The sequence below is a fragment of the Lineus longissimus genome, chromosome 16 (assembly GCF_910592395.1).
Source record: "Lineus longissimus chromosome 16, tnLinLong1.2, whole genome shotgun sequence".
NCBI lineage: Eukaryota > Metazoa > Nemertea > Pilidiophora > Heteronemertea > Lineidae > Lineus > Lineus longissimus.
This window is the reverse complement of record NC_088323.1, coordinates 644,692-766,587: the sequence shown is the minus strand read 5'-3', so window position 1 is coordinate 766,587 and position 121,896 is coordinate 644,692. Positions and strand designations below refer to the sequence as shown.

General features: G+C 41.5%; 4 protein-coding genes, 1 long non-coding RNA gene and 1 other non-coding gene across 17 annotated transcripts; 3 read left to right on the top strand and 3 right to left on the bottom strand.

Annotated features, from left to right (window-relative positions):
• Nucleotides 1-237: 237 nt before the first annotated feature.
• LOC135500679 (histone acetyltransferase KAT2A-like) lies at nt 238-8,409 on the top strand. Of its 4 annotated transcripts, none has more exons than XM_064792288.1 (13): nt 238-348; nt 3,404-3,673; nt 4,013-4,284; nt 4,486-4,787; nt 5,002-5,178; nt 5,411-5,550; nt 5,742-5,950; nt 6,228-6,354; nt 6,599-6,709; nt 6,932-7,075; nt 7,237-7,385; nt 7,660-7,808; nt 7,957-8,409. In XM_064792288.1, the coding sequence occupies exons 2-13, from the start codon at nt 3,464-3,466 to the stop codon at nt 8,148-8,150; spliced, it is 2,184 nt and encodes a 727-aa protein (XP_064648358.1). In that variant the 5' UTR covers nt 238-348; nt 3,404-3,463; the 3' UTR covers nt 8,151-8,409. The 4 variants fall into 4 exon arrangements, with proteins under 4 accessions (XP_064648358.1, XP_064648356.1, XP_064648355.1 ...); XM_064792286.1 differs by lacking the exon at nt 238-348 and adding an exon at nt 2,426-2,620 and having other exon boundaries at nt 5,023-5,178; XM_064792285.1 differs by lacking the exon at nt 238-348 and adding an exon at nt 2,426-2,620.
• Nucleotides 8,410-9,811: 1,402 nt separating this feature from the next.
• Nucleotides 9,812-75,403, top strand: LOC135500238 (DNA mismatch repair protein Mlh1-like). Of its 4 annotated transcripts, none has more exons than XM_064791547.1 (18): nt 9,812-9,884; nt 10,796-10,927; nt 11,579-11,669; nt 11,942-12,114; nt 12,303-12,375; nt 12,716-12,807; nt 12,960-13,091; nt 71,082-71,194; nt 71,403-71,496; nt 71,632-71,785; nt 72,539-72,729; nt 72,951-73,069; nt 73,198-73,306; nt 73,773-73,836; nt 74,040-74,204; nt 74,521-74,613; nt 74,761-74,874; nt 75,210-75,403. In XM_064791547.1, the coding sequence occupies exons 1-18, from the start codon at nt 9,841-9,843 to the stop codon at nt 75,378-75,380; spliced, it is 2,124 nt and encodes a 707-aa protein (XP_064647617.1). In that variant the 5' UTR covers nt 9,812-9,840; the 3' UTR covers nt 75,381-75,403. The 4 variants fall into 4 exon arrangements, with proteins under 4 accessions (XP_064647617.1, XP_064647618.1, XP_064647619.1 ...); XM_064791548.1 differs by having other exon boundaries at nt 9,815-9,939; XM_064791549.1 differs by having other exon boundaries at nt 9,819-9,907.
• LOC135500240 (uncharacterized) lies at nt 18,646-29,276 on the bottom strand. The gene is made up of 3 exons (XR_010449405.1): nt 28,589-29,276; nt 21,522-21,574; nt 18,646-19,412 (listed from the first exon to the last, which is right to left on the bottom strand). It is a non-coding gene; the product is annotated as an uncharacterized LOC135500240 (long non-coding RNA).
• A 421-nt stretch (nt 75,404-75,824) lies between the features above and the next one.
• On the top strand, nt 75,825-75,960 carry LOC135500907 (U4 spliceosomal RNA). The gene has a single exon (XR_010449539.1). It is a non-coding gene; the product is annotated as a U4 spliceosomal RNA (small nuclear RNA).
• A 1,545-nt stretch (nt 75,961-77,505) lies between these two features.
• LOC135500899 (splicing factor 3B subunit 1-like) lies at nt 77,506-87,699 on the bottom strand. Of its 2 annotated transcripts, XM_064792618.1 has the most exons (17): nt 87,618-87,699; nt 87,115-87,290; nt 86,726-86,821; nt 86,368-86,485; nt 83,748-83,827; nt 83,069-83,489; nt 82,181-82,821; nt 81,645-82,013; nt 81,205-81,475; nt 80,742-81,034; nt 80,471-80,596; nt 80,158-80,379; nt 79,794-79,976; nt 79,413-79,591; nt 78,774-79,232; nt 78,345-78,561; nt 77,506-78,212 (listed from the first exon to the last, which is right to left on the bottom strand). In XM_064792618.1, exons 1-17 carry the CDS (start codon nt 87,667-87,669, stop codon nt 78,054-78,056), a joined length of 4,062 nt encoding a protein of 1,353 aa, XP_064648688.1. In that variant the 5' UTR covers nt 87,670-87,699; the 3' UTR covers nt 77,506-78,053. The 2 variants fall into 2 exon arrangements, with proteins under 2 accessions (XP_064648688.1, XP_064648689.1); XM_064792619.1 differs by lacking the exons at nt 86,368-86,485; nt 86,726-86,821; nt 87,115-87,290; nt 87,618-87,699 and adding an exon at nt 84,801-86,306.
• Nucleotides 87,700-89,719: 2,020 nt separating this feature from the next.
• LOC135500372 (uncharacterized) lies at nt 89,720-96,949 on the bottom strand. 5 transcript variants are annotated; one of them, XM_064791811.1, is made up of 2 exons: nt 96,841-96,949; nt 89,720-91,371 (listed from the first exon to the last, which is right to left on the bottom strand). In XM_064791811.1, exon 2 carries the CDS (start codon nt 91,329-91,331, stop codon nt 90,249-90,251), a length of 1,083 nt encoding a protein of 360 aa, XP_064647881.1. In that variant the 5' UTR covers nt 91,332-91,371; nt 96,841-96,949; the 3' UTR covers nt 89,720-90,248. The 5 variants fall into 5 exon arrangements, with proteins under 5 accessions (XP_064647881.1, XP_064647880.1, XP_064647879.1 ...); XM_064791810.1 differs by lacking the exon at nt 96,841-96,949 and adding an exon at nt 95,560-96,477; XM_064791809.1 differs by lacking the exon at nt 96,841-96,949 and adding an exon at nt 95,573-96,477.
• Nucleotides 96,950-121,896: the final 24,947 nt, after the last annotated feature.

Here is a 121,896-nt window from a genome sequence, read left to right as displayed (position 1 = left end):
TATTTGGCTTACGGGACCTGCCTAATGTATTTCCACTGCTCAGCATATGTACATGTACAAGTATGTATGCTAAAGCAAATCCCACATTTTGACAATGCCTGTCATATTGTTCATTGACAGAACAAAGGTCTCGCTTGAGCAGATAACTCAAGCCGGCCTGGTTCAATGGGTGCCCGGATGCTGTTACGTCAAATGTATTGTCTTTGGTCATGATCGGTCGCGGTTGATTTGAACGCCAGTCGGTTGGTGTGTGTGAAGCGGAGAACATCGCGGGAACACTTTCTCCGATTTCAAACGTAAAAATGCCTTCAAATTTTCCGAAACAAATCAAAACGGCTGCAGCAGAAGGTAAGGCACAGTATCTATTCCTGATAAAGGTATGGGTTGGTTTCAAAGGGTTTTTCTTGTAAAAATAGTCATACAATCAAGGCGGGAATGAACTGCGCAGTTTGAAATTTCAAGCCAGACATGTTGAATTATGTACATCACTGCACTTCATGTACATGTTCAACGGCAATTTTAATTGCCATCCCTAATCAAATACCATTTGCTCAAAGAAACTAAAGGCGCACGTCCAAGTCATGATGGTGAAGATGGAAGTGATCATGTTAAATCTGCGAGATCCCATCACTGCTCTTCTATCCTGTGATGTGGAAATCTCCACTGAATTCATGAAGGTTTGTCTAATTATATGTAAATTGACGTAAACAGTTAACAGTTTTAAATTCAACAACAATTCATTTGGCGGCCACTATCCCGACTGTGGTGTAGCACCCGACTATAACTGGCATGAAAAGGGGATACGCTGGTTATGGATGTCAGATCGTGGTTCCCTGACCTTTGCAAACAATTTCACTGGACGTAACCCACGCGGCGACACCAAGGACCGCTGGCTGATCTATTGATATGTTCGCAGCAGGGTGTCAAAGTCGGAGAGAAGAAGAGCCACTCTTCTCTTGTAGGGGGTTCACTTGGAAGTGTTTGCATTTGTTAGCCTATAAACACAAGATTTTAATCCTTCAGTCTTGGGTTTGGCGGAGAGAACTAATCTTACATAAGTCCCAGAACAATATCATATGTCTTTATGGCAATATTTATTACTGGGACCCAGTACAGTGCCGTTCAATCCAATATTCCTGGGGCTGTTGGAGAGGCTTCTTGACTAAACAGTACCATTCTGCCCCCTCTAAGGCATACATTGGTAACTAATGAATTGACTGCGAAATGAACGCAGTTGAACACAATGTGAATAATTCAGTCTCGGTTTCGCCGAAAAGAAGGCGATATGTTACTATTTGATAATGTATATGATCATGGTAATTAGGAGACCCTGTGCATGTGGGTGTTTGATCCAACATACTTTGATGTGATTGGAGATGGAAGTTTGCCATAGTGCCTTTAAATGTGTGATAAAGACAGCATTAGTATGCTACCTGGTGCTATTCTGATGGACCATATTGCCAGGAAAACTTAAGTGGCAGGTCTCTATAGTCTTAATTCACGTTGTGATTGTCCAAGTGAAAGGTAAATCTTGCTGAAAATTTATTGGGAGGAAATCTTGATCTTGACGTTCCCGAGTTTGTCCTTTAGCTTGATCTGTCTTATGATTTCATGATTTTAAATTCAACAACCATTCATTTGGCGGCCACTATCCCGACTGTGGTGTAGCACCCGACTATAACTGGCTTGAAAAGGGGATACGCTGGTTATGGATGTCAGATCGTGGTTCCCTGACCTTTGCAAACAATTTCACTGGACGTAACCCACGCGGCGACACCAAGGACCGCTGGCTGATCTATTGATATGTTCGCAGTAGGGTGTCAAAGTCGGAGAGAAGAAGAGCCACTCTTCTCTTGTAGGGGGTTCACTTGGAAGTGTTTGCATTTGTTAGCCTATAAACACAAGATTTTAATCCTTCAGTCTTGGGTTTGGCGGAGAGAACTAATCTTACATAAGTCCCAGAACAATATCATATGTCTTTATGGCAATATTTATTACTGGGACCCAGTACAGTGCCGTTCTATCCAATATTTCTGGGGCTGTTGGAGAGGCTTCTTGTCTAAACAGTGCCATTCTGCCCCCTCTAAGGCATATGTTGGTAACTAATGAATTGACTGCGAAATGAAAGCAGGTTAAACACAAGGTGTTAATTCTGCAGTCTGGGGTTTGATGGAGAAAAGAAATCTTACATAAGTCCCAAAATTCACAAGATTTTCTCAACTTAGCATCGTTCAAAAGTCTTGAACAGATGTGCTGTATGTAAACAGTACAAATATAGATATTCTGATGATAAAAACACTATATTTTGGCAGCATTTTCCGCAAGTCGGTAGAGGTCGGGGTAGGTCGGGAATTAGTATAACCGAGTATTCGTTCTAGTTCTTTGATTTGCCGCTAGGGTTCCGTTACAGTCCATATAATGCAAGATGGCGTCATTGACCAGTTTGCAAAATGCGCTGGCGGCAGACCTTCAATCTCGCCCTTCCTCCTCAACGCAGGCGGTTTCGGGTGAAATGAGCCGCCCGAATAATTTGCAAAGAATTGCTCAGAAGAAATCACAAGTTAGAAACTTCTCACGTACAAAGAAACTTGAGAAATTGGCAGTTTATTCATCATGCAAAGTTAGTACATGACATTGTAATTTGTTTATACAATGAGGAAAACGTCATACTACAATGATTGTAGTCTACAATGATTGATTGTAGTCTACAATGATTGAGGAAAAGTCATTCTACAATGATTGTAGTCTACAATGATTGTAGTCTACAATGATTGTAGACCTAGTCTACAATGATTGATTGTAGTCTACAATGATTGATTGTAGTCTACTAACAATGATTGAGGAAAAGTCATTCTACAATGATTGTGGTATGACTTTTTCCTCCCTACCCTGTGGCCTACCTCACGATCACCACTGCTCTGTGACTGCCCACTTTCACTTTCAGGTTGCACTCGCCTCACCATCACTGATGCCATCACCAGTCGTCTCCTGCACTGGCACTGTCATTCACCAATATGCAAGAAGACCATTTGGTTAAAATTTACCATCCGCGATCTGAAATGATGTAGGTCTAGGCCTAGTTTGATCGCATTCAACTAGGCTAGGCCTATAAATCCATTGATGTCGGCATTGAACAGTGGCGCTTTATTCAACCAATGACCTTTTTGGGGGCGTTAACGGGGATTGTAAACTCATTCCACCGTTTGCTTTACAGACTGACAGGATAATGCAATGCTGCGGATAGACCGTCGATTATGTCAAACGGGGGATTCATTCACTGAGTTAGTGAGGGACACTCGCTCAACTCTGAAAAGTAACTCCCACCGTTTCCTATTTATAGGCTATTTATCTAATCACTGACTTGTATTGTTACATTGATGTAGGCCCTATGTCTATTTCGCAGAGTGACAACTGCAAATGCAACGGATGGAAGAACCCTAATCCTCCACCGACCCAATCAAGGATGGACGTATCACAGCCTTTGGCGAGTCTCACAGATCCCTGCAGAAGCTGTGGACATACCCTGGGTGGACACGTCTCTCATTTAGATGCAACAGAAGAAGATGAACTGAACAGGTTGCTTGGCATTGTCGTGGATGTTGAGAACCTTTTCATGTGTGTGCACAAAGAGGAAGATGCTGATACGAAACAAGTTTATTTCTATCTTTTTAAGGTAAGGCTCAATGGGGATGGCATGAATGTTACAGATTGTGGCAGCTCTTGAGGCAATGTATTGAAAAATATGTGATTTTCATTCCAAAGTAGGGAAGTCATTTTGGACGTGTTCCTTCTTTTCTTCCGGTAAGATATTGCAGGGGAAGAGTTGGACCAAGGCTTATATCACGCAACAGATTCAATCAAAGCATTCCACTCTAATTTCATAACTTGATCCAATGAAACCTAGCATAAAAAGAGGTTTAAAATACTTTGATATTGACAATGAGAAAACAACTATTATTCTTGTTCTGAACTTGCTGGTAATACCCTAATTGTGGAGTTTATGTTCTTTCAGCTCCTCAGAAAATGCATTTTAAACATGAGCAAGCCCTCAGTGGAGGGTCCTCTAGGAAACCCACCATTTGAGAAACCCAGCATCGCAAAGGGAGTCACCAATTTTGTCTTGTATAAGTTCGGCCATTTGAACCAGAAGGAATGGCAAACAATGTATGACCTTGCTAAGATGTTCCTTCACTGCCTTAACCATTGGAAGCTGGAGACACCGACAGCGCGAAAGCAGCATTCACAGACAGATGATGTGTCCGTGTATAAAGTCAATTATACGAGGTAGGTGAGACTTTTATAGCAGTCCATGAAATGGTGCAGAGGTGTAGGATGGATCCCGATATAAAAGTTAAAGATTTGCCAAAATTAACAAAAAAGCAAGTAACTTGTTTAGCCTTGATTTTGAACATAGTGCGAGGCAAAACATTCAGGGTTATGAATGTGTTGTAATCACTGGTCATAAAGTGCTCCTTTTTCTTCAAGATGGTTGTGCTACTGCCATGTTCCAGCATTCTGTGACAGTCTGCCTCGATATGAAACCACGCTCATCTTCGGTCGAACCTTGTTGAGGTCTGTCTTCCAAACGATGCGACGTCAACTTCTGGATAAATTCCGCGCAGAGAAGGACAAAATGCCGCCAGAGAAACGAACACTTGTCTTGACGCATTTTCCACGATTCCTGTCGATGTTGGAAGAAGAAGTCTACGGAACAAGTTCACCGATCTGGGATCCAGAGTTTACTCACAATCCAACCAGTGTACCAATCTCACCTCCTTCAACACCTGGTAAATATCTCAGCTGTGGCATTTTTGAGCGGTCCAACTTGGATTCATCACCTTGTATAAGCTAAATGTAGGATATCAAGGCTGCCTGAGGACTTTAATATGTCTGGTTTAGGAACTTATAATTTGAAGGTGCAAGATTGCAAGAAGAACAAATCTGTATAAGAGAGATTGACTTTCCATTTGCTGATTCATCCAGACTCCTTTTTATGTGCAGATTTCCTTTTATCCACTCTAGATAGTCTCTCTAGTGCTGCCCCTGGTGTTAGCGGCTTAAATCGATTCAACACGACTGTGTCACAGGCAGCTGCGGCTGCTGCAGCTTCGAATGACTCGTTCACCTCTATCAATATCAGCCCAGGCCTCATCAAGAGGGTGCCAAAAGTTGAACCAGGTAAGATAAAGTCCTTAAAACTAACTCGAGTGTATTTTAAAGAGCTTCACAAGAGCTGTCATAACAGAGTCATCACAGAAAACAGAACAAGTTGTTGACTCTATTCCAAACCCAATTATTTGTTCATGTTTTAGTGTCTTAAGATGAGCTATTAGCCAATGGAAATTTTGAGTATTAGGGCTTGAAAGAAGTGTTATTTCTATCAATCATCGAATGACTTTTCTTTCCACAGGTGAGAAAAGAAAGTTGGACTCCACGTCATCAGTGACAGAGGACTCAAAGAGAGTGAAGATTGAAGGAGACATATCAATGGAGGTTGTCAAGGAGATTGTTTCAACAATCACCGACCCTGAACTAATGTTGGGGCCAGAGGTAAATACCATGCTTCACTGTTCATATTGAAGAAATGGAAGCACTTCTTGTCAATCACACTTCAGTGATTGGGTCGTCGTACTCGTAAACCAAGCATTGCCATGCCCTTTGATGCTATGCGAAGGTAACCAAATGATATGATCATTTAGAACGTTATGGTTGCCAATATAAGAATGTGTTTTCAACTTCAGCCCAGTATCTTTCATGTCCATGCTGCAAGAGATGAGGCTGCTCGCCTTGAGGAGAAGAAGGGCAAGATTGAGTTCCATGTCATCAACAACTCGCTAGTCAACCGCCCTAACAAGCAGACGATGATGTGGCTAATAGGACTACAGAACGTCTTCTCACATCAGCTGCCGCGGATGCCTAAAGAATACATTACAAGGCTGGTTTTTGATCCGTGAGTTTTTCTTTTCATAATGGTTTGCACTCTTAAAACAACTGCGGCTATAATGAGCAAATTGTAAGAAATTGTTTGCTTTTCCTCAAAATTTAATCTATCCTGATATAAATCATACCATCAGAAGGTGGTGTCTTGGAGCCTCCCAGTGAATGGTCATTTCAGTTGGTTTCAGGGGAGACAACTGGGTAGCATAATGACTAAGGTCAGCTGATCATGCTATTTGCCTTGAATATCTAACAATATGAACCACAATCTTTCCTCGTCTTTTTTGCAGAAAACACAAGTGTCTCGCCCTCATCAAAGATGGCAAAGTGATAGGTGGCATTTGCTTCAGAATGTTCATGTTGCAAGGTTTCACAGAGATTGTTTTCTGTGCCGTCACCTCAAATGAACAAGTCAAGGTAGTTTGAACTCAGGCCGAAGGATTTGTAATATATTGGGTGAATATTGGGAAGTCCAGCCATCCAGTCCAAGTAGGGCAGAGGTGAAATAGACAATTAGTGGTGATACTCTCGACTTAAAAAAGTATTGCTGAAGAAGACGTCCGATCAGACCTCAAGGGAACGAATTGGTCTGTAGGAAACAAGTGATTCTCCCCTTGTTATTCAAGCTGTTTTCATGTTGATGGTGTTGACTTCTTTCCAGGGCTATGGAACACACTTGATGAACCATTTGAAAGACTATCACCTCTCTCAAAGTATTCTACACTTCTTGACATATGCCGACGAATACGCCATTGGTTACTTCAAGAAACAGGTATGTTATCAATTCATGATCTCAACCATCACCTCTCTCTTGATATCCTCTATGCTAACCTCAACCATCACCATCAGAGGATCGTGAAGATACGTAGAATAAGGAATTAGTAGCTAACTTCTACTTGGGATGTGGTCTGATATCTTTTTGTGGAAATACTCCCTGTGGTCTTCTATAGTGGGTAAACCTAGCTCTTCATGGTTACATTACATGTATTTTCAGGGGTTTTCCAAAGAGATCAAGCTACAGAAGTCTGCCTACTTGGGTTATATCAAAGATTATGAAGGTGCTACTCTGATGGGCTGCGAGCTCAACCCAAGGATCCCTTACACAGAATTCTCACAAGTCATTTGCAAACAAAGAGAGGTAAATTCATCAATAAATGTTGGTCCATATTCATAACATGAGCTGGAAATTCTAACTGTCTCTGTGCAGTACTGCATAACAGCTTGACCATTGACAAAACTTGTCCTTTTACATACCTTGTGCCTCTCAACATCATCATTGCATGTTTGTTTTGTTTCCAGATTATCAAAAAGCTGATAGAGCGAAAGCGGGATGAAATCCGCCAAATCCGACCTGGCTTGACCTGTTTTCGTGAGGGTGTTCGTCAGATTCCTATAGAAAGCATTCCAGGAGTTCTGGAAGCAGGACTAAAACCCGAGCAATTGAAGGAGTAAGCACATTCCTTGTAATTACAGCTCCTTTGTTCTTGAGTCTTCGGGTTGATGTGAGATAAGTGTTAATAGTGGGTGTTGCTCTGCCATCTTCCGTGAAGTCTTGGTGGTGTATACAAGTTGCACTGACCAATTCACCTTGACTGTCAAGACCAGAATGTTGCTCTCTCTCAGCTTATACAGTATCATGATTTTATGGCGTGGGAAAGTTTGATGTTTTACTCTACTGAGTGTCTAACTTGGACACAAATCATTTAGTCTTCCGTCTTTCAGGGACTCGCCAGTCGACCCTGACACCCTGTACAGCATACTCAAACAGATCCTACAGCAGATTAAGAGTAATACCAGTGCGTGGCCATTCCAGAAGCCAGTGGACAAGTCGGAGGCTCCTGATTATTATGAACACATCAAATATCCAATGGGTGAGTTCATTACCTCTTTCTGAAGAGGAGTGCCCTACGTTTGTCTCCATTCTCCAAGACATTGATTCCAGTACAACTCTTCATAATTTGGATGTAGGTGATATAGATAGATGTAAACAATAGTAATGTTATGTTCATTTTCTTACAGATTTGAAGACAGTCACTGACCGACTTAAAAATCGCTACTACGTCCACAAAAAGCTATTCATCGCTGACATGCTGAGGATTTTCAACAACTGCCGGTCGTACAACGACCCGGACACGGAGTATTACAAGTCGGCTAATTCGCTGCAGAAATTCTTCGAGAGTAAGATGAAGGAACTTGGACTATGGGACAGGTGAAGTTTGGAAGGATGATTGACTTTCTACCCTGATCGGGACTAGTGCAATTTGTGTGGGACACAGCATGTGTTTTTGAGAAGTAAAGAGAAGTGCTATAACGAAATAATGTATATTTGTGGATGTTGTTGGCTATACATATAATCATTTGTAAGTACTTTCCTTGATGCTGTGTTGATGCCTGTTGGGGCACATAGGCCTATAGGTCTTTTTTAATGGTGCCCTTCATCCAGTGTTGACACAGTATATTGTATATAAAGAAACTGCCTTTTGTTAATAAAACAAGGCAAGGTATCTACGGCGTTAGTTTTATTCTTTGTACCCCCCCCCCTCGCAGACATCCTCAGAAACGGACCAACATCAGTAAGGTGTGCACTGACCTAAAAGGTTGAGACATCATGAAACCTGTCCAACCTTGCTGGGACATCAGTACTGACTGAAGATACAAAAGGTCACAACCAGTTGATAAAGACTGGAACAGCCATGTTGATATTGGATATGACCCGAAGACCACATGCATGTGACACCTGCCCTGACAACCAGCAATACACTGAATAGGTGGGAATCAATTCACATGGTCGGCCTTGAACGGCCTGGCACCGGCAGAGCCAGAGGTGGGTCCGGAGGTACCAGTGAGCATGGAGGTATTATTAATAATACCTCCATGCAGTGAGATACATTATGCACCAAAAATGCAACAACCATGGTACACCGCTGGCCCACACTTGAGCCTTTGCCATTGGAGGCAGACCACTCAGCAACCTGCGCTTTGCAGACGAAATCGACCTGATGGCAGGTGACTTGATCAGGAGAACACCAAGATCTCTCTACCCGGGTCAAAAGAAGCAGTGGCGCCTATGGTATGGAAGTCAGCACCCCCAAGAGCAAAGGAATGGCCACGATGTGGAACGAACGAGACACTCCTGGCCACCAGAAATAGATGGAAGCTCAACTGGTTTGGACATGTATGCCGACACGACTCGCTTGCACAGACAATCTTCCAAGGCACTGTCGCTGGAGGGAGGAAGACCAAGGAAATGTGGATGGACTAACATCAAAGAGTGGACCGGCCTCACAACACCTCAACTTATTCCGAAGGCCGAAAACAGACCTACTTGGGCATGCATCACTGCTGCCAGCTGCCATGGTGCCCCTACGACATTAGGTCATGGGTCTCAGTGGTAGCTGGTTGTAGAAGACAAGAGCCGAAGACAGACCGGGAGAGATCTCCCGGCAAGTATGGAATGGTGAGGTCGACATCCAATCCGATGGCAACACCTTTCCACCTCTGCTTGAATGGCCGCCATTGCCGTGAATGGCCTGGATTAGGCCATTTCATCATATAAGACATTTGGGGCCTCCTACTACGCGAAAGTTTGTGACGTGGTTTATGATATAGTTTAACATTTTAGTTGAAACCTTTTATTTCAAACGACATACGTTTTCGTTATTTTATCCCCATAGTGAGTACGAATCTGTGGCCGCCGCCATTTTCAGTCCTATTACATGACACAACATGGGAGCTATTACTGGCAGAGAGATTACGTGTATCTATGAACGACATGTCAGCTTGGGAGAATGGGTGACAACCTCGGCTCCTCAACAGGCGCTTGTACATTTTTCTGTACACATTGCATATGCTAAAGTCTGGGTTCAAAGATGGCCGCGGCCATGAGAAACATGTGTCTTGAAAATGTCAAATGTGTTTTCTCTGTTTTTTTCAGTATCTAATGCATTGTTAGTGACTTTTCTTTTTTCAGGTCATAGTTGAAATATCTGTTCGTTAGCAGAGGTAATAGTAGAGTTTGATAAACGTGATGTTGACGGAATAATATGATAGGATTTGCCGCTCTCGGCCGCAATTTTCAGAATAGGCTAGGCCTTGCCCTTCGCCCCTTGATGATGCCTTGATGGAATGATGCTGGCATGCAATCGCAACATAGATCTGGCTATAGACGATAGTAGAGATTAACAGTCTATTTATCAGTTAGGTTACATTGCTCAATGCCCGATGTCATTGTCTTGTGTATTAGTATAGTAGGCCACTAACATTTCAGAGGCACAGGCCTAGTCCCAGCATGCAGCTGCAGCAACAGCAGCCCCATGGCCATACCGTAGGCTTGGGTTATAATTCTCTTAGTCGTTAGTCAGCCCACGTCTGACATGAATTCACCTCTCTGAATCATGGGACTGTGTTGCATGAGATGATCATGATCATTGATGATGATTGACAGGCCTATGGCCAGTATGGCTATGACATGCTGATTGCACCATCAGATGAAATGTCAAATGATGACTGGGCATGACGATGGCATCTATTCTCATCTCGGCATTGGCTCACTCTAGACTTCATTCTTCTATCATCTTCTTCCCATAATCAACATCCCATAGACATTTTTAGGCCTAATATTTACTTCTATCTTGTTGGAATTTCATTCTGCATGCTGCATGGACCACTTATCCCATCCACTCCACCTCATTCCATTGGCATTTCAACAGTGCACTCAGTGAGTAGGCCTAGGCTGCATACAGGCCCAGTTCATCATGTTTTATCAGACATGAGCCAGTGCAGGGGCCTACAGTGAACTGAATGTCCATTCGGTTGGTAATTGATATTGCTGTATCTGATTTGTATCTTCTCATTTCAGATTCACCTTCGAGCCCACAATGACAGAGGTCAGATCAATACAGAGGTTAGATGAGGTGGTGGTCAACAAGATAGCTGCTGGTGAAGTTATCCAGCGTCCAGCCAACGCTCTGAAAGAAATGATAGAAAATAGGTGTGGTATTCTTTTTGAAGTATCACTATCAAAAAGTCCATCTCATTGGGGTGCTGAATATATCGGCAAGTGATCAGGGGGGCTGGAAATATTTGCTACATTGTCATGCCACCTGGGTTGCTAAAGCAGTGAAAATCTTGAGAGCTCGGGTCCTGCGAATGAATCCGGTAGTTAATCAAGTCATCTGACAGGGCCGGGATGCTTGTAATATCAGGAAGTCCATCTAGGATGCTGCAGCTAACCAGGCATACGATATCAGGTCTGGCTATTTGTCCTTGATCCATGGTCATTATTTGAAATTGTGGCCATAAGAATGACTTTGAATGTGTAGCACAATACCTATTATTTATAGTAATGGTATGTCTTTCTTTCTGTGGGTTTAGAAATTGTGATCAGTGTAGTTGTTCTGTATCTTTAAAATGCAAGTGTTGTGTTTAATTTCATGTTCAATCAAGTATTTACAATGAGAGTCAATTGGTCTAATTTCTAATGGAAGTGATAAGTTGCATTAATGTCTTGTTTAATTATAAACTCAGGTATGAAGCAAAATCATTGAAATAAGCTTGGATTGAGAAGATTCCTTACATTTACGATGGGTTGTACAATATGCAGTAAAAAATACAATATGACAGTGTCATCTCTTTGTTTCAGTCTTGATGCTAAAGCGACCAGTATACAAGTAACAGTGAAACAAGGTGGATTGAAGCTCTTGCAGATCCAGGATAATGGACATGGAATTAAGGTTGTCACAGTGTTCACATCATCTCTCAAATCTACTTGAAGTACAAACTGGGTGATTTTTGGGTTGGCAGATGTGGGTTCCTATTTTTCATCTCTTGATGTATTTTCAGTTTCTATGGTTCAATCCTGTAGAAAGCTCCCGAGGCCCTTGCAGTGAATCCAATCTTGGCAAGCCGTAAGAATGAATCTTGTGCATGCATTCTGGCTTTAACATGATGTGGAATGTCAGACTGCTTTTAATACTGAGCAGATAAGGTTACTTTTTTACTTCAGAAAGATGACATGGACATTGTCTGTGAGCGTTTTACCACCAGCAAGTTACAGAAATTTGAAGATCTGAATTCAATTGCGACATATGGATTCCGTGGAGAGGCTTTGGCCAGTATCAGCCATGTTGCTCATGTTACCATAACAACAAGGTCAACAGATGCCAAGTGTGCTTATAAGTAAGTCAGTTGGGAATGTGAACTTTCATCAAAAGTAGTTACACTAAGTTAAATGTGTGGTCAACTAGTGTAACATTAGCTCTATAAACATATTGGGCATTTTGAAATGTTATATTCATGTATTGCATCACCTTGTCATGGGCTTTCCTTGCTATAATCCTGTTAGCAGTCTCCTTTTACTGTTACAGGGGTTCATACAGTGACAGTAAACTGAAGGGCCCTGTGAAGCCATGTGCTGGCAATGTTGGTACTCAAATTACAGTAAGTACTCGAGATCATTTAAAATATCATTGAGTAAAGATACCAAATCTGTTACTATTGAGACATTGATGTGGTATATTCTGCCGGTCCTGGCAATGGCAAGCAGGTTATGAAAATCTCCATCTTAATGTGAGTCTCGTCTCAAAGCAGGAATAGTGTTTGTGAGAAAGCTGGACTGGTTCATCTAGGGCTACACTCTTGATGAACGGAGATGTCTCATCTTGTCAAGAAAAGACATGTTCATATCTGCCTTATTTGTAACTATGTCTAAGGGATGTTACTGGAATGTCAAATTGTCTTCGTCCGATAGCTATGATTAAACCAGTTATTCTGATTTCAGGTGGAGGATCTTTTCTATAATATTCCAACGAGGAAGAAAGCATTGAAAAGTCCTTCAGAAGAGCATGCCAAAGTAACTGAAGTCGTCAGCAGGTGAGCAAGAACATTTTCATTCCATGACTTCTCGAGCTTTGTATCAGTTGTCGTTTCAAGTTTGTCTCAGCAATCGTATCTGGTCTCTGTCTCTGAATGCACATGTATCTCATCGAGGTGGTGATAACCTCATATTTTTGTTTTATCCCCAGGTATGCTGTTCACAACGCAGGTGTAGGATTCACTCTAAAGAAACATGGGGAGAGCACTGCTGATGTGCGCACTCCTCCCAACGCATCAATCTTGGACAACATCCGCACCATCTTCGGAGCATCTGTTGCAAGGTTAGCCATTTCTTTCTTGATCTCGGTCATTGTAGATACTGTAAACTTAGCAAATTTGCATGGATGATAGCTGCCCTATGGCATTGTGTATAACTGCATTTCTACTCTCCTGCACCACCACTGAATGGCCTACCCTCTAAGAATCAGGCAATGGAAAGACTGAAGCAAATTTCTATTCAAAATCAACAGTTTATTTTCACAATATTTTATATCATTTCATTATAACAATCATGGCCCAGTTGCTCAATCAGCATTGGAGACAAATGCTAGCATTATCCTCTATGCTTCGTCTCATAATCTTATTTACAATCGTACCATAAGGAAACGTTCCTGCCAATTGGGCAGCCAGGCCTATATTGATATATTCTGTTAAATACTTTGACTGTCATCTACTAACTACAACATGACAGTGATATGTTAACACGATTTTGAAAATAAACATTTTTGTGATCTTCACTTGTAACAGATCTTATACACTACTCCAAACAATGGTATAGAAACAATGGTTAAGATAGTCTCTTCAACATGATAGAGAGACATGGTTGTGACTTTGTCTTCAACAATTCATTTACACTGTCTACAAACTACAAATTCCTTCACAAAACGAAGTTATATCAAAACATTGGCAAAGATACAAGTACATCAAATTCTAAGTCTCTCTTTGCAACTTGCTGTCTCCTTGTTACTGATCCTGACACCTTGTATAAAACAGAAAGAAGTTGCTTATCGATTGAGCCTTGGCCTTTTCCAATAACAATTTGCCCAGCTTCTATTCTTCAGAGTTTTCTCTGTCTTGATGTGATGGGGAGGAGAATCCCAAGGCCTGAGCCTTAGAATCCCAAAACTTAAGCCTTAGAATCCCAAAGCCTGAGCCTTCGATTCCTAAAGCCTGAGCCTTAGAATTCCAAAGCCTGAACCTTAAAATCCCAAGGTTTGAGCCTTAGAATTCCAAGGCCTGAACCTTAAAATCCCAAGGTCTGAGCCTTAGAATTCCAAGGCCTGAGCTCCTGACTTTTCATGATATGAGCATGAGAATCTCAGGGCATGCCAGATGCTGAATGCAATGAGTATTATGATGATGCGAGAGTGAAGCATTAAATGAAATCAAATGTTGTACTGTAAGCTGTACAATTTTCACTAGGGGATGTGAAAGGGTTGTCAGTTCTGAGAAATTTAAAAAAAAACACTTGAATAATTGACGCAGATGGTGAACTGATGTGATGAAATGAAGATGGTTGCTTTTGGGGGAAATGAATAATAGGTTTAAGGAATTGATACCCAACTGGAGGTATTGGTAGGTTGGCACACCAAACACAGTGAGGATGGAGTTACTGTGTAGGCCAAAACTGAGATCACCAAGGTTTTTGGTGAAATGATAACTCCGCTAAAGCGTTGTTTGGTGAAAAGTTAGTGTGACAACATAAGACATGCACAACATAAAAAGAGTCACAATGGTTGTGAGATGGATCAAAATAGGCATTTGTTAAAACAAGAAAGGAAAGGATTCTGTTTTTTTCAGAGATTTTCACGCTGGATAATAGCACGAACAACTATTTCTCTCTGTGAAGTTTAAGAGAATGACGCATTTACTTTGTCTGGTTATCCGAATTTGGTTCGTGTCTTTTGAATATTTGCCATAACCCAATTAGAAAGGTGACAAAAACTTCTTTACCAGTATGTCATTGGATGGATATACAATGTAAAACATGACGCCAGATAAATTTGACAAAGTCATATCGACAACAGATAGAGCAACAACTTCTCACAAAAGCTGGCAACAAAATACAACCCTGTTCATAGGTGCGATGGCTGCTATCTTTATAGAGTCTGGGTGTGGTTTGGATACTGGGAAAAAGGTACTTCGATACCTGTATCTGCCTCGGGGCAGTAGATTAGACAGCCATTAGCTATCTATATTTTCATATCTTTAACTTCAAGTCTGCTGTAAAAGTAAGATATGCTGTTCTTTTGAGGACATCTGTTTTTGTTCCGGATAACTTCTATGTGTGCTCTCTTAAAGATATGTTTATGTTTAGTCTAGAAGTCCAGGGTTAGGGCCTGAAGAGTGAATGGTAACTTGAACTGTTTGCCAATAGGTATATCTAGCTTTCAATAATGATGCACCTCACTAGTTCTTGAAACACCCAGAGAAAAATTCGTTCTGATGATTGCATGGCTGCGAGAGAATATGACTCTTGACTTTCAGTGTCAAAGCTTATGTTATTCCCAATCTCATTTTCATACATGTTGCATTCGATGTTGTAAAGCAGTATGTACCTGGCTTGCCTTTGGAAAGTTGTTCGCGACAGGAAATGACTCTGTGAAATATGAAACATCTTTGTCTTAATCCAATCACCCTGCAGTGGCGACTACCAAGCTTTCGAAACGCATGGTTTCTTCTTTATTCTCCACGAATGAGATCTTAAACCAGTTACCTTCCCTTTCACGTTGCTGATGTGGGATGAACATCAAAGTGAAATACATTTTCAATTCTCAAGGTGTTGTCAAGACTGCTGAGGCGGATGAATTAGCCAAAGGTGTATTTGACAGAATGTGTTGATCATTATCATGCTTTGAATTATAATGAATCCAGCCATCGACTACAGGGCAAAAGATTAAAAGCAGAACTGAAGCATTGATATTTTCAAATACCTGGACCGGTTGGTCAAGACAAATGAAGCCACTAACGCTGGCCTTAAGTTGATCCAGCGTCATCACTTTTAGTTAAGCCTTTAGACTTTATACGGAGTGAAATGATCGCAACTCTGGTGATGTGCATGTATAAATGTGACGAAATTTGAATCCGTACAGAATGAACCTATTTGAGAGTTGGTCAACTTGAAGTGTGTGTGTTGTATGGATGTACCATGTAATGATGATGACATTTCTGACATTGATAATGAAGATGCCTGGCTTGTCGTTGATGAGATTGACTCGATGACGAAATCATAAAACGTATGAAGATGAAGTGAATGTCAAATGGTTATGGATGGTGCATGTAGAACAATTTGGCCCGGTTGTTCAAAGCTCCGATATCTGCTAATGATTGGTTGGCGGCCGCTAAACCACTGTTCTGTTAGCGTGCTGCTAGGTTTGCTCCATAAGGCTTAGCTGCCGCTGTGCCACCACTAAGTAAGCGGAACCTCGAGGGCTCCATCATGGGTACTACTTAGTTTAATAACAGTCTGTCAGTCACTATGTTCTAACCAGGCTTTGAACATTGGGCACTGGTCTGCTGTAAAAAGAATTGGATGGTTCATGTGTTCCAAGATCCATAAATCTGATGGATCAAAGTGAAACTATGATTCCTATGTTCATAGATCGTGGTGATGAATATGATGATGAGGGTGATGATAACAATGATGATGATTATGGCGAAGCTGATGATAATGATGCTTTTGATGATGATGATGATGATCATGTCTGTTTGTTTGCCCCATTCCATAAACAAGTGTTCAGGTGTATCGAGTGTTGGGTTTTCATGTTAACGGAGTACTGAAGGCAGGGTGTGGGCACAGTTGTCAGCTCTTTTTCAAGACAGAAATTTGTTAATGCAAATCATACGGATATAAAGGAAGCACCCTGACATTCAGGGTAAATATTTCAGACAGGAGGTATGGGTTGGTTAGTAGTGGATGCTGACCTTGACAATCAAGCTGCAAATTGTCATAGATCTGATTGGGATAGATGGACGTACCTACGAACAGAGATTTCATTCAGGGGTCCACTTTTTGCCAGTGTGTTAGCTTTAACACCGTATCGTACTGAAAAAAACATAATCAGACAAGTGAGAGGCAAAAACAGAAATTTTGTAATTCTCGGCAGATTATAAATAACAAGTTTTCTTGCCTCGCACATTTTAAGATATCATTCACAAAGTAATATTGATAACACTGATTCTATCATCCAGGGGTTTAGTTTTGAATTAAGGTGGTTAAATTGTATCATTTTCAGTTGAATACATCAGCACAGAATGACTTGTTTGCCTTATCAACAACAGAAATCACAAACATTTCCTCAGACATCTAACAAATTGAACGGCACTACCACATTTTACTATCGACTTTAAGCCTTACCATTGTTTCTTAAAACATCACTTCAATATCAATCAGATATCGTGCCAGAACTACACATGTTTCTGAGATAGTTTCTCAAGAAATTTGTCACTTATTCCATGAGGTGTTTTGAGACCTTTGGCAAGCTTAGCATGTGGGCGTTGGGCTAACAAAATCTGATGCAAAGGCTGTTTGCCAATGCCGGCAAGAACAGGCATTATAAGTTAGGGGCACACAAGAGCAACTGTGGGACCAAGAGTAAATCTGGTCAACTTGTCAGTATTTTGTGGATGTGTCAAATCGTCAAGATTAGGACATCGACAAACTGACTGCTTGACATCAGCTACTGTAAACTGTAAAGTATGCACGAGCATGGAAAGTGATGGTGTACAGTATTGAAAATCACTTTCAATTTGGTCGCCTTCTAGGTGTGGATCCAAGAGACAGAGAAAGAGGGGGCCCCTATTGTGCTTTTCAGGGTCAATTTACCAAAATTCATGGTCAATTCCAGCAGTTTTTTTCAAATATGGGGAGCACTGCACCTCTGGATAGACATTGCCTTGTGCGCCTTACTTTAAAACCTGCCGTTGGTTTGTTCCTTCAAAGCAATCTTCACCGGGCAGTTTGTATGGCTTGATGTCCGGAACTACTGTTAACTTTTCTCAGTTTCCATCAACGGATTATTCTGCCTCAGTTGCCGACTTGTTGATACCAGAATACCACATCAGTTTTATTCGCAACTGCCAAGTGAAGTTTGCTTTCAAAGGATGGACTCGCTATAGTTGTTGGATCGGCGAGTCGAATCTGAGAATCTGTAAGTGGAGCGGGAATGACCATCGAGGAGACTCACAGCTGTATGTACTTCGCTTCTCATTGGTTGGTCTTTCACACATATCCAGCAGCACTTTTTCGACAGGCGGTTGTATGATCTTTGCACCTCACGCATCCGCACTGCGTAAATAATCGGGTCCAGAACAGCGTTCAGTAACATAAGGTTCATCAAGTATTCCGTGCCTGCATCGTATATGTGAATGTTTGCCGCAAAAGCTTGGAAGTTTAGTTTAATTTGGATGATGGCGGATATGTTGAAAAGGCAAAGGGGTACCCAGCACAAAGTGAAAGTACCTAAGATGATTATGGTTGTGATTAGTGCTTTACGGTTCCGCCGTAGATCTGGGTTATTTGTGGCGCGTTCTCTGTGTCTCTGTATCTCGAGAAGGATCCTGCTGTATATGAACGTCATAAGCACGAAACACACTATGATGATAACCAGAATAACATAGTCGGGCGTGTACGGGAATTTATTTGAGTGTATGAATTCGCAAAAAGTTTTCTTGTCTTGGTATTCCTTATAATACGGTGCACCAACGAAAAATTCAGAAAATCCCACCACGAATGATATTATCCATAATATAATTATTATGCAAATTGCGCGTCGGCTGGTCATTTGGATCGGGTAGTGAATTGGACGCACTATCGCTAGGTAGTGATCTAACGCCATACACATAAGATTCAGTAAGGAAACTACGAAGGCAGTACTGCTGGTGGCATTAAGGACACGTTCGAAACACACGTTGTAGAAGTGAGACTCCATGATCATATTGGCGAGAGTCCCAATGCTAACTAATGTGTCCGATATGCACAAACTCATAATAAGGCGGAGATGCGTCGTGTACGTCCCGTTGATATTGGCCACCACAAATAAAGAAAGTGAATTCAGGAGAATGGACAGTGTACAGAGCACAAGCCGTATGACCATGATAGGATGAGCAAAAAAGTCCGGCTCTGAATCTGGCACATCTTCAAAGAGTGTAATATTACTCTTTCGTGTCATGTTGATTATTGTCCCATTTGGAAACATTTTCACCTCCAGTTCTGCTGCTTGATACATTATTTCTCCCATTTTTTTGTGTTCGCTAGAATCTCCCCGTAAATTACTCCGAATTGTCATATATTGAGTTAGTGCCCAATTGAAGTACCGAGTGCATTGTGTCCAGAAGTATTCCCTGAATTTCAGTAGGACCTTAGCAGTTCGTCGTTGATTCTACTAAAACAACTGTTAATCCATTCTGGGGCAAATTCGGTGTCTGGAGGTTGTTTATGCTTGCTACCAACACAAAAACTAATCTTCAAGCTGATATGACTATTCCTCAGTATTCATATCATTCGATATCCAGTTCATTTCACTCACAACGCGAGGATCTGTTGGAATTGCTCCTAAATCTGGAAAACTCATTGGCCGCAGTAAATTTGGCTATTGACCATCCTGCAAAAAAAGAGTGATACTATTAATTTCTAAAGTATTACTCTAAATAGATTGATTTGCGACAGTAACTTGTAATTGTCTGGCAAAGGTTCTTGATGGACCACTTGTAGGTCAATATAGGTATATTTCATTTCATCCAAATCATAGGTCAATCAGCTTCAGTCGTTCCTGTTCACCATAGCTTGATCCATAGGTAAAATTAAAAAAATATGTTAGATCTTTGGTAATCTTACAGATTCTCATGCGTCGTTGGCGACAATACGCATTGTACGTCTCATGTCTGCGACCCCTTTTTCATAACTATACCTACCATTAATCAACAACATGGTGTGCATGGTCATTGAAAAATCTCGTGCAATAACCGGATTAGTATCATTGCATGCAAATGTAAATGTCAAACAAGATGGCTCGCTTTTATTGTGGATTATTTCTGGACAATTGCAGCATTTGCGTGGTTGTTCTAAATTGTTTTCTTTCATCCCGTATCATGAATGCTGTTGCGGTGCCTTTTGATAAGATTACCATCATCTCGTGTCTAAGACTAGATAATATGAGGACATTTATCATCTGATCTTTTCCTATATGTATACACAGACAAAATATTCCGTCAAAGATTGATCGATTGGACCATTGTAGATTCTCTGATGATTAATAACATCCACATTATACAATTGACCCATCATAGATTCTGTGATGATGGGTCATCTTAGATTCTGTGATGATGGGTCATCTATCTATGATGGCGGGTCCAAACGAAATGCACGTTAGCATCAACCTATAACCCATCAGAGTAACAATCGTCCAAATTCTGTAAAAAAAGGAAGTTTTCCAATTGTGATATAAATTCTTTATTGGCCCATCAAAATCTTTTGAACGGATTCCATCATTAAATTAATGACGGGCCCATTTTTCAAAGAGGAAGTACGAATCAGATAAGGATATTAAAGGTTCATTCATCTGCCCTTGAAGATGAAGGAAAAGTGATCTACTCCAATTCTATCAATCATAATATCTCTTCAATCTCAGTGGTGATATTGCTTTGAAAGTTTAGAAGGCATTACTTAATTACATGGATGAATATTGCTTGATTTATGTGTTTAATGTACGCTAATACTAAATCTAGTGAGGGTTTACTCTAATTTTCGGTATATCAGTTGCTATAGCTAAACTTTAGAATTTCGTTTCAAAAGTATAATGATTGATCTGCCGTCCTTTGGAAGAATCTGTCAGTCTAAACTTGTGGGATATAGGACACTGAAATCTGCACTGTTTAAAACTTCTTGATCCAAAAAATGTTTTGAAAGTGATTACGGAATGAATCACCGAACATCTTAGTTCGCTGAATACTGTTGATGTCGATGAATATCTCAATGTAACACTCCCGGCTAAGCGTGAGTTAAAACAAAGGATTGCTTATATTTCAAGGGGATAATTTCAATACATCATTTCTTGAAAAAAATCAGTCACCGAGACCTAACCGAATAAGCTGCTTGGAGTTTAAGGTTATAAACCTTGTAAAGAAATGGTATTTGATGTGTATGAACCATTTGAAATGTGATGATACAAAAGAGATCTTTCGAGTTTCCGTTGAACTGTTAAACTGATGATAAATTTAACGGAGCAATTCATCAGTCATGTATCCCGAGGCCACCCCTTGTGCATTAAACATCTGAATACCTCAAAGTTAGAAATTTTTCATAAGTTAAAAATTCTGAAAAATTCTCAAAGCCAAAATATTTTTGGAGCTGATGATGTTTTTTCATTTTGAGCCGAAAGAAAAAAGTGAAAAAAATATTAAGACTCAGACATTTTTTCATCCTTGATTTGACTCGAATCACTCTATCAAATACACAGATTTGATATTAGCGCAGTCTATGATGATCGAAGCCTTATTTCAACCAAGCTGTTTGATCATATGACATCATGTGGAACAGTCTCCGACTGACCACTGTGTCTTCTCATCTCACAAAAAAATCTCAACGAATTCAACATCATAGGATCTGAAGCTTATGTGAAATAAACATGTTGCTCTATTTCACACACGGTTCATATCGTCAAATCTGCAGGACACATCAAGTTTGACACTATCTGCTTTAACAGCATCCTTACCTCATTCCTATTTTTCCAATCTCTCTTTCTGTGTGGAACCCACCTGGTGGTATCTGGAACGATAAGATAGAATTTGGTGTGTAGTAAAAATATGTTTCTCTTGATGTTGATATTGTGGTGTGAATTACGGAAATCTGAAGACCTGACCGGTGAAGGCAGTCATTCAATTGTGTCAGTTTTTTTATTGGCCGGGTCTATTTGGCAAGCCGCTCGCCGAACAGGCATTTTTTATTGTCCTGTTTGGAGAGCCGCTTGCCAAACAGCACTAAAAAGCCACCCTGTCCGGCCAGCCGGGCTTGCCAAACAGGTAAACAATCTACCCTGTTTGGCGAGCTTGAGACTTTACTTTGATATTTATGAGTTCGGTTCTCCATTCAGGACAAGAAAAAGTCGCTGTTTGGTAAGCCGGTGTAATGTTTTTGAGTGTTTCTATTTTTGAGTGTTTCCCCTCATTGTTTGGGAACGCTAAAAGATAGATTGACAAGTTTTTCTGTGTTTCCCCCTATTGAAAAGTCATGGTTTCTCTAGCTGCCTATTGTTTGGAAACACTGACACATGGGTAACAACCACAGATGTTACACCGGGCTTGCCAAATAGTCACTTCCTTTTTCATTAGCTTTGGACTAATTGGAGAGACATTGTGACTCTTGCTTGTTTGGAATATCTATTTATTCCATCGCAAAGAAAACTGGCAAATGTTATATGTTTATGAGTCTGGGAAATGGAACTGCTTAATGCCAGGGTCCACATTCTGGTGGGCCACCTGAAGATCACCTCTCTGGAGTTCCAGCCTAGCTGATAATCTCTTACAAATATAACCTTTTAAGAGTTCACATCTGATGTTTCCAGTCACATTCTTGCAACAAAAGTGCAAATATGTGACATTATCTTTCAAATACATCGATATGTCTAGGAAAACCTCCCCTGGCAAATCGGTGGTGAAGAAAGGTTATGTAACAATGATGTAAATCATCTCGAAAACCTTCTAGCAACATAAGAAGTGCATGATGCTGTTTTCTTAAGATTGCTGACGCCAGCAAAAGAAGAGGCTATTGTGAGAAACATTCCTGCTGACGTGTATAACCGCTGTTATTTTACTGTAATCTATTCTACTTCTTCTGAAAGCGAATATCTCTGACTTGAGCTTAAAGCTAGAACAATGAGGCTTTATTTAACTAATGCAGCTCACACTATGACTTGTTTGTGAGGTTTATATCAAATGCCTTTTGGAGAAAATACCAGATTACCGAGAGACGTAGATTCCATTTCCAAAAGATGACATATCTACACAAAATATCATGACTTTTGAAGAAATCGGATTGACATTGTTGCACAAGTCGGAAATAATGAATGCTTCGAAAACATTTTTTGATTTTTTGTTATTCAAAATGTTCAAATATCTCCTGTTTTTAGTCTGATTTTGGCCTTTATCTTTATTTTTCTCTAATTTCAAAACAAAAAGACCTTGTTTTGGTCTAGCTCGTGAGTGAGAGCTGGAACCAGGGTTGGAAACACAGCGTATTCTTTCATCAGGAATATCGAGTTAATATCGCCTTACACCACATGTAGCATTTCAAAGACTTACGAACATAATTTGCGCAACTTGATCTCCCTCATCCTGCTGTTCGGTCATAATGTCAGAAAACGTGCACGCTTCTTCGATGATTTGATAAGGAACTGTCGAAGCTGTGTCTGATAAAAGCATCAAGGAAATAAGGTGTAATGGCAACTTTCTTTTAACTTTTCCCTTTCTCCTCTTGGGGATGCTGCACTTTGAGCGGATCCATTCAAAAGAAACGGTTTAATTTTTGGCTGGCTTTTACTGATTATGTTGGATCGAATGACTAAGAAGTGTCTCAGCTATGGAGCTTAAAACTCGGGGAGGTGACATCTTGTCATGATTGATTTTCCCGCTGGTAGATTGTCTAAAGATGGAGTTTAATGATTCACTCAGTTAGGTGGAAGTGGTGTTTTTTGGTGTCACAGGCAAGATCATATCTTAAAGGGAAACTATAATCAGAAGCTATGTTGGTTAGGTTTTAATGTCATTTCAAGCGACCTATTTGAACTGAATCTCAGTGGTGGGACAAAGATGAAATGCCACTTTGTCGTTACTGGTTGCACGACTGTCTTTTATCACCACGACCATCCTTGTGCCTCCACAAATATAAGGTTTCAAGTTCATTCTAGTTTGAACAGCATTGGTAACCGCAATAGCACTGATATTGATACCCAAGTAGCCAATTCATTATCACTCTTCAACTTGTGGGCTGAGATAGCAGTAACTTACAACTCCTACTGTCTTCTGTCTCAACACCCTCCCTTGTGCTTTCGCAAACAAAAAGGTTCGAATTGCTACCTTTTCTCGACACAATCAAATTTCTGCACAAAAGCAGAATCCGGGATATGGCAACAATAGGCTACGATAAGGCTGCGGTAAGAATTGCCACAAGAGGACAATAGTATAGGGGAAGCGGATATGATAGAACTCCGCTAAGAATATTCAGAAACTGCATTGACAAAAGATTCCATAAACCATATCTTGCATTTACCTCATAGAGTCGTTCCGAGCTTTGTTGCAACTTGACTCTGTTGATGGTGGATTCTTTCCTATATCGATGTCAGAGTTGTCAGTTTCAAAGCTTGGTAAGTCATAAGGCAACTGAGCACGAAGAGAAATTCTTCATGCATGTTCATTTTGAACATAGTCAATGGAGACTTGTGTATTTAACTTGTATTCCTCTGTGGATGCTAGTAAGAGCCTCGCCCGGTACTTTGTTGAAAAAGAATATCACCCCGCCATGAGACGTAACCTGATGTTGTATAATTTAGAACAGTAGAATGGAAGAATCTCCTTGTACCTCTGCCAATGACATGGTATTGCATAATCTATTTCCATAACCACCCCTGTCATTTCACTAAGGAAGTGCTGTCATTGAAAAAACAAAGGACCTTCCCAATTAGGAAACACATAAGGCGTGCTTTGGTTTTTTCTGCGCTGATCATAAAGCTGCTGTAAAGGGACATCAAAGACTCGTTAGTCAAGCTACAGATTTTTCTTCGCAGCCCTGTCAAGTTTTTTTTTTGTATCTTGCAAAATATTTTTGTATGTGGCAAGATTTTACTTAAGGCAGGGCAAAAGACTAGTAAAAGATCAATTCCACACGGCGTCTTCTTGCTTTGGCCAATGCTGCAGAAAAACTATTCTCGACAACAGCCATTATTTGGTCCAAGTAGTAATAAATTACCCTCTCATCTTGCGGCTGGCAACTTTGATAGTGATTCCCCCTCACCCCCCCCCACCACCAAATGTGCTATCGGGTTATTTGCATGACCAAACAAAGGCTGAAGAATGTTTCTGATACAGGAAACTGCTCGAGTGACACCAGTCCTCTAGGGCAACGGTACGGGAGTTGGTTTTTGAATTGCCTTTATTTCCTCAGTTCTTTTCACTCAAGCTACGGCTTCTTTTCTGTACGATCTTGTTAAATTTTCCAAAAATCATTGTGAGAAATTGTTGTAATACAATACGTGCAGGCAGAGTCTGTTTCTAAAGGAACTCTCTTCCTTTTAATCTTGTTTAATCCTTTCACTGCGACTTTTCGTTGAGATCTTTGCTAAATTTCTTGAGTATCTTGAGAATGTGCTTCATGACAATGCTTTCAAGGGTACGTAAACTTACCAGAAGTTGGTCTTTGAAGGTGTTGCTCGTTTTTCTTTGGGAGTGATAAGACTTTGTCTGGTTTCGTAAAATGTTGTTATTTTTATATTCGACATGCTGTTCGTACTCAACTCAGGTGTGAAGCAACATGAGACGCAGTATTCCTTGTCTCCGTCAGCAAACCAGAGTATACACGATACCTCAACATTTGCATTGTACCACTTATATTACACTGTTAGCTGTGAAATATTTGTGAATAGGGTTTCTGATATTGTGGCTTTGGGCTGGCTTTAACTTTGCAATATTTTCGAAGAGATTTTCTCATTCACATCATTTCATTTACCCAAATCTTGTTATCACAAGAATTAATATGCACATGAAAATTAGGTGTATCAGCGTCTCTGCACAAGAGGCTGTCAATCTTGTTCGATATATTTCTTTAAAGAACCCACCCTCGTTTGAAAACCTGATAATGAGAGAGCATCCACTAATGTGAGACACCAAAATTTAATTATTTAAGATTGTAATGTATAATTAAGCTTGGGGGCTCAGCCTTGAGTGAATTTAATCTAAACTGATCTCTTTGAACATGATGACTTTCAAAGTGTTATACTATCTTTGACTGTACAGTAGGAAGTTATAATTACTGTAGAAAACCGGGTGGTTAAGATACTCTTTGAAAGGCATTTAAGAAAGGTATATTGTACATGAAAGTGCTTTGGTTTCTCCATTCCTATCTGTTTACTCTTAAACTCTTCCACTACGCATCATCAAGTCTGGACCAAGCCGTACAAGTCACTTTTTGCCCACTCTAATTACGTCATTATATTGTTAAAACAATCCTCAATGTTACAAGCGAAAAACATTTTGTACATCACCATGGACAGACTCCGACCGAAGTACTTGGTTTCACAAAATATTCGCCCAAATAAACGGAATTTTGACGACATACAGTATTCTTTCCAGAATCTCAATTTTCCCGACAACCTTTAGCCAGGTGAACATCAAAGCCTGTATGATTAAATTTGCATTAGCGTAATGACGATTATTGGAGAAAATTGGATGAAATCATGGTGATCCAGGTCCTGATTAGTCTGATTTCCTTCCACCATTGGGGTGGGGGCTCATGATTGCCATTTGATGAGCCAGCGTCATCTGGGGGAACAATTGACTTATTGCTCAACAGGAGCACTGAAACACTTGAAAGTACTTGGCAAGTAATTTTTCATGTGCAGTTAAGAGTTATCTGGCTCTTTGTGGTAGGTTTTTGCAAGATCAATTCGCTGTCCAAAGATAAAATGTAACATTAGACAAATAAATGACAATGAGAATTTGACATTTTGAGTTGGTAGTGCGTGAGCTCTGTAACCTAGCTCCTCATTTGCTTTTCGATCAATAGGTGATTTTTTGGTAAGTACTTATTCAAATTGACATCTGCCGCAATCATAAATAATTGAAACCATGTAGTGTACACTGTGTCATGGTTCCAGCATTCTACAATTACCATATAATGTAACTGGCTTAAACCCTGACCTGTATCCCGCCTACAGTAAACAAGAAAACGTTTCTCTCCTTTTGGTGTGCCGAAACTTCGAGAGAAAAAATCAAAAAGTGCCGACAAAAATATGACGGATTACCATATCTGCAACCTGTAGTAGTGTCGATGAATGATAATAACTTGTCTTTGTTCCTGGAATCCGCCTCATGATCTTTGTTTTCCTTTAAGCTATTAAACGATGGCAAACCAGATGAAGGGCATATGATGTGAGATTATCATTGATCTCTCTTGCTCCAAGTTATACTTCCAGATCAAAGTGCCTGTCAGATGCACTTTCCAATATTTTGGGTCTGACTTATCCTAAGCCTGTATCACGCTAGATGAAGTCACCACTAGCAATTTTCCAATATTTTGCTCCTTTAACACATTCTATTTCAAGCAAATGTATAGCAGCCAGGAAGGTAAAGGCCCCTTATCCTTCAAGGATCTCGGGTTGCTTCGGGCCATTCACTCGTTTCCTTCCAGAAAGCTTGAAGTGCAGATCCTGAACCCATTACATACAACTTTCTCGACATGTTAGCAGACATGTTGAGTGGGAAATGAGTTTAATATATCTTCTTTGATATCTTACACTAGGAAAGGCAGTCATTAATGCACCTTTAGTGATTGATGAAAAAGTAGAACCATCATGTGACATGATAGTTTTACGCTACTAATGCCATATACGGTAAAGCTGCAAAAGAAATTCTGCTCTCCCAGTGACTGCATGAGTGGGTTTAAGGCTGGATCGAAAAGTGTGGTCAACGTCTTGACTTCTGTCAAGGATGATCTCAAAACTTATTGAATGAACTTAGTTTTAAGGCCATCTAAAATTCTATTAAAACTGAAGGGAATTTTTGTAAATGAGCTCACGTATGTGGTTTAGATATATCTCAAATGACTTTCTTGCCCTACATTACTTTGGAGTTAAGAAACTAGGATTTCCAAAAGATATTCTTGTTTATTAGTTAAGAAATCAATACCGAGGTGCCGGGTAGTCCTTGGTTGTCTGATCTGAGACACGTCTGCCTGCATTTGCAAAAACCTGTTCAGATCTCTTGGCTACAGTACATGCTCTTGTTATCTTTTTCAAAGCACGATGATACGCTGTTTCCTAAAAAAGTAGGCCACACGCTTACCTTTATGATTGCAAGTCATAAATTGTAAAAGCAGCTCAGTCTATGCTTGTCACAAAGGTATTGTAAACCTACAGGGATGACAGGTAGGTTGCATGTTGGTAATGATCATAAAAATTCTTTCAATGATTTAAGAGAAAGTCAGTATGTACCACTGACCCTGGAATAAGCGATGGAAGTAGAACAAGCTTCTTGGAATGTTTGGCCAACTAGAACAGTTCCAAAACGTACTGAATGTTCGCAAATTTAAGGCTTACCATTCCTATGATTTTTTCTCCATGTCAAGCTACCCAAATTACTGTATTGGTATTTAGATATCGTATAGCCTCCTGCTCCAGGTGGACTGCATGTTGGAAACCAATCCAGTTCAAGACTGATGAAACAGGGTCTTTCTTTCCTTATCAAAGGTGAATGATGCAAAAATTGATAAAAAAAGCTCTCAAATATTTTTTTACCGGAGGTCTACGTTGCAACTTTTCCAAAGATTGCTCCCACGTGTTTCTGCAAATCTAACACCTGCTAGTCCTGTTGCAATCAGCATAAAAAGCATCTGTCATATTAGCTCAAAAATCCTTTAACAATTTGCACCATCTGCTGTAATATGTGATAAAGGAAATAACTGTTAACACTTTTATTTGCGCAAGCCTGATATTTTATGATAATTTTATAAGAGAGGTGTTTGTTCCAGTGGGGTAGAAGCCGAGCTAGTTCAGAAAGAAGAGCCAAGACCTACCTCTGCTATCTGCAGTAATCTATCCGATACAGTTTACTAAGTTCGCAAGGGTATCTTCGTGTACTGTTCCCAAATCCCTTCTCTCGTCAACAATTCTATACAGATTGTTCATTGAAATCCTCTTGAAGAACCAGACGGAATGGTCTCAATACAGATAGTTCCCAGCTGCACATTCATTGTCACGAAATAATACCCAAAATGAGATTCCGCAATCCCACTTCAAACAATTTCCTGAGTTAGCGGTTAAATCCTTCTCCCATTGGAAAGCTTACTGCTCAGCACTCCAGTGATGATAGGAAATGTCTCTCCGGCTCTTCTTGAAAAAACTACAAAATTATGTTAACAAACTAATGAATCATGCACAGCATAGTAAATTGGATTAAGTCAGCATCATCAATTACCACTTGAAGCCACTGATACATTACAACCTTGCACATTTGTTCTAAAAAGCACTTGCGTCACCGAGAAGTTGCGATGATTGCTGTTATGCCTTCCAGTCTTATCCAAAAAGCATTTTATTCCTGATAAGTTGATTCCAAATCGAAGTTACATTGAAAAACACACAATTGAAACCAATCGATATACTTTCACTTCCCTAACGACAGGTTAATTCTATGTCTGAACCATTCCTTCCTGCCGGACACAAAATTAATTGCTTGATATTAAGAAATCAGTGTGGTTTCTCTTTGCGAATTTCTTTTTAACTAAGTTCGAAACTGTGAAAGGAATTGAGAAAGTCCTCACTCAGTGTTCCTGTGTAGCAGATTGATTGTCTGCCTGCGCTGTGAAAGCTACTCTTTCTATCCAGCTAAGTTTGGAATGAGAAAGGGACATGATAATGGGTATCCTGCCTTTTTTGGAGAAGTTTGTATTAAATGCAGACGCAGAGTTAATCGCTGCGCAGGAAATCAGTGATTAAAAAAGGAAATTAAAGATTTCTGTTGAGCTCACCTTCCCCTTAAAGAAATTGGGCATCCCTGCTCCCTGGATGCAATCATTCCTGCTTCCTCGATGCAATCCTAATCGATTTTAAGAATATCCGACTGAAGTTTTCGAAAAGAAACAATGTTTGGTTTGTTTCTTTTGAAAAATACTTCCACTTCACGTTTACGTCTTAAAGATCAACACAATGTTTTCTCTGTCAACCACTGAACTTCATTCGAATTGAGAATTTTTTTCGTATTCTTGCCTCTTGCTTGTTGGTGGTAATCGAATAGAGAAAATCCATTCTAAAAACAAACACAAAACACGTTTATGTTTGGAGAAATGAAATCAATAAATCTCCTTCCTTCAAAGTTTCCTTGCCAGCCGCTGACTATCGCATAAACTTCTGTCCAGTGCGTCTGCCACTCATGCGAGCTGATGGGTGAATGAAGTCGTCTGCCGATTGGATATCAGTGGTTGCTAGGTGTGCGGTACTCTGCTGGTTAAGAAGGTAATCATGACTTGCCGATGTTGGTTTGTTGTTTCGACAGTGATTTGATGGCTGCTTGGTTTGAAACTGATGGGTTGTGTTTATAAAGAACTTCTGCAAACTTTCTTTCTGACCACGGATTCACTCACTCTCCGTTGAACTCCAGTGGGGTTTGAAAGCTTGATGGTTTGGGTATAAAAAGGACTCGTACGGAGTTTCCTCTGACAAAACATTCACTCACCCTTCGACAAAGTCCTGTCCAGTGTGTCTGCCACTCTGTCGCGCAAATGGGTGAATAAAGTCGTCCTCCAATTGGATATTAGTGGTTGCTAGGCGCTTGGTACTCGGCTTGATTGGGTTCGTTGGTTCAACGATGAGTTTAATGAACGGCTTGTCCGAGTATCTGACAACAAATGCAATCACTTTCACCCGAACCTGACTTTCACTCTGTCTTGACTTGGTGCTGTTGATTTTTTTGTGCGACAAACTAATGAAAGAACGCTATAGAGAAACTCCACTCTGCATTTTTGTCTGCAGAGTTATGTCAAGTTATACAAGTAGACACATACATCAATATTGGAAGTGGTAAGCGAGTTACTTCAGCTGTAAAGTAAGATGATGCATGTAGTAGTCCAAAGATATGACACGCGATAATCCATCATTGATTTTGACAGATAATATGAACTACAACACGCAGATCCTCTGATTTGTAATTATTTTCGCAATTTCCTCCTCCTCCTCCTCGGGTCGATACCGCTTGAAAGTAATGCAATAATTTTTCCTAGGAGAGTTGATGGTGAACGACCTATATAAACTTTCGGGTCTTAGGGAAGCTGTGCAGCTAGATTTCATCAACAAACCCCAGAAAAACAGTTGCCTTAGAAAAATATCAAACCAATACCTTCCTTCACGCAAGCAATGGATGGTTCAGATCAGAAAAAGCCAAAGAGTTACTCACCTAACTTTCAGTTGCGGAATTTGAACACTAAGGAATTACCAACGGGAACAACTGGTCATAAACATTATGTGATGAATATTTCGCTTTTGTTCCTCTCTGTTGAGAATGGAATCGTCATATCAATGGTCTGTTTTTTCATTCGGCTCCAGATCGTCACATTTTTTTATCCACGTATAAACAAAGGTGAGTCAGACAGTTAATTCAATCTCGTGATTTGGTTACAAGTCCTGATTTAAACCGCAAACTGTCTCCTGCTTCGCCAGCAGTCTTTCATATCCTTTTGTCATCCAGTTAATTGACAGTCGGCAAATGTCACTCATGGATCTAATATCATAGGAGCAGATGCATGTGACAGATGCCTTCGAAGGGGAAGATGAATTCACCAATTCCTTTGTGGAAGAGAACGACTTCAGTTTGATCGCATTGAACAGGAAAACTAAAGTTCAGTTAAATCACTTAAGAAATTGATTTTGTACAAGTTTATAACTGCAGACCACAAGTTTAGCAGTTCCGTCGGTACACTACAGACTACTTCTCAAAATGTTTGGTTCCCTTCACTTCAATCAATGTTCCCACTCCTTTTACTGACTGAAGATCCTTCTTACTCTCGTTTTTTGTATCCTCAACATTGCTTTCTGTATACATTTACTTTAGAGTTCCAACTAGATGCATAGACATGTTCTGTAAGCGTTAGTGAAGGTTGAATGTTCAAATTTCATGTCCTGTGTTACACTGATTGTAATACTTGGTTTAGCAACTTGTCCTATCATTCACTGACATCCACGAATCTTTCCTGGATGTTTCCCTTATCACCTGTGTAACATATCATGTCTTGCCATTGTATTTAAGCCGTTGTTCTTCTCTTAGTTCTACTTTGTAGTTGGATAGTAGGAGAAGTAGCAGCGCAAACATTGCAACACAAGAATACAATCTTGGCTGTCAATCGAAGATCAGGAGTTGGACTCTTCCTTAGATGTAATGGAGTTGAGATTAAACATGATTTTGGCCCATGTGGCAGATTTGATCTTCCTATCATGTGATAGGGAACAACCAACAATCATTTCACATATCATCTCACAGTTGTTGAAGTGTCAGTATGTTCCTCAGGTTTCGTCAAGCATTTGCTTACCAACTGTTATAAAGTATAGCGTTTTAAGCTTATAATGCTGGCACTCTAATCAGCTTACAGTTCTTGACATTTGTAGATCTATTTTCATTTATTTATGTCTCAGTTAACTGTTACAGTAGAACCTCTCTATTGAGGATACCCTCTGGACTGACAAGTGCTGTCCTGAGTAGAGAGGTCGAATTGAATTGAATTTACCAATTTGGGACCAAAATGAGAGACCTGAATAGAGAGGTTGTCCTTAATAGAGAGGTGTCTACTAAGGGAGGGTCGACTGTATATAGTCGGAATGCCTGTCTGCTTCTCTATGAGAACCACTCACGCAGTATTACGCTGACTAATAGGGTAATGTTTTCTTATCAATTTTCTGCAAAGGGCAAGATGCCAATAGGCAATAGATGTGCCACTTTTTTCATCTTAGTGCATGGAAGGAATAGCCGTGAAGACGTTTTTTGAGGGAAATATGACACCTACGTAATGCACTATGAAGATGTACTCTGTTTGGAGTTGATGAAAGAAGGAGAAGCATGTACCAGGAATGTTAGGAAATTGATATTGGTTTTCTGACCAAAGATATAATTTCAGGCTATCCTCGACCCATCGAGGCAGAGTTTGAGAGAGCTTGTCCTGTCTGCTGAGTTGATCTCTGGGCCAGCTAGTGTTTTTTTAAAAATATAAACTTGCTTGACCAGAGTGTCAGACAATACCCTGAAAAATGGCTTATCATTTTTTGAAAATGCCTCACAGTTGCACAAACAGAAGAACTATGCGTTATATTCTGCAAATCTACTAGGGAAATTCCAACCTGTCAGCTGATTCGGTCAGAAAATCTATAGTTAAGTGAGCATCGTAAAAACAATCAGGCTGACAGTGTTAGTGACAGTCTTTTGAAAATTTAACCAGGTGCAGGATGTGGAACTAATATTTGTCCCCGGACGTGACTATTTGATACCAAAGCAAACATGAAGCATATGGAGTAAATAAAGACAAGTGCGGTTACAGTTGCATTGGCCGTCACTGATCAGACTTAACATTTGTCATTGAAGGAATGTTGGACATTCAACTCTGTCAGGCCGTGCATAGATTAGCTCTTATTGACATCACCTGCACGCGATGACCATTAATGATACGACATGAAATCGTGTGACGTGATGTCATAATTTTGCTTCCTTGAGGTAGATTTAATGATAAAACCTTTGATTGCCCACTTTAATGCAGTCAAATAGGCTCTAGACATGGATCATTTGGATAGATCATTTTAGATAAGGACACTTTCGGATTTATTGATAAAGCCTTCTAATTGCTCAGTTTTAGAATGTGTAATGGGCTTTGACATGAACCTTTTTGTAACATTCGTAATGGAAGAAGTTAACAGCAGACAGAAGTTGGCAGTTTGAGTTTGGCCGATTCTTTAGTATACTAAGAGCAGTTAACAGCAGACAGAAGTTGGCAGTTTGAGTTTGGCCGATTCTTTAGTACACTACCAGCATTAGAAATCAAATCATTTTTGGTTCTGATTCAGTGATTGATATTCTGCAGCAAGGTTGAGATAATCTCATTGCACAATTTCCATACCTGATATTTTTCTCAGCGATCTACTGATTGCAAATGTCTTATTTCCTCTTGACAATTCATCAATTTCCACGCAATATGCTGCACAGGCGTCACTCGGCAAGGCCCAGTTTACGGAATTGTCTCCTTCATTACCTTGGTAACTGAGTTGTCATGAGTGATTCCATGCCAATTGTAAAGAAAGTGAAAGTGACTCTTAATGGAGAAGAGTGTCTGGTGTGCATGTGATGGAGGGGGGGGGGGGGAGAGACTACTAGCAAGACATAGAAATTCATTACCATTTATAGATTGGAAGTTTGTAGAACTTGATCGACTGTCAGCTTGGCTTGGTGGAAAACCCTAATGTTGATGACATTTTTCAAATTGATTCGTCCATTAGGGAATCAGATATTCATATCTATAATTAAACCGTGTCTTTGCTGTACCATCGTACAATCCCAATCATTCGGGGCTATAGACATGCTCCACCGTTTTTGTATCTTGGTTTATAAGACACATTTTTTATATATTTAATCCATTAGTGGAATAAAAAAAATGTATTCAGAGTTGCACATTAAAATAGGACTACAGGCAGGAGTATGGGGGTCTCGAGACAACAAGGCACAATTGCACAATGGGTCTGCAAACCAAAAATTTGTTTGCAAGAATTTTGTATTTTGTTTCACCTGGCAGTGGATCAACGTGGTTTATGTGAAGCTGGCTGCCATAAAAGCACTTGCATGATTTTGCATAACCTGACAGGTTATGAGCAGTCCAAAAAAGCTTGGCAACATTCAAATGAGGAAAATGTACCTTTCGTAGGTGACGTATTGCAGAAACTGTCTTGAGATGGCAGAAAATAAATATCCCGGTTTTTAAGGAAATGGGATGTTTACAGAATCATCACGGGTGTTTCTTTACGGAGTCCAGAAAACAAACGCCACAGATATTTTTGCATTGTTGCGATATCGTATTTTGTGAGGAAACAAATCTGTTCGTTTTCTTGCTCGGGGAATTCAGAGTGTACTGAGGTGCATACTGACCAACTCGAGTCAAATTTCGTTTTAAGTGGCTCCCAAACATATCCTTGACCGAGTGTGAGATTCTTTCACATGCACGGTAACTGAGTCAGCAGCAGCACTTCCGAATGACTACGAGTAAGATTGGATTGATAACTTGTTCGGTCATCAATAAGTGGACACAGGCTAGCCAATGTTTGCAATCACACGTATTGACAATCCTGTAATGGACGAGTCCTACGTTAACCAATCGCATATCGCTAACATGTTTTTGTTAGCGATAACTGAGGGGTCATTTGGCCGTGTAGCAATGACAGTCGGTAATGGATGAATATCAGTATTTGATACAAGTAATAGACTGATTGGGTTTTGTCAAACAAGATTCCTTATTAGGAAAACAAGGCTATTTTGTTGAGCAGTGGCTCTAATGAAACCTGTGGAGCTTTGGATGTGACAAGTTCATCAGGACCTCCACATATTGCATTGGCTGTTAAGCGATATGTCTACTTAACCAGAGAAGTGCATTGTTGTGCCAACATTCCATCATTACAAGAATGATGTAGTTTCTATGAAAGATCGTAAGAGATACTTCACATAACATAAACTCTCAATATGCTATCGCTTATCAGAAATATGACTTTTTCATAACTTGCTCTGCTTGAAGTACCTTGTACCATTTGATACCAACCATGGGAATTTCCCCAAGAGAAACAACAGAAGCATCTAAATCCTGGCCCAATTGAAAAGAATTTCCAACTGCCTGATGTGATCATAGAAAGTGCCTGAAACGACTACCGTAACAGCTACTAATGTGTTTCCTCCACATTGAAAAATGTACTTGCGAGCGAAAGTCATACCGTGTTTATGCAAAATCAGCTGGAAGGATGTAATCCCATCTCAAGGGAGAACCAGCGACATAGAAATTTCGCAAAGACGTTTTGTTGCCTAGTGTGCCGACAATTGTCTCTTTTGTATACCCCTGGAGCAATGATGCTAAGTTTTCAGTTTGCTGAAAGTCTTCCGTTTTCTTCTTGTTTCTTTCTTCAACAGCAGCATCTACCATACTTGCCATAATGTTATGCAGATGCCTGGGCTCCCCATATGACACCTTGGGCTGTGTGGATCCAGCTGATCAGCTCCATCTAGCTATCTGGTTTTGAGGTGCCAGTGTGACATCCTTTGCACCACAGCTATAGAAACATCCCTGCCTGGGGAGACGTGGGTTTATGCCTGATTGCTATAAAACGTTGTCAACATGGTCGCGGAGATCTTATCCACAATGCCGTCCCGACATTGGCAGATCTTTTATGGACAGACTAGAGTACATTCAGAATAGCTAATCCTCCTCCATGAAACCTACGCTACAGAGCATCAGCCGACATTGATATTTATTAAGTGCAGAGCAAAGCCCACATCTAATATCTATAGTCTGATAGTCTGTCAACAATAATCGCAATGAAAAATGACTAAGTCGTTCGAAATTGCAGATTTCCGCTTACTTCTCGATCGAAGCTATTCTTTATAAGAATGCTGATCGTGAATTTATTCTCCGGGGTTTCAGTGTTGCTGGGTATCGGTTTGCTCAAATGATGTTATTATCTTTTTACTCGATATTTGTGTTGTTCATAGGAATGAAATATGACTGATCCATAATCCTTCTCCTCGAGCACTTGTTCCCAATTCTCGGCTAATCTGGTGCTCACTGTGCGCAAACACAGCCCTGTCGTTCTTAAAGGAAATATTGCTTGAAAAATCACCAAAGAATAACAAGTACAGACTTCTTATTTGGGCTTACTGTTCATGGTAATTCTGCAAGGAAAATAATGTATAATATACATGATACGAACAATGCTCAACTAAACTCGCTAAATCAAATGCATTTGATGTTCTTTTAAAGCTAACCTGTAACAAGAAATTTAGAAAAAAGCTTTGCATTTTTTCTTCTGCTGTATACACTCTCTTATAGCATTGCGACCTCCCACATTCAGTGTCCCCTCTGAAGAATTCCAGTGAAAAAATTCTTGTCCAGGGTGTCCCGGCAATCAACTGCAATTACTTCGTCAGATTTTCAATTAGAGATCACTTTGTAAGTGTTAAAAGAGGAATCCCGTCCTATTTGAGCCCATCATATGATCCTAATAGTAGGCTCCTAATGGTTGTGTAATTTGGGAGCCTACTGATACCAATCATGGATTATAGAAATCATTGCCATTACAATAGACAACACTAGACATGTGGTCAATATTGAGAAGTTCCATCGGCGGTAACATGATGCCCAAGTTCAAATCCCTTTTGAATACCGAGTGTCACTCGAACTAATGGATTTCTAATAACGATGACAGTCTCAATACACTGATGTCAGGCTTATTGGTATAACTGAAACTTGAATTCGATTTTGATTTCTGCAATTTGTGTTGTTTGCTGACGATATTGGCGGATTTATCTCGACAATTGGTCGATTGCAATGCTTTGTTGGAAATGTAGGCCCATTGCCAGTGGCTTCCTTCGTTTCGTAATTTGAAAACAAAATCCATGCCAGTTTATGAGACTAGGGCTGCGATTGGAAGTTATGGAGACGTGCGGTAAAGCCACCAAAAACCTTTCGGTTTCTGGTTTCTTGTTCAACTGAAATGTTTCTTATTTCGAAGACGAGCTTGCACCGCTTTGCCATATCAAGATAAAACAGTATACGCTAAGCTTATTCTATCACGAAGAGCTAAACGTCGGTAATCGCAGCATACTCGGAGGTGACTATCAGGCTTTGTTACTAGCACTATAACTTCGACTGCAAACGAACACGGCTCAAGGGACCGATAGCGATAACAGCTTTGGGACTGATGATGTTTCTCCTTTTCATCCTTCAAAGTTGAACTTTTTCCTAAGTTCAAAATTCTGAAAAATTTTCAAAGGCAAATTTTTTTGGGCCTGATGATGTTTGTTCATTTGGAGCAGAAAAAAAAAGTGAAAAAAATATTTGGACTTAAAAAATGTTTCATCCTTGATTTGGCTCTAACCTTAATCACAATTCATAATTGGACGCCAGGGCAGATTTCCCCATCTTCTGTTTCGGCAGACTTGAGATAGCATGTGCTGGGTTCATCTAACAAATCTGTTGTCCCTTGTTTGTCATGCTCAAAGCAACTGTTCGGGTTAATTGCTTACTTTATTGGGCCCATCAGTCGGTATATTACATTGCTCCACCGGACCAATCCAACCATCCCCTGCGAATAAATCCGTATCGAATCCGAACTGATGATTGTGTGTTTGTTACGACTACTTGTAGAATAGCAGTCATCTCCAGCTGCTTAGATTCCTCAACTTTGCAACTGAGCGCTTATGGATTGTCAAATGCATCTGCATCGGTCTGCTCTTAAAACCCATGCATCATACAACTGTCAAATCTATGTTGACCAGATGTATTTGCTTGAGATTAATCACATTTGGATGCCAAGGCATGTCATTCCTCATGTAAACAACACAATTTATGCTTCTCTTTTGGATGTTGGATGATGGTGGAAAAAGTATAAATCTATAGCTGAAGTTTTCTAAGTGATGATTGTGCTGTATCCACCCAGAGAGGATTAAGAGTCGTGACATATTGACTTGTTTTGATAATCTCGCTGCACGTGATTGTTATGCAATGGTGCGGAAAAAACAATACAGAACGCTGACGTGACTAGCTCGTCCTTCATTTTAGTAACTGATGGATGTAGCTTTTAGCATGCGATCCCAGTATACGCTTAGCTTGTTGTCAAAATATTTTGTTTTTGCCCGGCGCCAAATGGCGTGGTCCAAAGATATGGGCAACCAGGCAACCAAACTATGAGAGATATTGACTGATCGAGGGAAGAAAGCCTGGCAATTTTCACTTCATCCACAGAACATAGATGTTAGTGCAGTTGTCACACTCATTGAACCAGCAAATAATGAATCATGTGTCAGTGTCTTGTTCAATAATGTATCTCGCAGTGCCTGCATATCACTGATAGTAACAGGTCTGATTATCCCCAACTGATGCTACAAACCACGATATAATTGACTGAACTAATCCTTTTTGGTGCTTCCTGGTGATCAGGTGGGCCTGTGGGAAATTGATTAGTAGTTTGTTGACATCGTGTCACCAGGGACAACCTGTGCTGTTGATTGATTTTTTGCATCAATGTCCTTCAGAGTCATCATGAGTTTGAGGGAATAGCACTTCACTCGGGTATGTGGCTGCATATTTAACCGAATGGACCAATCAAACACATTCTTTTGTTCACAAACCAACTTTCGACTTCAATTGGAGGTTCAATGAAATCATTTGCTGATGTCTAATGACCGATGCACAGACGACCCGAAATTTCCCAAAATTTGGCCTCACAAATTCCTGAATGATGTCTCAAAGTGCTACCATGACTTATCATCCCTCATTGGTTGTAATAATCATCACGGAACTGACGAAGATTATTACCAACCGCCAGTCATTGATAAAACTCCTCATTGTCCATATATCTTCATCGTGCCTGATTGCCTGAGGTAGGCTACATCTCTATAAGTCCAATATCACCTTTGGTATCTGTTGGAATTAGGTGCAAAGCCTTCGTACTTGAAAGGCTTGGGGCAAATAAGTGCATCACAAGATTTGTGCCTGTTGCGACCTATGCTTCTAGTCATTGATATGGCTCTTGGCTGCAATTTACCAAGTAGTGGGGTTTCTTTGATACTTTTGCTGTTGGTCATATTGATACCTGCAGTGGACTTTTAGTTCCATGTTGTTAACAATGTAATGTCTCGAGAGATTGAAATGACAGATGCCACACACCCTGTACCGCATCTAAGAATATGATGTCACAGATACGTTTGGACCAAACTTTCTAAATCATATGAAGATAATACACGTGTACGATTGTGAATTGCTGACAGAAATAGTATCTAGCGTGTTGCACAGCACGAGACATCCTTTAAATTGATATCCTATTATAACATTATTGTCAGAGACATTCTACGTATTGAAGGAGTTGCGTTTCTACTGCCTCTACAGTTAGACCCCTATGCTGGAGTCTTTCTGACTGCTTCCATTCATATGTGGCGCATCCAATATAAACAGGAAGTGGTAAGTGAGACCCCATGGCTAAGTCCATTATTAGATTTGTATGTTGCTCCGAAGTGTGGAATAAAACTTCTGTACGCTCATCGTTGCAGCTCTATCCCTGTGTCTGGGATGTCAGAGTATTGGAAAGGAGTAAAGAGTTTCAAGATAAATAGGCCAATACAACATTCAATCTTTCTGCTATGTAATCTCTGGAATAGTTGTATCAATACCCATTAGCCATGCTGACGGAAGCATTTCAAGTACATGACTTGAAAAATCAGAAGTAGAAAAAGTATCTTGTTGTAAGCCTCATGGATACTTTTAAGACCGATGCAAAGGTTTATAAACATATGACTCAAGGTTTAAGTGCTTTGAAGCGATTGTTTACTGTACTTTTCCAAGATGGTTATGGAGGAAAGAGGGTTTTTGGTTCATGATATTTCAAAAACGATTTCGAAACGGAAATTTTACTAAGTGTTCAAATGATGATAGAGATGGTGATATTTGGTTGATAGTCATCCACTAAAGCTAAAATAAAACAAAAGTTCTTACGATTTTCTCATCCTACCAAAGAGCAATGCATAAGAAATCGTTTCTCTATCTGGAGCTTGTATCTTAATGTTTATCCTTTCCTTCAGCTAATGTCTACTGGGTTGAACACAGAATAACCATTTACAATATCATCATTCAAAATTTTCTGAACGCCTGTCGTTTTAGTAATATTGACACTTATAGATTCCACATGAATTGAATTAGTACCTCGGTAACGAGGCCTTAATGGAGTAAAAGGAATCACAATATAAAGATATGGCAGAAAAAAATAAAGATGTGATTTGGGCAGTTTATGAGAAAGGTGTATGCAGACTTGTTTTAGGAGACAGAGAGAGATAAGGTTGATGTTTTGGGACAATATGTGTACAAATCTTGCAAATTCTCACTTTGTGGTGGCAGTTCATGGATGTTATCCCATCACCAAGCACTGTTATGTTTCCTTGCCCTTGGCTTCGTAGTAACTTCTAGTCGAGGGCCTAGATTTGATCTGGCCTCTGGCTTCTGGCAAATATTGGCAGCTTAATCAAGTGGAAAGAGATTCCCTATGTTGATAGATACGCAAAGATCGATGTTCGTATCCATTTTGCGTGATATGACATTGGAAGTTGATGAGAAAGAAAGATGTGTTTTGTGAGGCAGAGAGCGATGATGTATAGGTTTTGTTACCCTCGATGTGGTCGTCTGCGTTGTTGATATCGTTTTATGCAACTTTGTCACGTTTTTTTTTAGATAGTCTTTGATATTATCATATCTTTTATTTCATGGTCCTCGGCCATTTATTACCTTCTGCTTGACTGCGGTTACCTGATCTGATATATCTTCTGCTTTCTTTAAGGACTGCTGCCCAACTGTGGCAGGTCCATGAGTTATCTTGTGAGGCCTTTGACAGCATTTTCTTTCCGTGCAAAGTCTAGAATACCACTGTGACGCACACAGCGGTATAATCTTGCACTCATCAAATATCTCTTCCTTTACAAAATGACCGGATTAGAACAACAAAAGCTTGCATGATGAACAGAGAAATCCAGCGAGGCATGGTGTCTTTTAATGGCTTTGTGCGCAGGAAAGCTTCTCCCTCGGAGGTAGACTGCATCTTAATGGAAGGCATGATGATGCTCCATTATTATTGCACCATCATTTCGGGTGTGTGGTAGCCTGTCACGCACTCAACAAATCTACTAACAGAAAGGATTGAAAAAAGAACGGCTAATACTGTATCCGTCACGTTGTCATAATGGCTTTTTGCGGTAAGAAGCAGCGGCTCAATGGTAATGACCACCTGTTATCTACCTCTTTGGGTTTAAACACTAACTGATTATTGGCATCTTTAAATGCTCAACGATAGCATCATATTCTTAGGTCTGTAGATCACTGTCTTGGTGATCTTTTGGCATATCATGAGTGTAATCTTGTATCCTTACTTAAGTTCAAATGCATTTGCTTACGAATCTTGTTAGAAGTTGTTTTTGCCACAGCGAGCCTGCCTCAACAGAATTTTCACATCTTCTACATAACGAAAACAACACAACGAATGACGTTATGCTGTTGGCAAATATACATCGACTAGGCTATGCCATTAATTTGATTGAAATGTGATACATCTTCTCTGATTTGTTACTTCAAAATTCAATTAGAGTAAGATAGATGCTAACGTGAAGATTTTTTTCCCCTTTTAATGGAACATTTTGCAGCTTGGTTATTGAGCTGATTACTGAGTAGGAGGACTTTCTTAAGGGTATTCCGACCACCACCAGTTTGTTTCCTTGCCAACATAACCAAAGTTAGTAATAGAGAGACAAGAGAGAGGGTGTTCTGATATACATCTAAACTTGTACAGAAAGCTTTTACCAGTTACACGTATCTTTTAATTTTGAATAAACCCGTGTAGTGTCTTCTTCATCCAATCACAGTATCATATGGTTTCCGTACCTAGATCGAAGTGACAACTATTCCTCCTTTAACCTGTGAAATGTTTTCACAGTCAATATTACCAGAGATAAAGGATCAAACACGCGATATGTGAATCAGTACAAGTCATTCGAGATGCAATGTTCAAAGTTGGTTTGAAATTTTCGACAATAGCACGATTACATTGATATTCCAGTCAGACCCTAAATGTTATAAGATGCTTGTTTGAGTTTGAAGATAATTAGGACTGCTTGCCGATTTATAAGAGCAGTATATTAGCAGTATTCAAGCAATGAGGACAAGAGTGATTTAAGAATTGCAGGAGTGTTTGTTGTATGTGTGTTTGGTTTATTGCAGTATTCAAACTTCGAGACCAGGCAAAGACTTGCACATCTGATCATGTTCATTGTTGACTTCCAACACTGAGTTCACCTCAGATGTATTTCAGTGATTTGACTGAAAGATTCTTCAATAAGAAAAGCTTTAAAATGAATTATGGATTGTTTTTCTGCCCAGGGGTTCACATTTACAGATTGAAATATCAAAGAGCCAAACTCTGGTTTTCAACCAAATCTGAGAGACTGCGGTTCTGACGGAGCTCACCTTGAGAGGTCATTAGAAACTGACCACGACTAATTGAGCAATTGAGTACTGGTACACTACATGTTGCATGATATCTCCTTCACACTGGGCTGTTTCCCGCCGTGACATTGCCATTACGTCGACAGTCAGTGGCACAATTATGGTATGAATTGCTTTGCTGGGTCATATCACTTGCAAAAGGTAATGTGAGAGTGATTGAATATATTGGCACGATCGATCGATAATGACACGAAATTTGACCAATTGCTAGTAACTGACAGCAGTATTGTTAGCTGGATGTAGAAATGATGGTACGTTAACCACAGACAGGGAAATCAGTTTTGTCATTTGATCATCATCGTCTTTTTGGTCGCAAGGTCAGACTTGAAGCACTTACTAGAACGGCATTATAAAAGGTATTTTGATCGTCTACTGGTATGTTGATTTGAAGACTTTAATTAATGGGCTGACAAGACTGAGAAACGAGACATCCTCTATAAAGGTATGGCTCTAACCTTTCCTGCAGGAATTTAAGAATGCGTTGAGTGTGGTTGCCGGGTGATTGGTAGCGAAAGGGCACGTCAGGAATGAGGGCACATGATGATGAGAGTATATTTGAACGAGAGACGGGTGAATGTGTCTGCAATTTCCCCAGTAGGTGAATTCAAAAGCTGAGGCCTTCATAGTGACATCTTACAAAACCAGAAACTATTCATCTGTCACATGAATACAACCGAGACTAGATAACAAGATACCCTTGATAGAAATGTAATCAGGCGTGTCGTCAGAAAAGGTCCCTCATCACTCAACACATCATCCTTTCTTATGATTTGGTATTTATCTCAACTACCACTGGTCCAGATACAAAGTAATTGCACTGCTTTTGTAACGACAAAACGTGATGATTAAAAGCCTTATCCTAATTCCTTTACAAGTGTTATTGATCAGTTGGACAATAACGGATCCAATGATTGTCTCCCTGTTTTGCTGGTCATGTTCATGTTTTTGCCACTCGGCACTGAAGACACATTGATAGCAATAACGTCTATGGGGAAAACTGTTAGATGGACCTAGTTATATAAATACTGACTGAGATAAAATGTTGTATCTTGACTCAGAAATCTTGCCAATCACATCTTTTTGGCTGTGATGAATTTTAAATTGGTTATCTACTTTGTTAATGGCATCCCCTCATATCATTCTGTAATATCTCTATAATTCTAGATATCCGAACTAAAGAGAATTATGCGTACCATAAAGCATTGGCGAAAAGAGTGATTTTGATTGGGTGTCATGATTGGTAAACAATATATCATAGTATGGATGATGATGCTTGAAAGTGATTGCATCTGTTCGTTCGCATTCTTCTTGTGCGGGGAAGGCTGTTGTGACCTAATAGCTTGGTAAATACTGGCACGTCGTCCCAAGCAGGCAAAGTGAGATTAACTGCTCTGGAGATGAAGGTTAATGAAATATGGCATTAAAAATTAACGAATTTTCTCTGGCTCAGGCGAAGAGGCAAATTAGGTCTGCTTGGAGGGACTGGCACTGGTGGCTTTTCAAGACAAATAAACTGAGACATCATCATCAATAAAAAACACAATGACCAATTACATCGTGCATGACACGGATTTTTTTTACATCAACAAAATGACACCAGGTCATTGCCGATTTTGTTGCTGTATTATCTGTTTTTATTAACTTGTTTTTTATGTTCGCATTAAGGTCAAGGCTGTCGATAGGCAAAGCTGTTGGTCATGTTGGTGTCACAATGGATTAAATGGTTGCTGTTGTGATAATTTTCCCACTGGTGTAAAAGGTACCACCAGAAATCTTCTTTCTTATTTCTCCAATTTACTTGTCCCTGCCCCAGACATGAATCGAAATATCTAAGACAGTCTCATAGATTGAAATGTTTAACAACATTTGTCAGACAGAGTTATAGAACTTTGGAATAAAAGCTCAATAAAATTGACCAATCTTGTTAGGTCATGTTGTTTTCCTCGCGGTTAGTGCTAAATGGTTTATCCATTTGTTTTTGAGATCTGTCCCATTATCCTAACCTTCGGTCTTCTGCCTACCCTGACATGACTGCCAATTGTTAAAATGAGGTTGTCATGTAACCACCTCCCATCCCATCCTCTCATCTCCTCCAACTAATCAACTGTACAAAAGCAACTTTCTAAAGAAGCAAAGCAGGGTCATCATCTCAAAAAGACTGATCAGACAAATGAAATGATTTTTCTGAAAAGTTCTCTTGGAATCTCATGGACATGAATTCATGGCAATTAACTTAAGGTTAATGAAATTAGTCGCACTTTACTGACAGATTGTTATCAATACCAGTCACGCCTTGAGGATGACCCTAAGATGTCTGATTGCATTCTTAGTCGTTTTCCTGACTTATGACACTGTCATGTGGCTGGAGATGTTCACTGCCCTGGGTACTGCAATTTCATCTAAGGAGATGTCAGGAAACATGATATTGCAACAAAAGTAATTAAACGATGGTTAATTAAACTCTCAATCTGCCAGAGAAATAGTGATATATGAAGGCTTTTGGCCCATTGGACAAGAAACCTGATGGTACATTTTGGACGTGCCCACAATTTTCATATCTAATGAGTCTTATCACGGTTTCAGACTAGACAGTATCATCATGATGATAAGATGGTATTGAATAAAATCCTGTGTGGAGTCGACTGACAGATGGCATGGAATTCCCTACCCCTATCACCAACGTGTCTTCATCTCTGATTCGTAGTTCATAATATGACCAAGATGACCTTTATCATGGTCTGTTAAAAAACCTTTGATCCTTGTCACGATGCATGATTTTTCAGGCGGGAAGCGGCCTGGTTGCTTTCTCGTAAACGGTGTTCCCAATCAAGTATATCTGGAGCAGTAAATCCTTGAATTTGAAAATGGACAACCCATATCGATTCGGAGAGTTACAAATCCAATGTAAGGGATTATACGAAAGTAGTGAACTGAGTGGGGTTTGCTCACTGCATCAAATTCCTGAAAGGATCATATTATTTTCCCAATCCTCGACTTATTTATTAACCCTGGTCGTCGGTTCTACTTTCGGGTATTTTCAGTGTAACTGACACTGAGAAATGATTTGCAGTACTCCATGAAATTCTGTAAAATAAGAAAAAGATTCTCTCCATTAACCTCATTTATGGTCGGTTCAGGGCAATATCAGCTGATTCAGTCCCAAGAGTACATAGTCAAAGAAACGGTTGGTCATTGTGGAGTTAATAAGGGCATGTAACCCTGTGGCGTGGTGATAGGAGTTCGGCCAAGTCTCTCTTCAAGGACAGCGGTGGGATGTTATTTTAGCAAGTTCTTGGACCTCCGTCCTTTCTGATATGTTTGCATAGTGAGAAACAACAGAGTGTTGGTGGTGATAATTTGCCCGTAGAATGAGCACTATTCCAAATTCGAACTTACAGGTTTTTGAAAAAAAACCAAAAAAACCGGCTGAGATACAACATAATCAATAATGCAAGCCACATTGCCATTAGTAAAAGAAAATAGTGTTGCTGACCTGAGTGTTACAGGAAGTCAAACTACATTGACAGGAAGTTGAACAATCCCTAAGAGGAAATAAGCTACCAATAAGATGACGTGGGGCATTTGTAATCTGTCGTTGACAGTTTGTTCCAGATATCGTGCTGCGACAGAAATTTGCCTGCTTTCTCAGCCTAGTCATGGTTGTATTGTAGTATAAAATGAATTGCTGGTAACCTACTGACCGCATTATGTAACATCCTACAAATTGCTTTGGACAGAGTGGTGGCACTTTGGGATAAAGGATGTCTTCAGTTTCGATAACCCAACTGACTATCTCTGAACCGATTATGAAGGCAGACGTTTGTCTCAGAGAACTATGTTTAAAATTAGTGTCCTATTCATTGGCAGTGGACAAATCTGTTATTTCTCTTTACCTTCTGATCCCTTGCTATTCTACACACATGCTTGGTAAGTTCCAGTTAACAACCGCCATTAGTCCCTAATAGAAGGAAATGTAGTGTTAGAATCATAAGGGGATTATTCCTGCTTGGCAGCGATATAAGTACATTGCATCTCATCCAAGTAGACTAGATTGGACGATTGACTCGACATGTCTTGGCATGTCTAAAATCAATTGTGTCCTCATGCCCTATCCATCACGTACAATCAGACCGATCACCGCCCAATCACAATCCATCACCCGCTGAATCAAGCTGATCCATCTCCATAAACAGGTTGGTTGCTTCTCAGACTGATACGGACTTCCTTTACCCTGATAACAAATGAATTATATCCGCCGACAGGTGTCTTGGGGTCCCTTATCAATTACTGCTCAGACAGTCGTCGCCTGACTTGAGGATTTCCAACCCCTCGGCGATGTGCACCATCGAATTGATGGTGGACCTTCTCAAACCTAGGTTCTGATCGTGATTGCGGGTTACTGATTCAACGCAAATAAAAGAGATCTACCTTAGACATCGGTCCCTTATCAATTAATGGCCATTCTAACACTTCCTGAATTCAAGAACGGGGAGTTTCGCATCTGCACCTCAAGACCTTCAGAAATGTTGTGAATACATAATGTGGGTATGGCGGGTTTTTCATGAAACTGATTGGCTTCTTCAGTAAAGGTTATCGTATTGATTGTGCTACTGATATACATGTTTTGAAAACAATTTTTTTTCCTCGTCAGACAGATATCTGATCATTGACCTACTTGGTTCCAGACTTGTAATCTGTCGATATAAATTGAAGTTATTCCCATAAATTGAAGTAATTCCCAGATGAGATATCCATTAAAAACATCATCAATTATTTCGATTCCAGTTTCAGTTCTATGGCTGTCATCAGGAAATTGAGCTCTTTAGGCTACAGACTAATGAGAAAATATCTTTGCAAGTAATAGTGACTGAGAGTGAGTAATATGCCTAAGTTATTATCCGCAAATAGATGGACAATTGGCAAAACTTGACTCGCCTGTGTAAACATTATATTTTCTTTCAATTATTAGCAATAATTAGAGGTTAAAAGGAGACCATGTGGGCTCTCTGCACCTCTCAAAAAGAGGTCGTTCTGCTTAAACATATTTTGAGAACGTAACATCATTTGAGAAAAATTGGAGCAAATTCATCACTGTCTGCTCCCACTTGCTTTCGTAGTATTAAGTGCGGTATAACCTAAGTGCTGCATATATTTGCCTAATAACGAAGAGTGAATGTTCTCGCAAGAACCAACCGAATCGATCGAAGAGCTCTGATATTAACCCAACTGCTCACCCCAAATACCCTGAGCCAAGTTGTGCTTGTCTTGCTAATAATACTACCTTTGTCTTATAATTACTGTAAGCGGACCCGATAAATAGCACATCGGTCACCTGAAGGCATTGTCATTGTCAGTACCATCTCACTGTATACGCAGCCTGATAACTGTTTACCGAGATGGAGGTCACTTTGATGAAAGCATCACTAATCAGATGAGACGAATAAGGCCCTTTGTTTTAGCTATTGCACACCAGTAAAATGGCATAGCCAGTGGGTATTTCAGTACTCGCGATTGGAAAATCTGTTTGCTTATGGTCATTGATCAGTTTTGCATCAGGGCCTGTAAGATTCTCTGTGTTTGCTTGATTATCAATCTGTCCCCATTTGTAGACGAGGGCAAGGTCAAGTCCTGCAGAAGGCGGTAATTCTTGCAAGTTCGTCTTCGGGTCAATATGCATTGGACCATGTCGCGCCTAGAATTTCTGCTATTGCAACTCGTGGGGTTTCTTTGATTCTAGTTTCTAAGATTGGACCTTAGCATGGTCAGAATAACAGCAAAGAAGCACAAGCTTAGAACCAAGACATTTCAGCTGCTTCGACTGCCACATCTTCGGCTAAGGAAATGAGTTCCCGGTCCTAGCTTTGCCTTTAAACCTGCAGTGGACTGTCTTATATCTTGTTTGCGTCCATCCTGCATCTTTGAGTGTTGCGGTCTAGGATTCAATAATGAGTGATGTGGATCGTTGACAGGTAAGGCCCAGGATGATTGCAGCTGCACGCATTGTAGCAGCTTTGGGTAAGGAAATTAAGTGCCAGCTTTCTCCCGACAAGGGCAGGTGATTTCCCTGCCTGCCATCATGGGGGATTATACACCTTAGAAGTCACCTGCTTGTCATCTTCTCGAAGGGATCTGCTGAACCTCAACCTGTAGCATACTGTTAACCACCAAATATTCTAACCTTTTTATCTTTGCGATTCGCGTAAATTTGTGCCCTGAAACAGTTGACTCACTATTTAGGCATATAGTCGTCTTTGATGACAGGTAGGGAATCTTCTGTCCTTCCGAGGAGAATGTTGGAAATGGGTCCCTTCCTTCGGCAAAAGCCAGTACCTTGGAACAGCTGCAGAAACAGTTGTTCTTTTGTTCACATCTCAAGCAATACAAGATTGAAGTTCAACAGGGAAGTGAACCTTTTGCTCTCTTCATGGTAAAGTTGCAATCCTGTATTTTTGTGAAACTCAAACGTCAAACAAATGCTTTCTCAAATGGCTTAAATAATTTGCCGCATGATTCAGTTCAGCGCAAATTTGTAATTCTGATTTCTAACCAAAACCGACAGCATAATCACACATGTTTGGATTGTGACGTAGCTTTACCAATCCTTGTTGTTTTTTTCTAATAAACTGGCAGCCACCTGAGACGTCTTCGATTCAGACACAAAATTTTCACGTGACTGAGAAAAAAGCTTCTTTGAACTTTTCCCACCTTATGTCTGCTTAAAATTCTGAAAAATTTTCAAAGCCAAAATTTTTTTTCGGGCTGATGATGTTTCTTCATTTTGACCGGAAAAAAACAAGTGAAAGAAATATTTGGACTCAAAAAACGTTAGTAAAACGCAGTTTATTAGCTTTCAAATGATAGTAACTGCCTGTACAAAAGTGTTCATATGGATTCTCATGATAGCCACTGTCCGTGGTGTTATGATGATAATCAAGAGAGCTTTGCGCCGAGGTGTTAGTTCGAGCATGACAGAAACACTTTATCTCTCTTATTTTGTCACTCCTCAATGGACAATGACACAAATTGCCTGATGTGAAAGTTTTTTTCTGACAACATCGGATATGTGCAGATAAAGGATGTTAATCCTACTCCATTATTTCCCGAAGGATGACAGTCTTATTTTTGATATCGCGAAACAATCGGACCTTGTTCGTTTGTAGAAGTTGACGATTGCTGTGCCGGTAATTGATCATCTGCTGCAGATCTTACTTATCTCAGGAAGAGAGGGTCTCGTATTCAGAAAGCCAACACAATGAGGGCATGAAATCTGAGATCGGGAAGTCAGTTCTCCTGGGGGGCAATAGCAGATAAATACAGAAAGAGAAATAAATTAAGTGGTCTCGCAATAGTCATGAGAAAGACAAATTTTTAAGGAAGCATCGAGGAAAAATTGGAAAAATCAGGTCATCTTCGTTGTTTTGATGCATTTGCTAAAATCTTCGCCGATAGCAAGAAAAGTTATTGTGTTTGCTTTTTTATTGTACGGTCGATCCTGGTTTTATGCCAGTTTAGTAAAGCTAATGCCATCTAATTGATTGCGAGGGTGGCATTCCAGGTAGAAAACGAGAGCCTGGTTGCTCATTGGGTAATCTGTATAAGAGAACTGTTAACGGTACAAATCTTGACTGTCATATGGAATGGTCGTCTTTCTGATTCCACAGCGTGTAAGCGATCAAGCGGAAGGAAGTTGGAGGTCAATCCCTCTCAGCATTCTGTTTCAAACAGATTTGTGCCTCAGTTTTTTGCCTTAAAAAAAGCCGAAATAGGTGTTATGCCCTCCAAGACTGAAAAGCTAGCGATTACCCGGGATTGCATCAGATTTTGATATCTTCCCCTACAAACTTAAAATACTTAAATTAGTATGTTGCTGAGCATTTGCTACAAAACCTTGTGATTTCTAATAATGGTGCCTCCTTTAGGTAAACATAACCTGTCCTTTGTAGACGAACTGTTGGTGTCTCACGGGAAGCTGGAATCATTTTACAAATGGATAGATATGCAAGAAATTGCCTGCCTGGCAATGTCTTCATATAAATAACCTATTAAGTAGCAGCATGTTCGAGAGGTCTCTAGGGAGGCCAATATATCAGGCAATGGACAGTCAAATGGTTTTGGAAGAGAGTGGTGGGTAAATTTTCACAAAACCCATGTCTCTGCTCTAAGAATTGACTACAATACGTGTTCAGGTAACCAAATTGTTGTCGGACAAACTGATATTGTTGTAGCCTCAATCATTTCAGCGCTATCGTGATAATGGCTGACTGGATAAGTTTTATCATCTGAAGGTCAACGCCAAGGAGAGGCTTGTTATCAACAAAGTTGAGCTCGTTGGCTGTTTGTAGGCAAAACACTGTCACAGGTTGGAGACTTGAATGATATAATCACCCAAGAAAATTTGGTCGAGATACAAACTTTACAAGAACCAGAAATCAGAAATCACTTCTTTGTAAGCTTATATCCGCTTTCAAGTACCCTGTTTATACCTACTCATTATTGGCATTTCCACCAGATTATATAGGCGAGTACCCTCTTGGGAGGTTGGAGAGTATTCTAACATGTTATGCTAAGTTTTCACTTCCATGATATATTGATGAGTAGAGGAATATTTTGAATGATTATATACTGTGCTGTCCCTGGGGATGATCACGGACATGGATTCAGTTGATTGAGTGAAATTAATGACGGTTTCTTCACTTATCAATTCTGCGGTCAAGTCTATTTTCATTCAAGTATTTATGTATGCAGCAACCCTTAGGATTTGTCACACTTTGAGATATCACCAGGCCCAATCGGCTATTGTATGTGACCTTGGCTATATATTCCATTCTAATTCTTACAATGAGACCTTTCAACCACAATATAACAAGAGATATATGGCAAGCCTAGCTACTAGTAGGTATTGCTGCAAGCCCAGCCTGCAGGTTTGAAAATGCCCAGTTTCAATTAGTTTTTCAGTCTCAATACCCAATCCAGACCCTACATTCTCTCTGGTAGCCACATCACGACCGAGTACTGATATGCTGAATTGATGAATTCTCTTTTATCCCCAGATTATATGTGTTAATTCATTTATCCTGATGTGGCCTAACTTGAACTCATCATATCAGTCATTTCCGTTCTAACAGAGCTGATTATTGAACAGAAACGATCATCACATTGTGGACAATATATCTTACTTCAAGGCTGCAACAAGTATGCGGTTCATGTTAATCACATTTACTGGTGGCTACAGAAATATAGAAATACACAATGCCGTGGTACAGTTAGTACATGTATATGCAAATTTCTGAAACTTGGTAATCAAAGTACTTGTATAGCAGTCTTCACAACGGCATTGTTAAAATTTATATTCTGTACATATTTACACAATTGGAAGTTTTCAGATTCGAGTTCAAATTGTGAGAAGGCCTTTAATTCACTTCTTTCTAATGAAACTCATTTTGATGACAATGCCATTCCATAAGAAAAGTGATTGATTGAAAGAGGCTGCTCGATTAAAATCTGTCTCATCTACTTTCCTGCCTTAAAACGCACCGCACAAAGGGGCTGGTGAGAACTTGGGTCACTGTTCAACATCTGTCATCATATTGGTAAATCAGTCTGGATTATAACACATCAAATATTTATCACCCAGGGAATAAAGGTGTTCGTGGTTCAAGCATGATTCTTTGGGGTTTTGTGTTTAGTTACTGGGCATTAAAGAATTAGATAACGCAAAAATAAATCATAAAACATACTCGTCAATAAAACTGATACCATGAACAAATTACTCCGCCTTGCTCTATATATTTCAAGTGGCTGCTCTTAGTATACCCTGAATGCAAGTGGTTTCACATTATGCCCAGTTCCCCACGGAAGTGATTTCGATCAATCCAAGTTGATTTGATACCGCAGCTAATGGAATTCCAAAGGCCATAATTTGAAGTGATTTGCTAGGAAATCATAGTATTTATATCACCTTTCATGATTTATTCTCCCTTCTTGATTCTTTTATAGCGTTTTGATGTCTTAGTGATTTGTGTTGTGGAGTAATCGAAAGAGATATTTGAAATGATGGAAAGTTTCTAGTTTCTGCTTGATAGCCATTTGGTGATATCCTCATGCCTGTTCCATAAATGTTGACTTAGGCCGTAAAAGATAAAAAAAGGGGTTGTCAGACTTGCGTTTGTTCATTGTAGTGCCTCAGCCATATGTCTTTGTTTGCGATACGCCTACAACATGTGATAAGGTTGTGATCGATATTTTTTCCAGCTGCCAGTCAAAGGTGGTATATAATGTAGAAGTCCACCGCTTGAGTGTTGGACTCACGAGGCCTTGATTTCAATGAATGTGTACGGGACACTTCAAATTGTCCAAGTAAAACTGATTGCTGCAGTTTGCATCCCGATAAGGGGATTCGTATTTCATGACATGTTTGCTAAAGTCTTGATTTTCTAATTGGAGAACATTACAAAGTGAAGTTAAAAGTTATACATGGTCCTGATTTTGGTGAATACAAGAGCCAGTTGATAACCATAGAATGATGTCAACCTGTTATATTAACCTCAGCAAAATTGGGCATACACTCAAAAATGTCACAAAAACTGACATCGTGTCGCCCCTTTTGACTATCCGACTATACGTCAGAACTATTTGTTTTTGTGAAAACCATGTAAACATCAAATGATTGTATGATAAATCAAAAAGCGTCCTCTGTGCGGTATTACCTATGATCATTAGTTATTATTCTGGCTTTGTAACTGAATATTTACAAATCCTAAAGGGTGCTGGCTTTGTCTTCTGACTTGATGGTAAATTTGTAATACACCAATATTATTTAACTTTGATCTTGGCTAACAGCTGAAATCCGCGTAAAATGCTTCACCAACTTTATTCATCTGTGATGCAGTCAGTTCAAAATATTGAAAAATGTTCAAAGTCAAAAAAGTTTTGGGACTGATGATGTTGGTTCTTTTTTAGCAGAAAAAAAACAAATTTGGACTTAGACATTTTTTCCCCAACAAGTATAATTGTACTGCTCATCCCCGCTTGCTATTAACAAGGGTGGTCTCAGCAATTCTACGAACAGAACCTGTCCCCATCTTCTATGTAGGGTATCCAGTGACTTGGCATCTTGATGCAGACCCCGAATGGATGGCAAACTGTAACATCGTGAGTATTGTTACTCCAGAGACTTTACACTGAAGTAAAATGGAATATCTGCCAGTGTGGCCCCTCTCAACTGTTCTCCAATTGCCCAAACTAAAATCAGCAACCACTTGTCTATTTTTGGATAGATTTCTTGATTCAATGACACATGAGACGCTTGATGGCAAACGAGCCAACGTTAGGTTTCATTGTTTGTGGCAGTTTTATGGGGATAAACTTCCTCACGGGTACAGTTAATACTAAATGTGTTCCTCTCTTACTCCTCACTAGCATCGCAGATCATATAAATGTGAGAATAGAAGGCCAGTTTGACTTAGCAATACTCGGGGGAAATCAAGAACTTTCTTAGCCTGCACAAAGTATTTTCAAAACTCCAGTTTAACAGTTTGGTGGCTTCTGAGTTCGAAAGGTGATCATCAATTTGGTCCATCATAACCTTGAAGATAGTCGAAAGTCTCGGTAGGTTTGCGAACCCATTTAAATTGCTAAGGTGTATAATGTTGTTCTCGCCTGATATGAGCCCATCCGTTTAGAGTTACTGTTAAGGGCCACATTTTCGTGGGCATTATTATTGATGAGTTTGGATTCGCAATAAAAGTTGTTAAAAGAAGTTGCTGTTTTTTTTATTTGAGAAACCGAAAGAGATTTTCACTGCCCAAATTCAGTAGTTCTTCGATACTGAATTTGGATTGGAAGTATTCCAAATCTATATATTCTTTTTACGTCACCATTTGGGATAGGAATAGGTCTGAGTCATGGTGTTCTTTATATACGTTATGCTACCCCGTAGAGGAAATATGTTGGACACAAGTTGCAAATAAGTAAAGGCCAATGGTTCCTTTCGGATATTGCGACCTACTTCTGCATCGGGCCAGTGTCGATCTTCGCCTGCATTATTCATAATGTTGATAGGATGGCTGCTGAACTAATTCAGTTTGTACCATGGGGTGCATGGTTGGGTAATTGTACATCCATGCATTTTCTCTCCAAAATTGCTGCAGTGCATACATAGTTCGTGATAATTGATTATTGATGTTACATCTGAAAAAAAAACCATATCCGTTTAACTGCATCGCATTGTTGACCTGGGGTGTTATTGTTCAATCTGCACTCAGAGCAGATGGTCTCTCCAGAAAATGCAGTATTTAGTTTTGTCTGGCGGGCTGACAGGTGCAGTTTGTCAGGAATCTCAGTCTTGGTTGGTTTATCCATGATATATCGGATTAGGAAAGGGTTTGTATAAATCAGCTGCCACTGTGTATCGTGAGGCCTCACTCCAATCTCCGAACCTCTCGCCAATGGTAACGGTTGCTAAAGGATAGACTAGCAAATGCTAGCCATCCTCTCTTTGGGAGTTTTTTTTTTTTTTTTTTTTTTTTTTTTTTTTCTCTTTGGGAGTTTGGCCTCCCTCCTCAAGGGATTGCCAACTTGTCGATTTCATATCAATTCTTCAAGACGACCTCGACTCCAAACTACTAAAAAATGTCAAATCAGCATAGCTTGGAAAGAGAACCGCAACAATGCCACTTGTATACACCGACATAATTTCAAATATGTACACTCCAAGAATAAAATGGCTTTTCAAATGTTCATCAATGGTGATCCTTCTCTATCATTTAGGGGAGGGGGTGTAAAATACACATTGACTAACGTAGTTAGTGAATAGGAGGACCTTGTGTGCAAGTAAGTCTCTTAGCAGTTACCTGTGAAATCGCTCTTTATTAATTCCGCCCATGATCTTAGCCATCCCATGCATCTGTTTGAATAATGCAGAATCAAAAACGAAAGATTTATTCTCATTCTCGGAACCATTATAGTTGTGTTGACACATGATTGCACTTGCTCGTTAAAACACACCAGTTAAAAGATAATGGGTTTAAAATCGAAGACGGAATTGATTTGAATAGAGTAGTTTCTAGATAGGCGATTCGTGACATCATTAGAAATGTTGAAGTGCGAAGAAAATTGAAATCTCACTGGCATGTCCCATTAAGTCCAGCTATCCATCACTTTGAAGTGACAGGAGTAAACCAATATCTTGGAGACAGTAGTTATCTTGTTGAATTCGTCGTGAAGCATCATGCTGTTGTCATGAGATTTAAGGCCAATTGTGCACGTTTTGTATGCATTTGTTTTCATTATGATTGCTGGTATTTTGTAGTAATTGTTATGAACTCGCAATAAGAGCGACGGAAAAATATGTTTATGGCTGTTGTTGCACTAGTTAAACAAACTGTGAGGGAATTGCTTTACCTGTGCCGCTTCCAAATGAGGAATGACCTCAACGAATTGACAGAATGAACTCAACAAAGGACACGTTATAAAATCGTTCTGATCCCATGTGCTAGAAAGTCTCAATATGAAAGATTGACACAAGCATGAACTGGAATTCATCAAATATCAACATCCGACTGATATTAAACTCACGCTGTTGATGCAGCACAAATAGTTTCAGTTTCAAACCATGTTTTTATTGGTGTTTTTGATCATGTGACTTCTGACGCTGAAATCATTGCCGTCGAAATGACTCGCTTTATTCAAATGCATTTTACAGAATTTATTGGATTTGTGTTCCTTTGGAAGTGTTCGACGGATATAGCGTAAAATTGGCTCCTATTCTGGTTGAATGTCACGTTTTTGAATTGACTTGGATATTAACGTCAGAGATGATCACCATTTTGATTTGTCGAAATCTTTATAGTTGAGTGATGTTGGTAAATGCTTGTAGTTACGTTGTGTGCTAGTGTCTCTGTTGATCTGGAGCTCCATTCCGTCCAGGAAACACCATCTTATCTTACCAACTTTCCTTCCTAGAACAGTTATGTACCCTACAACACAGTGGTCATTCCTTTTGTACGTTCCTTACGAGCTCATCCACCAAAAATGTTGTGGCCCCTGACCTTAACCCCAAAACCCTTTGAGAACATAGCAAACGAAGTTCCAAGAAAAGGAGGACCCGCAAACAAGAGGTGTATGTGGCTTCTAGAATTATCTTCAAGCAAATAGGGTATACTTTAAGTATCATTATACCCAGTCGGTATATGGAGCCCTTCCACTGCCTATCATCCATAGCTCAGTGTCGACATGTTTCCAATAAAAAACCTCACCATCAGAATTCGAGCGGTGAATTTTTTCATCCGACTGGCTGTAGGACAGGTTATCAAGTCCTTCCCTCCTCGTCTCAGCGTCTCAGAGAAACATGACACAGTAATTCCGCCGTTGGAAAAAAGAGCAGGACCAATCATCGTCAATTACTGCTTAAGTGGAAGAGAGAAAAAACATTGGGAAATGACTAGTATCGATTCACTGCTGGGAGGATATTTTCTGCCCTGTGTTGGAAAGGAATCATTTGAAAGATTATTCTTATCAATTCCGTTTAAAAAGTCTTGGATTTTCAAAAATATTTTGATATCAAGTAGAGTTTTTTCCCCCACTTCAACGCAGAGCTGAATCAGGGAAGGCACTACTCTACCCTCTCCACGAAAGAGCTCCCTGCGGTTAGCGCGATGTCATACATGTCTCAATAGGACCTAGAATGTGTTGGTAAACCACCTTGCCCTTTCTTTACCCTAATTAATCGGGACATCACTTTATAATGACGGAGATCTCTTAGATTTAGTCTATCCCTTTAAAACTGATGTGACCATCACTTGATATGCCACACTTTCTAACTGTCATGTCGTAGTGTTGTCAGTTTCGGCGCCTGGAGTATGAATTAAACTTTAAAAGTGTCAAAGTTTGAGTTGTTTTCCTTGTAATGAAGTGATAAGACTCCATCAATGTCATAGTGAGATTATCCTGTATGACCTCATCGCGACTTATGCATGTAAAGCCCCTCATTGTCATGGTACAGTTCGAAAGAAAGTTCATTATGACTGAGGTAGAATATAATCTCCACATCTCAAAAAAGACCGGCAGTTGATTATGGTAAGAAATAAAGAGAAGCCCCTTGCTCTTTCAAATGAATAGACACAGAATAGTGTAGGCAAGTTGATGAACAAGGACTTGAGGTGTCGGAAGGAACTCATCGAAGTTTTCAATTACCGGTTATATTGTTAAGATGCATCGAAGCATTTTACAAGGAAGCATATTGAAAATCAAACTCATCTTATCGCATGAGTTATCGTCAAATATATTGACAATGAGTGCGAGTGTGAATCGATAAGGCCTTATGTTTGATTATCGGATAAAGGTGGTTACACACTTGGTTTGACAGCGTTTCCCATGCTACTTTGCAGAAGATGCTACAGAATGGTGAAATGAAGTCAAGGGAGTTTGATAAATGAGGTTGGTCACTCATAGTCAGTAATGAGAACTGATCTTTGATAGCAAGGTGCCCTGCTGACTTGATGATAAACTGAGAAAATTAGAGTGACACGTTAGCGTAGATTATTTCTAAAGATGCAAATAGTTTGGTCAATTTGTCTTTGCAATACCACGTTTTAAATGAAAGCCTAGTGATACAGTAAGGAGTTGAGTACATACATCACTGTCTGCACATTCCATGCGTTGATCAGTTGAAGGTCCCTGTGGTGTCTGCGGAGAGTGTTTTGCGTTGGAATGTTGCACTGGGGTAATGAGTACATCACAATCGTTCCCGAGTGCTTGGCTAAGGGGGGTTACTCTGGATATTTGACCCTTCAGCTATGAGCAGTTGGATCTTTGCTAGAAGTAAAACTGAACTAAATGATAACTGATACGATAAGCAGTAGTAGACAGGATAACATGTGACCAACATCCATGCCAAATCTCAAGGCTATACAGTGTCGCTAAGTGTGACTTAACTCGTGCCCCGTCCAGTATTATTATGATAGATAGTTTCCTGTCTGCTTTGTTGTCAGGACTGGTCGGTATTCTCAGGTTATGAGACACTGATCTCAGGAGGGTCGAGGCCTTTTCAAATTTCCTGTTGGAGATTAGATCCGGTGGGCTTGTTTTACGAGGGGGGCGTCGCTCTTTGGATGGGTTCATAGGTTATAACATAAGTAATTTCTTGTCTGATGAAAGTTTCCATGCCAACATAAACTGTTCTGTGGAATCTTGTTTCTTTCAGAAATTCGACAACATGGCCATCATCGGGATCTAATCGAATAGATACTCAAATGTACATAAAAGCATGGGCTCAAAAGACTCATTACCAGTTGTGTTGATGGAGAATAGTGTTTAATATTGAGAAGCAGCATATTGGTTACTTTGGTGTCGGATGGTGGGAGAGTACATTGGAGTTGTTTGTGTGTAAATGTCCATGTCATTTGCCTGTAACCTGACCATCCTTGGTCAGTAGCAGTCATATTTCCTTGGGATCGAATGTGCCTTCGAATTTGCCTGTAACCTGACCATCCTTGGTCAGTAGCAGTCATATTTCCTTGGGATCGAATGTGCCTTCGAATTTGCCTGTAACCTGACCATCCTTGGTCAGTAGCAGTCATATTTCCTTGGGATCGAATGTGCTAATCAATGTACGGTGACAGTTTCTTCCAGCTGTGGTATTGGAAGACAACCTGCTGACACAAGTCGTCCGTAACTTTCCTGTCTGGCCATCTGGCCTCGTAAGAGCACATCGGCTCAGGTTCTGGAGCTGTCTCGCTTTACATAGGGGTCCAAGTCCTGCCTGGCTGATCTCAGCACATGTTGCTCTGCATGTCTGAACGTGGTTGGACTACACACAGGGAATGATATAAGTATATGCCGGGCAAATGTACCTATCCTTAGACATTTAAGGTCCAGGCCTGGAGTACAGTGCTGCTTGTTTCATTATATTTTCAACTTCATTAAGTGTCTAATTAGGAATCAACCTGAGGAAATCATCTTGAAATTGGTGAGGATTTCTTCTGATCAAAGTTACAGGCATGTCGACTCAACTTGTGACAGTTGTGAATCCCAAGGGCCTCAACCTCATCAGACTGCCATTGGTGTCTTTAGTAAAGAAGTTTGTTCGAAAAGAAACAATATTTCCTAATTCAGCACAGTATAAGCCGCTCTTTGCTATTCCCACCGGGCCTCTGTGGAACCGATAATCATCAGAGATGAGACAGACCCAGTTCAATAGCGGCCGTTATTTGTCTTATAGATTATGTTATTTCTATAGATGAGGATTAAGCCCCCAATCTTCAACAACAATATGATCATGATACGTGGTCGCGCTTGGCCACAAACATTGATGTTGTTATGGACATGATTGGCATCCGTCAGTAATCCCGATGGAACCATCTCTTAATTGGCTAATTAATTAGAAGCGTGAAGATGCCATGCCAGATTCATATGGTGATAGAGGTTGACAATGTCGTGGCCGGAGGATCTTGGGGTCATCCGTGATAAACAATGTTATTATGTGGATCTTAGCAGTGATCAAGTCAGGGTCAACCAACTGTAAACCAGTCTCCAATTTGTCATACTTATCAAAGCTTCTCGAACGTGCGGTAGCAGCCAGGCTCTCCAGCCATCTTGCGATGAGCTATGTGTATAATCCAAAACAATCTGCCTCCCAACCTGGTCACTGCATTGATATCCATTACCAACAGTTTACTTGAGAACTTTGACAAGAGAGATGGTGTTGTAATCGTTCTCTGTTGATCACGAGACTATGATCGCAAATTGTTGCTGATTGTTTTTGGTATCCAAGAAACGGCATGGTTTGAATCATTCTATCCACGGTTGGATAAAGGTCATGATCATCGCCACACAAGAGTTAACTTCCTGAAATCATCTGTGCCCACATCAACTCCTCTTCTTATTATGGCCTCCATCCATTACTACTCCTAATGAGTCCTTCAGCCATACCCCAAGGTTTGTGTTACCGACACTCTTGATCTTCTCTCCAATTCATGTCCAAATGGCTTTCGAGCAGCAGGTCGTTACAAATGTCACAGAGCCTGTAACATTGAACTAAGTGCCGACGTGTGGTGACAGTGACAGTGACTGTCTCTGAGTGGAGGCTTCTGACCCTGAACGTAGGACCTTTGCCCCAAAGCGCAACTCAGGTTGATGGTGACAGTGAAGCCCGGTCTACAACAGCTAGCCAACATGAACCAACAAATGTTGGCCAACATCGTGTTGGGCCTTGTTGCAGAGGCATGTTTGCTATTGTTTGCCAGTGTGGACGGGTCCAAAAACAAGTGAAAACATCAGCCAACTTGTTGGCCAATGTTGGCCTATGTTAGGCCATGCTGCTTCTGACCAACATGTTGGTCGGTGTTGGGCAATCAGCAGCCAATCAGGGAACAGATTTGGATCATGTGATGGAGCTTCTGGGACGAAATGGCAGCCTCAATGAAAGATAGAGAATGGCAATTTCAAGAATTTGAACATTTAATTTCGGAATACGAAAAGCTTCATCCATCCGCAGGAAATTCTTGAGGCTTTTGAAATCTGAGGCCATTAACTCTTGAAGGAGGCAGTGATAGGCCCCATGCATGCTTTTTCCACAAGTATGGCTTTTGTCAGTTGCGGCGGCGACGGGGGTTAATCACAACTGAAAGAATTGCTGCTGAAGCACCTAGGCATGCTTTCTTCCTGTGGTTCTCCATTGTTTTAAAGAAAAATGGAGAGAAATGACTGATTTCCCCTCCAAATTGCCCTCAAATTCATGCCAAACACGGCCAAACTCAGCCAAACTTGTTTGGCAATGTTTGCCTGTGTTTGATAGTGTGGACGGGTCCCCGAACATTCGCCAACATGATGTTGGCTCATGTTGGCCAACATTGTTGGCGAATGTTTGCTAGTGTAGACCAGGCTACAATCTCGGGGTGAATGTTTCTGTATCTGAACATGGTATTCTATATCCAAAGCATGTTTATTTGATGGTGACAACTGAGAAAATGTCACCTGTTCCTCAAACATTGTCTGCCATGAACATCTTGGTGGCGGCGAAAAGCATGTGAGGTTACCTGCCCTGAGCAAAAAACTGTTGCAGTTGATATGGAATCCGAGAGCTGTGAATGAGTGAGTGCAGGTTTTCTTGACATTCGAGATTATTTCGTGAAACGCGAATCGCTGATGCTGAGTTGACCTTGTAAATGAAACCAGGGGACTTGTGCTCGTCTCAAAGCACAATGGCTAAGCTTCGACCAGTGATTAGAATATTTATGCTCATGATGTTTTTATCCTCCGTGCCGTAGAGACCATCAATAGAACTGCTCAAAGGTCCTGAGGTTACCTATCTGGTCATCATCAATAATACAAGTCGGACATCCATGTTTAGCATGTATGACTGAGCACCGCAGGTAAGAAACTGTTTGCTGTCCCCACTGATAATATCTCAGTGGTCAAGCACCCAGGGCTCATAGCTTTCATCAGGGCGGAACCACTGCGGTATCTCACTGGTCATTGAGCTTCTCCCTGTTTGATTCTTTGTCTTATTGGATCTCCTGCACTTCATTGGACAGATTGACCCAGGTAAAGTTGAGTTGCATTTGTGGATCGTCATCAAACAGGTTGGACGGTTGGCTCAATGTCATAGGAGATATTGTTGCTAGTGTTGGAAATGATGATGCCAGCTGACAGAGACATGTAATGTTGCTAGCATTTTAAGATAACCTCTTTAATTCTCGCATCGCCTATTTGATAATTCCGTCTCATTTAGATTCCTCATCATCATTGGGTAGATAGGCTTGGGAAGGTCAAGTTGCATTTCCTGAATGGTCCGAAAGGTCAGGCTTCGACTGATTGTCCTTGTAACCAGATTATTCTCAGTATCTCACAATGCACACATGTTCGAATATTAGGGGATGATTCTGATAGCTCTGGGCTAGTTGACAAGACAAACTGGAATTGAGGTAATTTACTGGCGCTCTATTGCATGACAAGTACCCAAATTAGCAGTTTTGCCTTTATCATCCACAGTTTAGCTTCGTGGCTTTAGGGTGTCAGGTGAGGTGAGGTCTGGTTAGGTTTCTGTTAGAGTCACTCTGGGATGTTGTTCAAGGTCTTCCCATGAAGAGTGTACTATCATCACAAAACAGTTCAAGATCTGATACAAGCAATTAAATCAATATGTTTGTTAGTTGATAGGATAAATGAAGGCGAGTGTGCATTTACCATTGATATAGCACCCTATATTGCCCTCTTACTAGGGCACTATTATTGACGATGCCCGTAGTAAATTTTATCAACACCTTTTTCCTTGCGTTTTTAGCAACCCATCATGCCTGTTGCTTTTGCAATTGCTTTTGTCTTTCTTTTAGGTCAGTCAGAGAGTTTTACGCAGCTGTACGGTAAAATTCTGCCTGTGCTTGTCCCTTGACTTCCAACTACGCAGCTGCTTGTGCCAGATTAGAGTGACTACGTGATGAGTATGGACAGAGTCATGGCTCAAAAATATATGGCACAAAGAAGGATATTATATGGTATCCATCCTGATCCAATTTGGTTTGTAGAAAAATGGGTGATTGGATGGAACTAATGTATCAAAGAAAAGGGCTAATGTCATCTTAAGAAAGATCAGCGCTCATGACATTTCTAGTTGATTGCAGACTTGCAGGTCTTATTGCAGATATTGATATGGACAGTTAATTAGGCAACGTTCTATTTTAGTTTTGATTGCCATTCCCTTGTATCGTGTTGGGATAAGGCTGTTATGAACGAATTTTATGAAGCCTGGCTAGCAGCATCATGCTGGAAGGTAGAAGAAAAAGAAGTTTCAAGATGGCCTACTCCTTCCTTGAAGGAGTGCTGATACGCACACCGACGTTAGATCGGCGTGTTGAAATCTGTAGCCTTGGCCGAATAGCAGCTAATAGCTTTGAGAAGAGATGCCCCCATATGTGTCGTTCCCAATAACCACATCCTGATTTCCTTCATCTAAGGGTCTTATCTTAATGGCCCCTCTAAATGCCTTGACAAACTGAGTTATCTCGAGCCCGTCAGGATCATAGGTGCAAGAAGCGTTACAGAAGCTGGTTGGTTCCGCCGTAACATGTCCACGGCCAGTTGATTAACTCGCTACGATGTTATTCACTACAAATACCCCAACTATCGATGTGCTGATAAACGTTGTTGGTATTCAGGGCAAAACAAACTTGCACTGATTGTGCGATTATTCTTTCCTGAACGGCTGACCCGGAATGTGGACGATGAAGCAAACTACTCCATCGTTTATAAGTGAAAAAGTTGAGGAAGTTATGAGCTTATGAAAAAAATTAACACTGAGGGATGAAAACATTTCTAAGTCCAAAAAGTGTTTCACTGTTTTTTTTGTTTTCTGCTCAAAATGAACCAACATCATCAGTCCCAAAACTTTTTTGACTATGAAACTTTTTCAGAATTTTGAAATTTTGAACTGACCTTATCGGTGACTTAGACATATGAATACTTTGAGGTGAACGTGTGGACCCTCGAGAAAGTTCGCTGCCCTCTCCCCCAGTATGCTGCGCGAAAGCACTGCTGTAGTAGGAGCTGGTAGAAAAAAAACCTGGTAGATCAGGATGAATGATTCACGAGGTCAGTTACTGCAATCGCAAGAGCAAGAGCAGGTGAAGAAGAATATTGATATCGTCAAGGAACTCTCTCCTCGAGAACCGGGGATCCAGACGTTTTTGTCAACAAAAGCCGCGGTCCGAGTTCAAAGTAACATTTGTACGCATTCTAAGGGAATTGACAACACTAATTTAAGATAACATCGTCGCCAGGATTACACTTGTGGGACATCGGAGGATTTGCATACATTTGGCTTCAACAGAACTGTGTTTTGAGAAAATTCCCACTGGTTACGGTAATGTCGACAATTCGCTTGTGTCGGAGTTCATAAATGAACATCGGTGGCGGCCACAAAAAGTGTCAAGCCGGCAAGCCATAGAGTATTCTTTGCTACTGTGGCTGGACATAGGTTTTGACATTTCCGCCCCGCAATCGATTTACCTCGGGAAAATTAGACTGTGCGGAAATGCTGTGATATTTCTCCTTCCGGCTGTGGCAGCCTCAGCAATTTGAGTTTAGTATTTAAGTAATGGTTGCAGTCATTAAATGTTATTGCTGTACTTGTGTACCTGCATCGGGATGCTGTAGTCCAAGACCGATGAAGCGGCAGAAGATGGTCTGAATTGGTTTTTCCCTGCATTTTTAGGGCAGGATGCATCCTTTTACACAAACTGTTGGCACCGGTGAATAGTTGTTGATGGATCCGGAAAAAAACCGTCTGCACAAAGACATGGCGTTATTTCACATAATTCTGAGCCCTGCAGTAACACAGCTCCCCTCCTATATTATTCATGTTATGAGCCTTTATCAGGTGCAGTAGTCGTTTATAGTTACCGGCCTGTAGTAAAGTGGATGATGTTGTGATGTATGGAGACAGTTAAATCACCAATGTTGTGATATATTGCGGCTAGATCAAATAGACAATCAGCTTGCACTTGCTGCGAAGGAAGATGTGCGGAATATTGATTTTGGAGCCGTGCATAGGGCATCAGTAGCCAAAAGAAAATCGGCGCACTGGCAAGAAACATGAAGTTGCCGTTTTGTTGTGCAACCTGGGATTCCGCAAAAATATGGCACCAACGAAAATTTTAATCTAAAGTTTAGATCTCCTCAAGTTTCAACACATCCTACCTCTTAAAGAAGGTCTATGGGAGGAGCTGAGATGTTAAATTGGTCATTTTCTGGTGATGAATATGCCCAGTTAGGCGCCTTGATTCACGATAATGCCATCTTTGATAGTTTTGTTGTACTGTCGGATGGCGAGACCCCTATTTGCGACATTGTGTAACTTAATCTGACCTACCTGGTCCCGCCTACAGACTCCCTTTGAAGGATTAATCACGGCAACTGTCAAGTATAAGAAATCCGTGTTTCAATCACCTATTGTGTACTGCTATTGGCGCAAGGAAGACAGATGGGAGAGGTGATATCTGTTTTGTAAGGACCGGCCATTCATCAATATTTTGGGCAAAAAGTCAGTGACTCCTTACTGCTGAATAACTACGTATCAAACTCAGACGTGACTTGCGTTGGTGATAGTTTCAATCATTTATCTTGTTGGCTTTGCTCTATAAATTGCATCAACTGCCCAGCAAAAAACAGATTAACTCATGATTATCTCCAGGCGCCCACGCATGCCGAGTCTATCAGCGGTGATCCTGGCAGCTATGGCTACAACAGGAGGCACAGTTTCCGTCATTTAAATAAGAAACTGTCAAACTACGTGACTGTACACGGCAAAGACAGAGCCACATTTATTCAATTGAAGTTGAACCTGTTGTCTGTGTAAATTCTGTCATTACCTTTGGAATAATCTGTCTGATTGAAGTCAACGTTTCAGAGAGTGTGACGATCCTTACCGCTTAAGAAATGAAAGGATGGGAGAAAGTGATATATTGAAACCCGTACATTTTACGCCTTTCTTTTTACGATTCATGAAAACTTCACTAACAATCGAATGTGCACTCTTTTTATTTGGCGGACTATGAAATTGAGGTAAGCTCAAACTTGAGGCAACATTCATCCATATCGCCAATAGGTGTTCGTACATCAGTTCACACGAGGTCAGCATATCACAGTTCTTGCCCTTTCTTGAATTTGAATGTAGTATGTCCACGTCAATTGACCATGGTACTTGAGGAATCGCCTTGTTGACCTTGAAGGCACCCTTTACAAGCTCTCCTATAATGAGATGAGCTCTGAAGAGGTTCTGACAGAGACGTGACCAGCATGCTTAACAATGGTTCAACCATTTAACAATGGGGTTGCTGAGAACAGTATCATACCAGTATCAACGGCAAAATCTTCAGTACAGCAGTTCGTTGGGAGTATTAACCTCTTGTGCCACAAGAAAGTGGCTAGGTGATGTGTCACCACAGGTCATACACTACGCGTGGTCGTGGATGGAATACTGATGATGTTACTTCAACACTGCACTGGATGATGCAAGAGCACTGCACTGGATGATGCGAGTGCATCATTGTGATAACACTGCACTGGATAATGCAAGTGCATCATTGTGAAAGCACTGCACTGGATGATGCAAGTGCATCATTATGACAACACTGCACTGTATGATGCATGTGGCATTACATGTCGGTAAGCATGGTTGCGCTGAAGTATCGTCATCATTTTGGCATCCCAGACCACATGCTTGATTGGTGCTCAGTATGGCAACACTCCACATCGCCTATACGCAAAGTAACCTGTCACATCCTGGCAACCTAGCCTCTTATTAAACAGAACTTGTTCAAGGCCCTCTCCAATTTGTAAAAAATACGGTTCCTGCTTGAGGAACGTAATACGATATTGGTTATTACTGGTATCATTCTCTATTCATACGGTCTTATCACTAGTAACCAAGACACCTGTTTCTTTTCTTGATTGCTGGATGTGGAAGCCATCATATCTGTCAGGTGAATAACATGACAATATTGAATCTGATGAGATTTTAGGAAATAGAACTAATTCTCTTTGTAATGAGGTAATCTGATGTGAAAGTGTTGTACCTCATTGCTCTTTACAACTGAAGCTGTCCACCTTGAATGAAGTCTTTGAAGGTGAGTGAAATGAGTGTGTGGACGTGCCTTATTCTTGAAGCCTTCCATGATGTTTTGTCGTGGGTATCCTCGTTTGGTGGTTGAGTCAAACTTCTATCATTGCCCCGAGCGATGCGGAAAATAATCGAGACTGAGAGCGATTTCTGAAGAGTGAGTTATCACTCCCCTGAGGCAGATTAGAAACAATTATTGCCGCAATCAACTTGATAGTGGGAATATCGCAGCACATTTAATCAATTAGCTTTTTTTATCGATCCGAGAATTCTTTGATAAATCCGCAGTCCCTTCACTCCTTTGTTTAAGTGCTTCTGTTTATATCTTTGATATTACTATCCCTGATAGCAATTTCGTGAAACTCTACTGATGGACGAAAGTACAAGGTTCATACCTCGATTGTGTCTTGCGACCCATGTGACATGTTGAAAAGCTTGTTAATATGAACACCATGTTCACTGGCCAGCCTTGATCTACACAAAGCATCCTGTTTCGTGCCGCGGAAAGGATATCCGCTTCTATCATCATCTCATTGTCTCCCTATACAAGAGAAAATGTGTCTTTCTTGGGGATAAAATTAAAATTATTTTCAATCCTTGAAAGGTCATTCAAATTATCAGATTATCTTGCTATTTTAAACGAAGCTTCAGGTGGTTGTCATTATCATTCCTTGTGATTACTACTGAGATGAGAAGGTGGACTCTGGAGATGGCACAGTGGAGTCACATACCTTTTCCGGACGTAACAACAATACCGAAAGCTGATGCCGCAAATGACTTTAGACACTGTCTTTTGGGACTGGCTAACAACATCAAAATTATCAAAAATCAGTCACTATTTTATAATTTTCAGGGCAACTATGGTGATCAATTTTACTGCAATTATGACAATAAACCCATCTCTTAAGTTGACTGGCCTGAAGTTTGCAAAAGAGTGCTTAGTTAAGAATATCCGATAGCGGCTTTACGAGCTGCCTATAGAGGTATTACGGGCGTCATTGATGATAAATCTCTGCAAAAAAAACAAAAATGTAATCTGCATCGCTCATTGTGTCGGAATGACCGAGAATACGTCACTTATTATCAGACGTGTGAGATGCTGCCGTTGTCACGCAGCTTGCTGATCGATTGGTTGATTATCGCTAGCTGCGATCTATACAGGAAGTGCCTGCACAACTAGAATAATTGACAATTTGTGCTTCGATAAATCAAGGTGCTACCTGCTGTGTGGAATGGCCATTTGTTTAGCAGCAGAGATGTGAATCTATCAGGGACAGGCATGGCTTCTTAGTTTTCCAGTCACCCACTGCTCTCAGTCGTAATAGGCTTTTTCCGACTTGTTAACGGTTTCTCGAACTTTTCCATGATTTATCCGACATTTTCTAGAAATCAGGAAAACATCATAATTTTCAATCTGAACATTTTCGAAAGTCTTCAGTCCATTTATATTAGGGTTAAGTCTACCATATTTCATATCCCGTCATCCAGTAAATAATAGTCTACCATATGTCATATCTGGTTGTTCCTTACCGAGTAAACAGTTGTCAAGCGGACACTCAATCAATGTAACTGTATTGACTCTAGGCTGATTAAGTTAAAACTTAATTAGTCCAGAGTCAATACATTTACATTGATTGAGTGTCCGTTTTCTTTCACAAATCCATTACGTGTCACTAAACTGATCGACCTGCCACTGATTGATACTCGTACCGAGTTCGCTTAATTGATACGTATTTGACTTCCCTTGTTCAGAATAAGCCCTAGACTGTGCTCTATTTGATATCCACTGCAAAAAGATCTGCGCAGACGATATTGATGCATATTGTCCATTTTGAAAGAAAATGACACTCAAAGATTTTGCATAGAAAATGCAAGGGTTTCATGCGAAAGTTGATAGGCTAAAGGAGGCGTCCCTAAAAACTACCAAAACCAGACAATGCATGCATCACGAAGAATGTGAGATTTGAAGTACCGGTAATTTCTCCCCAATATTTTTAGGCGTCTTGTAAGCAGTGCCAACCACTCCTGCAATGGCCTATAGAGTCAAACAGCGGGGGGGGGGGGGGTGTAGTAGGCTGTCATGAGAAAAATGATCATTGAAGTTTACTTGCCTTAATCAAAGCGCTATTCTTCTCCCCACGCCCTATCATGTGACGGTCTGTCGGATCTAAAGTTCCTCCTTCCGTATATCCAGGAAATCAGAATGTCAGAGATTAAACATGGGGGATAAACAATACCGTCAATGGCACAAGGTTTCCCGCTGAGGAAAGAACCTACCAACCGTAAGAAGATTCAGACGGAGATAAGAAAAAGTCGTGTGCGTCTGTTTTTTGTCCACGTCCCATTAAGAAATTACATGGTTAGTCTTCCTTCTGTTGTCGCTGAGAAAATATCATAAAAATTTTAAGAATCGATAAAGTACCGGAAGGTCAGTCATCGCGTCGTGGATTATGTCCAATAAAGTGTAAAAAGATCGTTGGAGCTAGTTGGCGACTGTCTAGGCGCAGTAATATTCAGGTATTGGAACCAGTCTATTGAGTGGCATGGATGTGGAGATCATTTCTATACCCGATGTTTGTGGCATTGTTATCTGATGTATGAGATTGTTAGTGTCCTCGGGTTATTTAAGAGATCAGTAAGAGCCAACTTACGAAGAAAGAGTATTTTCAGGATAATGTTCTGAGTCGTTTTGTTGTATCATTATTGCAGGTAATCATCATAATTGATGTTATGATGGCCCATCATAGATTATTTGATGACCCATGCTATGATGGAGAATGTCTATGAAGGAACAACATGGCCATATCTCGGGCCTATCACAGATTCTATGACAGCATTCTTTATAGAATTGATGACGGGTTGTCATAGAATTAGTATTTGAATTTGTAAACATCTCATTTTCAAGAATTCTGGAGGGTGTCTAATGGGTTTTGATGTTTATATGGAGGTCATCTATAACCATCTCTTTTATGGAAAGTAATGCAACGCATTCGGCATTTGGATGACAAACGAATGAAATAATACGACCTAAAAAAACTACCCGTAGACACTATCGCTTTACTGGAGTTACTCGGGTGAAAAACCGCCCGATATGATTATCATGAAAGCCATCAGCACAAACCATCATATCTCCCCAGATAAATACCGCGATTCTCCAGGAGTCCTTTTAGGCGCCGAATATATTGACGGTGGCATACAAGGATATTCTGTGATGGCCTATGGCTTCTGAAAGGATCTGTACCCAAAATGACGGTATGATTATTCGAGATTGAGCAAATCGCAAATTGGCTCCTAGTTGTGTGATATTAATTGAGTCAATTTGGGGAAGATGATGCCCCAATTATGTCTATGTTTATTTTGATTTCTCGTCTAAGGCAGAAGCTGTGGCAAGGGATCTATCTAGAATGAATGACGATTTGACAATATCACTGCTTATTTTGATATAAAGACTCAAGATGAATTAATGATATGGCGTTAGAAACTGGGCATCAACTTGGACATTATTAGTATGTTACAATATATTTATAAGATTACTTCAAATCTTTTGTGACGTCATTTCTGGCTGCTGCTTTTGAACCCTTTAAGCTGATATTCACCGCCGATAAGGCCGCATAATTCATGTTGTTTGTCTTGCAGAGAGCTGCTGGAGGTAGAACACGAAGACACTAAGCTGTGTTTCAAGTTAAAGGGATTCGTCTCAAATGCCAACTACTCCGTCAAGAAATGTGTCTTGCTGCTTTTTATCAATCGTGAGTAGATTAGATGAACAGGCACAACTGGTTTTCATGTTTCCCCCGAAATTTCAATTTAATCCTCCTTTAATCTCAGTTTCATCCATATTTTATGGCCAGAACTCATAACCTAGTGCTACAAATCATTGTATATCCAAAGATGACCTTGTCAGAAAACTATTTAGTTCTGTGGAGTACCGAAGATTGTGCCGCAATTTTTTTGCAGATCGCTTGGTCGACTCTTCAGCACTCCGGAAAGCCATTGAGACCGTTTATGCAGCATATTTACCTAAGAATATGCACCCCTTTATGTATTTGAGGTAAGGCTAAAAAGAGAAATGACATTTGAATATTGATGAGGTCAGAGGCAACCAGCCATAAAAAAAAACCTATTTGGACTTAGAAAACTGTTCATCATCAGTCAGTTCCAAATTTATGATTGATTTCATTTTCAGTCTTGAGATTGCGCCACAGAACGTGGACGTTAATATTCACCCAACGAAACATGAGGTCCACTTCCTCCATGAGGACGCCATAATCGAGTCGGTACAGAAAGTCATCGAATCGAAACTTCTTGGCGCAAATGAGTCAAGGACGTATTTTGCTCAGGTAGAAATTTCTATTCTTTAAGGTTGCAGTCTCTCACGATGATAAGGGTTGGCAGTTATGTACATTGCTGAGTTCCTGTAGAAAGAATGTTCACTGACTATGACAAACCTCTAAGTCACTTCCAAATGTTCAAAGCCGAGCTGAATAGTTGCTGAAACTGCCCTATTGTGTGATGAATCTTTTTCTGTACCATAATCTTCTTCAGCGTTTCTTCTCGTAACTCAATAGTTCTGTGAATTGATCGATTCCAGTATAATTGTCACAGTTGCCTGGAGTCACAATCAGACTGGTTCATCTTGTCAATTGAGTTGGTTTATTTTGATAATAAATGACTTTCAGGTCATCTCATCTTAAGCTAACACATTCATTTTACTTTGAATGGCGAATTTCTTGAAAGATGTCTCTCTTCGTCATTGCCTCCTCTGAACTGGGGCTGGGGTTATCAATGAAAGTGTAGTTTATCTGGAGTCTTGTTTTCCTTGTGACACAATACAGCCCTGAACTGAGATGACAGGGTCAGTCAGGGTGGCGGCTTTCTTGTCCTCTTGGCAACAGATTCTGTGGAAATTTCTCTCGGGATGGTAGGGGCAACTCGTAAATCTAGCTATGACTGACATGACTTCATGATGAGAGTCGATTGGTGAGAAGTTGCAAAATGGGGATCCTTGCCCAGCTGCTTAGGATGCAGAATGCTCCGAAGGCATAGCTCTGAAATCTCCGAAATAGCGCCGACAATCCGTTCCTTCCTTCCAGGCCCTTCTCCCCGGTGCTACTGTCTCTGTATCCGATAGCTCCGTCGGGAAAACCGCCAAGGACCAGTCGTCTGCCCCTCACCACATGGTACGGACAGACAGCCGGGACCAGAAACTTGATGCATTTATCAAACCATCGACATCGAAAGAAAAACAAGATGAACCAATGGAGATAGACAATGGAGAAGTGAAGTAAGAAATTATTATATCGTTCATAATTGCCTATGAGCAATAGATGCAGATATAACGGGGGTAAGGAAGGCCGTTTCCAGAGGACCTTTTACTTTCATCACCTCTCGAAAACTTGTTTAAAAAGTCGTCTGTATGGTGCATATGGTGCACTTCGATCTTTTGCTCAATTATTTTTTTCACTCTTGGTCCTTACTGTCATCTTTATGCCTTCCTTCTCACAGGAAAGGACAAAGCAGTGATTTGCCCCCCTCAACCACATCCAGTGGTCCGAAGAGGCGTGAAATGAAACTGCGAAGCTTACTCAATCTTCAGAAACTTGTGTGCGATGACGTGCATTCAGGTAAAGTAAAACTTTATACTTTGATTGTATAGCCATATGGAATACGATTAAGAACGATATATTTGCATCAAAAACATGGTCGAACGTTCAGTATTCTTAATGGTTGTATCTTATTTTCTGTTTTCTAGGACTGAGAGACATCTTTAAACAGCATACGTTTGTTGGCTGTGTGAACCAGACCCACACCCTTATCCAGCACCAGACAAAGCTCTTCCTGGCCAACACAACCAATCTAAGGTACGCCCATCTTGCTTCAAAACATACATTCTGGTCGAATTCTCCCATCTGTTGTAAGTTGGCCTGCTCATCATGAAGCTGGTCCTAGATGTAGGATCCAGATGGCCAGGACTTCTCCAGCTTGCTGCTTGGGTATACCACTCAATTCAGACACGCCCAATGAACAGTCAACATCGATTACATAAGAAGGTCGACTGTGCATACACTTCAAGTAACTCAAACCGTTTCATCCCTTTTACAGTGCATACACTTCCAAGTAACTCAAACCGTTTCATCCCTTTTACAGTGCATACACTTCCAAGTAACTCAAACCGTTTCATCCCTTTTACAGTGCATACACTTCCAAGTAACTCAAACCGTTTCATCCCTTTTACAGTGCATGCACTTCCAAGTAACTCAAACCGTTTCATCCCTTTTACAGTGCATACACTTCCAAGTAACTCAAACCGTTTCATCCCTTTTACAGCAAAGAACTCTTCTACCAGATCATGGTCTATGACTTCGGAAACTTCGGAGTTCTACGACTATCTGTAAGTTTGTTAATGTGCCTCCCTCATTATCCAAGAACGATTTACTAACAAATGATGTTATTGTGCAATGAAAAGATACCCAGAGGTATGATCAACTGTGAGGCCAGTAACAACCACGCTACACTAATTTGTGAAATGTTAAACAAGGCCTGGCTGGAATGGTGACATTGACTCCTTCATGACCTAGTTCTTTCTTTGCTCAGGAACCAGCGCCAATCTATGACCTTGCCATGCTTGCCCTTGACAGCGATGAGAGCGGTTGGAGTGAGGCAGATGGGCCTAAAGAGGACCTAGCTAAATATATCGTCAAGTTTCTCACCGCAAAAGCAGACATGTTGGATGACTATTTTTCACTTCAAGTTGATGAGGTATGTCATCATGTGACATAGTGTTTTGTGGTGTTTCCCACAGGTTGCGACAGATGGTTGTGACCATCTCCAGGTTGTGACAATTACGGAATATCCTTGTCTACATGTAGCCATAGTTTCACATGGAGACATGAACACAGACCTAACAGGTGAGATGCTAGACCTTGGAGAAATCTCAAGGCTATATTTCAAAGGGCCACAGGTGATTCTAATACCACAGGACAATGTTCATGAAGAATTCTATCCTATGAAGTGTTGTCGGGTTTTCAACTGTTGGTAGTGACACATTCTTATGTTGAATTGTCTCCTTTTTCAGGATGGAAATCTTCGCACCCTGCCTCTACTCCTCGAGAACTATTTACCACAGATGGAGGGCATTCCCATGTTGGTGCTGAGGTTGGCCTCTGAGGTGGGTATTGGTGCTCAGGTTGGCCTCCGAACTAGCTAGACCACTCCAATATCATGTCGACTGCATTGTGTTTGATAGGACCAGTGTGGTCTACAGCATGTCCTTACTTTGATTGTGTCCCAATTATCGACTGAATCCATGTTCCAGGTCAACTGGGACTCTGAGCAGGAGTGCTTCGAGACAATTTGTCGTGAGATGAGCGATTTCTACGCCATTAAGACGGATCTATTCCCGAGTTCGGATTCTCAGGACAGTCAAGAGGTGGGTCATGGGTCTATGCTGCCTCGAGTGATGAAGCTCAGTTATCTGCAGCACTGGGGATTGTTTACGGAAAAAACGGGGACAGCGGGATTTCAGCCTGCAAACTTGCCAACAAGCAAGTTCTTTTCATGGAGGCCCTCTATCAAATATACTGGAGCACTAGATCAGCCAATTTGTAAGTGTGTGCATTACTGATATTATGCCTCGGCGACGGCAATGGGCTTCGCTTTCTATTTTAGATGATGAAGGTGGCACTTGTATTGGACAAGATGTAGGCCAATAAGAACCTGGGTTATGCAAACAAAAACTCATCAAATCTTCCTCCGATATTTCAGTCGAGTATGAGTGAACCAACAAGTGATGTGAACTGGAAGTGGACAAACGAGCACGTCATCTACCCAGCATTTCGAAAAACACTTCTTCCACCGAAGAGATTTGCAGACAACGCCAATATTCTTCAAGTTGCAAATTTGCCCGACTTGTATAAGGTTTTCGAACGATGTTAAGGGCTCCCAGTAGTTTCTTTGCTGACGTCCAGACTCCCAAACAATTGGGATACCAACCAACTCTGCCATACGTGGTGCGTGTGGGTTATTATGTATGTCGCCCAAAGAACTATGATGCCCCCTGCTGTGTGTAAAGGACTGTTGACTGTCAACTTCTGAAGATCACCAGAAACCTGTGACTGCACTAGCACTGGCTGCCGAACGTTGGCTATATGCTCATTTGATTAAAGATAGAACAACTCGGTTATTCACAACCCAATTCACTGTATTTTCACATGGCATCATCCCCTACACACTTACAAATATTACTATGTTAAGCATATTGAAGTATAAGGGATTTTTTATTTTTAAAGCAGACCTTAATGGTACAACCTAGATTCTTGTAAAACCACGGGAGTAATCCAAATTGTTGTGAACTACTTCCTCAGCTGCCGTGTACCCGGTAGCTTTGCGCAGTGGCGGTACCGTAGCCAATGAGGTTTATCCGAGGCGCGGTTATTGCTAGTTGAAAACTATACCCAATACCCCGCATTGACGCCTTCACGGGCGGCTCTGCAATTTTTTCAGGCTCCTACGGGGGCAGATTATGAACTAATATTAGCATCATGACTTGCAAGAATGATTGAGGAGCTAGGGTGTGGAGAAGTCCCAGATCTCTCTGCAGTGCAAGAAATCATTGCTGAAGACTACCATAGTCATGTCTATCATTTAACAGTAACACCCTCGGTAAATAATCAGCTCTGGCAGCTCCACTGTCTTGACAACACGGCGAGAGAGATGGGTTAGTCCAGGTAGCTCCCCCGGATAGCTCAGACAGTTGCAAGTAGGCTACACTACTGCAGTCCTGACATCTCGACCCACGATGGGAGTGATGAGGCAGCCACAACCAAAACGATTTTGACCTTGCGGACCCACTGTCTTGCCAACGTGGTGCGAGAGATGAGTCGGTCACAAGCAGAGCAAATGGAACGTGGGTGACCTGAGCCAGCGTCTTGCCAACACTGTGCGAGCGATGAGTCTGTCTGCCACTATCAAGATCAAAACAGGCCTTTACACTCCGACGACTTTTCAACACTGTGAGAGAGATCAAACCTGTTCACAGAATGAATCGGGCCTTGCAGTCCGACTGTCTTGCCAATACACGAATCTGACCTGGCAGCTCCACTGCATGACGAAAATGATGCGATAGTCGAGACTGTGACGCCAAGGGTAAATAATCGGCCCTATCATTTCTACCGTCTTGTCAATACGATGAGAGAGATGAGGTAGCCCTGGCAGCTCAACCGTCTTGCTGACACCGTGAGAGATTAGACTACATAGGCTTTGGTCCTGGAAGCTCCACCATCTTGCTAACACTGTGAGACGGGCAACAGTCACAATGAGCTGCTACGTCCAGCCTCTACCCAAGTAGGGAACTTCAGCCTTCAAGAGCACAGTGAGATAGAAGTCTCATCAAAGGTAGAAGGGTCCTGATGCTGTCCGATGTACACGAGCTACTCTACGAGACTTGCATGGACAACCGAAGTAGGGTGCTTTGGCCTGTCTTCATGACCACGGTGAGGAGGAACCAAAGCAGGAGGGTCCTGATGTCCTAGGGACAAGAGCTACTCCTGACGTGGCGTTCCTTCAAGAAGGCAATTTGGGCAGTCTCAATGGCCAGGTTGTGCCAGTCTTCAGGTGCATAGCAAGATAGACTCCTAAGGCAGAAGGGTCCTGATGTTGCCCCAGAGCTACTCCTGACGTGGAGTTCCTTCAAGAAGGCAATTTGGGCAGTCTCAATGGCCAGGTTGTGCCAGTCTTCGGGTGCATAGCAAGATAGACTCCTAAGGCAGAAGGGTCCTGATGTTGTCCCAGAGCTACTCCTGACGTGGAGTTCCTTCAAGAAGGCAATTTGGGCAGTCTCAATGGCCAAGTTATGCCAGTCTTCGGGTGCATAGCAAGATAGACTCCTAAGGCAGAAGGGTCCTGATGTTGTCCCAGAGCTACTCCTGACGTGGAGTTCCTTCAAGAAGGCAATTTGGGCAGTCTCAATGGCCAGGTTATGCCAGTCTTCGGGTGCATAGCAAGATAGTCTCCCAAGGCAGGAGGGTCACAGCCATAACCCAAAAAATGGAACAACTTGCAATTGGTCTTTTTATGCATGTTTATTTTCTCGACACAGGACTTCTGAACCAGGGATACATAGAATGAGGGCCAAAATGTGATACAGAATGTGTGTGTATTGGGGAACAATTATACGATACATGTAAACAACATTCTGCAGGATGGCTTCTGAGGTAAGGTAAGTACACCTGACAGTATTTACAGCCAACTTAAGGTGACTACGTGATATACTGATAAAGCCATCAGTCTAATTACAGAGTTAAACAAAGGGATTGCACTCCCACACAGCTGGTCTTTGAACACAAGACTTGAAGAGCTGGAGTAACATTCACAACCGTGTTGATCAGTAGTTTACACAGGGAAATGCATCTCAGTGAATCTATGTTGAAGGCTGAATGAAATCAGCCAAGGTAATCTTACCTATTAAGTACAGAGAAATGCTTATTTCGATTCTGCTGGCTTTTTTTTTGTTTCTTTCAGATACCTTTGGCTAAAGACACTCTTGTAAACCTTCTTTGAAAGTCCATGAAACGACCAATACACGTATTTACAATGTCACATCGACCTTCACTAAATAACATAGTCCAGTTCGTATCGGATGTATGAATTTTTCTCGTCGTTTGCGATGCGCGGATATGACGGGACCATCGCGTCTTGTGCACCAATGTATATCGTGTTGTACACCTTCCAGTACACGTCCCGCACTTTTCTTGCCGGGTGAAAGAGACCCTGGAAAGAGGAGGAGACATGCGATTAGACAGAGAATGTGATCAGACAAATGGTTCGATTAGGTACTTTACAGTTGAAATGGTCATACCACCAAGACCCAGTGATAGCCCCACAGAACTTCTAAATACTTACCTGCAAAGCATATTGTAAAAGTTTGTTTGGTCCAAGGCCGACTCGGATGCCTTCCACCGCTCCCATGAAAGCTTGGACAACATGAGGTGACGTCTCGAATATATTCGGCCAGACGTAATTTAATAAATGGACGAGGGCATCCTCGCAGCCGAAGCCGTAAACACCGAGGGCAATATGCTGGATGGCTGCCATGGCAGTCTGTCGATGTACAAGGTCTCTGGAAAGATAGAATTGAACAATTGGGTTCCAGGTCAATTTTACTCATGATCTAAACAGATCATATTGCAGTTGCCAAGAACTTGCATGGCAGCAACTTCCTCGAGTATCTCCCAGATCTTTGAGTATGAACATGAAGATCATTATTCTAATTTACTAAGACTAAGAGGCAATCAATTGACAGCACCTATTGCAAGTATGTAAAACACTCACCTGTCCATGAGAGCATCCTCGAGAAGTGGTGTCACCGCATAGATATAATCCTTCCCCATTTCACCGATATATTCAAACATAAACGATAAAGACTTCAGAACACCATTTTGAACATTCAGCTCGGGCACACGATACTCGTTCATGAGTCCAGGCAACACTGTGAACGGTGAGCACGTTTCGGCGACAATAGCTATGGCAACGGTCGTACAGACACGATTCTGTCGTTCCTGGACTTTCAAGTTATTGAGAAGTGTGGCCAAGACATCGTGTGGACCAATAGCCTTGGCGATGTAACCGAACGTATTGACAGTGGCTCTCCTGATGGCTTTCTTGTGTGCTTTCAAGAGTTCTAACAATTCAAAACAGATCCTCATCCACTCTCTAGCGGAGACGAATTCTGATCCACGATCGGCGATCCTGCCAACCAAGTCAATGCAATTCTCTTGGACTTTCTCGTGCCTGGAATAGAGAATTGAGACTAGAAGACAGAATTAAAGAACGCATTGGACAAGGATGAATTCTATCAGAAGTCTCAGCTGTGACATGAGCTCACAAAGTTCCAGACTTTCGCACTCACTTTGATGGCCCACGTCTGACATAAAACACCAACAATACTTTGCTGAAAAATTTCCAACTGACCTGTTTTTGAGGATGGGAGTGAGCCGCGGTAAGAGATCTTTGATGGGTGGTGTCATCTTGGTCATACCGATCACGTTCACAATCGCCTTGAGAGCGCCCAGAATGCTGCCGAGTACCTCTGGGTACTCCTCTCCAAGGTACTCATAGAGTACGACACCCAAGTGACCCATCAGTTTCTCCTGGAACAACAAAATATGAGCCATTAGGATTTTCGTGAAGAAACAATATCGATTTAATCAGGAATAGGAGTGTTCACTGTTCCATGTAGATAATATACACCATTGTTGTCATTGCTGGTTGTCCCGGATTTGTGAACGAAACCAATTGTTTTCATGAACTTTTGAATGGAGTACACTTGGAAGAGAGCGAGCTTTAGCTTACCTCCTGGCACGTCTTCATGACAACAGCAATCTTTGATATGAGGTCAGCAGCCTGCTGACGCACTTTTGCCGACTTGTTGTTCAATCGCCACAGGATGGTACCACAGATCTGGGGCAGGTAGGGCTTGACTCGTTTACTCAGCGCATTCACAACCATGCCAAAACCATTCAACATGACGACATCCTGTAACAGAGAGGTGACACCAGTTAGACAGAATAACCTGGAAAGGGAGGCATTGAAAAAGACGCAGCACGCGTGGGCTGCACAAGAAGCACTCTGGAGAGCTACGAGTTTACGGCGAATGTACGCCTCGGAAACAGAACTGCAATTCGTACACTGAAAAACACATTGAGATCTTGCCTACCTCTGTTGTCTGTTCCTGGAATGCATACAGAATGCCGTCAATCAACTGTTCCTCGAGCCGGGAGTCGATATCCGCCGCACCCAGATTACTCATCACCTTCTCAATCGTCTCCATCACCATCTTACGGTACTGCTCTGCCTCGTCTTTCAAGTCGTCAACGATGCGGTTGATGATTTCTGCTGCGCCGACCTTGTTGGCGATCTCCACGGTCGTGTCCACAAGCTGAAAATGATTATTGAGAACATAATAGCTTTAGGATCTACAACTGCCATTCACAAAGACAAATCCCCTTCCTAGGAATAAGAAAACTCACTTGTCTGTAGTTCCTCCTGTCGAGAGCCATCCTCTGGTTCCAGAAATGCTTGAAGAAGGGTGGCAAGATCTCATCCTTGATGTACTGCGGCTCCACACCATCAGTGGCACAGCACTGCTTCACCACCTGCAAGACATGAGAAGCTTCGAGTCAATCATCATATACCTTGGCACGTCCAAGTTGGGTAGCTGAGTCATGATGATGGAACTGCAGTTGCTTATTTTGAAATCATAGCTAGCAAATCTGGGAAACCATTTGTGCAAACACATACCTTCAACACAATTTTCTTCATCTCTTCATCAGGCGACTGGAACTCCCTTACCAAGATCAACATCACCTCTCGAGTATAGTAATTGGCATACTCGGCATCCATGAGCGGGATGAGGTAACCAATGGCCTTCAAGAACGCGGCGAGACCTTTACCACGATGCTGACGGATACCGCGCCACAGAGGCTTCAGGACGCTGTCAAAGGACTCGATACCATAAGGAGTGGCGGCTTCGGCAAGCGCGGCCAAGGCAAGGGCAGTGATGGTACGCACTTTCTGCTGTTCGTCAACGAGGCCTGAAATGTATGAGGACTTTTGTAGGATGTTTTGCTGGACCAAATCTACAGCACGCTGTTCAATTGCTGGTTTAGACACGAAGTGCGATGAATCGAATATTCCAAATTGCTTAACAGATCAGTAGTTTGATCATACACCAAAGTCTTTCATCAGACAAGAATAAACCTACCGTGTTCAATGATCTCCACCAAGTTCTTCAAATGCGGCAGGATAGCACAACCCATGAGGATTGCGATCTGTTGTACGATCTTGATACCGGTATGACGAGCCTGCCACGACTTCTTACTCTTACACACGGCCTTCAAGAATGGTAGGAGCGATGGGATACCCAGGGCTGATGCAACCACGGCAAAGGCACGAGCTGTTGTGTTACGCACGTACTCATCCATGTTGTCAATATCAGGTCGCATGGTGGAGATCATGGTGGCCAGACCTGCAGCCTGAAAGAGACGACAGAGAATCATGAGCGACAAAAACAAAGGACATGTGGCATCATCATGATATGTATTTTAAACCACAATTCTTATCTAAGCTTTGCCCCTGTATGGCTGAAAGCAACAACAGAGAAAAGGACTTCCTGACAGCTAAATCATCTTAGACTATAGTTACCTTTGCCAAGTTGGAGATGATTTCCCGGCCCTCGACACGAGCGTAGTAATCTTCATCAATCAACAACGGCTCAATCACGACAAGAATCTTATGCACGTACGGTCGCACCAAGTCGTCCAACTTATACAGGATCCTGTCAATAACTTTCACCAAGAGATGGCGCTCCTGGTCTTCCAAGGTCGGCGACATCAACAAGGGCAGAATCTGGTTGAAAAGTGGCCCAGCTCCGAATTCCCGAGCCTTGTCGGTGATCTGTCTCAGAGCCGCCTTTCTCATTGGTGGTGTACCGTTCTTGATTTTCAGGAGAAGTTTCATGATCTTTCTCTCCTTTTGCTCCTCAGGGGAGAGGCTCTCTTCATCCACATCGACCTGGAGTGGTATTTGAGAAACAAATTCAAGACCAAGAAGACAGTTTCTAAAATGGCAAAAGTCATGATATCCCCACAAAACCCCAATTTTTAAATGAACATTGGTAGAAAAGCATTTTTGCATTGGCTTCCGTGTCAACATGGGAATTATTACTTAGTTTCACTCACCAGTAGTTTATCAAAATACTGCATATCATCTGGCTTCATCATAGGGAGGTTACCCTTCGGCTGCATGTCCACAATCTGCACCTTGTTATCCGGGGTCTGCATGCGGAATCCCACAGGTGTCCCAGCCATTGGGGTTGGAGTCGCAGTGAGACGGCGTGCAGGCGTACGAATTGGAACGTAACCTTGTGGCGGCTGAAGAACCTTGTACCCAGGTGGGAACATTTGGTCCAACTCTTCATCTGAGAGTGGGCGGTTTCGTTCGTCGATTTCTCGCTGCCACGTGTATGCCTGCATCTGTTCAGGCGTCATGCTCATCAGGTGACCAGGGGTCGGTGTGGCCATGCCCATTGCTTTAGCGCCAGCTGGTGTGGTGCCGCTTGGGGTCAATCCTGTCGGAGTCATGCCGCCCGGCGTCAGACCTCCGGGAGTCAACCCACCAGGAGTGAGACCGCCAGGGGTCATACCACCTGGAGTCATTGATCCTGGTGTTGCATTGCCGCCAGATGATGCCACTGGTGTTTCATCCCATCGGGAGCGGCGCTTGCTGGCGCTGGGGGTTGGTGTACTTTCAATAAGATCTCCACCACCGACACGATCTGTGCGAGGTGTCTCGGCCCATCCGCTGCCATGACCAGGGGTCTCTGAAGAAATAAGAATCAACACAAATATACGAAACAGTTAACTGCTACAGGATATCTTATATTTGACTTTTAGCATCTTTTTCATGGCACAAATCTCAGTTAATTCAAAATACATTCAGTGCAAGAACAGCAATGACAAATCGTGGATTATTCAAATGAATGATTCCCAATGCATTTCCTTCTACATGTAACCTTGAGAATGATCACGGAATGCTCTTTTTGTAGGGATACTACTACTTCTACTAACCTCGTTCTGTCTTTGGTGTCTCATCCCATCGGTTCCTCCTGGCACTGGGGGTGCCCTGATGACCAGGTGTGGCATGTCCAGGGGTATCTCCACGCCCGGGGGTGACTGCACCAGGCGTAGCATGCCCTGGCGTTGTCTCCCACATCCTCGTACTAGCTCCAGGAGTGGCACCCGGCGTTTCGCTACCTTTCGCTCGACCGGGCGTTTCATCCCAGCGATTCTGTGAAGGTGTGCCAGCCTCTGCCGCATCCCAACTTGATGATGACGATGAGGATTTCTTCTTCTTTTCTGTTGGTGTGTCGTCGGCTGCTTGATCCCAGCGCCGCCTTTTGGAGGGTTTTGCCTCGGCTTCCTTTGATCCGTTGATAACCTTCAAGTCTCCAGACTTGGCCTTTTCTGCCATCTGTTGTCGGTAGGCTTTCTGCAAAACATTATTAAGCAGGTTTTACTTATGCCAATCTAAGTAAGACAAAGCACATCAATGAAACATGTCGTCTATTCATCCAAGTTACAGTCAAATTTAAAGTTAGGAAGACAGAGAAGATGACATCTGATAACTGTTATGACCAGATATCAACTTTCGGTACCAAATCTGCCTCCATCATACCGGATGAAGACAGAACTAGTGGTGAAAGCTTGTTTTGGATGAAGGCACAGTACTGTCCTAATTTGAAGTTACCTGTTTATCATCAAGGGCCCGATCCATCATGATGTCGACAAATGTACGATCTTGATTCCTCGGATCTGGCGTCTTGCCTCCTAAAATGACACAAAAAAGTGTCACGACCAAGCGTGACAATTCAGAGCGATAAAATATGTTCTAGAATTTTCAGAGTATACGCAAAAAGTCAGGTGATTTTTATCTTTAAAACATCATCAGTAATTTATGAGAATTATATAAAATTTTCATGGCATGCATGAAGGGGGCTTTTTTAACGTTATTCTGGGCTTTTCTTCACCAATATTGAAATCTGATCGACCCAAAATGGAAGAACGAGCAAATATCACCACTACAATGCACTCGTCTTTGGAAATTCTGCCACAAAGAAAGAGAATCATAAGTATCACAGGCCTGACCTGGACCAGAAGTCTAGAACTTCACTGCTGTTTAGCCTGTCTCAGCAACTCTCAACCATTGCTTTAAGTACACTGGATATCTCTGTGGCAATGCAACAGTACCAAGAGCTGCCTTGATTAACAAGCTAACATGTGTTAAAATAACTGGTGATACAGTACCCCTCAACCAACTCACTGGTACACTGGATTCCTCAGTGTCAGTGAAGTGGCACCAAGAGGTACAAATACCAATCACAAATATTCACTTCAGGAATTCGGACCTGTTCCACATTTCATTATCAAATTTCTGCAAGTCCGTAAACACCTTCCATTTCGGGTCATAAACAAGTTCATTATCTGACCATGAGTGCTCTGTTCTATACCAACATTATCCCTTGTCAATATCATTTTCCTGCCATAGCATATTGTCATTTTGATCATCAACTATTTTAACTCAGGCTGACGATGTGTCACATGTGGTCTGCCAAGGCCTCCATGGAAGAGTTTCTTGCGATAATATGTGTTCCAGTCAGTTAAAAAGGACCAATGACTATAAACGGATTGAACCTTGGCCCCAGGTATGATGAACAGAGAACAGAACATGCATGGCTTCTTAATCATTACGCCCAGGTTTAAAATTCTCAGTTTGCCTTCAAGGGGCCTCTGATATCTTTACCTATCCCATGTGTGTAGTGTCTTCTCTCCCGACATCTCCTCAACGCTAACACATCTTACGATATGTCAATTTGGCAACCTAGAAATTAGCTCAGATAATATAGTTTTGATTGTAGCCAGACACACACACACACTCACACGGAGAAAGGCATGCTACCGGGGCAGGGGTCGCAACCTTGCTACCGACGGCCATTTTTTTGTATTAATGATTTGTTCAGCTCACAAAATATAGAGCCACCCTAGTTATCAATTCTGGCTCTGGGCGTACAGCGTATGACACGGACTGTTGGTAGAAGTCTGCGATGTGAGTGTAAAGCCACTTGGCTTTCTTACGAGAGCTCAATCAATTCTGCTAGCCCTGCATTCCAGGAGCATGCCTTGACTATAGAAAGAGGAGGTTGCTGAGGTATCTTTGCTCTGAATGGACAACAACATCCACAGATGGGGACAAGATAGATTCATGGTTTCCATCATTTAAAAAAGTCTCAAGATTCATTTCGTAGAATCTTTATCTTGAATCAAGGAAGTTGTATCGATGTTCATCACCAACATTTAGATAAAGATCAAGGGGCTTCCCATTTTCATAGGCAATCACAAAATATTTCAGATTTCACCAATGGCAATTCTTCATTTTCATTTAAAGTGTCACATCAGTATGAGAATGCCCCCAAGTGGCAAAACGACAAGTTATCCTATGTAAAATGGCCTCTCCGTGATGTCAGCAGGCATGCTGAGTCGCTCAGATCGTGAACGGTGCTGCTAGGGGAAAGAAAAGATTCAGATTAGTATTGGTTTGTCTTTTGGGTTTAAACATCTTGGTCGTACCTCCCGCCGACACTCCTACCCATCCCTAATGGCCTATATTGGTCTGTTACAGACGCATTAAAGTCAGCTTCATCATGTTCTCCTCTGATCTGAGTGGTCCCAGATCATCCATCGAACTATGTTATCAGTAATTTGTTTGCTTCTCGTAAAAATTTGTCTAAGGTTTTCACAGACATGCAGGAGGCAAGATGGACTTCTGCTTTTTCATTCAGGGCCATTTGACTTTGAGACAACAACTGCCAAAACTAAATCTTTACATAACCAATCCCCTCATTTTTGCTTTACTTTATACCCTTAGTTGTAATTAGCCAACTGAACTGACCATCAGCAATGAATCATTGAATGTATAACCGAACCAAGGGACATTGGACCCGTAATCCTGATGAGTTTTGGGCGAGGGCCGGCAATTGCTGGAGCGGTTGGTTCAGTGGCTTGGGGCGGTCCACATCACCTCCTATCACAATCACCAGACTCATCTCACAACACCACCAGTACAAATCTTTCGTTTTGGTAGGGACGAATTCTGAATCTCATCTTTTGTGTAGCATGATTTTACATCATCATGTAGTGTTATGTACTTGCTGACACAAAAATATCAAACTTTGCAAAAACATATTTTAGCATAAATGTGACTTAAATAACAAATGATAACCACACTCGCATTCGCGCTAAAATCATACACTATCACCTCAAAACAATAAACAAACAAGAATTCAAAGGAATGTTATCATGAATGTCTGTACCTTCTGCAAAGGGATCCATCCTCGCCGGAGATATTATCATCCGGCGTCGCATCGCCCGGTACTCATCCTCCCGGTCGGCGATCCGCGGGATACGGCGCTCAGCCAGAGGGTCATATTCCTGAAGAAGAAGAGAGGAAAAATTATGCAAACTATCATCAAAGGTTTCAAAGCAAAATCGTGTTTTTTTCAAAAACTTTGAAATGTCTCTTGAACAGCCCAGCATTTTTATCAGTTTTAACAACAAAACCAATAAATAAATCCTCTTGAGTTTCCCTTCCGTCTGCTATTTAAGCATATTAACCTACGAGACCAATGCTTGTTGCAACAGTGCACAAATTAATTGGAAAGAATGACATACCTTTTCTGCTTGTGTCAAGTCATTCAAGAGATTTAGCGGGGCTGTGTGATGCGTCTTCTTCCCATACTGGTGAATGTCGTGAACTTCATCATCATCCTGGAGAACAGGTTTACAGAAGATATCAATACAAATGATCAAAACGACCAATCAATCATTGGTAAGGTACTTCTATCAGCTGGTCTTTATTGGTACAATCCTGCATGAGAAATTCTCAAGTGACTCACAGTTTGAACTTGGAACTTTCTCTGTGTAATCCATGAATTTAATCCAAGTCTGGCCTCTCAAGACTCAACCAATCAGGCTGGCTGAGAGTAAAGGTACCATCACAGGCAAAGTGTGCGGGATGAACATTACCAGAACAAAGGATACGTCAACAAAACAATACTTACAAATTGATCTTCATTGGGTGCGATGGATGTAACATAGCCAGCGAACTTGCTCTGTTTGCCACTGTAGATGTCAGTGTCGAAGTGGCCCTCCATCCCAAGCCCAACTTTCTCACTCTCATCTCGGCCAGTCAAGTTGGCCTTTTTTGCTTGAATGGCCTGAACCTGCTGTTCGATTTCTGAAAATAGGCAAGTAGTATGTCAGAATGAATCAATAGCCTATGCATGTGTACAAGTATGCATGTATGTATGCATGTAGGCCTAGCTATGTATGCCGACTATACATGTATGTATTGTATGCGTATGTATTGTATGCATGTGTATGGATGTATGCAGCATTTTTTCACAATACAATAACATCCCCGAATAACAGTTCGTAGGACATACTATGATTAAACACTGGAGCCATTAGGTACTAAACATTCTAAAGATTATGGAGGATACATGATCAAAGAAGAACATGCCGTTTATAAAGGCAATAATAGCAAAAATATTTAGAAATCTACCTTCGTGCGTAGTCGCCGCCATTTTGTTCGTTCTGCCGACGTCTTCGCGCATCACTCTCGCGCAGGTGCTTCGGCTCTCGTTCGGGAGATTACCCAGCTCGTTTGTGTTCATACGGGCCATGGTTGGCCCAAGTGCGGTTGGGCCACGTGCCAGTTAATCTGGAACACGGATAGTATGCCTGGTCACACACAGGCCGGGCTGGCCAAAGGTCCCCAATTGAAGGCCAGTCAGAGTTTTTCATGGTACGCCAGATCATTTTCTGACACCAACACTCTGGGGGTCAAGTTTCTCCGGAGACTTCCACCAGGGTGCAATGGTAGTCATCTCCAGTGAAACAACCTTGAAAATTATGATGTAGCACTAAGGAAAAATACCCGGGATTTGTACTTGAGTGAATCAAACAATGGTGTGGTGCCGAAAATTAAAATAAGACAATCTGCCTGCATCTTAAACACGTAGGTTATACAAAATATGGCGCATTTTTCTTTCTTGACTTGCTGTATGTTAGTATATGTATTTCTTATACAAACAAACTGGTGAATTCCAAATGCATTTTTTTAAAGACGTTCTTGCAAATGCAATGAGACAGCAGTGCACCATATCTCTTCTGGATGTGCCCTCCCCTTCGTAGCTCACCATGTTGCCTTGGATGTGCCATGCCCCTTTACTTTGCGTACTCTGTTTGACCTACCAACATAGTGCACCATGTTTCTACTGGGTGGGCCTTGTCTCCACTCTTAGGAAAATTGTGACCTGGCCCACACCTGGCTGCCCATGGTCATGCAGTGAGCCACCCTGGGCCAAGCCTGGTCCTGACCTGGCTTTATTGATGTATTTTTGGTGGCACGTTCTTCATGAGAGAAAGGACTTTGGGAGGATTCACCAGTCTTCTAAGATGACTGTGGTCCCAAGTAGTACTCCAGCTGTTCTTAAAGAGTTGTCAGGTAGATATTGCCGGTACAACCAGTCTCGTGAGATCAGATAACCAGCTGACAGATGTTGGTTGTTCCATTGTCCGTCCTTGTGAGATGATTACCATGGTACAACCAAATTAGTTGTCTTGTATCACCCATGTAGAACGCAAGTGTAATGTTGTCTTATACAGCTAAAGGACCCTTTGAAGGTTGTGTCAATGTCTTTCCAACCTGACCAGATAACCAGCTGGAAGAGGTTGGTTGTTACGTAGGCTGTCCTGTCGTCTCCAAAGTACATTAGTGGTAACCTTGGTGTAATTTTTAAGTTGTGTCAAGGTCTTTCGAACCTGACCAGTTAACCAGCTGGAAGAGGGTAGTTGTTGCAGAGTTTTTAGGTTGTGTCAAGGCCTTCACAATCTGAATAGATAAGCAGCTGGCAGAGCTTGATTGTTTCGACATCCCACAGACAGAAAGATATTGGGATTTCACCAATCGCAATTGCAGTTGCCTGTACCATGACAGAAGACAGACAAAATACTGCGATGGCCTTAATGATTTTGCTCTGGGACTGTGGGATGACAGTCGGAAGTGCTTAGACCAAGGACTTGTCCAAGCAAAATTATTATCGAAATGCAAGGATTGTCTGGGCGCGAAAGAGTGAACACCTTCCGGATATATGAAACTGTCGTGATGAATATCCGTGTCGAATTTGATCCATTTACTTCTCGCTTCAAGGTATATCATTGGTTTCCGATAGGACTATAGAATCGGTGGAGCCATGAACGGCAAGGCGACTCTCAGGGAAGCGATCTTATCGGGTTTTACCTTAGGACATACACACCATCGCCAGTTTATTGACCCCGCCCGCACAGCATTTACGGTAGATGAATCCAAGCATGTCATGTTCGCATGGCTCTAACTTCGGACAAAAGTCTCCGAAAGTGTGCACTCAGGGAAGGCTGCATCATTGATGATATCTTCGCGGGTTTTTCAACACAATAGGTTGGTTACTCTAAGGTAATATGAATAAAGAACTTCATGTTGTAAATGCTGTACTCCACGTACATTTACACCAGGGCTTTCTGTACAAAATTGAAGTAAAAGCATTTGCTAATCTTTATTCTATCACTCTATGTCCCTCGGGTTGGAGGCATTGAAAAGGAAGAATGTTTTTCAGAACATTTGTTTATTACTTACAACATGTAGAAAATGATGGAGCGTGTGATGAAGATTGATGTACAACATAAACAACGTGTAGCGTGGTAAATGAGCGTCTTTTCTCTTACACTCGCAAATCCATATAAGCTTCTTTTTAAAATGCTGCAGATCCTAATGGATGCTTTAGTCATTAATGAGAATAATCAGCGTCCCTTGGGCGACCATCATACCATAACAGTGTCGACTAAACAATATGACTACAAATTGAGGAATGTTATGAGTCTAGATTTCCTTGGAAACGTACAACATATCCCCAAGGGCAACATGGCGTGGCATTGTCTGTACGAGTAACATCTAAAGAACTGAGATGTATTTCAATACACCTCCAGATATCTCATTGTCTCAGACAAGTCTAAACTGTGTCAACGTAGCTGGACAGCTTACACGTTGGTTGATATATTGGTATATCGACTTGAGTCCCCGATGGATCACCCACCTTTGACTCACTCCTCATGGCTTTAGTCCAGCCGTCTGCCCTGGGTCAGACGTCAAATTATACTAAAACCAACCCGCTGCATTCGGATCACTGTAAGCGTCTTCAATATTCTTAGGTAACTTGGTGGCATTTCTTATCCATATCACATTAAAAGGCCACTTGAGTGAATCACCCTTTAACTCCGTGCCACCTATCGGCCGATTGAAAGGTTTATATCCGCGAGTGTAGAAGAAATTCTTCAAGAAAGTAATACGGTTTAGGTTTTTTATCCACTTCCATTCCATGAAAACATAAGGAATATCTACAGTTTTGAACAACTCGCTCGCGTGTGTAAATGCTTTAACTTCTTGTCCTTCGATGTCAATTTTCAAAATGGCTTTTTTGAAATCTATCACTTCCAATAAATCGTCTAAATAAACCGTATCCACTTCCTGTAGCGACATGAAATCGACGCCATCCGCCATGCTTTTTTCCTTGATATAGGTATGTCCGTAATTCTTTTCATTAAAATCTCGCGTTAAGTTAACAACTTTTCGTACATTTGAGACGGCGTTCATGACTAACGTTATTCTGTCTTCATATTTATTTAATTTTATCGCTTTATGGAGTCGCGCCATGTTGTCGTAAAGTGGCTCAACTGCCACCACTTTGCGATCCAACATGGCGGCGAACAGAGTATAGACACCGATATTAGCACCAATGTCGATCAAAGACAAGCTGTCGTCGGCGGACATGATGTACTGGAATGGTAAAGTCAAGTGAGGCTCAAAAGTCCCCCTCTCAAAAACCTTTTTAGAGATATATTTATCCAACCATGGCGAATGAATACAGATGTTGGCACTTTCACTGATTCCATTTAAAGCCGTACATGAGAACTCTGGCGCCACTAGTTCTTTGCTCACACCATAAATAGTGCAGTACTTTCCATCCAAAGGTTTCGCATTTAGTTTCCTGAATTTCGGTTTGAGGTAGGGCGGTGGCGCATTGGGCACATACTCCTCATAGGTGTCTGTCATCGCGTTCATATGAGCCGCCATCAATGCAAATGATATCAATATGCACACGAGAATCCCGCGGACGAATATATATTGTAGGTCTCTGTACTTCGTCATCGTTTGGTCCGAGTTTGTTTCTGTGCGGGTCATGAGGGCATCGGTGTCTTCATCGGTAACTGGCTCAACAACACTGGAAATAGAAGAAAAAGCTGAATGTTATTATTTGCTTCGCTTGCTTCATGAAAAATTGTGTGCTAGTTGCTGCCAACCAACCGTGTTTTTTCCGGCGATGATACCTTACCATCAGACTTACGGAGTTCAGGACGATGTCTTAAATATCTAAACCCCATCTGTTAACAGAGGACCTAACAACATTTAGCAAATCTTGATAACATCGACTCCCACGAAAAAGCTCTCGTAGGGTAGACTGGCCTAAATCGGCAAAGGAAAATAAAATGTAATGTCGGCATTGTGCCTGTCGACGATATATCTCATTGTGCCTGAGGACGATATATCTCATTGGAGCTGACCATTTATGGAGTCATGTATTTATGATATTTCTAACACCAGAAAGATGTTCCATCAACTCAACCCATGTCACGTCTTCGACATTTTCTTTGATCTGAAGACGGTGTATCTCATCTGTAAACGTATTCAATATGTCAGCGACGTTCTATACAATTATCAATCTCTGATTCTGTGCACACACGGTCCAGATTGAGAGATTCCTTAAATTCCATGACATTAGCGCTTATGAATCAAACATGCAATTTCTTCTGAGACTAGTACCATCATCAAACATGTGTGCATTGCAACAAGAGCACTGATTCTACGAGAGCATTCATTATGCCGCCAGCAAATCTACGCTCGGCTTCAGCGGTTATTTAACAATGCTAAATTACCTGCTGATGCGCTTGGTGACCTTTGATGTTAATTCCGCTTGCTCTGTGACTAACAGCGCTAGCGGTTAATGTTAAGCGTTTTTAAAATCGTGTCGTGTCTTGTTCGGGAACACTCAACGTACATGTAGTTGCTGAAGATATTCTTAATTGACACTCGCCATGTCAGTCGCTTTCTTCCGAAGAGATAATTGATATCATGACATTTAGGTAGAGTCTGGCTCAAAGTAGACATCGGGTGGTTTTCGTTCTTCAGACTGATTACTTCCACATGAATAATAACTTTTGGCGAATGCGGAATCAGTGTTTTCCGTCTTACGCTATTGATCGTTGACGGATCAAGTTGCATGGCTATAGAAATCAATGTCCTTAGGTTAAAATGCAATGAGATACTCATTTTATTACTCCCAGTGGGCCCTTTTCTCCAGGACACATGCAGAATTCCCTAGCAGGCGTTTCGTGATCGCACAAAAAATAAGAAATTTATCATTTCTTAAGAAAGAATGAAGTCGTTAAGGACTATTGATGACCGGTATCTAAACTACCTATCACGTCGTGCTTTGGGTGAGTTATTCAAGAAAAAGAATCACCACGAGTCTATACTTGTTGAAAACGCTGATAGCTGTGATATACGGTTATGACCAAGCCGTGATAATTCTTCTCAATATCTTAATTTACCACGACAGTGAGCGCTGAATATTTATCAATGTGTGATGAAGTAACTTTGTCAATTTACTTTACAAAAGACTGTACACTGCAAATAATCATGATTTGAGGACGGTTTCTTTCATTGAGCATAGCGATTGTGTGATTCTAGGAAGACAGTTAGTCATTACTTACCAATATTTCTGGAAACTGTTATCTCTCTCGCGTTACTCATGTTAACTGTGTGGACCCTTTTGGTACACCACCGACTTCAGTAAACCACATATACAGTCTTGTCAAGACGTACTGTATAAGAAGCATGGATTGAACATTCAGCGTCTGAGCGTGTTTATCAGGTTTCTTTTTAATTATTTACAACGTTAAACGAAATGTAAGTAATATAATAACACATGGTTTTGATCGAATCTGATTCGGTTTATACTGCGTGATTTAATCATTGCAGACATGTCGTATTCGGTGCATCTAAGCGTTTCTGGATTCCATTTCTTCAAACTAGGAAACGGGTGTCATCATATTCGAGAATAAGTGTAAGCTTATAGGCCGGAAGTCCCCAGCTGTAACTTCAACTATGTTAGTTATCATTTTCGTTATTCCTTTTACGGAGGAAATTGCATGTCAAAGTAGATTTTAAATAATTCAGAATGTCTTGATCATTCTATCCACCGCTAAACAGCATATGCTAATTGAACATTTAATATCATCATTAATTGAATGAAAATGAATTAGTTTACCTGTAGCGTGGAATTCAATTACGATGTAAATTTAAATTTAGAGTGGGTCGTTGTTGACGTGAGCACGGGGATTCCATTAGCCGGAGCACGGTTTCAGCACTCTGGGGAGGGAGTAAAAAGATGACAGGAACAAATGAAATGGCTTTTACGGCGTGCGCACAAATTGAAAGCTTTGTGGTCTACGATTTCATTTGGTAAATTTGGTTTTCAAATTGAGGTGAAATTTACTGTTTTGATGGTCCCTGGAGAGAGTTTAGGAATGAGGTCATAGAATGAGGGAACTTGCGCAGTAACGCAGGGATGGGCTGTGCTTGGGGATGTACGTGAATGTGCTCTGACAAAGAAACTGACGAAAGTCAGGGGAAAGCAGTTTTCACCATTTCTATGTTATCATGCGATCAAGAATTAGGGGAAACTGCGGATAATGTTGTGACTATTCCAGTCATGGCTAAGGTGTGTGGGGTGAGGGATGGGGGGGGGGGGGGAGCATATAGACGGGTCTACCATGATCGATAAGGTGGTTGAAAGGGCAGGACAATGTTTAGATGTGGTGGGTGCCATGGGTACGAAGGGGTTTGTCTAATTCCTACTTACATTCATAGCTTCATATCCAAAATCTCCAAAATTATCGACACATATTTTTATGCCATTAGGAATTGTGCAATGACGAGCAATTCGCCAGTGTGGAAAGAAACCCAACAAAGCAATGGCACAGAGACAAAAAACTGATCTGTACGAAATCGCTTTCGATTATTTTAACTGCGTTAGAGGAAACACTCAATGCATCAGCTGTTGGTCGGGTCAGCCAACATCAATATTCACAAAGTGCATCCATTTTCTAAATACTTTGTCTTCGGGGAAGAATGATGGAGTTAATTATTAACTAATGGAAGGCGAGGCATAAGTGATCTCCGGGGCAGGCTCCATGGAATTATGTGCATGGGGTTTGCTATGATCACCAATTAGTGTCAGCAGATCGAAGCCTGGGGATGTGAGAAAACAAAACCAAAAATAACCCATAATGGGGTCAATGCTATTAGTTTTGATATCGTGCGAAATTCGGTGGCTGGCCCGTACTGGAATAACTGTATTCGGCATTTTAGATACAGAGATGTCGTCCAGATGACTGGCAGTTGACCTTAGTAATGAATTTTGATTGGGGAATTGGTTGTCTCGGAAACATTGGACTTGAAATAGGTCCAAGCCAGTTGAACATTTTAAGTGTCCTATGGTAGACTATCTAGGTGAAGGATTCAACTATGCGCGTTTAATTTCTGATGTACTGAAAGATAGGTCTTCGAGCCTCCACATCGTAGACCAGAACTTTCAACTACCTCAGAACCACACCTTAACTCGTAACTATGCAATTGAGAACGATACCTTTTCCGAGGGGGCCCGGAAAGAGTTAAAGGACATCTCATATCGCTTGTATTCAGAATCCATAAGCTATCATTATTCGACTTGCGTATCGCATTGGCTAATCAGAACAGGACACGTGTCCCCAGAGAGCGACAGTCTCCATATCCTGATCTGTTCCCAGTGTTTTATGGCGGAACTAACCGTCAGCGGAAGCAATGGGTGTGTCTAACATAATGGCTGCCGGAATCTGTTGCAACCTATGAGAGAAAATGATGAAAATGTGGCCATTTATTCAAATACGTTATTTCCTCTTCCCTTTGTTTACTTCGATCAAGACTATATGTTGTAAATTCTCCAAGTTATCTTCAGAAGGTTTACAAGTATTTACCTCCAGCAAGCGTCTTCACTTACAAGATACGTTAGATAATCCCCGGGAGAAAGAGCAGGTTGATACGCTCGAGAACTCGAGTCCCTGGATCTTTGCTATGGTTTCGTGTTCAATTTTTTCACATGATTGTTGTACATGCTAAGATAGTTTTGCCCGCTGGGATGTTGCAAAATAATGTACACGGTGTATCTCAAACAGAACGCCTTCCCCGCCCGCCCAGGCTCCCATCCAGCAGGGACCTCTTGCAAATAATTATTTCAGTTAGACCAATCTAAAAGACATCGAAACGGACACATCACAGAACTGAAGAATAAAATAGAAAAGGCGAAAGTTACCGGACTAAGTTACCTACGGTGATTCGTCCTCATCCACATCTTCGGTTGTGCCTTCCTGATTATCCATTCTCTGCATCACCCACAAATACGAAACTCTGACTGAATAGTTTTTGTTAATGTACACACAGGCAACACTACCTCCTTAGGCGCCGTCATTTACACTTAACACATCCTCGGCAGCCACCTCCGCCTTTCTAAGTAATTCCAATCTCTACTTGTTCCAATTGATCTGCACATTCCCATTAGAAATAAACTCTTCTCACGAGACGACTTGGGTTGGGGCTTCCCCACTCCAGAAAGCAATTTGCCTCCTCGCGAAGTTATGGCAAAGCTACGATTAACCTATTGATTTTAATAACTCTGTGAAACCAACTATGATACTTAATGCAAACATTGCCAATAGCAATTTGATTGCATGGCTTGCCTTGTTTGAAATCAACTGATGTAGTCTACGAGAAAATCTAAAAGGAGAATTCTAGAGGAAAATATATTTGTAGGAAATGATGTTCCGTACTTGGTTCAATCGATCAATTCAAAATGCAAGCAACAAATTACAAATTACAAGTGAAGTCAGTTTCGTCTGCTTACTAGGATTTCCACGGGTTGTGTCGGCCAATCAGAATCCCTCAGACTCTCTTTATGTCGTCAAATGTGTGTCGGAAAGTCTAGTGAATACTGATAGAGTCATCCAATAGCCAGGTTATCCGAAAGATCTACAGAAACACACTTAGATTAATTCTGTTCTCTGCTACAACTTAAGGAGCAACCACACCAAGTCGAAGTCGACATCAGGAGTTTCACAAGGCGAAAACGGGTCTACCTTAAATATTTCAGAACAACCACATCCACAGGTATCTATTCCATAACTGAAATGCAATTCACACCAGTTCTATCAAATTGAAGACTTATAGATCCTGCTGGTTTGCCACGAGTGAGTCAACTGACACTGTTGATGAGGGAGAGCCGGGATGTCGCCATGCAGCGTTCGCGAGAACAGGGTAGTGAACGCCGCTTTGGCAATTGGGTATCTTCACACAATTTCCATTAGCTTCATTGTGTTTTTTTCTTACTTTCTCGAAAGGGGCCACCTTCTTGAACGAGTGCTCGTCACCTGCAGAGCTCATATCAACCACAAGTAAGATTTCGCTAGTGCAGTTGAGGGGGGAAATTTGATAGCTAAGCAGCAGGCAAGGCAGCCTTTGGCGAAGACGCTGAAAAGGAGGGTTTACCACACACATCTGCGTTCCATAACTTACAGAACTTATGCATGCAAACACTTACCGGCAAGTCTTCACTTCGCTGGCAACGAGGACAACGCTGTGATATGACGGCAATGACTAGATAAGTTATGCTGTGTGGACAAAGCAAGAACATCCAACAAATTGACCGAAACCGCCTGGGATAAATCCAGCAAATAGCACCAGTCCCATAGTCCCATATCATGTGAACCTTTGTGGTTTCTCCTAGGCCTACATTTTATATACAGTGTACTTTACTACAGAAGTCTGTGAAAGGCCTTTGTGTGAATGTGTTTTCTGTCGAGTCGTTTCATTGACACTGATCATCAATGATTTGATAATAAGCCAATGAGCTCATCAAAGAATTACCACAAATAACTTTATGTCAAGTCAAGCGAATTGGTATAGGCCATCTGTGTGAGCTTCCTCAAAGTTGACACCCGTCCGACACCTGTAGGAAGGGTAAGTTTTCCTAATTGGTTATATCAGCTTCATGCGCTTGGACTAAATGACAAGAAGATAAAGAGAACACCGTTTCTCGGCTTTCCGTGTTAAAGAAGGCAGAAACGGTTGACAATCGAAAGGTTGGGAGGGAATCCACCTGCTAATATTCTGTGGATCGAGCCACCAACTTCTGCTCCTAGCATATCAGCCTGGTATCACACCTCGCACTATCACTATAAGAATATTATAACTGACGGACAAATGTAGCCAAGTATAGTGCGTCGGCTCACGCACAGATTCACAATGAGGTCTATCCAGTTTCAAAGGATGTTGCTGGATGGCTTAGAGCATGATTCATGGTAGCGCATTGTGGGCGACGAAGGGAGCCGATACTGAAATGTGATACTGCCCACAGGAGCCAATTAAAGGAGCAACATCTCCTTAAAAGGTGCAAGCAGGCTGCTGTGCTCTCACCGACGCGGATGATCAGCCACTTGCCAATGCAAAACTTTCGGCAAACCCATCTCCCAACCTCGACGTTGCTAACGGTTGTTTGGTGATATTAACACCGTTTACTAAGCGTGCTTTTGCTCCGGGGCAAAAGCTAGCCATCCTCTCATTGGGAGTTTGCCGGCAAAGGTGTCCTGAAAACCGCTCTGTTCGAACTGCATTCGTTCTGCTAGCCTCACAAATTCAAGCCGCCAATTTGAACCAGGTCCAGGGCGACAGATAAAACATGACTTGCGTTCCTCGTCCGGAGCACTATGACCGGACATTTAAAGCATACTATTTCAGATTCTCCAGGCAGGGAAAGTCACTCTGCTATTGATATCCTCTGTTCCCGGTATTGGCGGATTGCACATTCAATACTACACCGGCCTTTTGTCCGAAGTGACATATCTAGACAAGTTATGGCAATATATCAGAGACCATCTTCCCATTATGTCATAGAGTTGCCATAATTACTTAGCAAAGCTGAAGATTTCTGGTTGATATTCCAACCATATATCTTCCTTTGATGTCCATTAGGACAAGGCCTTCCGATCGAAGGGTTGAGGAGGCCATTCCTTGCATTGGCCATTACTTCAGGCAGGGCAACATGGGCGAGATGTTGATTGCTTTTTGATGATGTTGGGTGAGAATCATATCAGTTTCAAAGTATATCGTATTTGCTATTAAAGTGAATGGTTATTGCTCTAGCGAGTGTACGGCCTGCTTGACGCAGTGACGCGAGATGGTGGGGCAGCTAGTCTTGGTAAAGACATATTGCAAGCTGACAGTCACAGAAGACAGGTCTCTCGCTCTTCTGATGGCTTGAGCCATCATGTGGTTAAGTAATGGCCATAGCACAAACCATCATATCAAACAGTGATGAAATACAATTTCAACGTTAATTCTCACGAATGTCTTCATTTTCATCAACTGGATTGTATTCGCATAACTCATTCATGTGACGGGTGAAAGGGCCACCAATCTGACATCGTCACCCAGCCCTAGAGGCAACCCATAAATCAACAAGATATGTCTCCGCTGCCTCCATCGCTGGAGATACGTCAGTCCCGAAGTCTCCATTTGTCATGAGAGCCACAAAGTAGATCGACATTTTAACGCCGAATCAATCACGCAATTGCTTTTAACAGCCGAACACGTCTCGCGGGGATCTACAAACCATCTAGACAGTTCTCGCCTGCAACAAGTGCGATCAATTTATACTCACATGTTAGCTGAATTCTAATTAATCACTGGAGTTAATTGTATTGATTCTAACTGCAAGTGAATCCCCCTTCCCCTCAAAAAAGAAATGTTGCAGATTCTGCAAGTTGGCGTTGAAGTTATTCCAAGAACGCAAACGAGGCAAAAACTGGCTGACACTCCATGTATCCTGCCTCATAAGAGCGGCGAGGAATCAATCAAAAGAAAAAAGCGAAACCGTTCCGCAATTCTCGCGAGAATCTGGCTTGCCATCCCCTGTGAATGCCAGCAACAACTCTGATCAATTGGTAACTAAGAACAGTGTATGCTGCAAACGGATTAGTATTGATTTCGAGCTAAAAGTCGGGTATAAATGATTTTTTGAAACACTAGAAAAACTAGAACTAAGGCGCACCTGATCCTATACTTAATGGGAGTGGGGCGTCTCACCTCGTGGGCATGGATGAGAAGTGTGTGAAGCAGGGTAATATTATGACAGATATGTCAAATATCCAGATATAATGATACATGGCAGTAACTGGTAATGTGCTTTTGATATATAACGTACTCTAAGGACCTGGTTATTTATGTCGCACGAATCTCTCTCTCAGGACCCCCCAGGGAACAGCCATCTTTCGGGAAATCAAGAGTACGATTTCTCAAAATATATCTCCCTCCAAGACCAACGTGGTTTAACATGGGATCCTGATAAAGAAGCCCGGCTGGCAATAAAGGAAACATGGGACCCTGCTACAAACAAGTTGGTGGTTAACTTTGTCCCTTCACGAAGATACCATCCCGCCAATCAGAAGGAAAAGTGTGCGACCCTGCTACAACCAAGAAAAGCGTTAACATACTCTCCTGAAAAAGATACTATCCCGACCATTAGAAAAGGCAGTGCGTGACCCTGCGACAACCAAGTAGAGGGTTAACATACTCTTCTGAAAAAGATACCATCCCGACCATTAGAAAAGGCAGTGCGTGACCCTGCAATAGCGAAGTGGATTATATTGGATAGATTTTAGCTAGAATTGACATTAGGGAGAAGCAATGAGACCCCGAGATGAGATCGATTGCCTTGAGAATGTCGGCCCCTCTGTCAGGCGAACCGTGCAAGAAATTGATCTCGTTTAGGCTGGGAGATTGTTTCAGATAAAGGGAATGATATAGCCAAGTTCACTTGTCTCAGTCGGGCTCCATTTGACTCTAATCCAACCACTGCTGGGTGCGGTACAGGCTGTTCCGCAATGGGCTGAGATTGAAGAGATGACGGCCATTTGTTGGAGATCTTCCTCGACAGGGAAGACAAGGGTATATATTGAACGTGCCAGGTCTTGAACCGAGCAGGAGACCATGCATCAGAGAAAGTGCTGGTCTTTGTTGGAGCTGGGACAGGCCGGTTGATCTTGCCCGTGGTTGCTTCCATTAGAAAACCAGCTTCTATCATGTCTATAATCAGAAGATGACACCTACAGGACACGGGAACAAACGCATCAAAGAATGACCAAGGCAATTGCTGGTAAAAGCGACCACCAGGTTTGTGGACTTCAACGATCTCCTTGGTTCCAAGGAACCTTTTTTCCGACAATAGGAAGACACACTGTAGCATGATGCATCGGCGATACCAAAACGCTGTTGCCAAGAAGCCTCCTTCATAACAACCACATGGCGCTTCTTCTCGGAATGCATTCAGAAAAAACACCATTACATCAAATCGATTAGGAGAAGAAGGATAATATCGCTGCTAAAAGCAGCCGCCAGATTTCGAAAAATTTGCTGATCCTGTTGGCTCCAGTTGGGAAGATTGGAATACGATATGGATTCGAACTGCCAATAACGTATGCGGCTATCTTAATTGATCTGTGAAACCCCGGATCGTTTTTCAATACACTGCTCACAACTCGATGACTGTCGCCCGAAATATTGTGGGAGATGTCCGTCAGGGAAGGGGTACCAACCACCAGTCACAAACTCCCATCTGATAGATAGTTTACAAATCTTCTATGAATTCCACCATCATACACACTAGTATTTTCTCTCCGCTGAGAAGAAGATTTTAATGGAACTTGAGATCTTGAAACAATTGGAAACTACAACTGAGCATGGTTAATCATAATGCGCACATTTAGGGTGGTTTTCCTACAACCAAGCAACAATAAATTGAGGAGATACTAAAAACTGGTGTTCAACGTATCGATTGTGAAATCCATAATATCTGTATTTATTGGAGGCAAGTTAATGGATCCTGTTCCCCTAAGCTCCTCCGGGATTTTGTCTCGAGATGCTACACTCTGTTCTCATATCCTTTGCCACTGAAAGGAACTAATCACACTAACGCTTTTCTCTCCACGCCAATTCAAGATTGTTCCTTTAGCAGCAAAGATGACTTGGCGGTTTTCACTATATAGATAGTCAGTCCGTTTTCAGTAAGGAAGTCAGCTCGCCTGGAGAGTTTCACCACAGAGCCCAAGAGCTTTATGGATGAATCAATGATGATATCTATAATGTAGAATGCTTACCTTAGCCTATCGATGAGAAGTCTCATAAAGCGGCGTTGTTTACGCCAGTGTTGTATATCATGAGACCCTTTCGCCCTATCCATACACGGGGCTGACCACACGCTATTGTTCATAGAGGTAAATACGATGAAAATAGCATGTGAATAGTCAGCCTGGCGAAGAAAATGTTTTATTTTTACCTCGGCCCAAGAATAAGCCATTATCGACATACAATAGCAGAGGGTTTAGCACAACGGGCGAGGTTACCTTGAGGATTTGTTGATATAACGTTACTTAACTCATAGAGCGCTACTTGCTCTTGTGACGGGGTCTTAATTTTTCAAATCAATAATTAACGGGACTTGTTATTCATTCTTGACCTCTGTAATGTGCTCCATTGTGTTTTACCATTGTTTTGTAGTATTAGGGGAATATCATGGTTCGAACATTGTTTTGTGATGGAAAACGAACGTGTGACAACTTTCATTTTTGTGTGTAACGTGATGCGTCTTCTTGCATTGTGTCCGCGATTGACAGTAGCCATCATAATCTATCTCATAGTACCTAAAACCACCTCCATCCTTCCGTCATCCGCAAACCTCCCTTCATCCGAGAAATACCACATTTGATCACAAACCCGTTGGGACACTTTGCCCAGTGATCATGCGCCAAGCGGAAAATTGGGGACGAAGTGAATCCGTCGGGACATCATGATCACTATCTTCAGTTTCGATATGTATAGCGAGTCACGTACTAATACTCATTCAATGTACTGTATATTTATTGCCGATGCAAGGAGTGGAGGCCCCCTGGGGACGACTTTTCAATGTTTACATGATGTAGATATCCGGATTTCGCCAATAAACCAATCAGATGAGTATCAATCACAAACAACGATCAATCTTCATAAACTTCAAAACAGACTCAGAGAAGTTCACCGATTCCACCCGAGATCGAGTTGAAGAGAAAATAAAACGGTTACCTTGGAACTATTTGCACCCAATTACTCTTCCGCCAGCATGACCTAGCCACAATCATGGCGCGTACCCTAAGGCCCATCTTCAGATTGCCGAATATCTCACGTCAAACATGAACGCCCTGATAGCTCAGCGGTAAGAGCGCTGCGCTTTAGATTGGGTGGTCACGGGTTCGAACCCCGGCGAATTTATTTTTTCGTTTTTTTAAGAGGTCTTCTTTCCTTTTTCATCCATGAACGTTTATCAGGCGCGGATTCGAATGAGATTCAAACCCTGGCGAATCTTATATCGTTTTTTTTAAAATGATTTCTTTCTACTTTCATCCATGAACGTTTATCAGGCGCGTATCCAAGGGGGTGCACCAGAGGCACGCCCCTTGATTGTTATAGAATCTTTGAAATTGACCATGAATTTTGGAACCCACCTGTAGTGCAGCAATTTTGATGAGAAATGCAGTGCGCGCTCCCTCTTCTTCCAGTTCCTGGATCCGCCAGCGCTCTTAAACCATCATCATTATTATCATTATCAATATCATGATGAAGAAAACCCCATCACCCGCGAACTTTTCAAGCTGAAGTACACACCGATTCCAGGTTTTCGAGCACTCCAGGGAATGGTTTGACTATCAGTCGGCGGAGCTTTCTAAATGCAATTGCCCTGTGCATCTGCACTTTCGGCTTCCAAAAGAATTGACTCGAATCTTAATTCAAATCTGCCATTGCCGACCTCATTGGCGCCAAAAACTATTTCTTTTGACCCTGGCGACCTCGCGTCTAAAAATTTTGGTTTTGAACCATTCAAACATTTAAATCGACTGCAAACATTTTCAATAAAATCACCGAGCTATATATATACGATATATTAAGAAATATCTATAGTAATATTGAGTTATACGGTTACCTTGGAACTATTTGCACCCAATTACTCTTCCGCCAGCGTGACCTAGCCACAATCATGGCGCGTACCCTAAGGCCTGTCTTCAGATTGCCGAATGTCTCAAGTCAAACATGAACGCCCTGATAGCTCAGCGGTTAGAGCGCTGCGCTTTAGATTGGGTGGTCTCGGGTTCGAACCCCGGCGAATGTATTTTTTCGTTTTTTTAAAAGGTCTTCTTTCCATTTTTCATCCATGAACGTTTATCAGGCGCGGATTCGAATGAGATTCAAACCCTGGCGAATCTTATATCGTTTTCTTTTAAATGATTTCTTTCTACTTTCATCCATGAACGTTTATCATGCGCGTATCCAAGGGGGTGCACCAGAGGCACGCCCCCTGATTGTTATAGAATCTTTGAAATTGACCATGAATTTTGGAACCCACCTGTAGTGCAGCAATTTTGATGAGAAATGCAGTGCGCGCTCCCTCTTCTTCCAGTTCCTGGATCCGCCAGCGCTCTTAAACCATCATCATTATCATCATTATCAATATCATGATGAAGAAAACCCCATCACCCGCGAACTTTTCAAGCTGAAGTACACACCGATTCCAGGTTTTCGAGCACTCCAGGGAATGGTTTGACTATCAGTCGGCGGAGCTTTCTAAATGCAATTGCCCTGTGCATCTGCACTTTCGGCTTCCAAAAGAATTGACTCGAATCTTAATTCAAATCTGCCATTGCCGACCTCATTGGCGCCAAAAACTATTTCTTTTGACCCTGGCGACCTCGCGTCTAAAAATTTTGGTTTTGAACCATTCAAACATTTAAATCGACTGCAAACATTTTCGATAAAATCACCGAGCTATATATATACGATATATTAAGAAATATCTATAGTAATATTGAGTTATACGGTTACCTTGGAACTATTTGCACCCAATTACTCTTCCGCCAGCGTGACCTAGCCACAATCATGGCGCGTATCCTAAGGCCTGTCTTCAGATTGCCGAATGTCTCAAGTCAAACATGAACGCCCTGATAGCTCAGCGGTTAGAGCGCTGCGCTTTAGATTGGGTGGTCTCGGGTTCGAACCCCGGCGAATGTATTTTTTCGTTTTTTTAAAAGGTCTTCTTTCCATTTTTCATCCATGAACGTTTATCAGGCGCGGATTCGAATGAGATTCAAACCCTGGCGAATCTTATATCGTTTTCTTTTAAATGATTTCTTTCTACTTTCATCCATGAACGTTTATCATGCGCGTATCCAAGGGGGTGCACCAGAGGCACGCCCCCTGATTGTTATAGAATCTTTGAAATTGACCATGAATTTTGGAACCCACCTGTAGTGCAGCAATTTTGATGAGAAATGCAGTGCGCGCTCCCTCTTCTTCCAGTTCCTGGATCCGCCAGCGCTCTTAAACCATCATCATTATCATCATTATCAATATCATGATGAAGAAAACCCCATCACCCGCGAACTTTTCAAGCTGAAGTACACACCGATTCCAGGTTTTCGAGCACTCCAGGGAATGGTTTGACTATCAGTCGGCGGAGCTTTCTAAATGCAATTGCCCTGTGCATCTGCACTTTCGGCTTCCAAAAGAATTGACTCGAATCTTAATTCAAATCTGCCATTGCCGACCTCATTGGCGCCAAAAACTATTTCTTTTGACCCTGTTGACCTCGCTTCTTAAAATTTTGTTTTTAAACCATTCAAACATTTAAATCGACTGCAAACATTTTCAATAAAATCACCGAGCTATATATATACGATATATTAAGAAATATCTATAGTAATATTGAGTTATACGGTTACCTTGGAACTATTTGCACCCAATTACTCTTCCGCCAGCGTGACCTAGCCACAATCATGGCGCGTACCCTAAGGCCTGTCTTCAGATTGCCGAATATCTCAAGTCAAACATTAACGCCCTGATAGCTCAGCGGTTAGAGCGCTGCGCTTTAGATTGGGTGGTCTCGGGTGCGAACCCCGGCGAATGTGTTTTTTCGTTTTTTTAAAAGGTCTTCTTTCCATTTTTCATCCATGAACGTTTATCAGGCGCGGATTCGAATGAGATTCAAACCCTGGCGAATCTTATATCGTTTTCTTTTAAATGATTTCTTTCTACTTTCATCCATGAACGTTTATCATGCGCGTATCCAAGGGGGTGCACCAGAGGCACGCCCCCTGATTGTTATAGAATCTTTGAAATTGACCATGAATTTTGGAACCCACCTGTAGTGCAGCAACTTTGATGAGAAATGCAGTGCGCGCTCCCTCTTCTTCCAGTTCCTGGATCCGCCAGCGCTCTTAAACCATCATCATTATTATCGTTATCAATATCATGATGAAGAAAACCTCTTCACCCGCGAACTTTTCAAGCTGAAGTACACACCGATTCCAGGTTTTCGAGCACTCCAGGGAATGGTTTGACTATCAGTCGGCGGAGCTTTCTAAATGCAATTGCCCTGTGCATCTGCACTTTCGGTTTCCAAAAGAATCGACTCGAATCTTAATTCAAATCTGCCATTGCCGACATCATTGGCGCCAAAAACTATTTCTTTTGACCCTGTTGACCTCGCTTCTTAAAATTTTGTTTTTAAACCATTCAAACATTTAAATCAAATGCAAACATTTTCAATAAAATCACCGAGCTATATATATACGATATATTAAGAAATATCTATAGTAATATTGAGTTATACGGTTACCTTGGAACTATTTGCACCCAATTACTCTTCCGCCAGCGTGACCTAGCCACAATCATGGCGCGTACCCTAAGGCCTGTCTTCAGATTGCCGAATATCTCAAGTTAAACATGAACGCCTTGATAGCTCAGCGGTTAGAGCGCTGCGCTTTAGATTGGGTGGTCTCGGGTTCGAACCCCGGCGAATGTTTTTTTTCCTTTTTTTAAAAGGTCTTCTTTCCATTTTTCATCCATGAACGTTTATCAGGCGCGGATTCGAATGAGATTCAAACCCTGGCGAATCTTATATCGTTTTCTTTTAAATGATTTCTTTCTACTTTCATCCATGAACGTTTATCATGTGCGTATCCAAGGGGGTGCACCAGAGGCACGCCCCCTGATTGTTATAGAATCTTTGAAATTGACCATGAATTTTGGAACCCACCTGTAGTGCAGCAATTTTGATGAGAAATGCAGTGCGCGCTCCCTCTTCTTCCAGTTCCTGGATCCGCCAGCGCTCTTAAACCATCATCATTATTATCATTATCAATATCATGATGAAGAAAACCCCATCACCCGCGAACATTTCAAGCTGAAGTACACACCGATTCCAGGTTTTCGAGCACTCCAGGGAATGGTTTGACTATCAGTCGGCGGAGCTTTCTAAATGCAATTGCCCTGTGCATCCGCACTTTCGGCTTCCAAAAGAATTGACTCGAATCTTAATTCAAATCTGCCATTGCCGACATCATTGGCGCCAAAAACTATTTCTTTTGACCCTGTTGACCTCGCTTCTTAAAATTTTGTTTTTAAACCATTCAAACATTTAAATCAAATGCAAACATTTTCAATAAAATCACCGAGCTATATATATACGATATATTAAGAAATATCTATAGTAATATTGAGTTATACGGTTACCTTGGAACTATTTGCACCCAATTACCCCTCCGCCAGCGTGACCTAGCCACAATCATGGCGCGTACCCTAAGGCCTGTCTTCAGATTGCCGAATATCTCAAGTCAAACATGAACGCCCTGATAGCTCAGTGGTTAGAGCGCTGCGCTTTAGATTGGGTGGTCTCGGTTCGAACCCCGGCGAATGTGTTTTTTCGTTTTTTTAAAAGGTCTTCTTTCCATTTTTCATCCATGAACGTTTATCAGGCGCGGATTCGAATGAGATTCAAACCCTGGCGAATCTGATATCGTTTTCTTTTAAATGATTTCTTTCTACTTTCATCCATGAACGTTTATCATGCGCGTATCCAAGGGGGTGCACCAGAGGCACGCCCCCTGATTGTTATAGAATCTTTGAAATTGACCATGAATTTTGGAACCCACCTGTAGTGCAGCAATTTTGATGAGAAATGCAGTGCGCGCTCCCTCTTCTTCCAGTTCCTGGATCCGCCAGCGCTCTTAAACCATCATCATTATTATCATTATCAATATCATGATGAAGAAAACCCCTTCACCCGCGAACTTTTCAAGCTGAAGTACACACCGATTCCAGGTTTTCGAGCACTCCAGGGAATGGTTTGACTATCAGTCGGCGGAGCTTTCTAAATGCAATTGCCCTGTGCATCCGCACTTTCGGTTTCCAAAAGAATCGACTCGAATCTTAATTCAAATCTGCCATTGCCGACATCATTGGCGCCAAAAACTATTTCTTTTGACCCTGTTGACCTCGCTTCTTAAAATTTTGTTTTTAAACCATTCAAACATTTAAATCGACTGCAAACATTTTCAATAAAATCACCGAGCTATATATATACGATATATTAAGAAATATCTATAGTAATATTGAGTTATACGGTTACCTTGGAACTATTTGCACCCAATTACTCTTCCGACAGCGTGACCTAGCCACAATCATGGCGCGTACCCTAAGACCTGTCTTCAGATTGCCGAATATATCAAGTCAAACATGAACGCCTTGATAGCTCAGCGGTTAGAGCGCTGCGCTTTAGATTGGGTGGTCTCGGGTTCGAACCCCGGCGAATGTATTTTTTCGTTTTTTTAAAAGGTCTTCTTTCCATTTTTCATCCATGAACGTTTATCAGGCGCGGATTCGAATGAGATTCAAACCCTGGCGAATCTTATATCGTTTTCTTTTAAATCATTTCTTTCTACTTTCATCCATGAACGTTTATCATGCGCGTATCCAAGGGGGTGCACCAGAGGCACGCCCCCTGATTGTTATAGAATCTTTGAAATTGACCATGAATTTTGGAACCCACCTGTAGTGCAGCAATTTTGATGAGAAATGCAGTGTGCGCTCCCTCTTCTTCCAGTTCCTGGATCCGCCAGCGCTCTTAAACCATCATCATTATTATCATTATCAATATCATGATGAAGAAAACCCCTTCACCCGCGAACTTTTCAAGCTGAAGTACACACCGATTCCAGGTTTTCGAGCACTCCAGGGAATGGTTTGACTATCAGTCGGCGGAGCTTTCTAAATGCAATTGCCCTGTGCATCCGCACTTTCGGTTTCCAAAAGAATCGACTCGAATCTTAATTCAAATCTGCCATTGCCGACATCATTGGCGCCAAAAACTATTTCTTTTGACCCTGTTGACCTCGCTTCTTAAAATTTTGTTTTTAAACCATTCAAACATTTAAATCGACTGCAAACATTTTCAATAAAATCACCGAGCTATATATATACGATATATTAAGAAATATCTATATTAATATTGAGTTATACGGTTACCTTGGAACTATTTGCACCCAATTACCCCTCCGCCAGCGTGACCTAGCCACAATCATGGCGCGTACCCTAAGGCCTGTCTTCAGATTGCCGAATATCTCAAGTCAAACATTAACGCCCTGATAGCTCAGCGGTTAGAGCGCTGCGCTTTAGATTGGGTGGTCTCGGGTGCGAACCCCGGCGAATGTATTTTTTCGTTTTTTTAAAAGGTCTTCTTTCCATTTTTCATCCATGAACGTTTATCAGGCGCGGATTCGAATGAGATTCAAACCCTGGCGAATCTTATATCGTTTTCTTTTAAATGATTTCTTTCTACTTTCATCCATGAACGTTTATCATGCGCGTATCCAAGGGGGTGCACCAGAGGCACGCCCCCTGATTGTTATAGAATCTTTGAAATTGACCATGAATTTTGGAACCCACCTGTAGTGCAGCAACTTTGATGAGAAATGCAGTGCGCGCTCCCTCTTCTTCCAGTTCCTGGATCCGCCAGCGCTCTTAAACCATCATCATTATTATCGTTATCAATATCATGATGAAGAAAACCTCTTCACCCGCGAACTTTTCAAGCTGAAGTACACACCGATTCCAGGTTTTCGAGCACTCCAGGGAATGGTTTGACTATCAGTCGGCGGAGCTTTCTAAATGCAATTGCCCTGTGCATCTGCACTTTCGGTTTCCAAAAGAATCGACTCGAATCTTAATTCAAATCTGCCATTGCCGACATCATTGGCGCCAAAAACTATTTCTTTTGACCCTGTTGACCTCGCTTCTTAAAATTTTGTTTTTAAACCATTCAAACATTTAAATCAAATGCAAACATTTTCAATAAAATCACCGAGCTATATATATACGATATATTAAGAAATATCTATAGTAATATTGAGTTATACGGTTACCTTGGAACTATTTGCACCCAATTACTCTTCCGCCAGCGTGACCTAGCCACAATCATGGCGCGTACCCTAAGGCCTGTCTTCAGATTGCCGAATATCTCAAGTCAAACATGAACGCCTTGATAGCTCAGCGGTTAGAGCGCTGCGCTTTAGATTGGGTGGTCTCGGGTTCGAACCCCGGCGAATGTTTTTTTTCCTTTTTTTAAAAGGTCTTCTTTCCATTTTTCATCCATGAACGTTTATCAGGCGCGGATTCGAATGAGATTCAAACCCTGGCGAATCTTATATCGTTTTCTTTTAAATGATTTCTTTCTACTTTCATCCATGAACGTTTATCATGTGCGTATCCAAGGGGGTGCACCAGAGGCACGCCCCCTGATTGTTATAGAATCTTTGAAATTGACCATGAATTTTGGAACCCACCTGTAGTGCAGCAATTTTGATGAGAAATGCAGTGCGCGCTCCCTCTTCTTCCAGTTCCTGGATCCGCCAGCGCTCTTAAACCATCATCATTATTATCATTATCAATATCATGATGAAGAAAACCCCATCACCCGCGAACATTTCAAGCTGAAGTACACACCGATTCCAGGTTTTCGAGCACTCCAGGGAATGGTTTGACTATCAGTCGGCGGAGCTTTCTAAATGCAATTGCCCTGTGCATCCGCACTTTCGGCTTCCAAAAGAATCGACTCGAATCTTAATTCAAATCTGCCATTGCCGACATCATTGGCGCCAAAAACTATTTCTTTTGACCCTGTTGACCTCGCTTCTTAAAATTTTGTTTTTAAACCATTCAAACATTTAAATCAAATGCAAACATTTTCAATAAAATCACCGAGCTATATATATACGATATATTAAGAAATATCTATAGTAATATTGAGTTATACGGTTACCTTGGAACTATTTGCACCCAATTACCCCTCCGCCAGCGTGACCTAGCCACAATCATGGCGCGTACCCTAAGGCCTGTCTTCAGATTGCCGAATATCTCAAGTCAAACATGAACGCCCTGATAGCTCAGTGGTTAGAGCGCTGCGCTTTAGATTGGGTGGTCTCGGTTCGAACCCCGGCGAATGTGTTTTTTCGTTTTTTTAAAAGGTCTTCTTTCCATTTTTCATCCATGAACGTTTATCAGGCGCGGATTCGAATGAGATTCAAACCCTGGCGAATCTGATATCGTTTTCTTTTAAATGATTTCTTTCTACTTTCATCCATGAACGTTTATCATGCGCGTATCCAAGGGGGTGCACCAGAGGCACGCCCCCTGATTGTTATAGAATCTTTGAAATTGACCATGAATTTTGGAACCCACCTGTGGTGCAGCAATTTTGATGAGAAATGCAGTGCGCGCTCCCTCTTCTTCCAGTTCCTGGATCCGCCAGCGCTCTTAAACCATCATCATTATTATCATTATCAATATCATGATGAAGAAAACCCCTTCACCCGCGAACTTTTCAAGCTGAAGTACACACCGATTCCAGGTTTTCGAGCACTCCAGGGAATGGTTTGACTATCAGTCGGCGGAGCTTTCTAAATGCAATTGCCCTGTGCATCCGCACTTTCGGTTTCCAAAAGAATCGACTCGAATCTTAATTCAAATCTGCCATTGCCGACATCATTGGCGCCAAAAACTATTTCTTTTGACCCTGTTGACCTCGCTTCTTAAAATTTTGTTTTTAAACCATTCAAACATTTAAATCGACTGCAAACATTTTCAATAAAATCACCGAGCTATATATATACGATATATTAAGAAATATCTATATTAATATTGAGTTATACGGTTACCTTGGAACTATTTGCACCCAATTACCCCTCCGCCAGCGTGACCTAGCCACAATCATGGCGCGTACCCTAAGGCCTGTCTTCAGATTGCCGAATATCTCAAGTCAAACATTAACGCCCTGATAGCTCAGCGGTTAGAGCGCTGCGCTTTAGATTGGGTGGTCTCGGGTGCGAACCCCGGCGAATGTATTTTTTCGTTTTTTTAAAAGGTCTTCTTTCCATTTTTCATCCATGAACGTTTATCAGGCGCGGATTCGAATGAGATTCAAACCCTGGCGAATCTTATATCGTTTTCTTTTAAATGATTTCTTTCTACTTTCATCCATGAACGTTTATCATGCGCGTATCCAAGGGGGTGCACCAGAGGCACGCCCCCTGATTGTTATAGAATCTTTGAAATTGACCATGAATTTTGGAACCCACCTGTAGTGCAGCAACTTTGATGAGAAATGCAGTGCGCGCTCCCTCTTCTTCCAGTTCCTGGATCCGCCAGCGCTCTTAAACCATCATCATTATTATCGTTATCAATATCATGATGAAGAAAACCTCTTCACCCGCGAACTTTTCAAGCTGAAGTACACACCGATTCCAGGTTTTCGAGCACTCCAGGGAATGGTTTGACTATCAGTCGGCGGAGCTTTCTAAATGCAATTGCCCTGTGCATCTGCACTTTCGGTTTCCAAAAGAATCGACTCGAATCTTAATTCAAATCTGCCATTGCCGACATCATTGGCGCCAAAAACTATTTCTTTTGACCCTGTTGACCTCGCTTCTTAAAATTTTGTTTTTAAACCATTCAAACATTTAAATCAAATGCAAACATTTTCAATAAAATCACCGAGCTATATATATACGATATATTAAGAAATATCTATAGTAATATTGAGTTATACGGTTACCTTGGAACTATTTGCACCCAATTACCCCTCCGCCAGCGTGACCTAGCCACAATCATGGCGCGTACCCTAAGGCCTGTCTTCAGATTGCCGAATATCTCAAGTCAAACATGAACGCCCTGATAGCTCAGTGGTTAGAGCGCTGCGCTTTAGATTGGGTGGTCTCGGTTCGAACCCCGGCGAATGTGTTTTTTCGTTTTTTTAAAAGGTCTTCTTTCCATTTTTCATCCATGAACGTTTATCAGGCGCGGATTCGAATGAGATTCAAACCCTGGCGAATCTGATATCGTTTTCTTTTAAATGATTTCTTTCTACTTTCATCCATGAACGTTTATCATGCGCGTATCCAAGGGGGTGCACCAGAGGCACGCCCCCTGATTGTTATAGAATCTTTGAAATTGACCATGAATTTTGGAACCCACCTGTAGTGCAGCAATTTTGATGAGAAATGCAGTGCGCGCTCCCTCTTCTTCCAGTTCCTGGATCCGCCAGCGCTCTTAAACCATCATCATTATTATCATTATCAATATCATGATGAAGAAAACCCCTTCACCCGCGAACTTTTCAAGCTGAAGTACACACCGATTCCAGGTTTTCGAGCACTCCAGGGAATGGTTTGACTATCAGTCGGCGGAGCTTTCTAAATGCAATTGCCCTGTGCATCTGCACTTTCGGTTTCCAAAAGAATCGACTCGAATCTTAATTCAAATCTGCCATTGCCGACATCATTGGCGCCAAAAACTATTTCTTTTGACCCTGTTGACCTCGCTTCTTAAAATTTTGTTTTTAAACCATTCAAACATTTAAATCGACTGCAAACATTTTCAATAAAATCACCGAGCTATATATATACGATATATTAAGAAATATCTATATTAATATTGAGTTATACGGTTACCTTGGAACTATTTGCACCCAATTACCCCTCCGCCAGCGTGACCTAGCCACAATCATGGCGCGTACCCTAAGGCCTGTCTTCAGATTGCCGAATATCTCAAGTCAAACATTAACGCCCTGATAGCTCAGCGGTTAGAGCGCTGCGCTTTAGATTGGGTGGTCTCGGGTGCGAACCCCGGCGAATGTATTTTTTCGTTTTTTTAAAAGGTCTTCTTTCCATTTTTCATCCATGAACGTTTATCAGGCGCGGATTCGAATGAGATTCAAACCCTGGCGAATCTTATATCGTTTTCTTTTAAATGATTTCTTTCTACTTTCATCCATGAACGTTTATCATGCGCGTATCCAAGGGGGTGCACCAGAGGCACGCCCCCTGATTGTTATAGAATCTTTGAAATTGACCATGAATTTTGGAACCCACCTGTAGTGCAGCAACTTTGATGAGAAATGCAGTGCGCGCTCCCTCTTCTTCCAGTTCCTGGATCCGCCAGCGCTCTTAAACCATCATCATTATTATCGTTATCAATATCATGATGAAGAAAACCTCTTCACCCGCGAACTTTTCAAGCTGAAGTACACACCGATTCCAGGTTTTCGAGCACTCCAGGGAATGGTTTGACTATCAGTCGGCGGAGCTTTCTAAATGCAATTGCCCTGTGCATCTGCACTTTCGGTTTCCAAAAGAATCGACTCGAATCTTAATTCAAATCTGCCATTGCCGACATCATTGGCGCCAAAAACTATTTCTTTTGACCCTGTTGACCTCGCTTCTTAAAATTTTGTTTTTAAACCATTCAAACATTTAAATCAAATGCAAACATTTTCAATAAAATCACCGAGCTATATATATACGATATATTAAGAAATATCTATAGTAATATTGAGTTATACGGTTACCTTGGAACTATTTGCACCCAATTACTCTTCCGCCAGCGTGACCTAGCCACAATCATGGCGCGTACCCTAAGGCCTGTCTTCAGATTGCCGAATATCTCAAGTCAAACATGAACGCCTTGATAGCTCAGCGGTTAGAGCGCTGCGCTTTAGATTGGGTGGTCTCGGGTTCGAACCCCGGCGAATGATTTTTTTCCTTTTTTTAAAAGGTCTTCTTTCCATTTTTCATCCATGAACGTTTATCAGGCGCGGATTCGAATGAGATTCAAACCCTGGCGAATCTTATATCGTTTTCTTTTAAATGATTTCTTTCTACTTTCATCCATGAACGTTTATCATGTGCGTATCCAAGGGGGTGCACCAGAGGCACGCCCCCTGATTGTTATAGAATCTTTGAAATTGACCATGAATTTTGGAACCCACCTGTAGTGCAGCAATTTTGATGAGAAATGCAGTGCGCGCTCCCTCTTCTTCCAGTTCCTGGATCCGCCAGCGCTCTTAAACCATCATCATTATTATCATTATCAATATCATGATGAAGAAAACCCCATCACCCGCGAACATTTCAAGCTGAAGTACACACCGATTCCAGGTTTTCGAGCACTCCAGGGAATGGTTTGACTATCAGTCGGCGGAGCTTTCTAAATGCAATTGCCCTGTGCATCCGCACTTTCGGCTTCCAAAAGAATCGACTCGAATCTTAATTCAAATCTGCCATTGCCGACATCATTGGCGCCAAAAACTATTTCTTTTGACCCTGTTGACCTCGCTTCTTAAAATTTTGTTTTTAAACCATTCAAACATTTAAATCAAATGCAAACATTTTCAATAAAATCACCGAGCTATATATATACGATATATTAAGAAATATCTATAGTAATATTGAGTTATACGGTTACCTTGGAACTATTTGCACCCAATTACCCCTCCGCCAGCGTGACCTAGCCACAATCATGGCGCGTACCCTAAGGCCTGTCTTCAGATTGCCGAATATCTCAAGTCAAACATGAACGCCCTGATAGCTCAGTGGTTAGAGCGCTGCGCTTTAGATTGGGTGGTCTCGGTTCGAACCCCGGCGAATGTGTTTTTTCGTTTTTTTAAAAGGTCTTCTTTCCATTTTTCATCCATGAACGTTTATCAGGCGCGGATTCGAATGAGATTCAAACCCTGGCGAATCTGATATCGTTTTCTTTTAAATGATTTCTTTCTACTTTCATCCATGAACGTTTATCATGCGCGTATCCAAGGGGGTGCACCAGAGGCACGCCCCCTGATTGTTATAGAATCTTTGAAATTGACCATGAATTTTGGAACCCACCTGTAGTGCAGCAATTTTGATGAGAAATGCAGTGCGCGCTCCCTCTTCTTCCAGTTCCTGGATCCGCCAGCGCTCTTAAACCATCATCATTATTATCATTATCAATATCATGATGAAGAAAACCCCTTCACCCGCGAACTTTTCAAGCTGAAGTACACACCGATTCCAGGTTTTCGAGCACTCCAGGGAATGGTTTGACTATCAGTCGGCGGAGCTTTCTAAATGCAATTGCCCTGTGCATCCGCACTTTCGGTTTCCAAAAGAATCGACTCGAATCTTAATTCAAATCTGCCATTGCCGACATCATTGGCGCCAAAAACTATTTCTTTTGACCCTGTTGACCTCGCTTCTTAAAATTTTGTTTTTAAACCATTCAAACATTTAAATCGACTGCAAACATTTTCAATAAAATCACCGAGCTATATATATACGATATATTAAGAAATATCTATAGTAATATTGAGTTATACGGTTACCTTGGAACTATTTGCACCCAATTACTCTTCCGCCAGCGTGACCTAGCCACAATCATGGCGCGTACCCTAAGACCTGTCTTCAGATTGCCGAATATATCAAGTCAAACATGAACGCCTTGATAGCTCAGCGGTTAGAGCGCTACGCTTTAGATTGGGTGGTCTCGGGTTCGAACCCCGGCGAATGTATTTTTTCGTTTTTTTAAAAGGTCTTCTTTCCATTTTTCATCCATGAACGTTTATCAGGCGCGGATTCGAATGAGATTCAAACCCTGGCGAATCTTATATCGTTTTCTTTTAAATCATTTCTTTCTACTTTCATCCATGAACGTTTATCATGCGCGTATCCAAGGGGGTGCACCAGAGGCACGCCCCCTGATTGTTATAGAATCTTTGAAATTGACCATGAATTTTGGAACCCACCTGTAGTGCAGCAATTTTGATGAGAAATGCAGTGTGCGCTCCCTCTTCTTCCAGTTCCTGGATCCGCCAGCGCTCTTAAACCATCATCATTATTATCATTATCAATATCATGATGAAGAAAACCCCTTCACCCGCGAACTTTTCAAGCTGAAGTACACACCGATTCCAGGTTTTCGAGCACTCCAGGGAATGGTTTGACTATCAGTCGGCGGAGCTTTCTAAATGCAATTGCCCTGTGCATCCGCACTTTCGGTTTCCAAAAGAATCGACTCGAATCTTAATTCAAATCTGCCATTGCCGACATCATTGGCGCCAAAAACTATTTCTTTTGACCCTGTTGACCTCGCTTCTTAAAATTTTGTTTTTAAACCATTCAAACATTTAAATCGACTGCAAACATTTTCAATAAAATCACCGAGCTATATATATACGATATATTAAGAAATATCTATATTAATATTGAGTTATACGGTTACCTTGGAACTATTTGCACCCAATTACCCCTCCGCCAGCATGACCTAGCCACAATCATGGCGCGTACCCTAAGGCCTGTCTTCAGATTGCCGAATATCTCACGTCAAACATGAACGCCTTGATAGCTCAGCGGTTAGAGCGCTGCGCTTTAGATTGGGTGGTCTCGGGTTCGAACCCCGGCGAATGTTTTTTTTCGTTTTTTTAAAAGGTCTTCTTTCCATTTTTCATCCATGAACGTTTATCAGGCGCGGATTTGAATGAGATTCAAACCCTGGCGAATCTTATATCGTTTTCTTTTAAATGATTTCTTTCTACTTTCATCCATGAACGTTTATCATGCGCGTATCCAAGGGGGCGCACCAGAGGCACGCCCCCTGATTGTTATAGAATCTTTGAAATTGACCATGAATTTTGGAACCCACCTGTAGTGCAGCAATTTTGATGAGAAATGCAGTGCGCGCTCCCTCTTCTTCCAGTTCCTGGATCCGCCAGCGCTCTTAAACCATCATCATTATTGTCATTATCAATATCATGATGAAGAAAACCCCATCACCCGCGAACATTTCAAGCTGAAGTACACACCGATTCCAGGTTTTCGAGCACTCCAGGGAATGGTTTGACTATCAGTCGGCGGAGCTTTCTAAATGCAATTGCCCTGTGCATCCGCACTTTCGGCTTCCAAAAGAATCGACTCGAATCTTAATTCAAATCTGCCATTGCCGACATCATTGGCGCCAAAAACTATTTATTTTGACCCTGTTGACCTCGCTTCTTAAAATTTTGTTTTTAAACCATTCAAACATTTAAATCAAATGCAAACATTTTCAATAAAATCACCGAGCTATATATATACGATATATTAAGAAATATCTATAGTAATATTGAGTTATACGGTTACCTTGGAACTATTTGCACCCAATTACTCTTCCGCCAGCGTGACCTAGCCACAATCATGGCGCGTACCCTAAGGCCTGTCTTCAGATTGCCGAATATCTCAAGTCAAACATGAACGCCCTGATAGCTCAGTGGTTAGAGCGCTGCGCTTTAGATTGGGTGGTCTCGGGTTCGAACCCCGGCGAATGTTTTTTTTCCTTTTTTTAAAAGGTCTTCTTTCCATTTTTCATCCATGAACGTTTATCAGGCGCGGATTCGAATGAGATTCAAACCCTGGCGAATCTTATATCGTTTTCTTTTAAATGATTTCTTTCTACTTTCATCCATGAACGTTTATCATATGCGTATCCAAGGGGGTGCACCAGAGGCACGCCCCCTGATTGTTATAGAATCTTTGAAATTGACCATGAATTTTGGAACCCACCTGTAGTGCAGCAATTTTGATGAGAAATGCAGTGCGCGCTCCCTCTTCTTCCAGTTCCTGGATCCGCCAGCGCTCTTAAACCATCATCATTATTATCATTATCAATATCATGATGAAGAAAACCCCATCACCCGCGAACATTTCAAGCTGAAGTACACACCGATTCCAGGTTTTCGAGCACTCCAGGGAATGGTTTGACTATCAGTCGGCGGAGCTTTCTAAATGCAATTGCCCTGTGCATCCGCACTTTCGGCTTCCAAAAGAATCGACTCGAATCTTAATTCAAATCTGCCATTGCCGACATCATTGGCGCCAAAAACTATTTCTTTTGACCCTGTTGACCTCGCTTCTTAAAATTTTGTTTTTAAACCATTCAAACATTTAAATCAAATGCAAACATTTTCAATAAAATCACCGAGCTATATATATACGATATATTAAGAAATATCTATAGTAATATTGAGTTATACGGTTACCTTGGAACTATTTGCACCCAATTACCCCTCCGCCAGCGTGACCTAGCCACAATCATGGCGCGTACCCTAAGGCCTGTCTTCAGATTGCCGAATATCTCAAGTCAAACATGAACGCCCTGATAGCTCAGTGGTTAGAGCGCTGCGCTTTAGATTGGGTGGTCTCGGTTCGAACCCCGGCGAATGTGTTTTTTCGTTTTTTTAAAAGGTCTTCTTTCCATTTTTCATCCATGAACGTTTATCAGGCGCGGATTCGAATGAGATTCAAACCCTGGCGAATCTGATATCGTTTTCTTTTAAATGATTTCTTTCTACTTTCATCCATGAACGTTTATCATGCGCGTATCCAAGGGGGTGCACCAGAGGCACGCCCCCTGATTGTTATAGAATCTTTGAAATTGACCATGAATTTTGGAACCCACCTGTAGTGCAGCAATTTTGATGAGAAATGCAGTGCGCGCTCCCTCTTCTTCCAGTTCCTGGATCCGCCAGCGCTCTTAAACCATCATCATTATTATCATTATCAATATCATGATGAAGAAAACCCCTTCACCCGCGAACTTTTCAAGCTGAAGTACACACCGATTCCAGGTTTTCGAGCACTCCAGGGAATGGTTTGACTATCAGTCGGCGGAGCTTTCTAAATGCAATTGCCCTGTGCATCCGCACTTTCGGTTTCCAAAAGAATCGACTCGAATCTTAATTCAAATCTGCCATTGCCGACATCATTGGCGCCAAAAACTATTTCTTTTGACCCTGTTGACCTCGCTTCTTAAAATTTTGTTTTTAAACCATTCAAACATTTAAATCGACTGCAAACATTTTCAATAAAATCACCGAGCTATATATATACGATATATTAAGAAATATCTATAGTAATATTGAGTTATACGGTTACCTTGGAACTATTTGCACCCAATTACTCTTCCGCCAGCGTGACCTAGCCACAATCATGGCGCGTACCCTAAGACCTGTCTTCAGATTGCCGAATATATCAAGTCAAACATGAACGCCTTGATAGCTCAGCGGTTAGAGCGCTGCGCTTTAGATTGGGTGGTCTCGGGTTCGAACCCCGGCGAATGTATTTTTTCGTTTTTTTAAAAGGTCTTCTTTCCATTTTTCATCCATGAACGTTTATCAGGCGCGGATTCGAATGAGATTCAAACCCTGGCGAATCTTATATCGTTTTCTTTTAAATCATTTCTTTCTACTTTCATCCATGAACGTTTATCATGCGCGTATCCAAGGGGGTGCACCAGAGGCACGCCCCCTGATTGTTATAGAATCTTTGAAATTGACCATGAATTTTGGAACCCACCTGTAGTGCAGCAATTTTGATGAGAAATGCAGTGTGCGCTCCCTCTTCTTCCAGTTCCTGGATCCGCCAGCGCTCTTAAACCATCATCATTATTATCATTATCAATATCATGATGAAGAAAACCCCTTCACCCGCGAACTTTTCAAGCTGAAGTACACACCGATTCCAGGTTTTCGAGCACTCCAGGGAATGGTTTGACTATCAGTCGGCGGAGCTTTCTAAATGCAATTGCCCTGTGCATCCGCACTTTCGGTTTCCAAAAGAATCGACTCGAATCTTAATTCAAATCTGCCATTGCCGACATCATTGGCGCCAAAAACTATTTCTTTTGACCCTGTTGACCTCGCTTCTTAAAATTTTGTTTTTAAACCATTCAAACATTTAAATCGACTGCAAACATTTTCAATAAAATCACCGAGCTATATATATACGATATATTAAGAAATATCTATATTAATATTGAGTTATACGGTTACCTTGGAACTATTTGCACCCAATTACCCCTCCGCCAGCATGACCTAGCCACAATCATGGCGCGTACCCTAAGGCCTGTCTTCAGATTGCCGAATATCTCACGTCAAACATGAACGCCTTGATAGCTCAGCGGTTAGAGCGCTGCGCTTTAGATTGGGTGGTCTCGGGTTCGAACCCCGGCGAATGTTTTTTTTCGTTTTTTTAAAAGGTCTTCTTTCCATTTTTCATCCATGAACGTTTATCAGGCGCGGATTTGAATGAGATTCAAACCCTGGCGAATCTTATATCGTTTTCTTTTAAATGATTTCTTTCTACTTTCATCCATGAACGTTTATCATGCGCGTATCCAAGGGGGCGCACCAGAGGCACGCCCCCTGATTGTTATAGAATCTTTGAAATTGACCATGAATTTTGGAACCCACCTGTAGTGCAGCAATTTTGATGAGAAATGCAGTGCGCGCTCCCTCTTCTTCCAGTTCCTGGATCCGCCAGCGCTCTTAAACCATCATCATTATTGTCATTATCAATATCATGATGAAGAAAACCCCATCACCCGCGAACATTTCAAGCTGAAGTACACACCGATTCCAGGTTTTCGAGCACTCCAGGGAATGGTTTGACTATCAGTCGGCGGAGCTTTCTAAATGCAATTGCCCTGTGCATCCGCACTTTCGGCTTCCAAAAGAATCGACTCGAATCTTAATTCAAATCTGCCATTGCCGACATCATTGGCGCCAAAAACTATTTATTTTGACCCTGTTGACCTCGCTTCTTAAAATTTTGTTTTTAAACCATTCAAACATTTAAATCAAATGCAAACATTTTCAATAAAATCACCGAGCTATATATATACGATATATTAAGAAATATCTATAGTAATATTGAGTTATACGGTTACCTTGGAACTATTTGCACCCAATTACTCTTCCGCCAGCGTGACCTAGCCACAATCATGGCGCGTACCCTAAGGCCTGTCTTCAGATTGCCGAATATCTCAAGTCAAACATGAACGCCCTGATAGCTCAGTGGTTAGAGCGCTGCGCTTTAGATTGGGTGGTCTCGGGTTCGAACCCCGGCGAATGTGTTTTTTCGTTTTTTTAAAAGGTCTTCTTTCCATTTTTCTTCCATGAACGTTTATCAGGCGCGGATTCGAATGAGATTCAAACCCTGGCGAATCTTATATCGTTTTCTTTTAAATGATTTCTTTCTACTTTCATCCATGAACGTTTATCATGCGCGTATCCAAGGGGGTGCACCAGAGGCACGCCCCCTGATTGTTATAGAATCTTTGAAATTGACCATGAATTTTGGAACCCACCTGTAGTGCAGCAATTTTGATGAGAAATGCAGTGCGCGCTCCCTCTTCTTCCAGTTCCTGGATCCGCCAGCGCTCTTAAACCATCATCATTATTATCATTATCAATATCATGATGAAGAAAACCCCTTCACCCGCGAACTTTTCAAGCTGAAGTACACACCGATTCCAGGTTTTCGAGCACTCCAGGGAATGGTTTGACTATCAGTCGGCGGAGCTTTCTAAATGCAATTGCCCTGTGCATCCGCACTTTCGG

Bases quoted from the DNA above. Each gene is read 5' to 3' on its own strand.
- LOC135500679 (XM_064792285.1), top strand. From the start codon at position 2,426: ATGGCGTCATTGACCAGTTTGCAAAATGCGCTGGCGGCAGACCTTCAA. The intron at 2,621-3,403 runs GTTAGTACATGA...TCTATTTCGCAG, and splicing joins CAGTTTATTCATCATGCAAA to AGTGACAACTGCAAATGCAA. The intron at 4,285-4,485 runs GTAGGTGAGACT...TTTTTCTTCAAG, and splicing joins TATAAAGTCAATTATACGAG to ATGGTTGTGCTACTGCCATG.
- LOC135500238 (XM_064791547.1), top strand. From the start codon at position 9,841: ATGTCAAATGTGTTTTCTCTGTTTTTTTCAGTATCTAATGCATT. The intron at 11,670-11,941 runs GTTGTCACAGTG...TTTTTACTTCAG, and splicing joins ATAATGGACATGGAATTAAG to AAAGATGACATGGACATTGT. The intron at 73,837-74,039 runs GTAAGTTTGTTA...TTCTTTGCTCAG, and splicing joins TCGGAGTTCTACGACTATCT to GAACCAGCGCCAATCTATGA.
- LOC135500899 (XM_064792618.1), bottom strand. From the start codon at position 87,669: ATGCGCGAAGACGTCGGCAGAACGAACAAAATGGCGGCGACTACGCAC. The intron at 81,035-81,204 runs GTAGGTTTATTC...CATACATTTCAG, and splicing joins GGTGGAGATCATTGAACACG to GCCTCGTTGACGAACAGCAG. The intron at 78,213-78,344 runs GTAAGTATTTAG...TCCTCTTTCCAG, and splicing joins TTTTACAATATGCTTTGCAG to GGTCTCTTTCACCCGGCAAG.
- LOC135500372 (XM_064791808.1), bottom strand. From the start codon at position 95,635: ATGCAGAGAATGGATAATCAGGAAGGCACAACCGAAGATGTGGATGAG. The intron at 91,372-95,576 runs GTAGGTAACTTA...TTCTATTTCCAG, and splicing joins GTGGATGAGGACGAATCACC to TGTTGTTGAGCCAGTTACCG.